Source organism: Cetorhinus maximus, chromosome 7, assembly GCF_964194155.1.
Source record: "Cetorhinus maximus chromosome 7, sCetMax3.hap1.1, whole genome shotgun sequence".
In the NCBI taxonomy this organism is placed as follows: domain Eukaryota; kingdom Metazoa; phylum Chordata; class Chondrichthyes; order Lamniformes; family Cetorhinidae; genus Cetorhinus; species Cetorhinus maximus.
Genome location: NC_135885.1, coordinates 99,604,684 through 99,748,862, shown reverse-complemented (window position 1 = coordinate 99,748,862; position 144,179 = coordinate 99,604,684). Strand labels below are relative to the sequence as shown.

The window sequence follows — 144,179 nt, the reverse complement described above, 5'->3', positions numbered from 1 at the left end:
TGGTATAACTACAGGCCACAGTTGAGTGATATTTCTGAACCTGAATCCTAATTAGTTAAATTAAATGCAATAAAGATGGCAGGGCAGGTGGTGTGTTGCAGCTGTAACATGTGGGAACTGATGTACACCAGCATGATCTACAGCAACCACATCTGCAGTAAATGTCTGCAGCTCGAGGAAATTTGGCTCTAAGTTGATAAGTTGGAGTCTGAGCTTCGAGTACTGCAATGCATGAGAGAGGGGGAAAGTTACCTGGACATTTTGTTCCAGGGAGCAGTCACAGTCCTTAGGCTAGGTACTTCAAAGTTGGTCTGCCATCAGGAACAGAAGGGTATGACCACGAGTGAGGACGGTATGGGGATTCAGAAGTTCGCAATGGAGGAGCCTCAGCCCTTGCAGTTGTCCAACAGGTTCGAGGTTCTTGCAGCTTGTGTGGACAAGAGCAGGGACTGCAGGGAGGATGAGCAAACTGACCATGGCATTATGGTGCAGAGGGCCATTCAAACAGGGGGAGTAAAAAAAAATGTAGTTATAGTAGGGGATACTATAGTTAGAGGGATAGATACTGATCTCTGAAGCTGGGAGCATGAGTCCTAAAGGCTGTGTTGCCTGCACGGTGCCAGGGCTAAGGACAGCCCTTCATGGCTGGAGTGGAAATTGGAGTTGGGGAGGGGGAAGGATCCAGATGTTGTGATCCATGTGGGTATCAACATCACAGGTATGATAATGAAAGAGTTTCTGCTAAGGGAGTATGAGCAGCTAGGGACTAAATTAAAAAGCAGAACCACAAAATTGATAATCTCCAGATTACCACCTGACCCACAAGCAAATTGCCATAGGGTAAATAAGATTAGAGAGTTGAAAGCATGGCTCAAAGGTGGTATGGGAGAAATGGGTTTTGATTCACAGGGCACTAGCACCAGTACTGGGAAAAGTGGGGGCTGTGCCATTGGGCTGGCCTTCAGCTGAATCATACTGGGACCAGTGTCCTGGCGAATCTTATAACCAGGGCTGGAGAGAGGGTTTTAAATGAAATAGTGGGGGGAGGATTCACATGAGGGGAGATTTGGAAAGTTAAAGAGAAAGGACAGGCAATAGTGCAGGGAAGTGAAATGGGTAATAGTAACCAGAGTGTGGTAGGGAGTACAAACATAAGAGTGCACCAGTAAATAAGGTCAGAGTGTTTGCAAAATGAGCATTGCTGGGGCCTAAATATCCAAGAGTATCTGACATTTCGGAAGGAAAGGAAAAAGAGGTGGGGTGGCTCTGTTAATAAAGGATGAGATCAGCACAGTAGTGAGAAATTATTTTGGCTTGGAGGATCAAGAAACAGAATCGGTTTAGGTGGGGTTAAGAAACAGCAAAGGAAATAAATCACTGTGGGAGTAGTTATAGGCCCCATAACAATAGCTACACTGTAGGACAGAGTATAGATTAAGAAATAATGGGGCTTGCCAGGAAGGTACTGCAATAATCGTGGGAGATTTTAATCTTCATATAGATTGGAGGAATCAAATTAGCAAAAGTAGCCTGGCGGATAAATTCATAGAGTGTATTCAGGATAGTTTCTTAGAACAATACATTCTGGAACCAACCAGGGAACAGGCTCTTTTACACCAGGCAATGTGTAATGAGACAGGATTAATTAATGATATCATAGTAAAGGATCCTCTAGGTAAGAGTGCTCATGGCATAATAGAATTTCACATTCAGTCTGAGGGTGAGAAATTTGGATCTGAAATTAGTGTCTTAAAGTTAAATAAACGCAATTAAAAAGGTATGAAGACAGAGTTGGTGAAAGTAGAATGGGGAAATGGGTTAAAAGTTAAAACAGTAGAGAAGCAGTGGCAGATATTTAAGGAAATATTTCATAATTCTTAACAAAGATATATTCCACTGAGAAAGAAAGACATTGAGAGAAGGATTCACCATCCATGGCTAACAAATTAAGTTAAGAATGCTATTGAAATGAAAGAAAAGATGTACATAGAAAAGGATGGTACAAGCAAGGTGGATTAAGGAGAACCAGCAGATGTATTTGGACTTCCAAAGACGTTCAACAAGGTGCCACCTTAAAGGTACTGCACAAAAAAAGAGCACATGTCATTGGGGTCATGTATTAGCATGGATAGAGGATTGACTAAATAACAGGAAACAGAGAGTTGGGATAAAAGGGTCATTTCCCAGTTGGCAAAGTGGAGTTCTGCAGGGACCAGTGCTGGGGCCTCAGCAATTTACAATCTATATTAATGGCCTGGATGAAAGGACAGTCTGTTTTGTAGCTAAATTTGCTGATGACACAAGGAGAGGTAAGAATAGTTGTGAGGAGGTTACAAAGGATCTTCAAAGGGTTATAGATAATTTAAGTGAATGTGCAAAAAATTGGTAGGTGGAGTGTTGAATTGGCTGAGTGGCAGGAAGCAGAGGGCGATGGTTGAGGGGTGTTTTTGTAACTGTGTCCAGTGGAGTTGGGTCCCTTGCTGTTTGTGGTATATATAAACAATTTAGACTTGAATGTAGGAGGGTTGATCAGTAAGTTCGCGGATGACACGAAAATTGGTGGGGTGGTAAATAGTGAGGAGGAGCCTAAGGATTACAGGAGAATATAGGCGGGTTGATCAGTGGCAAATGGAATTTAATCCAGATAAGTATGAGGTGATGCACTTGGGCAGGACAAACAAGGCATGGGAATACACGATGAATGGTATCCTGGGAAGTACCAAGGATCAGAGGGACCTTGGTGTGCATGTCCACCGGTCCCTTAAGGTTGTGGGACAGGTAGATAAGGTGGTTAAGAAGACATGTGGGATACTTGCCTTTATTAGCCAAGGCATAGAATATAGGGGCAGGAAGGTTATGCTGGAACTGTATAAAACGCTGGTTAGGCCACAGCTAGAGTATTGTGTGCAGTTCTGGAATCTGCATTATAGGAAGGATGTGACTGCACTAGAGAGGGTGCAGAGGAGATTTACCAGGATGTTGCCTGGGCTGGAGAGTTTTAGTTATGAGGATAGATTGGGGTAATTTTCCTTGTAGCAGAGGAGATTGAGGGGTACATGATTGAGGTGTATAAAATTATGAGGGGCATAGATAGGGTAGACAGGAAGGAACTTTTCCCCTTGGTGGAGGGATCAATAACCAGAGGGCATAGATTTAAGGTAAGGGGCAGGAGATTTAGAGGGGATGTGAGGAAGAATTTTTTCACCAAGAGGGTGGTAGGAATCTGAAACTCACTGCCTGAAAGCGGGGTAGAGGCAGAAACCCTCATAACATTTAAGAAGTACTTGAATGTGCACTTGCGATGCCATGGCATACAAGGCTATGGGCCTGGTGCTGGAAAATGGGATTAGAATAGTTAGGTACTTGTATGACCAGCGCAGACATGGTGGGCCGAAGGGCCTTTTTCTGTGCTGTAGACCTGTATGACTCTATGAGTATAATGTGGGAAAATGTAAGGTTGTGCATTTTGGCAAGAAGAATAGAAAAGCAGAATATTATTTAAATGGAGAGGGATTGCAGAACTCTATAGTACAGAGGGATCTGGGTATTCTTGTACATTAATCACAAAAAAGTTAGCATATAATTACAGCAAATAATTGGGAAGGCAAATGAAGTGATGGCATTTATTGCAAGGAGGATAGAGTATAAAAGTAGCAGTCTTGCTACAACTGTGCCGGGCAATGGTGAGACCACACCTGGAGTACTGTGTGCTGTTTTAGTCTCCTTACTTAAGGAGGGGTATACTTGCATTGGAAGCTGTTCAGTGAAGGTTCACTAGGCTGTTTCCTAGGATGAAGAGTTTGTCTTATGAGGAAAAGTTGAGACGGCAGGCCTATAGTCTTGGATTTAGAAGAATGAGAGGTGACCTTATTGCAACATATGAGACTTGGGGGGAGCGTGACAGGGTAGATGCTGTGATGGTGTATCCTCTTGTGGGAGAATCGAGAACTAGGGTGCACAGTTTAAAAATAAGGGTCTCCCATTTAAAATGGAGGTTAACAAGAGTTTTTTCTCTGAGGGTTGTTAGTCTTTGGAATTGTCTTCCACAGAGAGCAGTGGAGGCTGGGTCATTAAATATATTCAAACTAAATTAGACAGGTTTTTTATCAGCAAGAGAATTAAGGAGTATGAAGAATAGGCAGGAAAGTGGATTTCAGGCCACAGTCAGATCAGCCCTGATCTTATTGAATGGAGGAGGTGGTTTGATGGGCTGAATGGCCTACTCCTGCTCCTATTTCTTATTATCTTATGACAAGTACACATCAGAAATCTTCAATGGCATTCCAGCTTCTGAATATGAACTCAGTAGGAAAAGAAAACACAATAGGAAAATTCAGCTGGACACAATTCATATTCATTTCCCTTATTGCACACAGACAAGGCACTGAAGCTACAGGGCCTCCTTACTGCAGGTTGAGGCAAGAATTTTAAATACAAACATCAAGAAATCCTGTTGATTCCTCGTGTCCCCTCATGACATGCAGTAAGTGTATCAAACAGATTCCTATGAATGTTGAGAAACAACTTCACTTTTATTGATGCACCATGTTTCTCCATAGCCTGAGGTAACAGATGGTGAAAGAAATCTTTCCACCTTACGTAGAATTCAGAATATCAAAAACCTTACACAGGCAGAGTTGAGCAGTATTTATATGGCTCTGAAGCTGATAAAAAGGCATGCCACAGCTTTAATGAAAGACTAAGTCAGGAAGCAGTTTTTATGGCATCTAAAAAACAGCAGGCGGCAAAAAGGGGGAGATAGAGCTGGGATGGAGATGTAGGATGGAGACCCTGGGAGTAGCTCTTTCACCCAGGACCACCACCATTTCTTTTCATGGCATGGATTTAACATAAATCCTTCAACAAAAAAAAAGGTAGACCTAGAAAGGTCTCCAGAAAGGACCATATGGCAGTGAATATTAACAGAAGTCACATTATTTTATGCAGTCTGAAGGTGCATGCAATTTAGTCTGAGAGAGACTTGGAAATGTGAGTCTCAAGTGTTTGGCAGGGGGGTGCATGAAATAAATTACAACAATTACCCTGGAATGTCGGGGAGCTGCATTGTTTAATACTTCTGTGGGTATTACACGATGAATGCCTGAGAATTGTCCACTTCATGAAATACCCATTAATGAGCGATCTATTGGTGAACACCAAGTTAATTATGAGTTTTTACTTGGAGTAGCCGTCTGCCTTTATATCAGTACCCGGGCCTTCAGATATTGAAGCACTTCACATTTTTCAGGGACAATTGCCTTTGAATGGAGAATGACAAAGCTCTGATCTTCTTTGGCCTTTACAACTCCCACTGTGTAATCCCTAGCAACCCTGTCACCAAGGTAACTCGGAGAGGGTGCGGTAAAGGGGGAAAGAGCGTGAAATCTGATGTCATCCTTCACAGACTTGAGAGGAGAAAAAAGCAAATCATCACTGTGTTTAAAATTGACTAAGAGTTATCATGTTTCATTAATACATCCATGTCTATAAACATAAGCTATTTGTTTATTTACCGAACATAAACCACACAGGCTGCAGTGACATAAATGAAGGGACAATATAATTTTATCATAAAAAGTGTTGTAAAGTTCCTGTTAATTGTAAACAATATACAAAGGATGTAAAGACAATGACTTTGAGTTTCCAGGATGTACAAAGCATTATGTTTGAGGCGCTGTTAGGGATTGTACTTTTCCCTGATAGATTAAGTTTGCCAGTGAGTGAGTAACTTCTGCTAAATCAAATAAAGTTGATGTGCTGGTTTCTTTCACAAAGCGTTTCAATTTCTCAGCTAAATAAGAGATCATTTTAATCTAACACCTTCACATGAAATCAGGGGAGTTTTGTGTAGAAAACCCAGTTTTTCTCAACAAGAGAGTTTACTGACACCAGGGGTTACATTTTTAGAAGTTTGCTTAAATGACCAGAAGCACCAAAAATTAGGCATGCTTAGTTCAGCATTCTATTCTCCAATCTGTGCTCCTCTTGAGCAGGTCCCAGCACTGGGAGTGGGGTTTCTGAAAATGAACATTCTGGTGTTCATGCTATAATGGCAGCGCCAATGGGATAGGGTTCTGTTTTGCATTGACGCTACCATTTTAATATAAAAGTCACTTCAATCCCATGTCAGAACCTAGCTTGCTACCAAAAACAAGAGGAGCAAGACTTTTTGGAGAAGTTAATTTCCTTTTTTATTACTCATTTTGTTTCTGCATTGCAAATTCTATGTAAACAAAAAAGTGACACAACAGCAACAGATTAGCCTTCCAAAAAAATCAAGCTAAGTTACTTGAAATTAAGTGTAGACTGCAGTGGGTGGGAATTAAGGTAGATAGATGAAACCAAGCTTGGAATCTAAACATTTAATTGCAGGAGCAACAGAATATAAAGAGGTAAGGAATTCTATAGTTAACATTAAAACCTGAAAATAAAGTTGTTCATGAGAAAAGACATACAAGCACAGTGAAACTAACTCATCACTAACATCTACAATTTTCATTGTGATTATTACTGCATGTTAAAGGTACAGAATCAACCAGAAAGTTTGCCATGAAACAAAAAAGCCTTTGCCGCCTCTACAAGTCTGGGGAACTGCTGAAGTATTATTTACAAGAGGGCAACAGAGCTAATGATCAGTATGAATCCAATTCAAAGCTTAGCCTCTGTAACTAGTGCAAAAGAATAAAGTTGAATTACTGAATGGTTTGAAGGTATTTAGCATCAAATTGCCCTTTGGACAACAGAACCATTTGAGAGTAAGCCATAAAAATGTCTAAGCCTACAGGCTCATTTCCACATACATGCATATTCATCACAAGAATCATGTTGACAAAAGGACGACCAGCGAAATAAAGAATAATACACGATTAGAATTAAAAGATTTGTACTAACACATGTCCATTCACATTTTGAAGGTATTGTTCTTTAAAAGTTCAAATTTCTATTATCTGTTGACTTAACTAAGTTGTTTGGCTCCAATATTCCATGGAGAAAACATGACCAGTGAAAAGCTGCTTGTCTTCACTGCACAGGTAAGAAAATCTACCAACCTCCATGCAACAAATAGAAACCATTCATTTTTTTCAGTCCCACTATGGGAAACTTTGCTGGAGCAGGGTGTAATGTAAAAATATAACAATTAATATATATATATATATATATATATATATAATACTAATTGTATCTTGTTATAAATTCACACTCCAGCACAGAGCTTCATCTACTGGGATTGCAAGTTGAGAATCTGGGACAGAATATCCAACAGCACTTGGTGATCTTGGCATCCAATTTCCCAAAATACACGCATGGAGAAAACTTTACAGCAAGAGTACTGATTTGTAAAATAGACGTTTAGCTCTATCCTATTTATCATAGATTAAACAGCATTTTTTTTATTCATAGGATGCGAGCATCACTGACAAGACCAGTATTTAATGCCCATCCCTAATTGCCCTTGAGAAGATGGCGATGAGCCAGCTTCTTGAACCACTGCAGTCCATGTGGTGTAGGAATATCCATAGTGCTGTTAGAGTGGGAGTTCCAGGATTTTAACCATGGACAGTGAAATAAATCAGATTATGTTCAAAGTAACCGTTTTCAGAAAAGATACTGAACTTACCCATAAAGTTTGTCATTACAGTCATTTTCAACACGTTTTCCCTGAGCAAGGCCAACACACCCTCCAAAATCTCCAAATTCAATTCTGCTCTGACACAAGAGCTATGATTCTTCAAAGATGTGAGAGATTTTGGCCGCAAATTCGACTTCAAAGCACCCGTGGCCCGTGGCTTTAGCACTACAGATGCTGTTTTGGTACTAAAATGTTGTTCATGCTCACTTCTGTCACAAGCCATGCCAAACACCATCTCGGTGAGGAAATGAGTATGTTATGTTAGGAGTGTGCACCAGAAGTATGCAGAGTATATCAGTCAGTGTGTAACATTGATTCAAGACTAGTGCTTCCATTTTTAACTCGCCGCTCTAGTTAACTCTCACTTCAACATGCATAGCTGAACATAGCAACAGGAAGGGCCTCGCCCATCAACCCTTCCCAGTGCTATTTAAAGGCTTATTAACATCTTGCAAATTAGTTGCTCATTAATCTCTACTGGCTCTTTTTGAGTTTTTTGGAAGTGATAGGTAGTTTGAGGAGTTGGTTACAGTTGGTGAAGTCAAGAGGCAGTGAGTGATTCTGGATGTGGATAAGCTTTTGGTTGATATTACAAGGGCTCTGGGCACACTGCTTGCTCCCAATGATGTGGAGTATCTTAGCACCACCCCCCCCACCAACCACCCTTGGGCTGCAGCATGAAATGGAGACGGAGCAGAGACAGTGAAGAAGAGAACAAGCTTCTCACAGAGGGAGGAGGAGGAGCCGGAGAAGTGCTCTCAGCAGGAGGCCTTATTTACCTATCGTATTGTGGGAACAATTTTCTTACCTCCACCCTCCACCTAAGCCAGGAACAGTCTGTCATTTACATAGGAGGCACTCAAATATCTCAACACCTCTTGGAACCAGATCTGCAGCCTCAGAACAGGATGGTGCTGCCAGTGGCTGCGAAGGTGACCATAACCCTGAATTTCTTTGTGTTAGGTTCCATCACAGGTGGAAAAGATGACATATCTAACATCTCTCAGCTCATTGTCCATTGCTGCATCAGAGAGGTGACAGAGGCTCATCATGCCAGGAGAAGGGGCTTCATGATGTCCTTTCTGAACAGAGAGAGACAGGTGTAGTGTGCCTCCAACTCCATGCACATAGCTTAATGAGTGTTGCATCTAATTGCTGAGACATACCGCAGCTGTAAAGGTTACTACTCACTGAATGTGCAGTTTGGTGCTCGATCATGCTGGTGAATGCCCATTATCCTGACAGCAGGATAGTGTTCATCCTGCGCCAGTCCATTGTCCCATCAGTCTTTTAGCCACCACATCAAACCAGAGGGTGGCTGCTGGGTGGCAAGGGCTACGCGCTTGATACATGGCTCATGAGTCCTCTCTGTAGCCCATTCGCACAAGGCCACCATGCATATGAGAGCCATGCTGCCACAAAAAACATCATTGAGTCACCTTTGCCACCAGGGGTTCAACAAGCACCTCAAGAAGAGGAGGAGAAGGGAGAGAAAGGCGAGGAAGAAGAAGAGGGAGAGGAAGAGGTGGAGGAAGTGAGGAGGTAGCCGGCACACTCATGTTCAAGACAGGCTGTCCATGAGTTCTTCATTTGACTCCATTTCCTGTAAATACAACCCTGATCCCCATTGTTCAACAGTCCCACCTCGTACCATCCTTCCACAGACCATCACAGCATCCTCTTGGCCACAAAATATCCTTTCCATGACAACTTTATCCAACATCCAACTTTCCATACAAAACTCAACTAATCACCCATGTACATTCCCTTAGTGGCTTTCTGCCTTTGCCTGGCCTAGTGCACCAATGCAGTGCCATCTTAGTGACTACAGCATAGCTGGTGGAGTGCTGATGATTGTCAGTGGGACAGATTGTAGACTGCCGCGCAGAATGCCCTCAAGCAGCTCGGAGCCTGAAATCCCAGCTTCAGACTGCATCACCTCATCATGGGCAGCAGTAGCCTGGGTTGGCTGGCTGACACATAACAAAGGCACTGGTGGAGTGACAGTGATGGGAGCACAAATGCTGCCATCCTAAGAGACAACAGTATGCTCATGTTCCACAGAGTCTTGGCCACCCCCACAGGGCAGGCCTCAGCAATCCTAGTAATCTATTAGACCACAGATTGCTGGACTGCAGTGATAGCCTGAAAGCCTCTTTCAGCGCGAGTATCTGCAACTATGATGGCAGGCGTGCACAGCAAGAAGCTAAAGATTTCATGATCTCAATCTGACCTTCCACTGCAGCATTGGGTGGCATCTGCTTGTGCTACAATGGAAGCTGAGACATCAGCCATTAGACACTGCATTATGACTGGGTCCACAAGTGCTGTCATGAAGTTAGTCACCACGTCCACGCCAGAAAAAAATGGTCTCCAAGCTCTGCATGTACCAAGTTGGAGCTAGTGTACTCCATGCTCCTTGACAGTGACAGCAGACTTCCTGGCAGGGCTGATGATGCATCAAGCATTTCTGTGTGAATGCCCATCAGCTTGTTTTTATAAGGCATCCATCGAAGTCCTCATCTGAGTCCTCTGCATCATAAATCACGTGCAAAGTTGCTGTCCGTGTAACTGGCACCCATATTATCCTTCCCCTAGCCGGGCTGAAGCCCACTTGTGCCTGGTGGCTCACTACGTGCAGAACCCACCTCTATGCTATTCTCTCATTTACATCCAATGCCACTATCTGAGCTGATGGCTGTGAGTGTGAGATCAAGTGATGATGTTGCTTCTTGTTCCTCTAGGGCTTCAGCTCCCCGGATCACTCCTTGACCAGGGCAGCAGTTCTTGGGAATCTGAAAACATAAACACAAAACTGTATTATTGAGGTGAGGGGAATAAGAAAGAAAGCCAAGAGTGGTTACACCACCTGCAGCTTCAGAATCAAAAAAGATTGTGAGTGAAGGAGAAGTGGGATATGAGAAGGAGGATTAGGTAGAAACATATGTCACCTTCGATAGTTTCAGCCCTACTACTGAACACAGCTTCAGCCTTGGCCGCACCAATGATGGAGAGCACCACCTCCTCCATGGGGTCAAGACATGTAGCCATAACTGTTAGGCGCTGCTGCCTCTGATTATCGGCCACTTGGTCTTGCAAGAGAGAGGGAATTGTATCAGTGAGAGCTGTGCAACATGTTTGAGTGATGTGCCTGCCACAGTTGAATATATGTTGTGTATAACACTTGTGTGTAAGAGTTTTGTATAACACTTTGAGTGCAGCAAGACTACACATGTTAATACCCAGATTTTTCATTAATGGTTTTCCAATATTTATATTTTTTTTGCTAATGCACTTTTGTGAAATTATTTTGTGAGGGGATACCGTTATTTGCCTAATACAGTAAATTTGAAATGAAGCATCCATCCACCCACCACTGCCAGCCCCTCCCTCCAAAAACAGTCCATTCCTGTCAGCAAAGGCACTAGAAATCATTTACAACAACAGCAGCAAGTGAAAACAGAGCACAGGAGAAACAGTTTCACTGATATGTACTTCAAGGATACATCTGCAGAGTGTTGTGGTGAGCAGTAAGCAAAAGAACATTTTATGATGGGATTGGTTTGGACGCAATCCAAATGCAATATTTCATGGTCAAAGTAGTTGTTTTTATATCTTCACACTCAATGCAAACACATAGTGGAAGGCTTCATGGAGACACAGAGTCATTACGGCACAGAAAGGGGCCATTTGGCCCATTAAGACCATGCTGACTCTACATGGACCAATCCAATTAGTCCTATTATCCTGCTCTATTCCCATAGCCCGGCAGGTTTAAAACCCTCCCCGTGTCCATCTAATTTCCTTCTAACGTTATTCATCAATTCCACCGCCTTCATGGAGAGTGAGTTCAAGGCTGATTAACAGTCTGACAGGCCACAATGTGAATGCTTCATCCGCATCTATAACAGCTTTATAACAGCTAATAAACTGGTTAATCCAATGTGGAAGGTAGGTTTTATGGACTCCCGTAAGCCATGCAATGAGGGGGCTCCCACATACATCAAAGACAAGCAAACTGCTGATGTCAACCAAGAATTGCTTTGAATAGGGGAGCAATGTTAAGATGGTTCTCCATTTTTCTACCTCTCTACTGACTGCAGGTTGATGTATTTTCAAGAAGACATGTTTTAACCCCTTGAGCGCTGTGACTGTCAAGAACAGGCAAAAGACAAGTTTTCTCATAAGTTTAAAAAAGAAAGAATAAATGCTTATTTCTCAGCACCCAGATGTATTCACAATGGCATCCACTCACACTCATAGAGAGTCTCTCCATTATTGCTAAAATGATGGCAGAGACCAAAATCTGGAAGACCTGCCCTTGAACATGGCACCTACCATTTTTGCATGGGTGGGAATGGGGACAGGGTGGGATTTGTGCATGCACGTTGCACGGAGGCAGCTGCCCATATAAAACATCAGCTGCCTCCAGTCTTGTCTGATTTTCGTTAGCCAGGAGTGTGAAACAGGACTTTTGCTGATTGGACCTGGCCGGAACAGATACAAACTTTCCAGAGTCCTTTGGAGAGTTAGGGTGTCCCTTTGTATAAGGTCCCTGGACCTTTGGGAGAGGTGGGATTCCCTAGGGGAGAGATAAATTGCCCTTTGGGAGATGTAAGGTGCCCTTTGAGAGAGGTAAGATTCTCTTTGGAAGAGGTAAGCTGCTTTTTGGGTGAAATAAGGTGCCTTTTGGGATGTTAAAAATGGACATGAAAGTGCATAAAAAGTGCACAAACTCATTGGAACTGTCAAGAGAGTTGTCAAAATGTACTATCAAACATGTCAAAAGCAACTGTCAAAAACAACTGTCAAGCTGCCAAGGCATTCAAAACTCCTGATCTTTAAATCTTTAAAAACCTGTGTGGAGTGTTAAAAATTCATTGCTTGTTACTTCCTTCTGTCTGTTGACATAAGTCTGTGGTTTATCATTACTCAATTAGTGCTGCAGGTCAGATTTCACAACATTCCATTATCACAATGGGGTGCCTGCCATTTCACAGTTTGATTGGCAGTTACAAGTGGTTATAGACCATTTGAGGTGGGGCTACGAATTCTAATGTTTGCTTTTATAAGGGATTAAGCACTTGAATGAAATGTTTGTTTTTAATAAGGGGTAGTTGAGGGAATATAAGTGTAGTGAATGGATTTTTATGAATGAGAGTGTTTTTGTTTTTAAAATAAAGCCTGCAATGGACACTTAAGAACTTTATTTTATTTCACCTCAGCATGGGTCCTTAGATCTGCCCTTGGTGGATACTTGGCAAGTTGGCATGGTAGGTGTAAAGGCCATTGGTGTGGGTGGGGGCAAGAGTTGACACTAAGTTAGCATAGGGGTTATTATGAGCCGTTGGATTTGGATGGGAGGCATTGGTTAGCATGGATAGAGCATGGGGAGCGTGTGTGGAGGGGGAGGGGGCATTAAAGGTGAGGGCTGGAGGGCCATTTCATATTTCATTGTTTATTTAAAATTTTAACGCAGTGCCAGTACATCGAGCCAGGCCTTCCGCCCAGCCCACCTCCGCATCCAGCAGCCTCTGCACTCGGTCAGGGGTCACCCGCCATGATTTCCATTTTTACCTGCCACCCATGCCCCCCCACCAAACTAAAAATCCAACCTTCTGGGGCACTTTCTCTCTGGTTGGGTTTGCAGAGCTGGGAATTGTCCCCACACTGCGCTCCCGACCCGGGTGAAAATTCAAGCCTGGAAGTTACTGGCAACAAATTCACAGTGGCGTACTACTTACAACCGCAGGTTTCAAGCTTTGCTACAATTGAGATACAGTCGAGTCCCTATAGTGAAAATCTGGCTCGGTTCTTTAAATCCTTAGGTAAAAGGCTAGCCCCACTTCTCTGCCTCAGGGTGGGTTTTATCTGTTGGGCTGGATTATTCCCTCTAAGTCTCCTTCTTTCCCAGACTGACTCAGGTTGTTCTCTAAATGTGTGTTAACAAATGTTCCATACCACAACCTGGCTTCTGTCAGGTGACCATAGTATCTGTTTTTTTTCCATTGTCAACACAGATGGTCCCTGATGACTTAGACGTTGACACGCAATAGGGTTTGAGTCTCCGCCATTTGCATCTCCTCACCACAATTCTGTGGAATTCCATTCTGCAGCCGAGAAATCTGTAGGGCTATTGTAAATTAGCAGCAGCCATTAAATCTACAGGAAAGACCTGTTGCATTTTACTGTCTTCTCAATGGAATATCCCAAAAGGACATTTGCATTTTAATGTCCTGTCCAGACAAGCAGGCTAACTTCCAGCCTTGAGCAGTTCTATGTATATTGGCAGACAAGAAGGGAGGTCACCTGACTTCTTAACTCCATCTTTTCAAAGCAGATTGTCCATTCTCCATTTTGTTTTTTCAAAGTAAAGTGTCCATTTTCCATAAACCTGTGGGTATAACTGCGTGAGCACCAGAATTCGGATCTGGAGTTCTGGTCTTGCCCACGGGACTGTCTGGAACATTGTGTGAACCTTGCATATTCTGACTCAGAGGTTACCACTAAACCAAAGACTCACTCTCATGCTCAAAATGGTATAAGTTCAAAGAAACCATACCAGAAAGATAAGCAGGCATGTAGCAAAGGATAACCCTGCAATTATTCCACTAATCATAGCTGCCAAGGGCCAAGGAGAATTGCTGCCATAGGCCCTAAGTAAACAGGCAGCAGTTGGAGAGCTTTGCCATCTGCTGTAAGGACACAGTTATACACTTAACCCATCTACACTATCAAAAAGACACTGCCAGTGAGTGATGAAGGCGGCTAACCTTAATAAACTCTGCATGAAATATTACTTCAGTGAGTGAGTGGCAAATCTATGGAACAGTCTCTCTAGGGAGATGATGGAAGTAGTTAGTATTGATTCATTCAAATGCAAAGCAGACAGATTTCTTTCAGAAAATAATATTTTTGGATATAGTATATGAGTAATTTGAAATATGACACATGGTAAATGTTGCTTGCTTAGAAGGAAAAGGTGACCTTGGGCCTAGCGTTTTCAAAGCTTTCCAACTCTGAGGTTTTCCTCATCTCATGTCTGGGCCTGTTGTCAACTAATAGATAAAGATTAATTACAATGATTAGTCAACAACTCCATTATCATTTTATCAGGCAATGATAGGGATGGTAAGATAGCAAACTAAATGGACTGTGGTCTTTTCATATCTAGTAATATACCCTATGTGTACACTTGACACATATTTACTTAAAAGCAACACAAGACTAAACAAACCAAAGTAACCTGCTGAAAGCAACTTCAGTTTGGTTGTCTCTTATGTTGGAAAATGAGTGATAACCAAGTGTGGGTGGTTTAGTATGAAGTGAGATTTCAGAATAAAGCAAGATTGCAGAGTCACTGTAAGATTTGTTTGACACGTTGTCTAATATCTAAGTAATCTTTGCTTTCATCTATAGTAAGTCTCCAGTTAGTGACTTTGAATTGTTGCTTCAAAATGCCAATAAATAACATCACGTGTTTGTCCATTCAAGGGCTGTCATTTAGCTTGATAGATCCTTTGTTCTGAAACAGGCTAATCTTTTTTTTAAGCTTTCTTTCTTTTTAAAGAAAAAGTATTGTTCAGCACAGCTAGCCATGTTGCTGCCTGCATGTCAGGTCATGCAGGCTCTTAGCAGGCTTCTGTCAATGGTATCATCTTTGATGATCCCTCTGACCTGCCTTGTGGCCAGTAAGCATCCCCATTTTGCCTGTGTTAGTTGTCTATTGACATGAGACATTGCTTCAATATTGGTGAGGTCAAGCAAGGCCTTAGGCCAGCAAGTAAAAACTGAAGTTATGCATACAGTCTTCAGCCAGATTGTGATTCAGGCATTCTGTGGGTACTTCAGCAGTGAAATAGACAGTGTATTGGCCTGGGTTTAGCCCTGTGTGCTATCAATATACAAGTCCAGACTTAACATCTGACTTTATATCAAATGTTACACAAAAAAACAACTGCTGGGCCCTAAGGTGATGGATTAAGCCACATTTTGAACAGGGTGAAGTCATTCATCCTTATTGTTTGCCTAAAGGTATGCGGGTGTGGGAAGAAGTGTCTGTGGATGAGATCAAGCTTAATTTGCTGTATACACTGGAAATGTTTTAACATTAAAGTGTACATCTTTCCAGATGTTCTCAGCCATCACTTTGAGTTCAGCATTTAAATGTTACATGAAGACACTTAGATAACACTATGCCAAATCAACACATTGCACATGACTAGAAATGCATTCTAGTCTTGATGGGGAAGAGTTTTCAATTATGAGAGCTTCCTGTTGCAATGGAACAAAGTTCTGGAACAAACTTATGCCAGTGAAGAACTTAAGTATTGCTTCACTTAAGTGGGCTAAACTGCAAAAGAAACAAGGAAGGAAAACTCATAGAACTTCATTAATAAAATAATTACATGACAGAACTGTGTTGTTCACTGAAAAGCTAACTACTTGGTGATGACAGCTCATGGGCTATGTTAGCCTGACTCAATAGAGAATTTGAAATCACACTCCTCAGTGTTAATACTAAACACACTAAAGCACCCCTATGATTTTCCTTGTTTTTTTTTATTATTAAAGGTGTTGATTAAATTTAAAATAAGCTCATTAAGAACATTGTTAATGAAATGAGAACTAGAATTTCATTTGACCTTGTTAACGCTTAAACCATGCATTGAGAAGATACTCTGACAGTTCATGATTGGGAGAACATTTTCCCCCAGTTTCTTATAGCATTGTTATGAGTTGATGCACATACATGCATTCTGAGAGGTGTGCGATGCTGCTGTTTGAAGTGTGGTTTAAAGCAGAGCAGTAGAGCCCCCTGCCTGGGTAAACATTTAGACACCATGGTGAGAATGATGGCACAGACAGAGGAGCAAAAGTCATTGACTGTGGAAGCAATGATGACGGATAAGAGAGTGAGAACAGATGCAAACACAGAAATGTACAAGACAAAGATAAAACAGGACGGGGTGAAAATGAGAGGAGGCAGTATTCATGTGTTTCGTTTAGTGCAATAGATCTTTTTGTTTATTTGTAGTTTAATGTTAAATATTCCTGAACACTTGTTTCCATGATGAGGAGCTGTGTCTGAACTTGCCACCTGCAAGACCGAGAGCTGCAGTTTTGATGGAAGATCGGCGGAAACCCCAGAGACAGTGCAGCAAGTTTATGCCAGTTGTAGAGCGTTTCCACCAACTCAATGGTGGATGATTGGCAGAATCCCCATGGAGATTCTACTGTTTGATTTTTTTTAGCAGTCTAGGATTCAGCATTGGATGTTCTTGTCTGAATACCTGATGCTAACAGTAATATATATCAGGAAATTATACAGGCTGCTTGCAATTTAACATTCAAATCAATGGACTCTACTAGGGCACTCTCAGAAAATTGAGCCTATTATTATACAGGGTGGCCATTGACCCCCCCTGCTAACCTGCATCATTGATGATGCCACAGTAACTATTGAGTTTGCAGTCGGCTTTGCATAACTGATATCGTCATATTCACTATTAACAACACAGCCAACCTCTGTCATTGATGATGTTATAATGGATTTTGAAAATGGAGGCTATGCTGCATCAGAATATTGATGCATCCATGATTTAGGGATTAGATTTAGTGCTTAGGGTGCAGGTAGAGTTGAGGTTAGGAGTTGGGATTAGAGTGAGGGTTTAGGGTGTTTAGCAGTTGGGGTTAGGGCAAATGGTTGTATTTGTGGCTAGTAGTTAGGATTAGGAGTTTTGGGTTAGTTTGTGGGGTAGAAATTGTGGTTACGGTTATGGTAATTGTATATGGTTAATGTTAAGGTTAGAAAGTGCCATTGACAACATCACCATTACCAGATTCATCTATATTATCACTTTATTAAATATTAAATTCCATTTCTGAGATCATGAATGGAGGCTGCTCCTATTCATTATGTCAGTGGCCAGAATATCATAATGTCATATAAGAAATAGTGTCATATAAAAAAAACTCTGCTCCTCTGCTGCTTCAAATATTGTAAAGTATAAAATATGATAAGAACAGGCAACTGAGAAACACCATTACAACGTGTATATCTCCTTTCAAAATCTTCATGATCATGAGACAGTTTAGTAGAATATATTCCTCCTTTGTCTATCATTAAAGTGGAATTTGTTAAAGAGGATTTCTGGGCACCATTTAGCCTTTTGTAACCTTTGATCTCAGCCTTTTCATCAGTTTTCTTTCTCATGCAAGTTAAAGTTTCTTTCCCTAGCAGCAGCCAATATTTTATTTCTGGAAAGGAAATAAATTTTAAAGCTTAAAAAAAGTGCTCCTATTTAAAACCTTTAATAAAAAATAAGAGATACAGGGATTGGAATTTAATTTAATAGACCAATGTGAGCTGGGAGAAGGGAGAGATCATTGTGTCCAAACACGTAGGCCTGAGGCTGAATCCATATATAGGTTATTTAAATAAGTCTGGTGAGCTGCCAAGCCCTGCTGTGTATACCCAGGCCTCATCCATGGATTGCCACATTGTTTTAGTGGAGAGGCTGTGCATTCCAACGATTCCTTGAGTGAAGCCATCAGGAGATCCTTTCTCCTGGTAGGAGTACCCATGTAGCAAGGTCAGAAGGAAGTGCCAGACAAAGTGTGGACAAAAACCCTCATGGGCAGAACAGGCAAAGGAAGACTGTGTTTCTCACCAGTGGCAGAAGGCCGTAGCAACAAGGTGGTCCCAGTCATGGTAGGTTGACACATCACCGAAACATGACTATCAACCCGCCAGGGACACATGGACAATGATTGTGCACCAAATTCCCCACGTTGAATAAAGTCATGCACAGGTTTTTACCAGGGTCCATCTGCCAAATCCTTTGGTGATGGAAAATTGGTGACAGGGAGAAGGCTATGAACCTGGCACTCCCTAGCCAAGAATCTGCATACAGGCAACAGATGCATGAAGGTCATTGGATGCCTGTGTTGTGACAGATGTGTCTTTGGGCAGCAGCAACTGTGACTGAGCAGTTCTCTTCAGGATACCCTCTGCTCACCCCAGAAAGGGAGAGGGCTAGAAAAGGTGCCCTAAAAATAAGTTGTCCCATAGGTTTCCCATAGAGAACCCACACCCAGCGGGATCACCATCTTTGTGGTCAAAGAAGGAAAACTCTAAATTTTGCAACTTGGAATTTTAGAACACTCATGAATAATCTCGAGAGTGGCCACCCAGAAAGAAGAACTGCAATTGTATCACGTGAGCTATCAAGACTTCAAATTGACATTGCCAGCCTCAGTGAGACCTGTCTTCCTGAGGAGGGGCAACTGAAGGAACAAGCAGGAGAATACATCCTCTACTGAAAGGAAAGGCTGACAGCAACCCTCATGTCCACGGAATTGGTTTTGCCATCTGGAATAGGATCTCGGATGCACTGCCAGATCTCCCCAGTTATACAAATGAATGAATCATGATATGTAAATAAAAACAGAAAATGCTGAAAAAACTCGCAGCAGGTCTGGCAGCATCTGTGGAGAGAGAAACAGAGTTAACATTTCAAGTCCAATATGACTCTTTTTCAGAACTAGAGAGGGGTAGAAATGTGATGGGTTTTATGCTGTTGAATAAAGGGGGGAGGGGCAGGTGAAGCAGAATAGAAGATCAGGAATAGGGATAGGAAAGCAGAAGAAAATAAATTGGAAAGATGTCATGGAACAAAAGACAAAGGGAGTGGTAATGATAGTATTAAAGACTAAATATTTGATCCAGAATAAGTGTTAATAGCAAAATAAAGGTCATCACTGTCAGAAAGCAAAATAGCAGAATGTGTTAATAGCAGATAAAGGGTTAGTCGTGTCTGAAATCAAAACATGAGAACAAGATACAGGCTGGCACTAAGGGGAAAAAATATTCAAAATGGAGGACAGGGTTCATGGTCAAAAGTTTATTGAACTCAATGTTGAGTCCAGAAGGCTGTAAAGTGCCTAATTGGAAGATGAGGTGTTGTTTCTCCAGCTTACGTTGGGCTTCACTGGAACATTATTGCAGGCCAAGCACAGAAATATGAGCATGAGAGAAAGATGGTGAACTGAAATGGCAAACAACAGGAAGGTTGGGGTCATGCTTTCATACTGAGTGCAGCTGTTCCAAAAAGCAGTCACCCAGTCTGCATTTAGTCTCTCCAATATATAGGAGACCAACATTGTGAGCAGCGAATGCAGTACACTAAATTGAAAGAACTACAAGTGAAGCACTGCTTCACCTGGAAGGAGTGTTTGGGGCCTTGGAGAGTGAGGAGGGAAGAGTTAAAGGGGCTCATGATACTTCATCTACAGCTCAGCCATAACATATATGTCATTGTCGTCAGCACTTGTCCCCTGACCCTGGACGCTGATGAAGATGTTAAAGAAAAGTTCTATTCTGACCTTGATGAAGTTCTCACTTCCACCCAAATGAAGTAAGGATCATTCCTTTGGGGGACTTCAATGCCAGGGATGATCGTAACTCTGACACCTGGATTGGAATCATTGGGAAAGATGGGTGGGGAAAGTCAGTGCAAATGTAGTCCTCCTGCTGACAAAGTGTTCTCAGCATGGCCTCATTATAACAAACATTCTCTTCCACCAGAAGGACAAATACAAAACCACATGGAGGCATCCTATATCAAAGCACTGGCACCTCCTGGATTATGTCACTGTTTGAGTTAAAGATCTAGGTGATGTCTGTATCACTTGAGCCATACAGGGGACTGATGCATTTTGCACAGATCAACTTGCTCATCCAGTCAACATTCACCTTGCACCAAAACATCACAAGGCCAAAAAGTCCAAGAGGAAGAAGATCAATGTCTCAGCCCAAAAGCAGCCAGACCAAAGAGAGGAATTCCAACTGCAGCTCACAACCAACCTAGAAAATCTTTACACATGCAACTCAATTCCAGAACAGTGAGATCAAATAAAGTCAGTTGTACTAGACTCCAATGTCCAGACAATTGGGTTCAAGCATTGTCTTTACGAGGACTGTTTTGATGAAAACAATGCTCAAATATGTAACCCCGGGAACCAAAAAAAAGTAGCTTCCATTGCCTGGCAGAACAATCCAATGTCACAGCTCAAGAAGACAGCATTCCAACAGTTCAAAGCTGATGCCCAAATATAATTCCAGAAGATAAAGGACATGTGGTGGGAAGAGAAAGCCTGAGAGATCCAGCACTATGCTGATCATCGTGACATGCAAAGCTTTTTTGAAGCCACCAGGACATCTATAGACCAAAGTTAAATGGACAAAATGCCCTTCATTCACGGAATGGTGTTTTTCTTCTTAAGGATGACAATGCCATCCATCAACACTGAAAAGAACATTTTCAATAACTCTTCAACCATGAATTTACAGTGGCAATTGATACTCTCTATCTCCCAGTACCCAGTGGTAGAATCCATGGGTGAATCACCGCCGATGAGAAATCTGTAATAAATAGTAAAATAGATGAAAAACAAAGCCTGCAGCCACGATGGTTCAAGAAACTTCATCACAATCTTGCAATTACTTCATGATGATATAACTGCAAATGTCTAGAATTGGAGATCTGAATCTGCCATCAAAATCTGGACTTGGGTCAAGCAAAGCTGTGTGAAAGCCCCCATACTTTTTACAAACTACCTGACAGTGTCCATTTACCTCATCAAAGACCAACTGCCCTCTGGTGTCACTATTAAATCCCATCTGGATGGAAAACTCTTTAACCTTGGTCACCTCTATGCCAAAACTAAACCGACCTACAGAGATATAAATGATTGGCAGTTTGCAGATGATCCCAGTGTCTTTGCCCACTCTGCACCAGGTTTGCAAGCCACTCTTGTTCTCTTCAGTTCTGCCACCTCATGGCCTGTCCTTGAATGTTGTCAAATCAAAATTCATATATCAACACACAACTGGTCAGCCAAATATTCCACTTCCCATATTTGTTGAAGGAGAGACTCTGGAATATGTTGAACACTTCCCATACTTTGGCAGCCACCTCTCTCAAAAGGCCACCATTGATGAAGAAATCCAACATTGGATCAGCTGCGCCAGCTCAGCCTTCTACAAATTACAACAGTATATGTTTAACAACAAAAATGTCTGCAGGTCAACAAAGGTCCTAGTGTACGGAGCAGTTGTCATCACCATGCACATTTAGTGAGACCTGGACTGTGTATTAGGGACACATAAGAATGTTGGAGAAATTCAATCAGCAATGGCTCTGCTGCATCCTCCAGATCCAATGGGAGGACTAGCAAACAAACAATGATGTCCCTCTGGAAGCCAGATCCACAAGGATTCAGGCAAAACTCCTGCAAAATCAATTTTGATTGGCTAGACACTGACTGGGTGGCTGAAAACCATCTCCGTCGCCTGGTCCTGTTTCCTCAACTCTCAAATGGCCAACATTCCAGGGGAGGGCAAAGAAAATACTTCAAAGACACTGTGAAGTCGGCGGTATTGATCTTAATGAGTGAAAGGATCTTGCGGCCAAACATTCAGCATGGCGACAACTTGTCCATCAAGCAACAAAACACTTTGGCCAGAATTTTCCAGCCGCCCCTGCGACAGGTTCCCCCATGGTGGGGCCGGTGAACAATTGAAATCTCCGTTCACATCGGCGGGATCCTCTGATCCTGCCGGCTTGAGGGGCTGGAAAATTCTGGCCTTTGAGTCCCAAAGGCTTAATGATGAAGCAGAGCAGCTGCAGAGAAGGAAAGAAAAGAAAGGAAATCCAGCACTCCAGATCCCATTTCCTTATGGGACTTCCTGCCCATGTGCCCAAAGATCTGCAGGTCAAGAATTGGCCTGTTCGATCACATGAAGATCCATGGTAGAAACTCGTGACCCTGAGTCGACGTCATCCTTCAATCAAGGGGCAGCCAACAATGAACCAGGCAGCTCACCAGGGAAGCAGAGGTTAATTGTGAACTGGTGACAGCACTCAGCAAACTCCTTTGATGGGGAGAATGAGATGTGAACAGTGGGGAGGACAAATGCAGGGAATCAGTGGCCTTCAGGAAAGCCATGCTTCAGGGGTTCATTCTCACATGTGCTCCATACAAAGTTAGGTTTATTAAATGTAATTATAGTGGTAGCCTCTAGCTGTCACTTAAAGGGCCAATGGCTAGGCCAAAAACCCTAAGCGAAGTAAGCCCAACACCTGCCTCTCTTGATGCAGACAAATTTTCAGGATCCTCATTAACATATTCAAGGTGCCTACTGCCTGTTTAGGATGGCCATCCAGATTGCCTGCAAACCTGCCTTTAGTAATGTGCCAGCACTTGTGTCACAGGCACTGATCCAGTCCAGAAATGTTGCACCCTGCATTTGATCCCTTTTGCCCAGTTTTCTACTCAAAAAATACACAATGAGGTCCAATTTCTACCACACATATAATGGCCTTTGTTTTACACTGGAGGACAAATCTAATGAAACTGTGCTCACACTATGAATCTTCACCCACCAGCAGCATTTACTGGGAAGTCTGATGCAGAGTAAACGAGCTGCGCAGAAATTGCATCTATTAATTTAACAGACAAAATATCTTGTAGAGCCACTTGACCTCTGTGTCTGAATGCCTGATTTCTGCTCTGACAGGCAAAGCTCAGTACCATGTTTACTTTCTAAATGGTGAAAAGCTGAAAACAGTGGAGGTGCAAAGAACCTTGAGGATCCATGCATATAGATAGTTAAAATGTCATGAATAGGTACAGAAAATAATCAAAAAGGCGAATGGAATACCAGCCTTATATCAAGAGGATTACAATACAAGTAGGGAGAAGTTGTGCCACAATTGTCAAAGGTTCTGGTCAGACTACACCTGGAGCACTGAGAAGTTCTGGGCACCACACCTTAGAAAGGATATATTGGCCTTGGAATGAGTGAAGGACGGCAACATAAATTTATCACCAATGATAGCTGGTCTCCAAAGATTAAATTACAAAAAGGGATTACAGAAACTAGGGGTGGAATTTTCCAGACCCCACCACCACCAACCTCCACCAGCCCCGCACCCCCCCCCCCCCCCCCCCCCCCCCCACCCCCGCCCACTCCCCACACCACTGCGGTGGATTTAAAGGCGGGTGGGGGGATAACTTGGCAGTAGCCAAAAAGTTGGTTTCCCCCGGGTTAAATGATGGTGGGAAATTGCACTCCCACCCAACCACAATCATGCCCCCCTGCCCAATCATCCATGCCACCAGTAGGTTTTCACGTTGGTCCAAAACACGTCTGGACTGCCGTGGTGTGCAAATCTTGGCACTTACCTGAAGAAGGCCTGGGGCACGGAGATCAGATGGAGGCCTCCAGAGAGTGTGGATCCTGGAACACCACGTCCATTAGTGAATAGGTGCAGCATCAACATGTGGACCTTCTCAGCGTAGCTGCTTCAAACTGCTGCTTCTCCCGGGAGGTGGATCTTCAAACTGCTGCTTCTCCCGGGAGGTGGATCTTCAAACTGCTGCTTCTCCCGGGAGGTGGATCTTCAAACTGCTGCTTCTCCCAGGAGGTGGATCTTCAAACTGCTGCTTCTCCCAGGAGGTGGATCTTCAAACTGCTGCTTCTCCCGGGAGGTGGATCTTCAAACTGCTGCTTCTCCCGGGAGGTGGATCTTCAAACTGCTGCTTCTCCCAGGAGGTGGATCTTCAAACTGCTGCTTCTCCCAGGAGGTGGATCTTCAAACTGCTGCTTCTCCCAGGAGGTGGATCTTCAAACTGCTGCTTCTCCCAGGAGGTGGATCTTCAAACTGCTGTTTCTCCCAGGAGGTGGGCGTTCAAACTACAACTTCTTCTAGGGTTTGGATCTCCAAGCTGCAGTTGGTCGGCTGCAAGAGGTACTGTTGGCTGTTAAGGGTCTGCGCTGGTAGGGGGATTAGATGGGGAGAAGAGGAACAAAGAGGTGGGGTGAGTGTTGAGGCCTAGAATGAGGTGGGGAAGGTTGCAGGTGGTAAGGGAAGAGAAAGATGCCATGCGGGCGGTCAAATGGGTGAGCTGGTATTGAGCGGGAGGGTGAGATGGGCTGTGGTGGAGTGTGGGCGGGGGTGGGGGAGCAGTTCTGAATGGGCATGAGGGTTGTGCAGGTGTGAATGGGTATAGGGGGGGAAGAGGGGAAAGGGTTTCAGAGGGAGGGGTTTGTAGTGTCAATTGAAGAGTCTTGTGGGGTGGGCATAGTCAGGGAACCAGTAATAGGAAGGAATGGTGACAGTTAAAGGGGGCAGTGGAGCCGTTAGGGTGGAAGGGGAAGGGTTTGGAGATGTTAGTTGAAGGGGCACTGAGGGTTGTTAGAGGGGATGCAGAAGGAGAGGCGGATTCAAGGGCTAGGGGTTGGCAGGATGAGTGAGCCATGTCTATTGTAATGAGGGTGGGCTCCTTGGGGAGGTAGAGGACTTCAACATTCACCTGCACGGAACAGAGGGTGATGGGGGAGGATTGAAGGGGAGTGGTGGGGAGGCCAATGTTGCATCTTGGGAGGTCAACCTGGTGGGAGAGGGAGGGTGTGGGTGACAGGGGGATCAGTAAAGGTATTCAACTGGGTGCTGAAGATCACGGTAACCATGGCTCCTCCAAGCTATGCAGAGTCTTGTGGTGGAGATCTCGAGATGCTGCATGGGAGTTAGATCATCGGGAGTAGACGGAGATGCAGATCATCTCGGCTGGACAACTGAAGGGAATCCCAGCATGCAGCACTTACAATGCTAGGGCCTTGGGACAGATGAGTGTGTGAAGGGCAAAGGCTTAGCATGCACAGGAGGCCTCTTGCACATGGAGTGCGAGAGCCCTGGCATAAACCTTTGTCTCCCTGCACATGCATAATTCCAGGGGACATAGATCCAGCCAGGGGTGTCCCTTGGAAGATGTTGGGGGCGGGGGTGGGGGTTTGGGGGAGCGCGCACAGGCACTACAGAGCAAATAATCTACATCAGACCTCATTAAAGTGCAAGTGAACTATATTTACAAAAGCATCATAAGATTAACAATCATAGTGCTCCTGTGCAGTCACATGTGAAATCAAAACTTCTTAATCTTTCATTCCCTACCACTTCTTCCACGTGCTCCTCCGACATTCACAACAGGGGTGGAGGCAGCCTGCTGACCAATTTTCCCCGTTGTTTTGGATGACCTTTCCGGCCATCCTGTGGAGATCTGAGGCCTGGAGGACCCCTGCTGACTTTGGGTTTCCTGCTGTGGGGCAGCTGCTCCCTCTGCAGTCACAGAGGACGAAGCTGAAGGGGTCATAGGCAAGGTGGATTCTGAAGGGCCGGGCACCCTCGGAGAGCCCTGAGTGGAGGTCCCAGTGGTGCCCTGCTCCTCCTCCCTTTGGGTGCCCGAGGGCCCCTGCCTGATTCCTTGAGAGGAAGGAACACCTGGAGGGAGCCCTGTCCCCATCTCACGTAGCTACTGTGAAAGCTCACCCATGGCTACAGCGATGGAGTGCAGGTCTGCGTGCATCTCCAGCAGAATCTGTTGGACCAGGTTCTTCATGGCATCCACAACCCTCCCTATGGAGACCTCAATGTGTGCACATGTCAAAACCACTTCATCAGGGAGCCGGTGGACAGACACCTCCGTCTTGCTTGCCATTATGTTGAGGGCTTTGCCACTTCTGCCTCATGTTCCCCTGCCTCTTGTTGCCTCTCCAGCATCTTGTGCAGGACCGATTCCAAAGGCTCACCATCAGACTTGGACATCGCAGATGCCTCTTACCCAGCAGTCCACCCGGTGCGGGTGAGCTTAGCTGACTCTGCCTCCTCCTATTGCGGACATATGTCCAAGCAGTGACCGCCAGAATGTGAATCCCTTCCTGAACTACATCTAGTAGTGTCTCTGCGCTGGTGGAGGGTGCAGGTAACTGCTGTAACGTCTCTACAGGTGCATTTTCTCCCTCCTGCCCAATGTCCTCGGTCCTCTGTGGGCTGGTGTGACTGCTGGACAGAGCTTCATCCTCTTCCCTTGCTCTCTTCCTGCTGACATCTGTAAGTGAGAAAGGAGAGAGCGAGTGACTGCATGAGCTGCCTCCAACATGGAGGAACGCATGACCCTTAAGTTTCCATGTGACATGCATGGATCCTTACTGGATGGAGGCTGCCCACTGACCTCTCCATCTCCGCAGGCTTGGTCAGATTCCACCCTGCCAACTGGACTGCCTGCTCCTCAAAATCCACTAGGTTCTTGAGGTCAGGCCGGCCCCCTCCCACCTTCTGTCTCTTTCTCCTGTTGTGCCTTAACTTTTCCTGTGCAAAGAGAGAAGGGGTTGCAAGCTATTGGGTTTCATGTATCTTTCTCATGCTTCCAGGCCTACAATTAACCCACTGGATCGTGTGCCATGTGATTGATGCACAGCAGGTTGTCCACAAGGATTCTGGGCAGCACCCTCCAGAGCAGTGAAAACATGCAGATAAAAGGATACGGCTCACAGAGGCATGCCATTGGTAGTGCTTGCTGGTGCCCTGAACACCTAAGTGCCTTCCCCCCACCCCCTGCCCCAGACAGCATCTGAGCTCTCTGTGTGGAAGGGTCTGGGACTCATAGCGGCCTCTCCATCTGCAGACTAGTTGGACTGCAGTGGGGCTATGACGCATCACCTTATCACATTGTCACTGAGGCCCATGCGCCTTCTACCATTCAGTGAGGTGAGCGTGAGCAGTTGAGGCTTCACTTACCCTTGCAGAGCAGATGAGGTCATTCGTACGTGCACCTGGCACTGACCATCCTTGAGACTTCCTCCCATGCCGGGATGGTCTGTCGGCACAGCCTACTTCTTCCATCCTCTGGGTAGAGCATACCCCTCCTGGCCTCCATTTCATTCAGCAGGACTTCCAGGGAGGCATCACTGAATCTGGGGGCCGGAACTCCCTGTGGTCGGTGGGCCATCTACTCCTTGAACAGTGGATAGGTTGATGTCCGAGCACCTTTTGAATATGGCCCCCAGATATGATAGTGTGGCATGCGCCATCTAGCCCGCCCTGCCATACAATACATCAGCAAATCCCGGACTGCATAATTAATTAGGCCAGTGTCATGCCTTACAGCGCAAATTCCTACTGGTATCCGTGGCGGGAAAGACTCCCCATCTCATTCTCCACCACGGGACTTAGGGCAGGATTTTCCAACCCTGCCCGCCACTGGGATCATGCGGTCCCGTCGAAAGTCAATGGACTTTTGGCTGGGTTGCCGAATCTCCCAAGGCGGGTCCTGCCACAATGGGGCCGGAAAATCCCGGCCTCAGTCCCAGAAAGGAAAATTCCACCCTAGTGCTGTATTCCCTGGAAACTAGACAGTTAAAGGTTGATTCAAGATATGAAGGGGAACAGAAAGGGTAGATTGGTAGAAGCTATTTCCGCTGGCTGCCTAGTCTAGAATTAGGCAAAATGTCTAAAAATTAGTGTCAAACCTCTCAGGAGTGAAATTAGGAAACACTTTGACATTTAAAGGGTAATGGAAGTTTGGAATTCTGTTCCTCAACAGCAATTGATGCTCAATCAACTGTTAACTTTAAATCTGAGATTGATAGATTTTTGTTAACCAAAAATAATATGGGTATGGGGAAAATGTGGGATTATGGAGTTAGGTTGTAGATCATCCATAATCTGATTAAATGGTGGAATGGCCTCAAGGAGAAAAATGGCCTATTCCTGTTTCTTTGTTCCTAAGTGTACACATTTGTACTGTTACCTTGCAAGTTTCAACTTCTATTTCCCATTAATCGACATTTGTTTTATATGGACAGTTAGCAGGTATGGGATATAATGAGCTCAGTTATGCTCTGTAGAGCAAGTGGCAAAATACAACACCTAGACAACACATTATTTAATAAATTTGTCCATTTGTTCCATAAAATAATTCCACATAAAGTATAATTAGCCATATTAAATGCAACACATTAACTGCTTTCTCCTCATGGAATGTAAGATAAATGTAAGCTGTTATTAAACGTTTTTGCACGATAAGCCTGATAAAGATAGATTCCAACTTGCATTTACATAACGCCTTCCAAGCTGCTTCACGGGAGTGTAATCAAACAAAATCTGATGCCAAGTCAAATAAGACGATATGAGAATATAGGATCAACAACTTGGTCAAACAGATAGATTGTAAGGATCATATTCAAGGAGGACATGTGGAGAGGCAGAAAGATTTGGGTAGGAATTACAGAGTTTATGGCAGAGGCCTTGGCTGATAAGGATGACAGGTTTCCTTCCATAAAGGGACATTAATGAAGCAGTTGGGGTTTTATGACAATCCAACAAGCTTCCTGCTCAATTTTCCCACAGTTTTTATGGAAAACAGAATTCAAATTCTCAAACTGGTGGGATTTGAATTCATGTTTCTCAGGTTATTAGGCTAGGCCTCTGGATTATTAATCCAGTAACATATTCAATACACACTACCTTGCCAGTATCAACTTAACCTGCTTTATTTTGGTCGATAACCAAAGAACTATAATCATATTTATAACTCTTGAGACACCAATGAGGTGTTACAGCAATGTTTATTAAGGCAGAGGCTTATATAAAAAAAAAGATGAAATATTGTATGATGTAGCATTAAGTAACAGTGGACATTATCCATTTGCATTAACTCTTGTGGGAGGATGTAATTGGTGAATAGCAGTAAAAAATTCAATGTCAGAGGTTTGAAATAAGCATTTTTAAGATCAGTCTAAAAAGTGAAACTTGTTGAGTTCTGATACAGCCTAGTTTTGCAGCCTACGATTTTACTGAGGGGAAAGTAATTGAAATGCATTGAAAAACATTATTATTCCAATAAGTTAAAACTTGATACTTGTCGCAAAATTAATAACAAGAACAACTTGCATTTACGTAGTGTCTTTAACATAATAAAATGTTTTACAGAAACATTAGGGAATAAAATTTGACATCGACATATGGAGAAACTACATCAGATGACCAAACATTTGGCAAAAGAGGAGCAGTTAAAGGAGCACCTTAAAGGAAGAAAGAGAAGTAGAAAGGTGGAGAAATAAAGGAATTTCAGAGGTTAGGGCCTAGTCAACTGAAGGCACAGTTGCCAATGGTGGAGTGATTAAAATCAGGAATGTTCAAGAGGCCAAAATTAGTGGAGTGCAGAGCCTTAGGTGGTTGTATGGGTGAAGGAGATTACAGAGATAGGGAGGGTTGAGGTTATGGAGGAATTTGAAATGAGGATGAGAATTTAAAATCCAGGCCTTGACCAGAAGCCAATGTAGATCAGCAAGCACAGGGGAGATGGATGGCCATGGACACCAGAGTTTTGAATGACCTCAAGTGTGTGGAGGGTAGAATGTGGGAGGCTGGTCAGGTGTACTTTGGAATGATCAAATATAGAGGTAATAAAGATGAGGGTTTCATTAACAGACAGACTGAGGCAGGGGCAGAGTCGAGAGATGTTATAGAGCTAGAAATAGGTATTTTTATGGATAATGTGGATGTGTGGTCAGAAATTCATCTCCTAGTCAAATATGACACCAAGGTTGTGAACAGTGTGGTTCAGCCTCAGACAGTTTAGGGAGAGGGATGGAGTCGGTGGCAAGGGAATGGAATTTGTGACAAAGACCAAAAAAAATGGCTTTAGTTTTCCCAATATTTAATTGGAGGAAATTTTTACTCATCCAATACTGAATGTTGGACAAGCAGCCTGACAGTTTAGAAAGAGAGGAGGGATCGAGTGAGGCATTAGTGAGGTAGAGCTGGATATCAGTCGTGTACAGTACATGTGGAAACTGATAAGGATGATAAGGAGGGTTGGTAACCAGAGCACACAGATTTAGGTTATTTGGAAAAAGAACCAGAGGTGAGTTTTTGTAATCTGAAAGGCTTGGCCTGCAAGGGTGGTGCCGATTCAATGGCAACCTTCAAAGGAGACAAAAAATGAGAAGAGGGTCTTTGTAGACCATTTGGGTCTAATAGCCTGTTTACTGCTGTAATACAATGTAATAACCACTACACTCATGCACCATGTACTCTCTGTAAAATACAGCTTACTGTAAAGGAATCCAGGTAATGGTGTAAAAATGGGACAATTTGTCCCCTTCAATTTGCTTGCCATTTCCAGTGATTCTAACCCTTCTTACCGTCCAGTTTAACATCCACCATCTATTCATATCTAAGTGCGTCTTCAAATAAAAGGAAGACCACCTGAAAACTAACGCAGATTAGAAATCTCACCATATAATGGTTGGTAGCATTGTCTCCCTAAAAAAAAACGATCTGGCAATTTTTTTATTTTTTATAAGAACATGAGGATAGGCTTCACAAATCCATGCTCCCAGTTTCACATGTCAGACAAATTTCAGCCACGAGGATTTGCCGTCTTTTAAAGTTAATGGATTAAAAATCCTGCAAATCTCACTGGCCTTTGCACCTAAATTTTTACCATGTGGTCCCACCATGTGAAGCGCTGTCTCAGGACTTCAAATTTACAAAGTTCACCCTATAATCCATCAGTGCAAAATGCATATGACATCATATCATCAACATTACACCTTCCTTTCCTGGCTCTCTTCCTCCACATTAACATTAGATCAATTTGCTCATCAGTCAGTGTTAAAAGGGAAGTGTGACAGTGGATCACCTTCTAAAAGAGGTCAATGCTACATGACTGCATATACATTTTCAGAGCAGTCATCTCTTGGACTAGTTTTCATCACATAAGGGGGCAGAGAGGAATTTTCAAGATTTTTGGCTTTATTTGGCCTGAATTTATATCTTTATTTGCCTCTTGCAAGAGATTACATGGTTTTTAGATGGAAGGGGAGGCTGGGATACGGATTGTGTATATGTTGGTGCACAAGGCGTCATGGTTGTGTCGGACAGGTTAGATGGATCTGCGCATCTTTTCCTGTTCTTCATTGTCTGTGTGTTCGGAACTTCCATAAAAGCTTGGAACGCACTGTCAGTGAATCAGAAGTACAAAGTATTTGCCTCACCGAAATAGGCTATTGAGTCCAACCAATCTACAGCAAAGTTTGTGTTCTGCATGTGTTTCCTCTTACTCTATTAAGATCAACTCCCCCAACACCATATCCTTCTATTCCTTTGTCTCTCATGTACTTATCTTGTTTCCCCTCAAATGCATTTATGCTATTCACCTCAACTACACCAGAAAGCCATCCTTTGCAAATTGAGTTTTGAAACTTGTGCCTTTGCAAATTAAAGTTTGTCGTGGCTTAATTGTTAATTCAGCCTGAGCTAATGAGTTTCTACCATCTCTCTGTGACTTCTTTTACTTCTCCTTTATGCCTAATGAGGCAACCTATTTCTTCCAGTGCTTTATGTCCAATAGATCACGTTCTGTTCTCTGTGTCCACTGTTAGGTGGATAAATCATTAGCCTGACTGGGGGACTGGCTACATGCAACAGGGGAGTGTCACTACTCCACTCACATCAGACACGAGTACCCAGCTAGATATCAACCCACAGGTCAGAGTTCTGATCTCCACTCTCCATGGCTGTCTGGAATGTGACTCAAACCCACAACATTCTAACTCAGCAGTTGGAATGTTACCACTGAGCCAATGCTCACTGATCTGTGTGTCATGAGATGCACAGAATGGAAAATAAACCATATATACTCTTGTCCTGCATCCAACTCAAGATGAAAGTGAATAGCATATTTTAGTGCAGGCCTGAACTTGAGTCCTATATACTGCTTGGTGAAGTGGAAAAGGGAAAAGGTGAGGGGAGAGTTGAAGGAAAACCATAGGTTTACAAGATAGCTGAAGTTCACAATGAAGGTTTGAAATATTGAACCATCGGAAAGCCATAATACTTTGCTGCTGCCACAAGCAGTGAAAGAGCAGTTAGTGCACTTTATATGGTCAGAAGAACATGGAGATCACATTACCACCCAGATGCCATTCTCACGAGTATTTTATTCTGTATAATATACATCTGTGCAGGAGTTTTGATGTTAAAGATGGAAATATTGTGCAGTGAGTTGAATGAAAAAGAAAATAGAATGGAGTGTAAATCAGGTCACCACATTACTGTTGTTCTTTGTGTGCTACTACCCCTGACCAATTTCACTAACACCCACCCCCCACCAACCCCGTCATATGCTCCCAAAGTAGATCCAGAAGCCAGAAGCTTTTAACTCTTCCATTTTTATGATAGGATGTGCAGCCTAGCAACAGAAAGGTGCCAGCTCCCATCTCACAAATCTAAGGCATACCAGCCTCAGAGACTGGAACTTTACCTGTGCCTTTTTTTCAAGGCTAGTCAATGGTAATACTATCATTTCACATCTAGGCAGCTGCTACCAGCTGAGTCTGTCGCTCCCAGTTGAAAAGGCCTAAGGAATCTCGATGCCTTAGGAGGTGGTATTGAAACAATTATGCACCATTTTCCTGTTTCCACATTGTATATTGTTGAAGGCACATTTATATAAAAATAATTATTCCAGGAATGGTGTCATATTCAATAACTTCATATAAATAGCTCTATGAGTAGGAAGTACAGGCAATGAATTAATACTTCAGCAGATACTCCCTTTAAGCAAGCATTTTAATTAACTCTCATAACCTGTATTACAGCAACTAGCAATCTCAATTACCTGCATGTTGATACATGACTGTACAATATGCAAATACATACACTTAGATGCAAGCACACTTGTCAGCTTGCAGCTCAGTGGTAGCAATTTTGCCTCTAAGTCAGAAAATTCGGGCTTCAAATCCTAGTTTGGAAACTGAGACATATAATCTAGGCTGACACTTCAATACATCACTGAGAGAGTGCTACACTGTCGGAGATGTCATCTTTCTAATAAGATGATAACCGTGGCTTCAACTAACTTCTCAGGTAGAAAAGGATTCATTGCTATTATTGATGAAAAGCATGAGAGTTCTCTCAGTGTCTTGTCAACATGTATCTCTCAAGCAATGCGTAAAATAAGACAGATCATCTGGTCATTTAAATGTACAAATTGGCTCCTGCATTCCCTACATAAAGCCTACACTTCAAAAACATTTCATTGTTTGTAAAGCATTTTGGGATATTCTGAGGTCATGAAAAGTGCTATATAAATGCAAGTTCTTTCTTCCATTACACATACACGTAGAAATATGCACGTGGGCAGGCACTGGGACTTATATGTACATGACTATACACAATATGTGCACATGTACATACATGCAGACAGTGTCAAAGGAGCAGCAATTCCATTCAGGCCTCATTAAAAATGAGCCACATTGTGAACAAAAGATGACTTTAATGGTAATTGCTCACTGATTATGCTTAATGTACTATAAGAGCTTTTCTGTAAATATGAAGAGTCAGTGAAGAGGATGAATAGTTCAATTTAAAGTGAGATTGGGTAAAAAGACTCTCTGTATTACATTGTGCCAGGAAACTGTCAGGTTAGAAATATCCATTTAAACTTTTGTCCTTGAGTGATTCTGATAGTACACCACTACAATTTAGTGCATATTCTTGTCCTACTTTCTTTCTCTTATGCTGGCTCTTACTGGGGACAGCTGGACCTGTGGCAACAGTTCTGCAGAGTTTTACCTAAGAGGCTATTCTTCACATGTTACCTCAAGCATTGAGCATAAGATGCCTATTTTGGCCATGAATAGCATCACACCTGAATCTCACTCTCTGCTCATTCAGCATTCACACATATGCACCTAGCAAAAGGGCCAAATAGAAAGTAATCAGGAAAAGGTACCTTAGCCTCCATTTGGATCAGGCATGCAGATTGGGGACCTATACTGCCGCTTGGCTGAGATCAGCTGATTCAGCATGGACCTTAAGGCTCCAAATGGAGACCTTCCCAGTGCATTATGCTCAGTTTAGTGGTTATGAGGCTGAACTAGTAAACCAAAGGCCAATTTTAATTGTGTAAATAAATGAGTTTTGAGTCAGTTTAAATTGGGCTCCATTGGTTTAAATCCCACCATGGCATGCTGCCATGAGAGTTCAGAAACAGAAGCTGAAATTGAGCTGTAACATCACAGGAAAGTCGTAGAATGATTGGCTGGGGAGCATTGCTGCTTAGGGACTGAGTCTCAACAACTGGAAGATTAAAAATGATGAAAATATTAAGTAATAATAAGGAACAAATGAGTAACTGGTGAGTATTATCTTATCTTTTAGAATTAGTAGGATATATTGGTACTAATAAGGTTTATTAATAGTAGTAAAATGTATTGGTAAGGTTTTTATTTTAGCAGCAGCAAGGATGACTGATAGATAAAGAAATGGCAAGACTGCTCCCACCTCCAGTGCCTATCATGTGCTCTGTGGGAACTCCAGGATATTTCCCATATTCTGGATAACCATTTGTGCAGGAAATGTCATCAGTAGCAATAGCTTGAGACCCAGGTTACAGAACTTGAGCAGTAGCTGGCATCACTGCGGTGCATCATGAGGCTGAGAGCTACATAGATAACACATTTATAGATGTGGTCACCACACAGCTTAAAAGTATTCAGACAGAGGGAGGGAAGGAATGGCCACCAGACAGTCAAAAAGGAACAGGCAGGTTGGGCAGGAGGTCGGGCAGGAGTGCCCTGAGTGCAGTCCACTCTCCAGCCAGTATTCATTTCTGAATACTGATAGGAATGATATTTCATCTGGGTTGCAGCCACAGCCAAGTCCATGGCACCATGGCAAGTCTGGAAGACCAGTAGTGATAGGTGAATAGTTAGGGGAACAGATAGCCATTTCTGTGGCTGCAGACGTGAATCCAGGATAGTGTGTTGCCTCCCTGGTGCCATGGTCAAGGATGTCACTGTGCATTTGCAGAGCAACCTGAAAGGGGGAGGGTGGACAGCCAGCAGTCAAGGTCCACCTCAATACCAACAGCATAGATAGAAAGAGGGATATGGTCCTGCAGTCAGAATTTAAAGAGCTAGGTAAAAAATTAGCAAGCAGGGCCTCTAAAGTAGTAATCTCTGGATTACTCCTAGTGTCATGTGCAAGTGAGTACAGAAATAGGAAGCTAAGACAGATGAATGTGTGGCTGGAAAGATGGTGCAAAAGGGAGGGCTTTAGGTTCTTGGGACATTGGGACTCTGCTGAAATGGGACCTGTACAGGCTGGATAGGTTGCACCTGAACAGAACTGGGACTGAGTTCCTTGCAGGTTGCTGTTGGGGAGTTTTTAAGCTAACTCAAAAGGGGTGTGAGAACCAGGGGATAATGTCAGAGAGGAATACCAAGGCGCAAAGAATATTGGGAAAGATAGATTTTACTAGAATAGGAAATAGTAAGTAAATAGGTGGGGTCAGAGTAAAGGGAAAAGAAATTAAGTCTAAATCAGGGTTACTGTGCATATATATGAATGCACAGTGTGTGGTAAATAAGATTGGTTAGTTATGGCACAGATTTCTGAAATAAGGGCAGGACTGAGTGTTAAATATTCCTGGATACAAGATGTTCAAGAAAAATAAGAAAGGAGGAGGGTGGCGGTATTGGTTAAGGAGAGCATTGCAGTGCTGGAGAAAGAGGATGTCCCAGAGGGATCAAAGAGAGAATCAATTTGGCTAAAGCTAAGGAACAAAAAAAGTGCAATTACATTGCTTGGTGTAGTCTATAGGCCACCAACTAGTGAGAAGGATATAGAGGAAGAAATTTGCAAGGAGATTAGGGAGGAGCAAAAATTATACAGTACTTATAATGGAGGACTTTATAACTCTCCCAGTCTATATTTGAATTATTAATATAAAGGGCAGAGAGCTTCTAGAGTGTTTTCAGGAGAATTTTCTTCAGCAGTATGTTTCCAGTCCAACAAAGAAGGAGTCACTGCTAGACCTGGTTCTCGGAAATGAGGTGGGCCAAATAGATCAAGTGTCAGTAGGAGAACATTTAGGGGACAGTGATCATTGTATCATAAGATTTAGGCTGACTATGGAAAAGGAGAAAGAACAATCCGGAGTAAGAAAAATTGCTGGAGGAAAGCCAACTGCGCTGGGATAAGAACAGATCCGGGCTGAATAAATTGGAGTCAAAGATTGGCAGGAAGAATGATAACTGATCAATGGACTACCTTCAAAAAAGAGAGAATTTGGGCACAGTCATGGCATAATCCCTCGAAAGGAAAAGATAGGGCAAACAAATCCAGAGTTCCCTGGGTGAGAAAGGAGATAGAAATTAAGATAAAAAAGAAAGTGTGCTTATGGCAGGTGTCAGGTAGAAGATACAGTTGAGAACCAGGCTGAATATGGAAGGTTCAGGGGGGAGGTGAAGAAGCAAATAAAAGAACCAAAGAGGGACTATGAAAAGAGACTGGCAGCTAACATAAAAGGGAATCCCAAAGTCTTTTATAAGCATATAAATAGTAAAAGGGTGGGAAAAGGAGTATGGAAGATGAGGGACCAGAAAGGGAATTTACAGCTGGAGACAGAGGGCATAGCTGAGGTATTAAATTAATACATTGCATCTATCTTTCCAGGGAAGAAGATGCTACACAGGTCATGGTAAAAGAAAAGATCATTCAGATACTAGGGCCTGAATTAATGAAGTAATCTGGTTATTTGTGGACTGGCAAAAATGACTGTGAAATCTCTTGGTTCACTAATGTCCTTCATGGAAGGGAATCAGCCATTCAATTATAAAAATTAATCACTACAAAGAACAGCCAGCATCATGTCCTCAGAGCAATTAGGCATGGACTCTAAATGTGACCTTGCCTGCATGAAGTATACAAAATATATACGTATTAACGCATCAGTAGTGCCACCAAAATATATATATATTTTAATACGATTAACTGTTTTAAAGAAAGAAGTAAAAACTTGCATTCAAATGACATCTTTGCGATCCTGCAAATGTTCTAAATGCCTTACAGCTAATTAAGTATTTTTGAAGTATAGCCACTTTTCTAATATAAGAAATGTGGGCAGTCATTTGTACACAGAAAAGTCCCACAAACAGTAACGTGACAATGACCTGATAATCTGTTTTAGTGATGTGGTTGAGGGATAGATATTGGCCTGAACAATTTTAAACTCATTGTGTCTAGTTTATTCCAGTGGTTCAAACTTTAATAAAATGTTTGGCCCAGCTCTGTTTGTGACATTGTTATCAGTCTATATTGAGCAGATTAGTGATGCTAACACTTTCTTTCTGAAATAGACTGTGTGTTTCTGATATTCCACTAACATAATTAGGTTAGATTACATTTCTATCCCGTCTATGCAAGTTTAAATAATGCAGTGTGAGTGGAAAATCAATGTCACAAATTGCCCACTGAAGCAAAACCTTTAAAACGATTACATGTTGAAACAAATTTTCAATACCATTATGTTACTGAAGAGAGCAACGAGATATCAGAAACACACATATACTGTATTCTTGTGTTAGTACACAGTGTCTTATATACAATATAACAACTTCTGGTAGCACATCACATGATGCAGGACTTTCCTCAAGGTATACTGTACCAGGTTTATTATCATTAATGAAGGATAGCAATAAAATCCACTAATTCTCTCAACTAGAATCTTCTAGTTGCTGGTTAATGCTTGCATTAATATATTAAAATGCTGACTCCAAGTTGTAGTTAATAATCATTGAATTAGAGGGCCGACATGATCTAGTGTGAGCCAGATCAGGACCAGCATTCAGTGAGTTACCAAAATAGGCTATATTATAGGTTACACTGGTGCCATTAGCAACATTATCAACTGACCTTCTTGATTTGTTATGACAGGGAGGTTAATAACAAGAGGACACAGATTTAAGGTAAGTTGCAAAATGAGGCAGTAGGGAGAAGTGGAGATTTGTTTTTTTACACGAGTTGTTATGATCTGGAATATGCTCCCTGAAAAGGTGATGAAAGCAAATTCAAAAGTAACTTCCAAATGGGAATTGGATATATAATTGAAAAGAAGAAATTTGCAAGGCTGTCGAAAGAATAGGGGAGCTAATTGGTTAGCTCCTTCAAAGAGCTGTCACAAATATGATGGGACAAATGGCCTCTTTCTGTGCTGTCTGATTCTGTGATTCAATGTAAGAGGGAAAAAATACTCCGCTATAGATAAGAGGATTTTTTTTAAGTCTGCTTATGATATTGGAAGAAAATAGGCATCTAAGTAACCACATTCAAGGATGATAGGAAAATATACGCCAGAATTTTATAGCCCCTTCTACCCAGTGGGATATTACGGTCCCGTCAAACTTAATGGAGATTTAAAAGGCTCAGCATACCTGCCAAGGCAGAGACAAGCGGCAGGGCCATAAAATCCTGACCATAGATTCAAGAACAATCCCATTTAGTGGACAATGCTAATGAATGGAGGGAATGGGTTATTTTTCCATTGTACTATTGTTCCTAATTAATTCCTGTTTCGGCTGTTTTCCACATATTGTCTTCTCTTGTCAGAAATTTGCATTGCAATAATAATTTACTCTAAAAGGTGTCATGCCAGCTAATTTATGAAAAAATGGGCACTTTACTTCTAAAAGCAGAATAGAAAATGGAAAATTTGGAGTCAAGAGGTCAGGTGACCTCCCTCCTTGCCTACAAATATTCATGAAACTGCCAAAGGCTGGAAGTAATATGCTAGTCTGGTGAAGGCATGAAGATTGAAATGGCCTCTTTGGGACATACCATTGAAGAGACAGTAAAAATGCAACCGATCTCCCCTGTGGAGTTAACAGCTACTAATGTCTGAAGGTCTTCAGAAACTGACATACAATGGCCATACAGACCAGTGGCTGCAGAATGAAATTCCACAGAAGGGCTGTGAAGGAAAACCACTCTATCACAAGAAGGTGCAAATGGCTGAGATTCAAACCCCATTTTGCATCAGTGCCAATATTGTCAGAGACCACCCAGCAAAGAAAAGACCCTGCCTGGAATCCCCTAACAGACAGAGAAATTGGGCTATCCTTTTACCTGCAGATTATATCTTCACTACTTGATTTAACTCAACTTTGACTGGAGCAAAGCTAGAAACATACTGTTGCAAGGAATAAGCCAATCTGAATCAATTGCCAGAAATTTCCCACCTCCAAGAAACCTCAGTGAACCAAAAAGAAATCATCAGGCCTGCAATGTTTCTAGCTTACATCTCGAAAGATAATAGTATAGTGACTTTTTGGACTCTTTAAAATCCTAAGTGCATGATATCTCTTTTGTAATCACCTTTTCTTGTACACGTGTGTCTTGTGTGAATGGGTGCTGTTGTGATTGGTTTCAGGTGTTAAGAAATAAATGTTTATGCTTTCCTTTTTTAAACTTATGAAAAAGTCTCTTTTCTGCCTGATCTTGAGAGTCACAGCACTCAAAGGGGTTAAAACACTTTTTTTTTAAACACATCTTGTTGCAGTTCATTAGGTAAGAAAAAGGGGGGAACCATCCAAACATCTCTCCCTTGTCTGTAACAAAGAAAGTAAAAGCATTTGCTTTTATATAGAACCTTTCACAAACTCAGGATGTCACAGAGCATTTTACAGCCGAATGTAATGAAAGAAATGCAGTAACCAGTTTGCACACAGCAAGATTCCACAAGCAGCAATGAGAACATGATCAAATAGTGATATTAGTCAGAACACCAGAGAAACTCCCCTGGTGTCCTCCAAGTAGTGCAATGGGATCTTTTATACCTGCTCGAGAAGGCAGACACAGCTTCGATTTGAAACCTAATCCAAAAGCCAACCCTCCAACAGTACAGCATTCCCTCAGTGCTGTGCTTGAGCATCAACTGGATTATACGCTCCAGTCTCTAGAGTGGGGTTCGAACCCATGAGCAGCTGACTCAGGCAAGAATACTATCATTAAGTCAACGCTGTAAAAGAATGCAGGTTCACTCATAATCTATGATATAAACAAATTCATAGTGTAATCATGTTAGTGCAATTGTAACTACCTTTGGCCCAGAAGCAGTGCAGTAAGGAAAATTTGTAATTTTTAAAAAATATCTGTGGAATGTGTAATTGGTTTTAAGCATGTTTGAAAAGTACTTATTAGAGTTTGTATCAATTGTAATTTCCTTAGATAATAAGAGACTGATCCATGTGACCTGGTGACCCTTGACCTGGATGCAGTACCAACAGGAAGGAAGTTAACATACAAATAACGTGTGACTGGCAGCCAGAAAGGAGAGCTGGGGGCAAAATGTAATCAGCACACAGATGCAGAAACTCTTGGAGGCATTGTGCAAGTGAGCTAAAAAGGTCTAAAATCCAGAATAGCTCAGAGACACCAAAGACCTGGGTGTTTTACTGGAAGCAGCCTAACCATGAACCGAGTGTTATTGGTTGGTTGGTTGAAAAGGAATTCTGGAAAGCTACAACATCCAGACTGCGATGACTTGAGGGAGAAAGGGTTCATAGAAATGTGCCTTGCTAATGATAATTGTACACCTGAAACTCAAAGTTGAAAGCTGCCATTAAATAGGAATCCTGACCAACCCTGCATGAATGAGCAACAACATATTATGGAACTATGTAACTACGTAGTGCTATATGTCTGAGGGGTGTGATGTGGATGCTTGTGGTTGTGTAAGATGCACCTTCTTTACATTGACTATTTGAAGTTAAATTTACCTTTTTATTTGAAATATTATTTTCCTGTTAATTCATGTTTAATTTCCATCGGTTCTGATTCGTGTTAAAGTAAAAGTTACAAAAAGTGAAATCTTGTTTGTAATTCCTTCATTTAGGCCTCATTCGGACTCAGTTCATTCAGATTCAGATTCTTTATTTATTTTTGGTTTACGTTACGCCATGGGGATCAAAACACAATACAAAGAGTAAACACAGCTAAGGAAAGTCATTGGCTGGAATCTTCTGGCCCCTCCCACCGGCAGAATCTTCTGGTCCCACCAAAGTTAATAGGCTCCTGAATGGCTCACTGCATCCACCACAGGGCCAGAAAATCCTGACCACCGAGTCCATCATCTGTATTTTCCTCCCGCATCTAAATGCCTCTTGAATGGTCCCAGTTTTTACCTCAACTATCCTACCAGTAGACCATTCCAAGTATTAGGCACTGTGTGAAGAAATGCATCCTCACATAAAAAGGAATGAAAGAATTTAGCTTTATATAGCACTTTCCCAACCCAAAGCAATCCATAGCTAATAGATTACTTCTGAAGCGCAGTGTTGTTTTTTGGACAAATTCTATAGCCAATTTGCAAATTCAAGAATCCACAAACAGACACTATTGAAACTTTTAAGAAAGTTCAACACAATGTTGCTTGGTATGAGGAATGGTATGAGAAAGTGCTGGCAAAACTCAACAGTCTAGTAGCATCTATGAAGAGAGGAGTTCCAAAGAAAAATCATTTAACTTGCAACGTTAACTCTTCCTCAATGCACAGATGCTGCCAGATCTGCTGAGTTTTTCCAGCACTTTCTGTTTGCATTTTATGATTTAACACCTTATCTGAAAGATATCACTCCTGAAAGGCAGAAGTCGCTTGGAACTGCAATGAGGTATCAGCCTAGATTATATCCTGAATTAGTCATTTACCAATTTGTGGACAGGTCTTTGTGCCCTGTAATTGTGATTCAGATTTAACATTTTCTATTCCACTTACTATCTTAAGAACAGCTGGAGGTCCTAACTCATTTAACTTCTTACAAGGGTGAAGGACTGACATTTTTCCAATCTTCATTCATAACTCAGTCCTCAACCTTTAGTAGGGATCTTCCTGGTGGCATTTTAACATTGGAATGATAGATACCATGCATCAGAATGAAAGGATAGTGACTCCAAAGATAATAAAATAGATATTCTGATCCAAAAAAAAATCATCTCAATATAGGTAGGCTTTTGTTTCAACATTTAGGAAGGAGAAGAGAAACTGGAATTATTAAGGAATTCAGCATTCCACATAGTGACAGGAGGAGGGATCCCATCCTTAAAATTGCTGGTGAGTTCACCATAATTTTCTGAGATGCAATCCCTGCAAACATTACTACCCATTAGGATTCAGAGATGATGGAATCACATTTTAAATGCACTCATCCAGCAAATTCACTCCACCAGAGCAGTTAACCCCAATTTTAACCTAAACCGCCTAATAGGAACATTTTGTACCCCATGAAGTCAACAGAGAGTAAAACAGGTTGGAGAGTATAACAGGCATCTGATCCGAATCTGTTTTGTTCCCATTGGGCTGGTTAAGTTGAAATCACGTATCAAGTAGGGTTTTTAGATTTCCACAGGTAAAAAAGCAAAATATCATAAGACCACCTAATGGAGTGATGCTGACCAGCAATGACAAATTTATATTGCTGTCACCTATCAATGTTGCATTGAAGACACTGGTGCAATACAAAGCAGCATCATGTTCTCTTCATAAGAATGAGAACATCCTTTTTTATCATTTTTCTGAGTCCTTTCATAAATATCTTGCTGAAAATATAATAGTCAAAAACCAAAACAACTGTATGAAGTTTTGCCTCAGTGTCACTTTACAGAAGGTTGGCGATTTTACCTGAGCTATAACTCAGGCAAGTTCCATTTCCTTTACCAATTATTAATGTGCAATATAGCAAGTTTTTGTAAATTAACAATCCTAAAGCCTTTTCCCAAGCTATTATGTTCAATAAGATAAGCCCTATTTTATAATCATAGGTCCTATTTTCAGGTATGTATTGCTACAAAGGTCACAGTGTGATCCTACCTGTTATTCAGCCAATAATTTGTAAAACTCCATTTATCCAAACTGGCATGCACCAAGTATATTATATATTATAGAAGTGACCAGTGTTAAATTGCTAGGGATTCTACCATGTCTATCTCAGTAAGTGGTCTGTTCAATTCTGAAGAAACAGACCATATTAAAAGGGCAATCTGGATTCTGCAGTATGGATTCCGAGTCTGTTGAATTGCTGACGCAGTGACATAATGATATAATCACCCTAACACTATTAAAACATTATCTACTCATATATGCAGAGCATAGTTGAGTTGTGCTTCAAATTCAGGTCCACTTAAACAGCTCTAGATTTTGCAAGCTGTGTGATGGTGATCTGGGACATGACCAAATGGACTATTTTGGAGAACCTCCATCTCCTAAGAACATTCTGCTTTCCTAATTAGTACCTTTCATAATTTTACATATTCTGCCTCTGCTTTTAATAAAGAAAGAAGTTGAATTCATTTGGCACCTCTCATAACTTCAGGCTGTCTCATAACACCTCACAAACAATTAAGTACATTTACAGTGGAGCATGTTTTGTCAGTAAGGGCAACATTGCCACTAATTTACACACAGCAAAGTTCCACAAACAAAGCCTAGATAAATAACTAGAAAATCTGTTTTAGTGATATTGGTTAAAGGAAAAATGCTGTCCAGGGCATTGGGGCAGTCCCTTTCTCTTGTTCTTAGGATCTTTTGCATTACCTGAAAGAAGTAGCTGGGCCCTCTGTTTAACATCCCATCCAATAGTCAACACCTCTGACAATCTTTGGAGTGAGAGCACTACCACCAGTGCCAGAGATGACACTAGTCGTTGCCTTAGAAAGGTTCTCATTAGTATGGTCTACAAGGTCTCTGAATTTTATTGCTTATAGTTAATCAATTAAAACGGCTACCTGTGATCAGAATCCTCTGTTTCCTATTTTGTATATAGTTCATTATTGGGTTTATAAGTTCCTTTTCATGCTGTAAGCTTTCATTATAACCATAATTCAACTGTGGGGAATTTTGTCAGCCACTTTTTAAAAGTCAAAATATTCAAAATTCATAATCGTTTCAATGCTCAACTCTATTCTCCAAGAATTCCAATATGTTGTTAAATATTACCTGTCCTTCATGAAAGCATCGCTGGCTCAGATTTATTGCCTTAACTCATTATATGCTCTTTAAATTTCTTTCTACGGAATAAAGTTGAATATTTTCCAACTATAAATGTCAAGCAAATAGGCCAATATCTCCCAGAAGCAACATTTTGACCTTTTTAAATGACTGTTATTGCATTCAATGTTTTGTAATCATCCAGTGCCATCCTCTATCTGATAACATCCAGCCTCATTTATTTTATTACTCTTACAGCTTGTTTTATACTTAGCCATGGCCCAAATCTGGTTCTAATTATACTGTGGCCTGAGTCTATATAAAGGGAATGCAGTGGATGTTGTAATATATGATTTTTAGAGGGTATTTGATAAGGTGCCACATAAGAGATTTGTTTTGGAGACTGAGCCAGGCGTTATACAAAGGAATTTCATCACATTGATAGCTGGAAGGCAGAGTGACAGAAAAGACAGAGTATGAGTACATACATGTTTTTTGGGTATGGGGAATGTTTGTAATGATAAGCCACAGGGACCTGTGCTGGGGTCTGTCTTCTGATTTCAATTTATATAAATTATTTGGATGTTGGCACAAGAGGAGGGGTATCAAAAATTATACCAAATTCATCAAATTAGCCTGACGAGATGGAGTTCCTCCAAAATGGATTTCCAGATCCCATTTTGAACACATCCCAGATCACCAATAGCCATTCACTTCAAGCTCCAGTCACTCACATGAACAACAATCATGGTAATGACCTCTGAGTAATTCCTTTCTCCCGCTTCCTCCACTTATAGGTACCATGCCCTAAAAGGGCATTAGTGACTATGGGCTTCCAATCAATTGGTCCATGATTGCGGTCTGTCCGCAAGAAAGACCCAAACCTCCCTGTCGCTTGCCATTTTAACACTCCACTCTGCTCTCTTGCCCACATGTCTGTCCTTGGCTTGCTGCATTGTTCCAGTGAAGCCCAATGCAAACTGGAGGAACAGCACCTCATCTTCCGACTAGGCACTTTACAGCCTTCCGGGCTGAATATTGAATTCAACAACTTTAGATTTTAAACTCCCTCCCCCATCCCCACCCCCATTTCCGTTTCTTCCCCCTCCCTTTTGTTTTTTCCAATAATTTATATAGATTTTTCTTTTCCCACCTATTTCCATTATTTTTAAATCTATAACTATAATAACCTGTCAGTCTTTCCACCCCACCCCCACTAGAGCTGTACTTTGAGTGTCCTGCCATCCATCCTTAATTAGCACATTCTCTTAGATAATATCACCACCTTTCACACCTCCCTGTTCCTTTGTCTGTAACATCTTTTGATCATCTGTATCACTCCTTGCTTGTCCCTACAACCGCCCCCCTCAACTTCTCTCCCCCGCACCCCCCCCCACCCCGACCTTAAACCAGCTTATATTTCACCCCTCTCCTAACTTCACTCAGTTCTGCTGAAGGGTCATGAGGACTCGAAACGTCAACTCTTTTCTTCTCCGCCGATGCTGCCAGACATGCTGAGTTTTTCCCGGTAATTTTGTTTTTGTTTTGGTCCATGATTATGCTTGGCAAAGTATTGCAGTGGTTTGCCCTTGCATTCTGCAGTATGGCTGACCAGCAGACTCTCCCAATCTTACCGTCTGCTATCAGGCATATTGGAAAGATTTACAGAGTGCTAATCAGCTGTTTTAGCCACAGTATGAATGTACCTTTTATGATCATCAAGTCCTGAAGTGGGACTTGAACCCAGAGCTTCTAACCCAGAGGTAGGGATGCTACCACTGTGGTGCAAGAGCTTATCATTGCAATCCTGCCAATTGAAGAAATAAAGAACTTGCATTTATGTAGCACCTTTCGTAACCTCAGGACATGTGAAAGCACTTCACAGCCAATTAACTATTTTTTGAAGTGCAGTCACTGTCGTAATGTAGCCAACATGGGAGCCATTTGGCACATAGCAATGTCTGAAAACAGCAACGTGAGAATGACCAGATAACCTGTTTTAGTGATGTTGATTGGGGAATAATAGCATCACGTCATTTTTCACATCCAGCTAGGTTTCAATGAGACATGAAATGCTGGCCTGACTTCCCTCTCGGTTGGGTGTAAAAGATCCCATGACACTATTTCAAAGAAGAGCATTGGAGTTATTCTGGTGCCCTGCCAATATTCATCCCTCAATCAACATTGTAAAAAACAGACTATTTGCTTGTTATCACATTGCTGTTTGTGGGAGCTTGATGGGTTGCCAGTTGGCTGCCATGTTTCCTACATTACAACAGTGACAACACTTCAAAAATACTTAATTAACAAGTCTTCTTCTTTTTTCTAACATCTCACCTGAAAGACTGTACCCCCAACAATGCAACACTCCTGTGGCACTGCACAGAAGTATCAACCTAAATTATGTACTCAAGTCTCTGGAGCAGAAATGAAATTAACAACCTTCAAGAATGGGTCATGTAGGCCGGGTATGAAATCAGGACAGTGTTGTTTCCTTTCTGTTCATTCTGCTGCTCATTTAATCCTTAGGTTTCAGATGTGTGACCCATTGCCAACAGGCAATGTTGGATAAATATTCAAATGTCAGGGTCCTAAGGAATGATTTTGATGACAAGTCCCACAACTCTCACCATATGCTGGACGTGCAAGACAGAGTTGTTGGCAGGTGGATCCCAGGCACCAAGAGGCCCAGAAAGGCAATTGTTTTAAGAAAAATGTAACAGTTTCTGTGGCCTAGACGACCATATGTGCAGGAAGTGTCACCAGCTGCAGATCTCCAGATTTCTGAACTTGAGCTACAGCTGGACTCCTGGTGGCGCATCTGCAAGGCTGAGAGCTATGTGGATAGCACACTTACGGAGGTGGTCACACCGCAGATTAAGAAATTAGAGGCAAAGAGGGATGGATGACTGCCAGACAGTCTAGGAGGACCAGGCAAGTAGTGCAGGAATCCCCTGAGTCCATCTCGCTCACTAACCGACTTTCTGTTTCCCTCAGAGGAGTGCAGCCAAAGCCAGGTCTGTTGCACCACGGGAGGCTTAGCAGCACAGGAGGAGAGGAAGAAGACTGGAGGAGCACTAGTGCTAGGGGATTCAATAGTTATGGGATCAGACAGGTGTTTCTGTGAATGTTATATGACTCCAGGACAGTATGTTGCCTCCCTGGTGCCAGGGTCAAGGATGTCATTGAAAGGCTGTAGGATATTCTTATGGGGAAGAATGAACAGCCAGAGGTCATGCTCCACATCGGTACCAACGATATAGGTAGAAAGAGGGATGAGGTCGTGAATGCATTGAGGTCCTAAAAGCAGATTTTAGAGAGCTAGGAAAGAGGTGAAAAAGCAAGACTTCAAAGGCAGTAATCTCAGAATTGCTCCCAGTGCCATGTGCTATTGAACACAGAAATAGGGTGGTAGAGCAAATGAATGCGTAGCTAAATGGTCCAGGACGGAGGGCTTTAGATTTCTGGGACCAGTTCTGGGGCAGGTAGGACCTGTACAAAGTGTACAGGTTGCACTTTAGCTGGACCAGGACCAATAGCCTTGCCAAGAGATTTGCTAATGCTGTTGGGCAGGGTTTAAACTGGCTTGGCAGTGGAATGGGAACCAGAGAAGGAATTCAAATATGAGAGAAACAAAGCTGGTAATGGTAGGAAGAAAAGTAGTAACCTAAAGTCAGTGGAAACAAAGGCCAGCATCAAATGGGGTCAAAATACAGAAAAATGTTAAAAAGGCAAAATTAAAAGCACTCTACCTCAATGCACGGGGAATTCACAACAAGGTGGATGAACTGATTGCACTAATTGAAGTAAACTGTTTTGATATAATTGCCATTATGGTGACATGGCTGCAGAGTGACCAAGGCTGGGAACTGAATGAATGTTCAAGGGTATTCAACACTTAGGAAGGATAGGAAATAAGGAAAAGGATGTGCGATAGTGCTGTTACTAAAGGATGCGATCAGTACATTAGTGAGAGAGGACCTTAGATCAGATGATCAAAATGTAGAATCAGTTTGGGTTGAACTAAGAAAGAGCAATAGGCCACCAAACAGTAGGGTAATGTAGGGCATAGTATCAACCAGGAAATTAGAGGTGCATGTAACAAGAGAAATACAGTAATCATGGGGGACTTCAATCTACCTATAGACTGGGTAAACCTAATTAGCATGAATAATGTAGAGGATGAATTCCTGGGATGTATACAAAATGGATTTCTAGAACAGTTTATTGAGGAACCAACTAGGGAACAGGCTATTTTAGATCTAGTGTTGTGCAATGTGAAAGGGCCAATTATTAATCTTGTTGTAAAGGAGTCTTTAGGGAAGATTGATCATAATATGATAGAATTTTGCATTAAGTTTGAAAGAGATGTAGTTCAATCCAAAACTGGGGTCTTAAATCTTAATAAAGAAAACTACGAAGATATGAGGGACAAGTTGACTGTGGTAGATTGGGAAAATACATTAAAAGGCATGACAGTGGACAGGTAATGGATAGCGTTTAAAGAATTAACACATGGTTCACTAGAAATATGCATTCCTTTGAGGCACAAAAACCTAACAGGAAAACTGATACAACTGTGGCTAACAAGATAAATTAAAGATTATATTAGAACAAAGGAAGAAGCTTATAAAATTGCCCCCAAAAAAGTAGTAATCTTAAGGATTGGGAGCATTTTAGAATTCAGCAAAGGAGGACCAAGAAACTGATAAAGAAAGAGAAAATGGAATATGAGAGTAAACTAGCGTGAAACATAAAAACAGACTATAAAAACTTCTACAGGTATGTTAAAAAGAAAAGACTAGCAATAGCAATTGTGGGCCCATTATAGGCAGAGGCAGGAGAATTCATAATGGGGAATGAGGAAATGGCAAAGAAACAAAACAAATACTTTGGCCAGAAATTTCCCCCCGTTGCGGGGTTGTGCAGGGTCCGGCGGGGGTGGGCACGTACCCGATCGGCACCCCCAATCGGGGACGTGCTGCCATTTTACGTGGGCAGGCCAATTAAGGCCTGCCCATTGTGACACTCGCCTGGAAGTGCTGAGTGCTCCCTGTGCAGGTGGCAGGGGATTCCCTGAGAGGTTCCCTGTGCTCTTTCGCATGCGCGCGAAAGAGCACACAGGTCTCCCTGAGGCTAAGTGCTGCCTCAGTGAGGTCGGCTCCGAATTTAAAATTTGCAATACAAATGATAGAAAAATTTCCTTGACATATCCCCTTATGTGACACTGTCACATGAGTTGGGACATGTCTATAACTTTAATTGAAACCTTTATTAAAAATTTAAATACCCTCATGAAACCTCACCTCGCCCATGGAGTTGCACCCGACGTCATCCCGCGTCAGTTTACGCGTCGGCAAGCGGGCCAGGGCCTGCTCACCGACAAAAAGATCCTGCCCTAGGTTTTAAATGTCCTTAATAGGCCTTTGACAGTTAGGCGGGCGCACAGCCGAGTCGGCTGCGCACCCGCTGAACTGAAAATCTAAATGACTTGTGGTGACATCGGGAAGCCTGCCCGATGTCACCGCGCGTCATTTTACGTGTCGGCATGCTGGCCCCGCCCCCACTCGACGACAGGAAAATTCTTCCCTTTGTGTCTGTCTTCACAGAGGCAGATGCAAAAAAACTCCCAGAAATACTAGAGAACCAAGGGACTAGTGGGAATGAGGGTCTGATAGAAATTAGTGTTAATAAAAAAGTAGTGCTGGGGCAGGATGTTGCCCTTGGCAGGAATTGGTGGGGGTGGTCAGGAATCGACCGCCGCCCGTGATCACTCCATACTGTGATTTCATACGGGCAGGCCAGTTAAGGCCTGCCCTGCATGGATTGCGAGTGGCAGCGCTGAACACTGCCTGTGCGGGTGGGGGGAGGATGGAGAGCGGGCCTACTATGAGAAAGAGCGCTTCAATCTTCCTGAGGCACAGAGCTGCCTCAGGGAGAATGAAGCGCTGTTTAAAAAAATTAACAGAGAGAATAAAAATTTAATAAAACATGTCCCCTCATGTGACTCTGTCACATGAGCTGGGACATGTTTTTAATTCAAAAATTAAGTTTTTATTTAATGTTTATTTGCTTTAGGAAACTTCATCCCGCTCGTGGATGAGGTTCCTAAAAAATGTAAAGGCCGCTTGTCCTTTTCACCTGCCCACCAAACGTTAGATTGAACGGGCAGCATAAATTTGAATTTAATTAGATTGTTAACAGCCTTAATAGGCCTTTTAATTATCGGCGGGCGCGCAACCAACTCCGGCCCACGCCCGCCAAATGAAATATCGCAAGACTGCGCGATGATGTCGGGACGCACACCCGACGTCATTGCGCGTCATTTTACATTCAGGCGTGTCAGCTGCACGCCTGCACGCCGAGCGTAATATTCTGCCCCTGGAGAAATTAATGGAACTGAAAGCTGATAAATCCCCTGCACCTGATGATCTACATCCCGGAGTGTTGAAAGAGGTGGCTGTAGAGATAAAGGAAGCATTGGTGGTCATCTTCCAAACTTCTATAGATTCTGGAATAGTTCCTGTAGATTGGAAGGTAGAAAATGTAACCCCACTCTTTAAGAAAGGAGGAAGAGAGAAAAGAGGAACTACAGGATTGTTAGCCTGACATCAGTAGTAGGGAACATGCTAGAATTGATTATAAAGGATGTAATAACTGAACTCTCAGAAAATAATACAAAAACAGAATTACCTGGAAAAACTCAGCAAGTCTGGCAGCATCGGCGGAGAAGAAATCAGTCAACGTTTCGAGCCTTCATGGCCCTTCGGCAGAACTGCAGCATAGTTTCAACAAGGGAGAAATATAAATTGGTTTAAGTTGGTTGAGGGCAGGGGGGTGGGGGTGGGGGAGAGACACATTGAGGGTGTGGTGTGAGCAAAAGTTTTTAGCTTTTTGTTTTTATCTCAGAAAATAATGGTGGGTTTCCAAACCCCTCATGATTTTGAAAACTTCTATCAAGTCTCTCTCACCCTTCTCCTCTCCAAGGAAAACAGTCCCAACTTCTCCAATCTTTCCTCAGAACTGAAGGGTCGCATCTCTTTCCCTTTTCTACCTTTTATATGAAAGCAAAAAGGGACGGACGTTGTGAAACCCTTTCCCGCATTTTGCGTGTGTGTCTAAAATAAACTACCCCTCTTATTTTACCTTATCTCTAGTTTGCTATGGGGTTATTAATAGAGGATTGGATAACTCCAAACTGAAGGGTTGGGGAAAATATGACACCACTTATAAAAGGGGAAATCAAAAATCTGTTTATGGACAGGTAGTAAGTGGAGAAATCAGGGCTGTTTAAATTAATCCCCCTCCTATCCGTAACACTTTGTTAGGGAAAACAGAAATGCAGAGTATTTTTTAAATGGTGAGAGACTAGGAAGTGTTGATGTCCAAAGAGACTTGGGTGTCCTTGTTCATGAGCCAGGTGCAGCAAGGTGCAGCAAGCAATTAGGAAGGCAAATGGTATGTTGGCCTTTATTGCAAGAAGATTTCAGTACAGGAGTAAAGATGCCTTGTTGCAATTGTAAAGACCCTTGGTGACATTGCACCTGGAGTATTGTGTAGAGTTTTGGTCCTCTTACCTAAAGGAGTATATATTTTCCATATAGGGAGTGCAACAAAGGTTCACCAGACTGATTCTTGAGATGGTGGAGTTGTCTTATGAGGAGAGATTGAGGAGACTGGGCCTATATTCTTTCGGGTTTGGAAGAATGGGAAGCAATCTCATTGAAATACAAAATTCTACAGGGCTGAACAGGGTAGATGCAGAAAGGATGTTTCCCCTGGCTAGGGGTGGAGGGTGTCTAGAACCAGGAGACACAGTCTCAGAATAGGAGATAGGCCACTTAGGTATGAGATGAGGAGGAATTTCTTCACTCAGAGGGTGGTAAATCTTTGGAATTCTCTACTCCAGAGGACTAGGGAGGCTCAGTCATTGAATATGTTCAAGACAGAGATTGATTGATTTCTATAAAGTAAAAATATCAGGTGATATGGGGATAGTGCAGGAAAATGGTGTTGAGGTAGACGGTCAGCCATTACCTAGGCTCAAGGGGCTGAATGGCCTACTTCTCCTATTTCCTATGTTCCTTGTCAACTAGGAGAAGCAGTAGTGTTCCCTTGAGCCCAGCAAAGAAACCTTGAGCCTCTCTTGCACTGTATTTGTCCCCTCCCTCCCTCTCTCATTAAAATTGCATCACCACATATCCCACACCAACACCCTATTTCCCCCTGAAATTACCTCTCCACCAGAAACAGTTCCCTCAGATCCCCAGTAGCAGTGATCTTGTAATTTCTGCCACATTTGCTGGGGCAGTCCGACTGGGAATATTTAAATGATGCTTAGGAGCTCAGAAGGCCCACTGTGACCTAGTGAATTTGACAATTGCCTCCTCTCAGTACACTGCATTCATGCCTAAGTTAAAAGCAACTCTTATGCTGTAACAGGTCATAGACTGGTTAGTGGAGTGGGTAGATGGATGTCTAATGCAGTTCATGGTGCGATGATATGAACTAGTTCATTTAGAAGTTAGAACTATAAATGAAATATACTGCAAATAGTCCAATTCTAAACAGAGTGGAGGAACAGAGAGACATTGCAGTATTGATACAGAGATCTTTAAAATGGAAGTATAGGGTAGAATTATCTTTAAAAAGAGCAGTGAAATTCTGAGTTTTAGAAGTTGCTACCAGGAAAGAGATATTATAATGATGAAGAAAGGCTTGAAAAATTATGTTTTTTTCCACTGGTACAGTTACAGTCCTTTTTAAACCACAGTCAGAATTGTCTCCTTGTCATGGTATCAGGAGCACTCATCTGCCTGTAATTGCTGTTTCAAAATGGCCTTTGTATTATTATATATTATCTACTTGTTAATAGTAAACCTGCAGTACTAACAATTACAGCTGCTTTATGTGAAGCACCCGTAACGAACAGCTAAAAGTATTTAAATATCACAGCTTATAAATGTAACAGCCTTCCAGAGATTTATTATCCCGATGTAATACTTACTCATTCCTTTCTGTTCCCAGTGATCAGTACGTTGAGTTTGAAACAATATTTCCTATTTCCCTGAGGATTAATTTAACAGTTTCATTAAACTGCTGTGATGTGCATAATTCAAAGTAAACATCTTTAAAGCTCATCGTTGATCAAATTACTGTATTAATATTTAATAGATGAGTAACCAGTTGCAGTATTTGTAATATTGTCTCACCCTTAAAAGTCTAAGCTATCTGTGAGCTGCTGAATGTTTTATTTGAAAGTAGATTTCCTGGATTCCATTCATTTAACAGAAAGAAAAAAGTAAGAACTTGCACTTACAAAGCACCTTTCACAACTTCAGGACATCCCGCAGCTCTTTATAACAAATAAAGAACTTTGAAATACGGGGCTGGATTTTCAGGCTGGAGGCGGGTAGGGGAGCCAGGAAATTCTTCCGGCTCGGCATGCCTGCCTTGGAAAAAAGTATCTCAAAAAGCGTGATTCACGTTATGGAGGAGCACTTGCGTGCTGGAGTCAGGCCTGCTGTCCCCAGAAACAGTTCACTACAGGGGCTGCCAAGTGCCAAAGCCAGCTGTTTAAGAGATCCGCCTAAGTTCTCTGGGACTTTGTCCCAATTTATTTGTTCAATATTACGCTTTCTAGCTCTCTCCTCTCATATCCCCTCACCACCCCATTCATCCCCATGCCCCATCTATGTCAAATCATGCCAACCTATGCCCCCTACCCAGCCCCAATGGCCCCTCATATCTCCATGCTAACTCATAGTACTTCCATGCCCAACCACCCAGTATACACTCTGTACAGAACCAGTGAATCCCATAGTAACAATGGCATTTGTGGAAAAGCTTAAAAAACACAACCATTCATAACTTTCTTACTACAACCCTATAAAAGTGTCAACAACCAGACCTTTACAGTATCAACAGCAGAAAGTATAAGCACTTGACATCTCTTCATCTTGTGGCAATAAACATTGAGCCATTGACAAAATAGAACCAGGGGAAAAAAAGCTGTCAATCAAGCAATGTTGTCCCTTGTGTGCACCTCTTTCAATAAACTAATGGAAGTCTGGGCTCTGGACCTCTACCACCTAGAAAGGCAAAGCAGTAGACACATGGGAATGCAACCCACCCCCAAGTCACTCACCATCCTGACTTGGAACTATATTGCCATTGCTTCACAGTGCTGGGTCAAAAACTTGGAATTCCCTTCCTAACAGAACTATGAATGTGCCTATACCAGATGTACTGCAGCAATTCAAGAAGGCGCCTCAACACCACCTTCTTAAGGGCAATTAGGAATGGACTACAAATGCTGACCTAGCCAGCGACACTCACATCCTAAGAACAAATTTTTATAAGTCCTATAATGACCTTTGGGATCGCAATTTTGAAATCATGCCTGTATCCCAGATCCCAATCTGCGAGCTTTTGAAAGCCTGGTCCAGGTAACTGGACCAAAGGTTGAACCTGGGATCATCTTGGTCTGTGTGGCTCACAACCAGTCCTTCAGTGTTGCCACCATAGTCATTGCGGATACCAATCATTCCCTGTAGCTGTTCAGTTTTTAGCAGGTTACTGCTGATGAGGTATTCTCTTTAAAAGCACTCGAGGGATGAATTTGGACCATGTTACACCCATTATCTAGGCAGGAAACACGTGCAAAGAAGTCCAATTTAGAGTGCCAACCTTTTACACTTGAAGAGCATTAGAATCAAGTATAATGTCATATAGATAAAAACAAAAAGCTAACAGCTACTGCGGATGCTGGAAATCCAAAACAAAAACAGAATTACCTGGAAAAACTCAGCAGGTCTGGCAGCATCGGCGGAGAAGAAATCAGTTAACGTTTCGAGCCTTCATGGCCCTTCGGCAGAACTGAAGCATAGTTAGAAGAAGGGAGAAATATAAATTGGTTTAAGGTGGGGGGGGTGTGGGGGGGAGAGAGAGAGAGAGAGAGAGACATTGAGGGTGTGGTGATTGTGGAGATGAGCAGATAATCAAAAGATGTCATCTTTTGATTATCTGCTCATCTCCACAATCACCACACCCTCAATGTCTCTCTCTCTCTCTCTCCCCCCCCCACCTTAAACCAATTTATATTTCTCCCTTCTTCTAACTATGCTTCAGTTCTGCCGAAGGGCCATGAAGGCTCGAAACGTTAACTGATTTCTTCTCCGCCGATGCTGCCAGACCTGCTGAGTTTTTCCAGGTAATTCTGTTTTTATAATGTCATATAGTTTAGGGCATTGTAAAGGCATTAGGCCACTTGAATAAGCAAATAAGGGCCTAATACCTAGCCTAGAAACTCAAACCATAAATTAGGTTGTTCTGAATGCAGCAAGCATCCATAAAGGATTATCTGGTCTATGTGCATCATAACTGTTGTTGCTTGAAGGAATCATTGAAGACCACCACCAAAAAGGTAAGTTTTAAAAAAAGTTTCTTACTCTAATATTGAGTGCTCCCTATTGAAATTGCAGGCTTCTGTTGGCCAACATTCATTGACTCTCCATGACTTCACTGCCTCTGAGGTCATGACTAGTGCCCGCAGCTTAATCATAAACTGTTCCAATTAGCGGAAGGTTCACAAATCTGAGGGCACAGGTTTAAGGTAATTGGGAAAAAAACAATGGCAACAGGAGACTATTAAATACTATTATTAATAAATATTAATGGCAGGTGATTGGCACTAAGTTAAAATGCTCAGACAGCTGGTACAGACAAGATGGCCTGAATGGCTTCCTTCTACACCGTAACAATTTTGTGATTCTGACATGAAGAAAAACTTTTTTGTGCAGCGAGGGGTTACAATCTGGAATGCACAGCCTGAAAGTGTGGTGGAGGCAGGGTCATTTAGGGCTTTCAAAAGGGATTTAGATTATTATTTGAAAAGAAAGGTTTTCATGGCTACAGGGAAAAGGCACCAGATGAATCGCTCCTACAAAAGGCCAAATGGCCTCCTTCTGTGCTGTAACCATTCCATGATTCTGTGTAAGTCTAACACCAGGCTCCTGAAGCAACTGCTCTACTCAAAGCTTGGTCATGGCAGGAGACTCCCAGGAGGACAGTGAAATGCTTCAGGAAAGTCCTCAAAGCATCCCTGAAGAGATGAAACATCCTCGCCGGCTCATCGGAAACCCTGGCTTGTGATCAACCAAAATGGAGAGGGTTTGATTGGGAAGGCAGCGAACACATTGAGACACTTCGTCGGAAACACACAGGGGCAAGGTCAAGGCATCAGACAGAGCGCACAAACCTCCAAACAACTCATCTACCCCACCCTCCAAGCACTGCCTGTCCCACATGTGGCAGAGTTTGCAGATTGCACATTGGACTTGTCAGCCATCTCCAAACCCATTGAACTGGAGTAGAAACAAGTCATCCTTGACCCTGAGTGACTGCCTAAAAAGAAGACTTAGGTAGTAGCGCTTCTGCCTCTGAGTAGAAGACTGTTGGTTCAAATCCCACATCAGAAAGGTGAGCACAAAACTTAATGTGAGAGATGTCGTCATTCAGATGAGATGCCAAACCAAGACCCTGTCTGCTGTCGCAAGTAGACTTAAAGGATCCCATCGATCTTAAAGAAAAGTGGAGGAGTTATCTTCAGTATACTGGCCAACATTTATCCCTCAATGAACATCACAAAAACAGATTATCTGGTCAGTACCACGTTACTGTTCATGGGCGATGGCTTTTTAAAAATATTTTGTGCGTTGGGAGGGAAAAAAGAGTCCAGAGCACCAACTCTGACGTTTTAGCGTGGGATTCCTGGAGTGGTTAGTTTTTGGAGAAGCCAAGTGTCACTGCTGTTACCATGACAATGCTCAAAGCAGCACAAGGCTATATTTGTAACAGAAATGGTTTGGTGATGTCATTGCACTGTGAGTGCATGTTCATAAGCAAAATGTAAAAGCTAACTTTTACTGATCCTATCTTTTCTTTTCGCACACTTTTCTTGATGGCAATTTCACTGGAGTACAGTTTCATAGCTACTGTCAGACCTCCAGCATCTTTGTAAATCAAATATTCTCATAAGCTTGCAAGGCAATGATGCCTTTTACAATAGGAACAGCTTGTAATGAGGGTGATGTGAAGTGTATTAAATGTTATAGAGAATGAAGAGGCATTTACAGAAGCTGAAAAAATGAAGTACAATATATATTCTTAACCCACAGGAATCATCACTGACCCTGGATAAAGACTTCAATGTGTTTTAATTAATCAAGAATATAAATATATGATAGACTTATTCGTTAGCAAATAATATCCCAATCTCTGATTAATACCATTCAGTCTACATGTTTTCTTTTGACCATTAACCTCAAGTTGCAAATGACATAATGAGTTAAAATATCCACTATTCCACATTGTCCACCCACCCACACGCTGACATTCCCTCCGCTAATCAGACTCATCATTCAGTGAACTGTCGACATCAGGTGAGGAGCATTGTGTTCCCTATCATATATTTTGCACAAATAAAGCAATTGTGAGAATGACACTGCAAAATTATTTTGGAGATTTCCTTTCAGATTGCTATGGTAGCAATTTAAGTATCCAGGAAGCTTATTAATGAAAGAATGCATGTTGAAGTGGAGCATGTATAGAAACGTTTTCAGAATGCTTTGAAGAATGTAGGGAATTCCCAGCTCTGATTATTTTGGGCTGTGCTATAGAATTGTTCCAAGAATTATTAATTTATGATATGTAGTCGTTTGGTACTACAGAACTTGAGTATTGCTGAAAAAGAGACATGTCTAAGCTTTTCATCTTGCATTCATCAGAATACTCGCAAGAATACCAATATAAGGGGGAAAAACAGCAATTTTTGCTGTATGTGAAGAAAGTGCTGATTGGTCGGCAAGTGGTGTTGCTATGGAGAATACACCACTGATGGTGACTGACAGTTAACTGCCCAGCTTTGTTTGAAATTTAAACCAGGCAGCTTGACCAGTCAGAGTCAAGGTTTAAATTTCAACAATGCTTGGTAGTTAACTGTCAGTCACCATCAGTGGTGCATTTTCCATGGCAACGCCACTTGCCAACCAATCAGCACTATCTTCACATACAGTATAAATTGCTGATTTTCCCTTTATATTGATATTTTTGCTAGTGTCCTGATGAGTGAAAGATGAAAAGCTTAGACATATGTTTTTTCAGCAGTTTATGATATGTATGTCAGCTCCTGAGAGTTTTCTAGTCAGTACCTATGCAGATTAGGTAGAATCCAAGGTCTGTTCTCAGTTAGCTGATTTCAGCACGGCAGCACAAAGGGTGGTACAGTTGGCCTCGGGATGCCTGGTTTAAGGAAGGCATAACAGGCAGCATTCCTGTTCCAGATAGTTATTCAGTAAATCCTGCATGTTTGGATCTTACCCGAGAATAGGATTAGGCTTGACTGTGATGCCCTCCATAGTTGAAATGCCCTGAGAGTATCAAAGTTCACACAATGCATAGTGCCCACTTGGGTAAACTGCTAGTGGGAGCATGGTCTGTGTGTTTCTGGGTATGAGTCAATGTCGCCCAGAGAACAGTAGAAAGTGTTTAGTTTCAAGGAGTGACTAAAGCCAGGATTCAGTCACTTCAGTTACAAAGTTCAAGCTCCAGGGCTATCAATCAATTAGATTAACATGCTTTGCATGTGTAAGGTTAGGTAGTCCTCAATTTCACTGCTAAGCCATATATGAATCCTTCCATACAGAACTGAATAAAGCTGAGGCATTCCAGTTCCTAACCACTACCTAAGGCTGAGTTTTTTTTTATTCATTCATGGGACGTGGGCGTCACTGGCTAGGCCAGCATTTATTGCCCATCCCTATTGCCTTTGAGACGGTGCTGCCTCCTTGAACCGCTCCAGTCAATGTGGTGTAGGTACACCCACAGTGCTGATACTGAGTGAGTTCCAGGATTTTGACCCAGCGACAGTGAAAGAACGGCGATATATTTCCAAGTCAGGGTGGTGAGTGACTTGGAGGGGTGCGTCCAGATGGTGGTGTCCCTTTGTGTCTGCTGCCCTTATCCTTCTAGATGATAGTAGTCATGGGTTTGGAAGGTGCTGTCTAAGGAGGCTTGGTGAGTGTAGTGCACCTTGTTGATGGTACCCACTGCTGTCACTGTGTGTCGGTGGTGGAGGGAGTGAATGTTTGTGAATGGGGTGCCAATCAAGCGGGCTACTTTGTCCTGGTTGATGTCAAGCTTCTTGAATGTTGTTGGAGCAGCACTTATCCAGGCAAATGGAGACTATTCCATCACACTCCTGACTTGTGCTTTGAAGATGGTGGAGAGGCTTTGGGGAGTCAGGGGGTGAATTATTCTCCACAGGATTCCTAGCCTCTGACCTACTGTTGTAGCCACAGTATTTATATGGCTAGTCCAGTCAGTTTCTGGTCAATGGTAAACCCAGGATGGCACTTGTGTGGTGCAAATGTTGCTTGTCACTTCTCAGCCCAAGCCTGGATATTTTCCAGGTCTTGCTGCATTTGGGCATGGACTGCTTCAGTATCTGAGGAGTCTTGAATGGTGCTGAACATTGAGCAATCAACAGCGAACATCCCCACTTCTGACCTTATGATGGAAGGAAGGTCAATGATGAAGCAGCTGAAGATGGTTGGGCTTAGGCTACTACACTGAGGAACTCCTGCAGTGATGTCCTGGAACTGAAATGATTGACCTCCAACAACCACAACCATCTTCCCTTGTGCTAGGTATGACTCCAACCAGCAGAGATATTTCCCCGATTACCATTGACTCCAGTTTTGCTAGGCCTCCTTGTTGCCACACTTGGTCAAATGCTACCTTGATGTCAAGGGCAATCACCCTCACCTCACCTCTGAAGTTCAGCTCTTTTTTCCATTTTTGAACCAAGGCTGTAATAAGGTTGGGAGCTGAGTGGGTCTGGTAGAATGCAAACTGAACATCAGTGAGCAGGCTATTGCTAAGCAAGTGTTGCTTGATAGCACTGTTGATGACCCCTTCCATTACTTCACTTATGATGGAGGGTAGACTGATAGAGCAGTACAAAAACAGAATTACCTCTTTCAAGCGTATTTTCTACATTAAAGGCATTATACAAATGCAAGTTGTCGTTTATGCATGAGCCTCGACATCAGTGTCAATATGCGCTGGATGCGGAGGGGGTGTTACAGAAAAACCCAACCTGCTCCTCAACTGACATATGCAAGTACGCTTTCAATACGTTAGTAATCAGAAAAGGGAACACTGGCTGACTTTTCCCTCTCTCCAACCCTAGGGCACTGAAAACACAACTTCATAATTGAATCTCCTGCATTTTATTCGAAACGTAACAAGCCATTTTAAAAGACCTTTGTTTTTGCTAGATTTCAGGAAGTAAAAGGAAGGAAGAAAAAAATTGAACTCCAGGCAAATTTCCATAGGAAAAAAAGTCTTTTATTTAAAAACAATTTCAGTTTGTAACAGACTTATGGAATGTGATTTTAATTTTGTTCATTTTTCCTTGGACTGCAGGGAAGTGAAGGTGAAAATTAAATCTGCTTCAGAAAAAGAAAATGGTTGAAAAAGCAGACGAAAAAGGAGAAAAATGAGGAGAAAGCAACATTCAATATTTATAAAGCAAGCGTAATACTGTGTACACAAACTGGACAAAGAAACAATTAAATAAATATTCATGGCACAAATATGCAGCGGTCAATTTGGTAACCTTACCAATTTTCTTTTTTCTCCATTTTTAAACTGTGCAAAGGGGGATGACACTGCCTTGGAAACAAGCTATAGCTAAAAATACATTGCAAAAAATTCAGATTTTATACAAAACATCCTCCTTAGAATTTGTTTAAAAAAAATCTTCTATTTACACAAACATTTTACTTTAAGGAAAATTAAGTCATGCTCTGCTGTGAACTTCTGTTACTAAGAAGGTGAATAAGGCTATTTTAACTCTCCCCTCCCTCCCTGCCCAAATCGTTATACATTAAAATATTCCACATATTTACAGCTTCACAACTAGCATCAGTTCACTGTGGTGCAAATTCTAAAACCAGGTGATAGGGATGAATGTGTCTGCAAGGCGGTTACAGTGACATTCTCTTGGCAGGCGGGGTGAGTAAGACAAACTATATGGGATCAGTGTAAAGTGCCTTACTCTACATCGGACACACAACCACTGCGCGTATTATAAACCAGAAATCCCATCAATCCCCACGTTGGATTTTTTTTTAAATTGGAAATTCACCTGCTGTTTTCAAATCTGGTTTAAAATGAAAAAAAAAATCAGGCACAGAATACCCATAAAGTATTTCATAAAGAACAAACAAAACCTTGTATAATTGAGAATGCCTCTGCTAATATGTCTCTTGTCCTAAAGGCCCACAAAAAACACACCTTACATGGAAATGGTAGAAAATCAGTTGCACATATAATGTACTTCATTGCCGTGGCAACGATCTAAGTACACGCAAAGTGTTTCACTTTTGTCGCCAATGTAATTTCCAGGCTCAAGGATTAGGCTGGGCAACTATCCTGTGGGTTCCCCTTTGAAATTCCTGGGCCCAGTCTTTTCACACAGCACATTCTTTGAATTTTAAACTACAAGATATCATAGTTTGGACAGTGCCAAGCAGTAACTAATAACACAGCCTGCACTGCAAGTCACTACAGGAGTAAGGATGATTTTCGAAAAGACACTCCCAGTGCCAGGCTACTACTGTTTAATATTAATTTGAGAAGTGTTTTCTAAAAATTAGGCCCATGTGTTAAGGCTGAAAAGCCATTCAGTTGTTGGAAATATGAAGCAGAAGCAATTTCCCAGCTTCTGTTACATTAGAAGTCTTAAGATGATTCTATTTTTATTTTTTGCTATTTGTGGAAACATGATTCCATTCCCAGAGGCAAGCATCCAAACATTTTGTGGCAATGTTATGACCATCCAGATAGTCTAATATTCAAACGATCTTCATCTGCCCACTGTGCATTCTTACTGAGCAATTCTGACTACAAAAATTGGCCCTCAGTGATCTGCTCTCCAGGTCTGCTATTTGATCACTCAGGTCCTTCTTCTCCCTTCTCCATTTTTTGTAGTGTATTTGATTTTTTTGTCTCATGAGTAGTTCAAGGGTAAAGCCTTAGAGGTCACTGAAGCTGCCAGCCACAGTAAGAGAAAGCTGTACCATGTAATATGGAGACTGCTCCACAGTCTATTCATACAACGCAAACTGTAAGGCAATTTATTTCCTCAGCCTGACTGTACCACTGTTGCACTGTTCTTAAAAGCAACATCACTAGCCCCGTAGTGCCTTTTCTCACTGATGTGTGTCCTTCTCTTCAATACCTCAATAAAGCACCTTGCAGATGGAGGCCTTTCATTTTTCTCTCTCTAGTTCAGTTTTGCTCAAAATAATTATTTGAGCTCATTTAAAGTGCAGCTCTACAGCACTGTGCTTGTCACCATGTCTACCAGCCTACATCTTGGAACTTTTAGTACCAAAGTGCTCCCTAAGTAATCTATATCTCTACACTTCCTTTTCAGATTCAAAAAGGCAGCAGCATACAACTGCAAATGCAGTTAAACGTCACAGGTGAACTCCTGGTCTCCTGCTCATTACCAACGTGTGCTACGTATGACTGAAAGGACTCCTGCATGTATGTGGACGTGATTTATCACTTTCTGTATGACTGATTAAATTTGGCTGCTTTTGTGAATACTATCACTGGTGGTTGGGATGTTTGATTCAAGTTAATGTTGTGGTATGTTCTAGAAGTTTCCTGATGTTACAGTGATCGTGTTCAAAGGCAAAGTGGCCTTCAGTTTAACAAGTAATACTGGTAACAGGAAAACAATAAGAGGGAATAAAAATCAAAAGCACTGAACAAAGACAGAGGTGGATTTATGAAATCCGGTTATTATAAAATATAACAGTCCAGGGAAAGTGGAGACTGACTATTTTCTATTGCTGAATATCCAAAGCTTAAAATGTTACTAGTTATAAATACAGTGATAGATAGTTCAAACATCCCTTTGCCTCTTGCTTCCTGGTATGTTTGTAGCATATGGTCCAGAAATTAGTGGTAAAAGGTGGAACAGTTTGGTTGAGTCCCCGACTCAACTTTTCTCCGGCTTGCTGCTCCTGTTATTTTACTGTAAGCAGATTCCTACACAGACCATACATACTAACCAACTCTCTCTTCAGCTGAATTTCCTGCAAAGCTTCCATTTTCCCCTTTAATTCTCCTACACATTTAAAGTCAATCCTGGTGCAAAGAAAAAAATCACCACTAATTTCAGCAGAAGACCCAGGTATGCAACAGGCCAAGAATTTTCTTCAGGATCCCAAACTAGCCTCAGTTCTGGCAGCTCAAACTTTGTAGTATATATTCGCTGGGCTCTGTGGTGGCATCTCCTGAACTATATATACTGGATGTCCATAGTCTCCACTGACTTTTTCATAGTGAGGACAGAAGGCGCTGTCTGCAGTCCTTAATGGAATGATAATGTCACTGGGTTCAGAGCCATTGTTGTTGCCTCCCCGTTTGGGGGTGGCCAGCGTGCTGAGGGACAGAGTGGTGGTGTGCTGCGGGGAGTGCTTTCTGTGCCGTCTCTTGTACTTTAGCAGCAGGACCACCAACATGATGATGATGAGGATGAAGATCACACAGCCCGATCCAATGCCTGCAAATAAGGCCACGTCGGGGCTGAGGAATCTGCCCTGGTCCGGGTCCCTGGGTGCAGTTGAAGGTTTATTATCACTACTGAATGAGTGTGTCCCACCTGAAAACAAAGAAGAACTGTTTGAGTAATTTGACTCTTAACAAAAGCCCATTAGAATAATCTCTCAGAATATAGTTTCATTCCTAGGATTAAATGTTGTTAAATAAAACCTCCTGTCGGTTGAAAAATAATTGAAGCTGCAGTCTCTGTGTTTCCAAATAATTACTGGTGGGATTTTAGGACCCCCATTTTCATATTATTTGAATTAACCAACCAGTAATCTCTGTGTTGTGAGGCAGATTTGGTGATTCCACGGTTAAGCAGGCTGCTGAAGAAGGAAGGTCTTGCAGAGACAATATATTATCGTTAAAAAACTGCTAAATTAAGGCACAATGTATTTCCTTCAACATGCCAACTGACTTTGAACAAGCCATCAAAACAAAGAGACTTTAGTTTTCAATAAAAACAGAAGGCTTTGGCAAATAAGCTTATCTGTTGGTTATCCAAATACAAGCGCTGGTGGTTAGCAATGAATATTTAAAATGACATATGCCATGTTATCCCTGGACCCTTTTATTAATAAATCTTCATCAGTCAGTAGCAAAAAATGGAGCTGACAGCTTCACTTAAAACAGATGCAGGCTTGCCTGAGGCAGTATGGTAAGAGTAAGAAAATGTAAATCCTTAAGACAATTGTCCCTAGTCATACTGTCTGACTGGATGCAGCCCCTTTGCTGCTGGTGCTGAATGTATTAGTTATTCCATATGCTGATAAACAAGCCAGACTATTCATTCAGGAATGAAACTGTGTGTTTGAGCTTTTTTTCCCCCACTCAGAAGCCTTGTTGTATTCATCTAGCTTACAATTTCAAATCCGATTGACCATAACATTAATTTACATGGCCATTTTTCCTTTGTGAATCAAAACTTTATAACCAGCAATGATGCTCCATCTTTGTAAATCCACTTGTCTGGTAATCTCACTCCTCTGCCAGGTTGGACCTGCTCCTCCTCCACTTCAGCACAAATCTCTTTACAAACAAATATCTCCATTTCCCATCCTTTAGGTGTCCAGGTGTCATTAAATGGGTTGCGATGGTAGCCAGGTGACCTTCTCCCAGAACTTTACATCTGTTGCACTTCTCACTGGCTTCAGTGAAATCAGGGAAGGTTCTGTGTGGTGAGCTGCAAGTTCCACAGTTTTTGTTTATTGCAAAAACTAGTTGAAGCGACTAACTGAAGAGAGCAGGATAGAATACAAAGACAATCTTCTGGATTTTAGAAGATTTAAAGAATAAGGAAAGATTGAGGGAGAAAAGGAGTCCCACAGGAAATGACTGGATTTCCTTGAGTATTGAAAACTGAGGAGTGATCCAACCAAGTTGTTTTAAATTATAAAAGGATTCAACAGGATAGATATATGGTAGAGGAGTCCAGGACAAGGGGGCATAATATTTAGATTAGAGCTGGACTATTCAGGAGTGAAATCAAGAAGCACATCTTCACAAAAAGCACCTTTGGAATCTGCAATTCTATTCCCCAAAAGACAGGTTACTGGGTTCATTTCAGCCTTCAAATTCTGGGAAGTACAGAATAGTGATGACCAATATAGTATTAATAAAATTGTCCTATCCAGGAGACAGGAAGAAAAAAAATTGCTGGGCTGATAAAAATGGCTGCAGCTGATCACTTGCTGGTTTCTGGAAGATTCTACACTGTTCCATTGGACAAAGGCTACCTCATCATTCTGGGATGCGACTTGTATTATATAAATATTCCAGCCAAGCCAACACAAAGGATTCATAGACGGTAAGTCTGCACCAGCTAGCTACAGACAAAGTTAGAGCTATTTGTGACTCCTAGGGAGAAAATTTCCCCTTGTTGGTGGTGGTGGGGGTGGGGGGGGGGGGTGGTGAAAGAGTGCTGGAACGGGCACGGGTAGGTGTGCCTCTGATTGGCACCCCCAATCGGGGGCATGCCGCCATTTTACATGGGTGGACCAATTAAGGCCCGCCCAGCGTGACGTCTGCCAGGAAGCTCTATGCACTCCCTGTGCGGGCTGGGGAGGGGGGAGCTTCCCTCAGCCGAGACTGCTGAGTGCTTCCTCAGGGAGATCGGCTCCAAATTAAAAATTGTTAAACAAATGATAGAAACATTTTCCTGACATGTCCCCTCATGTAACACTGTCATATGAGTTGGGACATGTCCATAACTTTTATTGAAGCCTTTACTAAATATTTAAATACCCTCATGAAACCTCATCCCACCCGTGGATGAGGTTTCATGCTTTTCTGAAGCCTGCCAGGGCTCCCGGCCTGCCCGCCAACCTTAAGGTTGGACGGGCAGGTCCATTAATGATCTTAATTACTTTTTCAATGGCCTCACTAGGCCATTGACAGGTCAGTGGGCGCACAGCTGATTCGGCTGCGCCCCCACCGACATGAAAATGCAAATAACGAGGGGTGATGTTGGGAATTCCACCTGACATCCTCCCGCATCATTTTACGCATTGGCAAGCAGGCCCCACCCCTGCTTGCCGACCGGAAGATCCTCCCCCTAATCTCCAATGTTGTGCTCCACCAGTACCTGCTCCAAAACACAATGGGTTTCAAGCAGGCACCTCATTAGCTGAATAGCTCGACCTGAAACCACCCTGTCACATGACCGGGACTTGCACTGTTTGAATTCCTTTAATTATACAGCTCTTGAATTTTATCTTCAGGCCCTGTTTGACTTAAGAAGAGAAGCAGGACTCCAGGCAAGCAGCCTGCTTCGGTCTACCATTTAACCATCCAACAGGTAACAGCAGAAAGAGTTCTGTCCAGTCAATGGCCTGGCCTTCATCTACGCTGTGAACTACTGGAACATTGGAATGTCTGTATCTCTGCCTTCAAGACTAATTCATCTCTACGTGCCTTTTTCCATCATGGAAGTCCTCACTTCTGGAAAGTAGGAACACCAGTTTTAGCCTGCTAGCCTCTGAAGGAATACGCCATTGGACTTTTGATTATGAACCCTGGACTCACGTGAAACCATAACCCTTATTTTTATCATGGTCTTGCTCTGTACCCCTTTCTTTCCCTTATCCTTCTTTTATTGAATGAGTGCAAAAAGGGGTAAAAGTTGCGAAACCCCTTTCCCGCATTTTGTGTGTGTGTAAAATAAACCAACCCTCTTAATTTATCTCATTTCGAGTTTGTTTTGCGGTTAATTAATAAACAATTGGATAACTCCAAAACTGAAGGGTTGGGGAAAATATACCACCAATTATAAATGGGGGGAAATCAAAAATCAAAAACACCTCTCTGTTTACGGGTGGGTAGTGAGAGGAGAAATCAGGGCGGCTTAAATTAATCCCTCCTCCAGTCTGAGAGACAGAGGATGTTAGACAGTTAACTTCTGGTAACTTATGGTGCGAAATGGTAATATTTCAATAAATAAACAGATTTACCACCTAATGAACCTAATAAAACCCTATGACGAAAGATCATTAAACTGAAACGTTGGGGAGAATTTTCTCCCCTTTGGGCGGGCTGGTCGGGAGTGAGCGCAGAGCCGATCGCTGCCCGCGATCGGCTACATGGCACCATTTTACGTGGGCGGGCCTTATATGCTGTGCGCCCTGTAGCGCTCAGCACTACCTGTGCGGGCAGGGGGAGGAGGGAGACTCGGGGCCTGCGCTCTTTCGCACATGTGTGCGAAAGAGCGCAGAAATCTCCCTGAGGCACGGAGTTGCCACAAGGAGATTAACTTCAATGTTAAAGTTGGAAAAAATAAAATAATAAAATTATTCATACATGTCCCCTCATGTGGCAGTGTCACATGAGCTGGGACATATTTATGAATTTTCATAAAAACTTTTCTTTAATTTATAAAACCTGCATGAAACCTTATCCCACCCGTGGATGAGGTTTCATGATAAATGCGAAGGCCGCTTGGGCTCTTCGCCTGCCCACCAACCTTAAAGTTGGACAGGCTGCTTTCTCAATAGGCTTAATTGGCCTTAACAGACCTTTGACAGTTCGGTGGGCGCGCAGCCGACTCCAGTGCACGCCCACTGAACGAAAGGTCGGGATGACACGCGGTGATGTCGGGACGCACGCCAGACATCACCGCGTGTCATTTTATGCATCGGCGTGCGGGGCCTGCCCCTGCATGCCAACAGAAAATGCTGGCCTCTCTTTCCATAGATGCTGCCAGACCTGCTGAATAGCATTTTCTGCTTTTATTTCAGGTTCCCAGGATCTCTAGTATTATATTTTTGTATTTTTGAAGAACATTCAATGGTTCTTATGGGTCAATAATTGGTGACTTCATACCATGAGGCTTCTCACATGGAGGCAGCACAGTTATTGATGTAACAGCAAAAGCTGCTACCAGTAGACAATCGCTTTGCTTGAATGATGCAATTTCCACACAAACTGATCTAATTTGCTGAGATACAGGCCTGAGAAATGGAGTTCTGCTATACTGCCAAGGTGGAGTTACAGACTGAGACTCAGCCCCACATGTATTTGACCACTTTCTATCTACAATAAAAAGAAAACTATTACATAGATACTAAATTTATCAACAATCTGCCTGGATTCTAGCCATTCACAAAACGTAGGGTGTTATTTTATCTAAAAGTTGATTTATTTACTGACACACTAACGTAAAGGAAGCTCACGGGTCTGAAACATTGATTTAAATCCTTAAAATAATAGAGTTCCCTGTGGGGAGTCACAGCTTTGAGAAATTGTAATATACACTCATAGTCCTTCCTTTTGCTGCTCAAAGAATTGATAGCCAGAGACAGCAACAAGAACTCTTCTGAAAAAATTCTACTTAGCAGGCCTGTAGCAGTCTCCCGAAGCTGAGGCAAAGCAAGGCATGCTAATAGAGATGAAGAAATCAATCATGTTTACATTAAACTGATTCTTGTAAGCTGCAGCTGAGTGCTAGCCTGACACACTGAGGAAGAAGAACAGGAAGAAATTAAAGGCTTTCCTCTCTTGAAAGCACAGTACACAGGAGCTCTCATTATCTGTCAAACATCTGGAATTGTTCAAAACCTAAATTCCCTAGGAAGCAAATTAGAATATTACATTTTCTAATTTTAATCTAGCTATATCGCAAATAACATTGCTGCACACTTTTCAGCAACGTGGAAAGGCAGAGAGAAAGTCTAAAAGGATTAGGAGTAAAGGAGTTTGTCACAAATAGGCAATAAGGAGGAAATAACAGTAGCAGACATAATTGACCCAAGTGCAGAAAACTTCACTAATTATGACGGAGTTCGAGGTGCTGTGAATGCATCGCCCTACTACAGTTTACAATACACTGTAGCTATCTTGTGAAAGTGGTAGACTCCTGTTGCTTTTCATGGTCCTAGTTTACGTTTGTTGAAGAAAAAATATTGAAAAAAGCTGAAGTTACTGCTGGTTTAATGCATATCACACATAACTAACAGATAGTTAATCTTATCCTTTAGATCTCTTGAATGTTTGGTAAAGTACTACCTCACTTCAGTGAAGAATCTGGTGATTTTTAGTAAGGAGCTTTTTGGATTGACCACAAACAACCATCTAAAATAACTATACATCTGGGTTGTTGTCCCAGATAGTTGATGATGTAACAGACTTTGGAGAAACACAAGTTAATAAATGATAACCAATGCAGACTTGTTGAAGGCAAATTGTATCTGACAAACTTGATTGATGAAGGCAGTGCAGTTTATGTGTATATGCACTTTCAAAGGTGTTCTGTTAGCAAAATTGAAACCAGTGGACATTGGTGGCATGGATACAAAATTGGCTAAGTGACAGAAAGCAGAAAGTAGTCATGGATGGTTGTTGTTCAGACTGGAGGGGAGCAAGCAGTCACATCCCCCATGGATCAATATGTTTTTTTTAAATATAATAGTGACCTCAATTTAGGTATAGGGGAAATATTTCTATATAGCTAACATGAAACTCAAAAATGTAGTAAACAATGATCAGGATAGTAACCAACTTCAGGAGAGCACTGTCAGGCTGGTGAATTGGGTAGATGCATGACAGATGAATTTTAATGCAGGGAAGTGGGAAAAATGAGACATTTTGCAAGAAAGAATGGAAAGAGGTAGTAAGAAATAAATGTTACAATTTTGCAGGAGTGCAGAAGCAGAGACACCTGGGGGTTCACATACATAAATCTTTGCAGGTGGGAGGACAAGTTGAGAAATCCGTTGAGAAAACATGCAGACTCCTTGGCTTCATAAATAGAGGCATTGTGTACAAAAGTAAGGAAGTTATGCTAAACCTTCATAAATCACTGGTTAAGCCTCAGTTGGAGTATTGTGTCAAGTCCTGGGCAGCACACTTTAAGAAGGAGGTCAAGGGCTTGGAAAGGGTGCAAAGGAGATTTGCCAGAATGATACCATGAGGGACTTCAGTTATCTGGAGAGACTGGAGAAACTATGATTATTCTTCTTAAGAGCCAAGAAGGTTAAGGGGAGATTTAATAGGGTTGTTCAAAATTATGAGGGAATTTGATACAGTAGATAAGGAGAATCTGTTTCCACTCACAGGAGAGTCAGTAACCAGAGGACACGGATTTAAGAGCTAAAAGAACCAGAGAAGAGATGAGGTTTTTCTCACGCAGCAGGTTATGATCTGAAATGCACTGCCCAATAGAATGGTGGAAGTAGATTCAATAGTAACTTTCAAAAGGTATTTGAGTGTATATTGAAATAGAAACATTTGCAAGCCTGTGGGGAAACAGCAGAGAAGTGTGGCTTTAGCTCTTTCAAAGACGATGGATTGTATAGGCCGGGTCTAAGTGCAAATGTCCCAATTGAACCACACTTCACATACATGCAAAATTGAGCCAAATTAAGTAGTGAACAGCTGTGGCTCATATAAAGATGCACTTAAGTCTCAAACAGGAGTAGTGCTCCTCAGAAACGCCAAAAATGACTCCTGCCATTTGATCATTTGTGCCAATGACCCTCATGTTTAACTTGCACATGACATGGGCCTTTCAGGCAGATGAAAGAAGTTCCAAAACTCCAGCTCACAGGTGAGGTATCTTCCTTATAATCAGCTTCTACCAAATGGTTACCTTCACTCTCGGCCTTTTGGGTGGGCTTGGTTGTGATGCCATTCCGGTCTTTTTCAGGAGCTCTGGTTGGGTTTTCTTTTCCTCCCATAGAATTTGCATCTAAAAAGTTTTTAAAAAGGTTGTTTCAGTTACAAACCGTAACGTTGAGATACCTTCATCAGTCAGACAAAGGGGAACATCCCTCAACACTGATGTTTTACTTCTCAAGCAACCCACATTAAGATACTGCAGGCTCCAGGCACCATGGAGTGAAATCTGTTTGCTTTTGGCTTTATTGGCTTAATGCTTTGGAAGTCACTTTGATGAACAGTAATGCTCTTTAAAAAATCTTTATTTATAGCTTAGGGCTTAATCAAATGAACAGCAGAATTTCTATTTATAGCAAAGTGAGAGTGTATTTTCTGCCCTGGCAAAATCTGAGGTGATGAGCAATTCATTGCAATGCACAGGTATTTTGTTTGGTAACAATGTGATTTAAAACTTTCACTTCTGCAGCAGCACTGTTCTGATTAGTTTATCATTATTTTAAGTTGCTTTTGTATGCACACCCTTGAGGGAGAAGCAATGGTCATTGTTTAAATTAGCCCTTTTCTATGTCTGACCTAAGCCTAATGACACTGCAGATACTAGGCAGTTTTAAATGCTGACCACTCAAGTATCTGCAACAGCTATAGATAGGCAGACCAATATCAGGCAAAGATTTTGTAGGTGATAATTCAATCGAATAGTGGACACTGACAGAATGCTAAATGGACACTACACTAACATAGAAAGTATATGATAAAAGTTGTAAGGGAGATTTATAATGTTAACACTTATTGTATTTAGAAACTGAAATTGTGTTAAGCGCGACAGGATTAATTTCCATTTACCATCAACTAATGATATTACAAGGAAGGAGTGATCATCTTATTTAGTAACAGTTGCATTCAAAATATTTAAATAATAAGTCTTAGTGTCTAGCAAAATTTACTTCATATTAATGGCACAAAAATAAATGCAAGTCTGTATTGCATAATTTATATTCTTTTAATTTGAACACAAATTATTTTTTTCAAATCTTTAGGTAACAGAAAAATGCAAAGTGTATTTTTTCAGAAATTAAAAACACAATAGTCTCAAATTGATGCCTTGGTTTCACTGGCCTTAAGGAAGGGCCAGAGACAAATTGTTTTAATTCATTTCACAGTGCGACTATTCATTAAAATTTAGAACAAGCTTTTAGATCACTCCTAATCCTTTTATGTAACGGACTGATTCAGAAACTCCAGTAAAGTTACAGGACAATAATTAGGCATTGGGTACTCTTCACTTCTGCCACCCGCAGATTTTTACAGTAATGAAGAAACTGCATTCTGCCTCTTATTGTTACAATGATTATGAACAGTTTATAGCTAAATGGAGAAAAGAGATGATCGCTCTTGTCTTTGGGAAAGATGAGATGGCTCTTACCTTGTCCAACTTTCATTATAAGCTTCATGGCTTTTGTCTGGCATACACCACCTTCTCGGTTTTCCAGCCCTTCCAAAGTACCATTTGATGTTGCTGGGAAAATGAGAAAAAAAGTATAATCATCAAGATTCAATCCAATATCGTCTATAGAAAATTGGCATTATCTGACCAAAGTCACTATTAGAGTTTACATATTAGTTACATCCACAAACCTGAATATTACATCATTTTATTCAATACCTCCACTTCCTGCCCCTCCCCCATTCACTTGAGGCAACATGGTAATCCATCAGCTATCGAAACCTAATCTTCTAAAAGACAGTTAAGAATAGGCTTGTAATGTGGCACCACAGCAACAGATTCGGAGAATTGTGGAGACATATAGCTTTTAGATGGAAAAATCAATAACATGAAGCAATTTTGTGTGTAAATCATGCCTGTCAATGTTGGAAGTGGCTTTTATGACCTATTAGACTAAAACACCAAGGACATCACTGTTAAACCAACACCCAAATATAGAAGAGCAAGCACAGGGCCCTGGAATTGCTAATAAAGATGTTAACTCCGTTACTCCACCTGGTCATTTGATTACAGGTGTACACCTACAATAGCTTGGCAGGTGAAACCAAGCTATGAAACTAATTTCAAAGAATATTAGCTCTTTGAAAAGCATTCAGATACCAAAGTAAATCTTTATTGCAATGTGATCAGTTCAGTACGTTGATCATTAAAAATACTAATAAATCAACCTATTTAGGGGCCTGGGAAAAAGTGTGGCTGTCCAGATAGGATCAGCCTTTAGTTTACTATCCAGATACTTTTGAAAACAGCAATAAGGAAGACCAGAACAAATGCTACAAAGCCTGAATAACGAGTGTAAAACAGTACAAAAAGTATTAGCTGTCCTGTAGTAAACTTCTCTCACTAGTTTTTTTAAAAGCAGCACAAGAATTTGGTTTTCATTTTGTTTTCCACTTATTCATTTTTTTCCCAAGCAAGCTATTTTAACAAGATAACAGAAAGAACTTGCATGTGTATAGCATTTTTCACAACCTCAGAATTTCCAAAGCACTTTGCAGCCACGGAAGTAATTTTGAAATGAAGCCACTGTTGTAATGTAGGAAATGTAGTAGCCAATTTGTGCACAGCAAGCTCCCACAAACAGCAATCAAGTAAATAATCAAATCATCTGTTTATAGTGATATTGGTCCAGATATAAATGTTGGCCAAGGCACTGGGGAGAATGCCCCTGCTCTTCTTCAGATAGTGTTGCAGGATCTTTCAAGTTTACCTAGAGGGCAAATGGAACCTTGGTTTAAAATATTTTTAATGGCAATGATTATTGAAGATACCATTGAGACTGCAGTGGAGGGAAGGGTACCTGACAATGTGCTGTTGCTGAATTAACGCATGCTGTTGAAATTACTTACAAACTTTCTGAACACCCTTGGTTAATATATGTATCTATTTAAATTAATTAATTTCCCTTTCAATACAATAAGTCCAAGGCACCATGTCGGAACTGCTCACTGTTCATTTTTTAAATTGTATTTTTCATTTGAAGTAGAATTCTTTTTATTTGGATTATGAGGGAAGATTTAATTCCTCTTTGAGTGCGCTTGCCTGGATACACCCAAATAATGCCTTCAAGGACTTTATTAAAACTCTTCATTCAATAAATACATAAAATAGAAATAGCAGGAGTCAGCAACATAGCCCTTCAAGCCTGCTCCGCCATTCAATAAAATCATGGCTAATGTATCTCAACTTCACTGTCCTGTACTATCCCCATATCCCTTGATTCCTGTAGTATCCAAAAATGTATCTATCTCTGACTTGCATACATTCAATGACTGAGCATCCATAGCTCTCTGGGCTAGAAAATTTGAAAGAACAACAATCCTTTGAGTGAAGAAAATTCTCCTTATCTCAGTCCCAAATGGTCGACCCTTTATTTTGAGACTGTGACCCCATGTTTTAAATTCTCCAGCCAGGGGAAACATACTTCCAATATTTAACCTGTCAAGCCCATTAAGAATTTTACATGTTTCAATGAGAGCGCCACTCAAACTCCAGAGAATATAGGCAACATGGAGAATATGGGCTATGGCCTAGAAATTCCCTTTGACGATACTGGCAGGCTTAGCCCACTTCAATAACATGCCGTTATTTTAATGTGGGTATTAGCCAATTTACAAGTGGACAAACAAATGTCACAAATTAGTTAAGGGTTCATCTGTGAACATTGTCTACAGTTGTCAACTTGAGTGTGCGTGAGTGTAGCTAGCTGAAGCTATATAATTAGACCAGACTCAGTTCTCTAAGCAAAGAATGATAAGAGGTGTAGAGGCACGATACTAATTCCCAAATGTAGATTCCAAGCAATGGGGAAACTACAGGTTAAAGGCAGCATTAAAAAAAGTTTAACGTGGAGGTAATGAGGCTGGTATTGCAGGTTGAACTGGGTAAATTCTTAACCGAGGCCAGTTGTGATAGGTTGGCGAATGAACTGAGCTACTAAAGGGCACCCGCAAACATATGACCAGGAGAAGCTCAATGAAGAATTAATGATGAAAACTTATGATTTTCCCATAGGCTGGGACAAAAGGAAGCCCTCATAACAGTGCAGAAACTCTTTCGAGTTATCAACAGTCACAGATTGCAACTCTTTTTGAGTACAATCACAGTTCTTGGTTTCCGGGAGTGGGACATGAACCCACAACCCTCTGATTCAAAGGCGAGGGTGCTATGAACTGAGCCACAACAGTGCAGAAGAATGCAAAGGCCACCAGTTATCACAGATCACCTTGCAGCTTGATGCAGAGCTAATTAACAATAGCATATAAAAGCGAAAGAGAACACAATTAAAAGCAGCTGCAGTGGTTAATTATTTTATGTTGGGCATTGATGCATCCTTCACATGGCTACTACTTTTTTACATATACTGACCATCAAATTATTTTGGAATACTTGCATGAAAACACTTAACAGGTCTGACTGAAATTGTTCTTAATGCAGGCATTCGTCAGGTTAATTTGCGACCACCTCTACCAAATTTCAGACAAATGCATTTAAATGCTTGTAGGTTGTTATCACACAAGTTAATTTCAGGGCCATAGTTTTAATTCTCTCCCCACCATCATCCACACCTACTACCCCCCCCAACCCTCCTCTTTAATCTAGCCAGTCCCACCTCCCTTCATCCTAGTTGGTGTCACAGACACAATCTGAAGCCTGTGTCTTAATCAGTTACCATGTGTTGGATGTGAAATGGGATCGGGCAGAAAAACACAACTGTGGTTTGCACAGTCTGCCAGTATGCAAAGTGACCACCTTGGCAAGATTGCTTGATTGCACTCCATTCAAAATGTATGAAAGAATTATTGGTAGAAAGTGCCGTATGATTTGGCACGTTTTTGAGGTCAAGTGACAAAGAAATGAACAATTCTACTTTCAACAATCTCATAGGATCCTTGAAGTTTGCTTTAGATGATGTCTAGTTTCTCAATTCATTTTCTTCATGAAATTTTTAAGATGGGAGGGGGAAAAATCTGTTATGAATTCAAAACTCATGTTGGACAAAGAATAAAAAGGCTGTTGGCTGGAGGTATCCTGACAGTCCTAGCTGGAGCCACATCACAACCCAATCCACATAATTAATCTGACAATTAGCCAAGGATGCTTGAAGAAATTATTTGAAAAATTCATAGGGGCTGTCAAGCTATCACCTCACACCTCCAGCTGCACGAGGTCAAGCTGTAAGCAAAGCTTCCCAGTGCAAAGCTGCACTTTACATTTACTGAAAGAGACAAATCAGCTGGTGATGCTCAGGATACCAGAGCCTCATGTCATTAGTACCTGTTGAAAGCTATGTGTGTAAGTCAAACACAAGAGCAAGTGCAAAGTATTCCCGACAGACTGCAGCTGTAAGAGGCTGATCACTAAGCAAACATCAGCTGCATCACCCTCCACCTCTGTCTTTTTGAAGTTTTGTTTCTCAACTTGAGAATACCTTTCAACTGCAAACTGCCTCCTAGGTCAACTGTTTAACACATCATGTTGTTTGAAACGTGCTTTGAAAACAAAGACTGTAAATTAACCCTCTGTGGCTTGGCTTCTAAGCCTCAACGAGTCCATATCACATTCTATTTTACAAGGTAAAATGTGACACTGGAGTGACTTGAAAAAATTTGTTAGCTTCTCAAGGTGAATCCGTATTTCACAGTCCAGGAAGCAGCACTACATCCTCTTGCAGTCAAAATAAACTGAAACTAGGATTTGATTGTAAGCCCTGGAACTGTTTAATTCCGTGAGTGCCTTGTGTAGGACTATGGGAAACTTGAGCTCCATCCATCAGCTGTAAATGACAGCTAAATGCCCCTTGCAATAATAATAAAATCTCAAAATAATGTCTCATTGTTTCTGCAAAACAGTGTTCAAAAAAAAAGCTGGATGGAAGATTTTCAGGTTGAGAGCTTTGCCTGTTCATCCAGCTAAATCTCAATAGCCTGTTATGAGGAAAGTGGTGCTGAGGAGCTAGAAATGCTATATTTGCAGTGCAGGTTACTGCCTACTCCATGTTTTTAATCAATATATCAAAATCTGACTCTGTTATTTTGGTCAAAAAAATATTGAATGACAATAGCTTGCAACACTGATTGAAGATAACCTGACAGTCAATAGATCAAGCACACGACAGCATTTTTTCTGAGTCATGACTGCATTAAAACCAACACAATCTATTGGACTAATTCACTGCTGCAAGGGTTGCAGAAGTAATTTAAACTGAAAACAGCTATATTTTGTTTTTGGCAGTGTGTGCTTCGTTTTCATTTTATATCCCTGTGATGGTGGTGCTCATCCGCACAAGGACCTAATAACAACAAAGTGGTTTGAAGGAAAGGAATGGAAATTTTCATTCAGTCTGGGGAGGATGGCGTTGGGGTAGAATGATTTGCATCACAATTCCACGGAGAACAATGTCACCACTGGCTTCATAATGTTTATCTGGCTATGGCACCTGTCAAAAATAACAAGGACTATAGCCACTGTTACAGGGTTCTCATCAAAATTGTGCACAATTTTAAAATAGGTTGACAATAATGAATCAATGAGCTGAAGCTGAATGCGCTTACACAAGTGCCACTTCTGGATTTGATATTTTCCCAATGCCCAATGGAAGGGAAGTAATATTACATTTTAATATGTCTTCATTTGATCATTATTCTGCTGCTTCTCCAGGGACTGACTGTACTTCATTGAGAGCATGGGCCTTAGCCATCTTTGGTCTATCAGGTCAGTCACATTGCTTTGCTTTAATCACGTGATGAATTAAGCTGTTGGAGTTGTGACTATACCAGTGACCAGAGGAGCTTGAAGAGGAACAACAGATTCAGCCATGCTCCTTTCTCCAATAACCCATCAAAAGGCGGCAAAGCAACTAATGTGTTGGCTTTTTCTGCTCAACTCAGATTAGCCATGTATTCCACCCACTGCTGACAGTTGACACAAAATGCAGCCTTAAAACATGCCTCCATTTCCTCACAACTTACAGGTGCACTTTGTGAATACAGCATGGGCCCTGCCAATTATAAGAGGCCAGAACGCAAAGATTTTAAAAGCGTTTTAGAAGGAACTGGCTGGAATGCAGCAAAGAGGTTCTCACTCTGCCCTAAAATAATCACAGGAGAACGGATGCTTTCTTTCAAAAGTAATGAGTAGCTCGAGCCAGTTCACGCTATTCACGGCAGGCAAATTAAAAGCAGGGGAGAGGAAGAGAAAATTCAATGGAAATAGTTTGCATTACAAAAGGCTTATTTTTTTTAACAAAATTAAATTTGAACGTGTCTAGCTGTAGAGTCAGCCTGTAGCTTTTTTTTTCTCTATTTTTAACTCTCATTTTCTCAAATAAATTCTCCGATGACATCCATGTGGAACTGAGTTGAGAGAATCCGTGTAACATTGACACCGCTCCAGAAAGATGAATACATAGTACTCTGACATTCAAAAAAAAATCTCGACTGCTCATTGGCCAGCAGAAGCCAGCATTCGATCAATTATCTCCATACAGTATTATGGAGCACAAGTGATTAGCCTTTAAAAGAAAATCCACTGCACAATTACACAGCATATAGATTAGCTGGTTGAAGTCAACCTAAGATGTCTGCTGTGACTCAGTTAGTAGCATTCTTATCTTGGAGCCATGAAGGTTAGTTATGGGTTCCAGTCCCACTCCAGAGAATTTAACACAATATCTATGCTGGCCCTCCAGCACTGAAGGAATGCTGCACAGACAAATGTGCTGCCCTTCAATGATTAAACTGAGGCCCCATCTGTTCTCTCAGGTGGATAAAAAAGATCCAATAGTTTTCTTTTGAAGAAGAGCTCTGAAGTTCTTACCGGTATCTTGCCCAACATTTACTCCTCAACCAACAGATTATCCGGACATCATCTCATTGCTGTTTTTGGGACATTGCTGTGTGCAATTTGGCTTTCATATCCTACATTACAACAGTAACATCACTTCAAAAAAAGTATTTCATTGGCTGTAATGTCCTTTAGAATGTCCTGGGATCATGAAAAGCACTGTATTAATGCAAGTCCTTTCGATCTTTCACATATTTCCTCCCCTCCCAGCTGCTTCATGGTTCAAGCGTATGGCAGAATTCCTTTCTACCTTGGATTTTCCAATGCATTTTGCATTGAATGTTGGACATTGGATTAGCTGGAACACCACTTCAGCTGTTAACCAATTACAACTGAACCTAATGGGCCTATTTTGGAATTGTTAATGTGGAGTTATCCAGTTGGATTTAACCCCAGGTGGTGTTACTTCAGATCCTAACAGATACCAATTCAAACTAGTGTATCAACTAATTGAACTGATCTTTATTGGCTGTACAACCTTCCTTTGGTCTCAAATGTACAAGCATCACATTATACGTTAAAACATTTTTTAAATCAATAAACTGCACATCATTGTGTATACTGACTGCCAAATTGAGAACAGACTGAATTTTGGCCTTCAGCTTTACTTTTCTACAGTCCCATCGATTCTTGATTTGGCAAAGCATTACACATGCGTGTCCATGATTTCTTGAATGTCTGAACAAGACCCAGAGGCTATTTTGTACTGTTGGCTCTTCCGATGGAAATAACAGTAGCAGAGCCAGAACAGTAGAATACCAGTCTAGATGTTCTTATGTCTCCCATTGTTGAGAGCAATTCAATTTTCGGCACTTCATCAAACACCCTTGACTGGGACACTGGGGGCAGAATTTTCTGGCCCCGTCCACCACTGGGATCTTCCTGCTTTGCTGAAAGTCAATGGGCTTTTGTCTGTCCCACCACAACACCACCCCGCCGTGCAGGACAACATGAAAATACTGTTCTCCACCCTACCTTCTCAGAATCTGGAACCGTACTGGAAGCTGGCACAGGCTATATTTCCTCATTGTAACAAGCCCAGTGCTTAGAACACAAAACATCAAAGTTATAGGACTAGATTTTCACTGTGCCGGACTGACTCAGGAGCTCATAAAAATGGCGGCGGAGAGACAATTCCAGGGTTCCCTATCCCCCTTCCCGGGATTCCAATTTTCAGGAGTGCCTTTTAAGGGTGCAGGCTGGTTCAGGTTGCAAGCACACACCCTATAATCCTGACCTTGCTGACTCCATTGCGGACATAGGCAAGTCCTGGTCTTGCGCAATTTTCATGAAGTTGGGCTAGCTTTTCAAAGAGTCATGGTTCACAGCACCTTAAAGGTGTCATGAACCATAGTTTGCGTGTAAGTTCAAAGGTCTTCCTCGTGCCCCCCATGGCAAAGTGTGTCCCCCAAGCCACTCCTTTGGCCCCTCATACCCCCCCCCCCATGCCAAGCTATGGCACTTCCAAGCCCATTCACCCACTACATCCTCTATAGAACCACTAAATCATATAGTGACAATAGCATGTTTTTTAAAATGCTTTGAAACAACCACCAGTCATTCATTGATAACTTTCTACTTTCTTAACTAAACTTTTTCACTACAATGCAATAAGTGTCAATCGTCCAGACCCTTTAAAGTGTCAATATCAGAAACTACAAGCACTTGACGCCTCTTTATTTTGTGTAAATAAACATTATGAAATTGAAGGCATAGATGAGAGAGCCACAGCTGTCAATCAAGCAATGTTTTCTCTGGGGATCAGGTGTTTCAGTACTCTAATGGACGTCTGGACTCTCAGCTAAGAATGCAATGAGGCTGAGATGGGCAATAAATGCTAAACCAGCATTTTTTTGCCCATCCCTAATTCCCCTTGTTTTAGAGGGCATTTAAGAGTCAACCACATTGTTGTGGGTCTGGAGTCACATGTAGGTTAGATCAGGTAAGGACAGCAGATTTCCTTCCCTAAAGGACATTTGTGAACGAGGTGAGTATTGACAACAATCGGCAATGGTTTCATGGTCATCATCGGACTTGTAACTCCAGATTTTTCTTATTGAATTCAAATTCCACCATCTGCCGTGGTGGGATTCAAACTCAGGTCCCCAGAGCATTACCCTGGGTCTCTGGGTTACCAGTCCAGTGATAATATCACTACACCACCACCTTTCCCTCCGTACAGTGCATAATGGGTGAATGGGCATGGAAGTACCATAGCTTGCACAGTGGGCCATATTGGATGGGTGGAGGACATGAGGTGGCATGGGTGGGACATGGGGAGTGTGTGGGGAGTGAGGAGGTGTGATGCATGAGGGCTGGAGAGCTTTTCTGTTTCGATTTTAACTGGGAAAAAATCCCACAGCACTGAACGCCTTTTAAAAAGCCCACCTCCGCACCCAACAGCCCCTGTGGCTGCCTCTGAACTTTTTCCCCTGTCAGGTGGCCCGATTGCAGCCGCACCGCCCCAGCAACCTCCAGCCCTGCCCCCCACCCACCCCCTGGCCACAAAGAAAATCCTGTCTTGTGGGCAATTTTTCCGAGGCGGGTGGGCTGAGCTCGGAATTTTTCTGAATCCAAATATTCACCTCAAGGATGAAAATCCAGCCTATAGAGTCACATTCAAAGCTGCTCCTATACTGGTATGGAAATGGAATATAGCAATGAGATACTCTAAAAATAATACTGGACCACTGTCAGTTAATAAAAGAACAAATCTGTAACTAATTATTTAGTTAGAGAGCAGCCCAAAAGGATAAAAATCACACTATTCGCTTACTCACCCAGGAAAATCTAGAAACAGGAAAGCTCATCCCTTGTTCAAATTTCTATACTTAGTAGTTAGTATTCTATCAATCATTAGACCTGTACATAAGTCAACCTCAAGACACAGATCAGGAGTTGATGGGCTTTTAAATTTATCAAATTGACTTATGGATCACAGATCAAATGTGGCTTTGGTCGAACGACATTTATTTATCTAACATCAGCGGCTCATGACATCTCAAGGACAATACTCCAGCTTTTTAAACACACAAAAGGTGGAAATAAATCAAATGTAACATTTAAGCTTGCTGCAACAAGGAGCAGGAAGGACAAGGGCTCCTCCCCCAAAAATCACTCCTTTGTAAAGCAGGCTGTGGAAAAAGGCCCCATTGAACTGCACCACTTGTAATCCCTTTTCACTTTTCCCTGATGAATAAAAGAAAACACGTTTCTTTTTTCTTTGTACGTTCCACAAAATGCACTTCTGTTTGGTCTGAGATGATGTAAAAATAATTTTATAGGGACTGGGACTAGATGTGGAGTAACTGGATTACATGCTACTGATGAATTGCTGAATAGAACACATTGCTGAAGAATGCTAAAGGAATCTCAACTCTGTTGGCGGCAAAAGGACCAGATTTCCATTCTCTATATCTTCAAGACTGTGGAAGACACAAATGAAGGCCCATTCTAGTTTAATGCTTTCTGCTAATTAGCCATGCACCTAATAAAATATCGACTAGCATTGGATTTAATGTTTTTTCACAGCCAAATTAATTATGATACATTCAAGTGTCAGCAATACTATTTATGTGCTTCCTTGAGTTATGACACTTATTAACTATCACAAAATGCATTGGCATTGATCCACTATTGTGCCTTTTAAAAATTTTTTATACATTCTCTAAACATGGAATAAGATGGGAACCTTGTCAGAATGCAATTGTATCTCAAAAGGGGGACTGTATCAACATCTTCATTAGATAGGAAAAACTTTTGCTAGTCAAATAAAAATGAACAAGAAAGCCAAAAGGATTGAAGATTTTCCAGTATGTTTCGTTATTTTAGGAGACACCACACTGCCTTTAACACAGTGGGTCGCTTGACGGGGGTAACTTGATTTGTCTAGCTAACAGGAAAGGTCAGTGCCATGTCAAGTTTTATGCAGTCGTCTTTCTCCATCTGGGAGATTTCCCTTTACTGTTAAACAAAAGCATGGTGGGTGCCTATGAATATTCCTAATGCTGGCAGGTTTTTTTTAATCAGCTCACAAAGACTAACCTTCTACTGGTAAGCATGAGAATATAGTATTCACCTCCCCCACCCCCTTCATCAATAAGGCCACTTATCTGAAATGGAAGCAACAAGCTCCGCAGTAATTGTCTCACATTATGCCCAGGTCCTTCAAGGACGACAAGGAATTCTTTAAACTCGAGTGTCTCGATTTAATGAGCACAGATTCTAGGGGCTATGATTGTCTTCCAAAATGCAAGCTTCAAACGTTGCCCGTGGCAAAGAGAAAGTGTGTGAGAAGGACACTTCCCATGCCTGTTACAACACCCTGTAGCTCTCAGGAAGGATCAAATGCTAGCAGCAGTTACAAACTGACAGTATTTTCACTGTGGCAAAAGAGTTTGGACTTTTGAAATTAAAAGGTAATGGTACTTATCAGCTCAAAAGTATTGTTTTGCTTCTTCTTTTGTGTTTTGTTGGTTTACAAACAGCACTGCCCTTCCCAACAGAGAGACAAGCAGCCCAGGAAACCAATCATCTTTTATAAACATAGTGAGTACACTGCATAAAGTAATAGTCACAAAAAAGGTACAGGTAGCACTTTGCCATTTCTAATGTTTTCTTTAATCTTCTACATCACTTCAAAATGCAAATTAATGCAAAATCAAAATTAATCCTGATAATGACCTCATCCCAAATTATATGGACAGGGTAATTTGCATACAGGGCAGGCACCTGTTCCCTTGCAGTGTTCCCTGGGAGTCTGTTCAGCAGGGGCAAAGGAATTTTGAAATGGTACCCTGATGGAGAAGGATGGCAGAAGATATTTCAACTTACTTTCCTCTACGGTGAAAGCAAAGGCATTGGAGGAGGCCCGTGGTATGGCAATTGTATTGAGCCCAAGTGCTTACTGTTGGCAGTATGCAGTGGAGTCCATGTGTCATTTGGGCTGCAACCGGTATCCTGCCAATGTGTGTGTGCGCGTGTGCGTGCATGTGGGCGGTAGCCGGTGGGGATCTATTTGACATCCCTTCCGAACCTAAATTTTGCAACGTGGTCAGAAAGGGGTGGAAATGGGATTCATCTTCAATTCCGTGCCCAACACAGGTGGCACTATTTCTGTGCCCAAAAAGAGCCAGAATTTCTAGGTTCTTATTCTTTAGATGATACAGTCTAACTTGTCTTGGCTGATGGCTAAACAGGAAAAAGATGCAGTTGTACATTTAAGATGTGCTCCTTCAAATGTTACAATTAGTTTTTTTAGGCTAAAATGACAAGATACAATAATTGTTCCTTTCACACAATGGGTCTGATTTGAATTCCACTTTAGATTCTTATCAGCAGTCGGTTGATGTAATTTTCACCCCAGATATTTACATTTCTTCTCTTCATCTTAGCCTTAGTCAGAAATACCTCCCATTCACAGCTGCCACCCAGCATTTCGGTTGAATTCAGTGGGTTCTCGGTTTGGCTGCTAAATGAAATGCTTCACAGAAACAGCCACATTCGAGGGGAGGGAGGGCTGGCAGTGATCATTTGTCCTGCTTCAACCACACCTCCTGCTGGCTGACTGCAGACAGCATTAGGATGGGAAATACAGAATTCCATGGCCTAAGCTGCTCCACATTATCAGTGGGGGAGGCGGATTCATGAGGGCGGACGCCAACAACCATCAAAATGTAAGCAAAGCACTGCGGTTAAATGCACAAGCAGGCACATTCTAAGTGTGCGATTCTAATTATTGTACAAGTAATTTACTCAATAGCACATATGTCGATTGAAAAGAGTATTGCATTCTCCATCACTGTCATCTTTAACTCATGTAACATTGTAACAGGAATCCATTAGAATGTGACAGTGTTGATGTGACGTTGGTCATTATAACAGCCGTGTAAATTGCGTTAGCACAAACCAATAGTCAAATTCAGTTTGATTCCAAGCCTACCAGGGAATATTTTTCTAATCAGCAGGAGCCCTGCTAAGCTTAGGTGCACCACTGCCTAACTGTTTCTGAGGGGGTCACACAGACTCTGTGTGCATTGTAAGGGGATTTGTAGGGATAGAAACCAGTTCTGTCTATTTCAATGCAACATTCTGAATGTTCAATTTGTAACTGTTAATGGACTAGAGTGCACAATCTCAAACTGCACCTAGATGGTTCATCAGAACTGTGATGCAGATACTACAGGGAAAAAAATCTAAGAGTTAAAATCCAAAAAATCTATTCAGCCCACCCACTTCCTCTCCTCGCCCAAGTCATCTATAATCCACCATTTCACATGGAGTTATAGATTGACCCAGTTCCCTTTTGAATGATTCACCTGATTAAATACATACTGGTGGCCGATAGTATAGAGTGATACAAAGTTGAACAGTGTTTTACAAGATAACTACTAAAATCATCTCTTTCTAAAACAAAGACCCTGATATTACACTGTGGGATACTAATAGATAAATGCTTACCCTCTCTCTGTTTAAGGTGAAGGCATTAATATATTTAAAAGAATGAATTAATACATAAATAACAGACAAGTTTATTTTGATGAGAATGTTTAACGTCTGTGTGTTTATGCCATGTGGTGCAAAATCAGTACCCAAATATTTAGCTTCTGAATACTTTTGCTGTTTTGGAAACAAATGCAAACAAAAGATTATCATGTATAAAAAACACATATACCCAAATTATTTACATAAAGCAAATCAGAAATTCAGGCTCTCCTTCCCCACAATCTCCCAATCATCAAATGAATGGTTGGAAAACTATGGATAGCAAATCCTTGAATTCTATCAGAACTAATGGGTATTTCTGAAAACTTGTACATTCAATGCTCTAGGTATCATCCAGATAAGTAATTTTGTAATCTGATCATCACTTTAGGATTCTAGGATAGAAATGAAAGACCAGTTCTCAAAGGGTTAATCAAAAAAAATAATTCTGAAGCATTAAAATCAGCCAGTTTCAATCCAGTGGTTTTCACTTTTTAAAACCATCCAATCACAAACACAAGCAATGATATTAATGACCCAATGATTACCCTAAGGCTCCAGTCAGGCAGAATGTACCGTTTTAAGCGGGAGGTCATCCCTTGATTAGTCGATGTCTACATTCACTGAGTTAATGCCAACTGACAGTTTGGAATACAACATAACTAATGAGAAAACACATCGCTCTCCCGCACAATAGCTGGTTTTAAAACCATGATGTACATGAAGCTATTTCTTTGACTACAAACAGTCCTCCAGTAAAGTTAATAAAGTGCCACAGTCAGGTTGTGCCCCACTGATGAACCTTGCTGCTTTACAAGGAGAATCTTTTCTCGGTAGGAATCTAGAGTAATTTTCCACTTGTCTGCTTCAATAAAACATGTGTTTGTCGTGCGTTTTTAGATCAAAGACAACTATATAATGTTTGTACAACACAAACTGCCATTGATATTATGTAGCTGTCTTTACATTGAATGTAACGGGATTATGTTTGCATATATCAGAATTTTGTATTGTCATCTCCAGTGGATAACTGAATCAACTCCCACTACATCTCTCGAATTTTACTTCAACGACAGATTATTTTTAAATGTTACCTCTACAGGCCTTGTCATCCTGACCATTACAACATTGAAGAAAATGGTTCTGATCAAGGTGCATGGCTAGCAAATAAATTTGTGGGATTCAACTAATTAAACTTGAGGCAAAAATTTACATCCTGCAGGCGGGCACGCGCCCGACCCGATAGGGCGTAAAATTGCGCAAGATATTTCGCTTGGTAGGCACGCGCAGCAGTCAGAAACGCATCCGCCGACAATTAAGAGGGCAATTAAGCCCATTAATGGCGGAATTGACTGCAATTTTTCATGGCCCGTCCAACCTTACAGTTGGCGGATGGGCCGAACCGGCCAGGTGGCCTTTACATTTTTCATCAAACCTCATCCAAGGTCGGGATGAAATTTCCATTAGGAGATTTTAAAAAATAAAGATCTGGGGACAGTGGGCTGAAATTTGTGCTGAGCGGGCGAGCGCGCACCTGACCCACTCGATCGTAACATGACGTGCGATATTTCATTCAGTGGGCGCGTGCGGGTGTCGGCAGCACAGCCGCCGACAATTAACAGGCCATTAAAGTAAAAATTAAATGAAATTTTTCACTGCCCATCCAACTTTACGGTTGGCAGGCAGGCGAAAAGACCAAGCAGCTGTTGGAATTTTTAAGAAACTTCATCCAGCATTGCTTAAGTTTTAATTTTTAAGTTTAGAAATCTTCAGCTCCCTGAGGCAGCTGTGTGCCTTCAGGGAGCTTTCATTGCACGAACCTGCGCGCATGAGCTCGCCCTCCTCCCGCCCCCAACCTGGCAGCACTGAGCGCTGCAGCGCACATTTCACGCTGGCTGGCCGTTAATTGGGTGGCGGTTGGCTTCACGACCACTCCCGGGCCTGCCTTCCGTGCCCGCCTGCCAAGGTGAAAATCCTGGCCAGCATTTTTCTGAGATATGGTTTCAGATGCTTGATTGTGATGCATGGACATTTTTTTGGGGGGTTTTGTAGAGCTTTATTTCATCATTTCCAGGTCTGCAGCTCCCTAAGGCAGTTGTCTGCCTTCAGGGAGCTCTCTCGCAGCACCTATCCACACCCATGGTGACGTCGTCACCCGCCCTCTTCCCGCCCCCCACCCCGGTAGAACTGAGCTTTTCAGTGCGCGTTTCACGCTGGCTGGCCATTAATTGGCCAGCCAGCGTGAAATCACGGTTGGGGGCCGATCATGGTCGGGATCTGTTTCCCAGCCGCTCCTGGGCTCGCTGATCGCGCGCGCCCAACGGCCAAAAAATTCAGGCCATGGAGTATTTCCATACATATGGAATACACTAGGGATGGCTGAGTTTGACATCTCTTTCAATATCCAAAGCTCTGAACTCTGCGTTGTTCCACTAAATATATTGCCTATGCTTCAGAACCAACAGATCTACATATTTTCTACAGCGGTATTTGTGAATACAGTATTCTAAGACAAAGTGGGGCTTGATTTTAACTCCCAAGCAGGCACATGGAAAAGTGAGCAGCGAGGAATCTTTAGTCAATTTTAGCGGCAGGACCTGATTACGGTGTCACTTACTGTTTTGGTGACCAGAAAGACCAGGGAGTTAGCAGAAATCAGCTACCAGCCTGTTTTTACGTCAAACATCAGGAAGCTGCCAACAAGGGCAGGGGGGAATGGTCACTGGCACAAGGTAAGTTCTTAGAGAGGGGAATCCCAGTTGAGAGGGGGTGGGAAGCCCAAAATATGGGAGGCAGAAAATTTCCTTGTGGTCCCAGAGGAATACAGCTACCTCAAGGAAAATGATTAAAAAAACAGTAAGAAAACTCACTTTGCTGCGCCTCTTCCGGCCCTGGCTGCCTGCAATGTATTTAAGGCAGTGCCAGGCAACATGGGCTGCGTGTCCTTGCCGGTTACAATATAAAATTGTCAGCCTGATCCTGGAGGAAAAGAGTTAATAAACCCCTGTCCACCCCTTGCTTCATTTTAGCCATTTGGGAGAAGTGAGTTAAAATCGACCACCAATTAACATGATTAAGGACAAAAACGTACCACCATCTTCCAAATTATCATTTCTACTACACAATAACTCCAATAACTCTTGCAGATCTCCAAGAGTGTCAGACATGAGGGTCTGCAGGTTTTTATTTGTTTTATTTATTTTTGTTTGTCGCTTAGTAATAGCTGTACTGCCTCTGAGTCAGAGGCTGTGGTTTAAGTTCCATTCCAGAGACCTGGGCACATAATCCAGGCTGGCACTCCAGTGCAATATTGAGGGAGTGCTGCAATGTCAGAGGCGCCATCATTTGAATAATTCATTGAACTAACACTCTACTCTGTCTAGTGGGAGTAAAATGTTCCATATGCTATTCGACAAAGAGCAGGGAGTTCTTCCCTGACCAATATCTATTCCTCAACAAACATCACTAAAAACAGGTTATTTGATTATTACTGTGTACAAATTGACTACATTTCACTGGCTGTAAAGCACTTTAGGTTGCCCCGAGGTTGTGAAAGGCAAAAATATAAGTCTTACTTTCAATATTATTACTTTCTATATTTTAATGCATTTGCTTTTCATGTATGTTCACCGTCCTTAGCTTAACTTATGTCACTGAATTTAAAGTGTAGCCAGTTACATGAAAATGTACTTAGAGAAACAATTTTACGCTCCAAATAATACCCACATTCTTTTCGTTATCAGTTTTTCAGGAACTTTAGTACTGCAGTTTCTACTTAAAGCTTTCTATCCATGCCTAATAACATTTCCTGTCATTGGTTCCCATATAAGAAATAGCTATGATTCCACACATAATGTAAGCACCATTCCTTATCACTGTGTTGCTCAGAACTATAGCACTTAAATGTCTTGTGTAAGGTGAAAGCTTAAAGTCGTATCATAAGCTGTAAGTTAAGTGCCTCTTGCTTTAAGCCAAAGCCAGGATTCCGTTAAAATAATTATTAGAATTGTTCTAGGTGGCCTATTTCTGCCAGGATCTATCACCAAATGAAAGGTCTTCACCAGTCTCCCAATTTTAGGATTGGGTTTAGCTCTAGGGTTTGGTTTTATGCAGCCATTGGGTTCCATTAATTAAGCCAGACACTATCAGACAACACTTTACAGACAACACTTCAAAATGTTACATGTTCTGAACACTGTTATAGCAACTAATCATCATCCAACTGTAAGTTGAACTAATGAGATCTACTTGCTGACCCAAAGCATTTGCATGCTCTCTCATTTTTAGTCCCAGAGTCAGAAATGTGTCTTACTAGAGCAATGAAAGGATTGTAAATTAATGAAGGTGCTGTAACTGGAGACTGAGCAAGGCTGGGAGAAACTCTAAAGGCCAATTTCACAGCCTTGGTAATTTGTGAACCAAGGACAAGCCAGGTCTCAGCTTGTTAAATCCAGATTGTTATAAGGTTGTTTCATATATAAATTTAGGACTGATTAGAAAAACAGACAGCTCACCAGCATGGGAATTTATACAATGCATGACATACAGCTACAGTAGGAGTGTGAGAAGCATTGCTTATAGACTATTAATAGACATGCAGTACAAGCAAAATGCTGTGAAGTATACTCATATCCAACTCTTCATTGCTCTATTCTAATTAAAGCTATATAGTCAAATACTTCATATTCTATCATGAATGTACTGCTCATTAAAAGAAGAGTAAGAGAATTTGAACTTTATACCTTGAAATAAAGAAATTTTGACAAGTGCATTTTAAAGATTGTCGTACCAATATTTTTCTTTAGCTTGTCTGAAATTTCAAAGGCAAACATGTCCTATATCCTCGAATGAACATCTAACATTTTGATTGCATTCTCACATGCTTATTTTTTTCAAATAGCTAAATGGAACTGTTATATAACAGCTGAAAATACATTGTTCATATTAAGGGTTACAGAAATAAGAATAGTTTAAGGTCATATATTACTCCATGGGACAAATAGTGCTAGGATCAAAGAAAAGAAGGACTTGCATTTATATAACACCTTTCATGTTATGAAGACATCCCAAAATGCTTTACCTACCAAATAAATATTTTGAACTGTAGTCACTTTTGCAGCATACCGAAAGACAGCAGCAAATTTGCACAAAGCAAGGTCCCACAAATAGCAATCAGGTAAATGACCAGATCATCTATTTTAGTTTGATGAAGGATAAATGTTGGCCAGGACAATGGGAAGAACTCTCCTGCTCTTTTCTGAATAGTGCCATGGGATCTTATGCCTAAGGCGGCAGATAGGGCTTGGTTTAATGACTTATTCAAAAGTTGCACCTCCAATAATACAGCACTCCCTCATTAATGCACTGTAGTGCCAGCCCATATTATGTGCTCAAATTCCTGGTGTGGGGCTTGAATCCATGACTTCTGAGTCCAAGGTGAAAATGCTGTCACAAGTCATGGGGAGGGTACGTTGGTTGGGGATTGGCAGTCTGCGATTGAAGGAAGGTAGTGACCATGGTTGACCAATGAAGATATGCAAAGAACAGATATTCTGGAGAATTGCACCTCCTTACCTTTGAATGCACCTCCATCTCTTAACAGTGCCTGCCAAAACTTTCCATTCCTCTGATTCTTGCACTTCTCTCCGCTTTTCATCCCACCATGGGTGGTCACACTTTCAGACATCTGGATCCCATATTCTAGAATCCCTTCTCAAAAGCCCTTGTCTCTTCCGTTCAGACCCTCCTTAAATTCTACCCCTGTGACCAAGCTTTTGCTCACCCCTCCTAATATCTTTCTTTGACTCATTGTCCATTTTTATCTCATTATGGTTATGTAAAGCACCTTGGGGTGTTTTTCAGTGTTAAAGGTGCTATTCAAATGCAGGCCATTGTTGCTGTACTATTTAATAAATAAGCATCATAGAGTTTCTAGGTACAGTGTCCTTCAGGGAGATAAAACAGGTCAGAGTCAATGGTAAGGCAGATAATGCATGGTTAATGGAAGGAAGTGCTTAAATTGGCTTATTTTGTTCTCTACTTTCTAATATTCTTAGCATTTGCAATCCAAATGTCATCCCCAAGTTGATATTCAGGCAGGACCTCACTAAAGATTTGAAGAACACTTCTTTGAAGTGTTGTCACTTACTTGCCAATGTAAGAAATATGTTGCTTTTGCTTTGTTTTACAAATTGCAGCATTGTTTTAGCTAATGGTTAAACTTACTTATCATCCAATTCTATCTTGAAATTGTTCACCTTAGTGATTTCAAATCTTAAAGCATGAGAATGGAATATTTTTTTAAAACTGAAGAAGTTAATTCAGAAAATTGACATTAGGACTTATTTCATTCATGTATTGCTGTACATATTCCATGTTTTATTACAGTCAGTTGTTTTTGCTTAAAGATTTCTCATGTTAAAATGTTACTTCTCTTTGTACTCAGTTCCCGTTCACATTTTTAAAATAGCCAAGACTTAAGGCAATAATTAGACTTCTGCCTTATAATTAGTGACCGAATTGTAAACAGAAGAAAATTGTGTTCACATTTTAACGAGGATTGAAATTCAGCATGCGGCATTTTCCAGGCGAGACTTCCGTTTACACCTTAAGTGATTAACGTGTGGAATAAGCTGCCATCCATCTTGGCTCTCTGTGCCTGTTTTATTCCCTTTGCACATTTGGGTACAAGGAAGTGACCTTTTTTATTTTCCAAGTTTATATAAACGAAGCAAGCTGTTAACTCAATGTGGATTGCAAAAGGAAAATAACAGCTTATTTGCAGAATCAGCTGGATGTACACAATGATTTACAGCAATACTTCAAGGCAGGGAACTGACAGAGGCAGAAGAGTTCAAATGAATGGGATTGGAAACAAAACAGAAAACCACTATAATCACAAACCTCAAAGACTCCTTACTTAGTTGAAACACTCTGAAGAAGAGCAGGTGTGCTTTTCCCAGTGTTATGGTCAATATTTATCTTTTAACCAACACCAATAAAAATCAGATTTGCTGGTCATTTTCTTCAATAGCACTTCTCCTTGCTGTATAATTGGCTACCACATCTGCTACATTACAACAATGATTGTAGTTCAAATGAACTTCACTGGCTGTAAAGTGTTCTGGGATGTCCTAAGATGGCGAAAGATGCTTTATGGATGCAAGTTCTTTCAGGTCTTTCTTTTTGACTTTTTAAAGAGCTTGTAATTAATTCAAAGCTGGCAAGACAAGATAAAAAATTGTTAATACTTACAAATAATATAATAGTCCTCATATTTTTTGAATTCCAATCCCCAAAGGTTAGGGCTAAATTCCTGAAACTTGATGGTAAACTTGACATCTTGATCTGGCTTGTTGCAATTGAGTAATGGTGTGGGGCTGGGCACAGCATTGCAGCTGTCAGCTTGGTCTTTCGACACCAGGTACAATTTAAAGTATTCATATTGTCCAGTAATCCTGGAGTCCACCTTGGGACAGATAATGTCCAGTTTGTCTCCTATCTGTGGATACATCACCAGGCCTTTACTTGGTAGAAACCTACAAATAAAAACACAAGAGAAGAACATGTAAATAAATGTGCATTTGCCAAAGAACATTGACAAATATTCTGTTTTGTAAGGCTTTTTTTCCCCCAAGTTTTTGCAGGAAGCTGGAACTTGATAAGTAACTGGCTGCAATAACAAAGTACATGGAGATGGGATATTAAATGAAAGCAGAGAAAAATATTTTCCATTGATATCTTTTTGTTGGATAGTGTCCCTTTTAAACCAACTAACCCTCTCCACCCCAACTTCCCCAATCCAAATAGTTAACTATCAAAAGACTTCTATTTATATATTTTAAGCTCATTTGTCACATTCATAATTGCATTATAAACAAGAATATTGCTGTTTGTTGAGCAATTCAAAAAATAAAATTTGAGAAGTCGTTTTTACTTTTTTTCTGCTGTTCAACATTATAACTTTACAGACTCCCATTGCGCTAAAATATGGAGATGTGCAGATCTTTGAACCACACAACACAAGAGATAAGCTACATTTTTGGCTAAATCTCTTAGGTTAAAATAGAACTTGGGAACACCTTTCACAATAGATCCATTCCATAAAAAAGCTCCACCCAAAAGGATTTTATAAATTGGAATAAAGGACCTGCTGTTGCACAATTTAATTTTATTCATGAATGTGTACAGACTGGACTTGTTTTGGGAGTATATACTCATAAATTGCACTCGCTGCACCATATCTGTACACCGTCACTAGTCCTTACTTTTAGATATGTTTGCTCAAGTTAAAATTTGGAAGCAGCTCCTTAAACTTGCTACTGATACAATATCCCTAAGATCCAGAGCAAAAAGTGCCTTTGCCACTTGAAGCTGATACAATTTTATGAAGAATTTAGCCACAGTTGTACACAGGAAAAACTACAGAGCTTGTCACAAAGGAACATTTCAACCATGATTCAGCACAGTTAGTCACTTCTTAATCTAACCTGCAAATTTAATTGCATACTAAGGATTTTGAATGACACCCAAAGCGATTCATCTCCTCCAGTTTAATTGTATTCTGTTTTACAGAATGGAGACTAGGAGTGAACAGCATTGAGATTCATCTCACAATGCAAGATGGGTTAAGCGCTTGTTGTTTTCCATATCATTTACCTTGCACAATGATTAACCGCACTGTGTAAGAACTTAAAGTTCTCAGGCAACCCAATTACATCATCCTTCTGCACATGCGCCAGGATGCCAGATGATGTTACAGCACTGTCCATTATCTGAACTCAGGATTGTCCCTATCTCCATAACTTCCTCCAGGCCTGCAACCCCCAGAGATTTCTGCACTCCTCCATGCCTCCTGAGGATCTCCAGTTTTCATTGGCCCAACATTGTTGTGTCTTCAGCTATCTAGGCCACAAGTCCTGGAATTTTCTCACTAAATCTCTCTGTATTTCTACATTTCTCTCCTTTTCTAAGGTGCTCCTTAAAGCCTATCTTTATGACCAAACTAATACCTCTTTTGTGGTTCAGTGTCAAATTTTGTCTGATGACATTCTTGTAAAGCACCTTGGGGCATTTTGCTACATTAAGGATGCTAAATAAATGCATCTCATTGTTGGACTCTGTGTAGATTGATTGTTTGAAGTCACAGTTGGAATGCTGCACTGTCTGACTACTACTCAAATTACATTTTAGGCAGAACGCTGGATCAGTATTGCCCAATTACGCATCTTACTACCCTATGTTTTCTGTACAGATGTATACGAGTCAAAACATCATTGGCAACAAATGCAGCCATCTTAATGGTGGATACTTTGAGAAAGCAGAATGCTTTCTATCCATGTAAAACCTATCTTTTCATCATTGACATATTGGGTCCAATTTTAGCTCTGGGTTTTGAATGGGTTCAACTGTTTCTGGATTTAACTATTTTAAATCCTGAAAATATGTGTTCCATACTTGCCTGCATTAGTTGGGAAAAACATGCAATGAAGTTTACTTCATTGATATACTTCAGTTTAAGCTGCCTTGTTCTATTTTTGTCTTAGACTGCTGGTTAAGGCTGCAATAACCACGCACAGCATTAGAATCTCACAAATCACAATGATGCAGCTTATTTTAAGGATTATCTTTCACTTTGGAACTAAAATTGCAATCAAGTTAAAGATATTCTGATTAGACACATGACCAAAATCATTACCTTAACTGCAACGTGAGAAGTCAAAGTTAGTTCTGTAGGGTAAAATCCTGCTTAGAATCAACATATTTAAGACTAATCTGTTTTAAGCGAGAAAGGGGAATCTATGAATTGATAAAGGCTTAAATTATCCCAGTGTACTGAGAACTGTGCTGAGTCTCAGTAATTTCATATCACATGGGAAGCACTTAATGCCAAGTAATGGGAGGATTCCTTATATCATTCCTGTTATGCTCTACAATTTTTAATTAGTATTATAGCCTGATACAATCTTACACTGTTTTTTCAAATGGAGGATCTCATCTCCCCTGCTCCCAGACAGCTTCAGAAATTATATCAAGTGGTCAGGGACTGATCAATATATGAGATATCAAAATCTAAATGTTGAGTGCGGTCTATATTAAATTCTCCACTGCACCTCGTGCAGAAGTATGGAAATGGGGGAAAAGCAGTGTCATATTCATCCACACAAAAATGTTAGCTCATGGAAAAATGTACATTAGTGGCCTAATAGATTATATCACTCTTATCTATTGTTATAATTAGTTTACAGTTACATCATTTTGTATAATTAAATCAAACTGCTAGCTCACCTTCCCAATGCACAATTATGTGTTGATTAACTCTAACAATTCAATTGTTTCAATAATGTTTACTGAAGGTTGTTCATTCTAACAATCACATAGAAAATAAAAATCGTTACTGATATCATCATGAAAGATTAGCAACCAGTTGTAAACATCATTGTGCTATAGAAGATCGAACCCCCATTACCAAATCAACATTTTAAAGTCAGAACTAACCCATTAAATGGATTACTGCTGGTAGCAAAATAATGATGAACAAAAAAACCTGCTTTGCATTCCTTATTCACCTTCACTGCCATAAAATACTCAAAGAAACTCAAGCAAAAAGGACTCTGGAAAGTGGCATTATAAGAAGGTAGAACAAGAAAGTAGAAATCAAGGGGCAGGTTTATCCGGTCGGCGAGCAGAGGCGAGGCCCACTCGTCGATGCGCCAAATGACCTGGAGATACGTCGGGCATGCGTCCCGACATCACCCCGCGTCATTTAAACTTTCAGTTTGGTGGGCGCAAAGCCAAATCGGCTGCACGCGTGCCGAACTGTCAACGGCCTATTAAGGCCATTAAAAAACGAATTAACTTGATTGATGAACCTGCCCGTCCAACCTTAAGGTTGGCGGGCAGGCCGGGAGCCCAGGCGGGCCTCGGAAAAAGCATGAAACCTCAACCACGGGTGTGATGAGTTTTCATAAGGGCTTTTAAATCTTTATCAAATGTTTAAATAAAAGTTAAGGACATGTCCCAACTCATGTGACAGTGTCCCATGAGGGGACATGTCAGGGAATTTTTTTTATTACCTTTCCGTCAACTTTTGAATCGGAGCCGATCTCCCTGAGGCAGCACTTTGCCTCAGGGACATCTGTGCGCTCTTTCGCACGCATGCACGAAAGAGCGCACTCCCAGCTGAAGGAATCCCCCCACCCCGGCTGCACAGGGAGTGCATAGCGCTTCCTGGTGGACGTCATGCTGGGTGGGCCTTAATTGGCCCGCCCACGTAAAATGGCGGTACCCGACCCCACTCCCACTTGACCACGGGCGCCGATCGGAAGGCCAGCCAGCGGTGCCTGCTCCCGCATTTCCCCCCTAACGGGGGGGAAAATGTCCCCCAAGCTGTCTAATTCATAATTATCTAATCTCCCATTGGAAGCAGTAATCTAATCAGGGTGAGGGTGTTGGTGTCTAGACAACATTTACAAATTACTTTCAGTTTAATAGGTTACCTCATTTTGTTGATTAGATCACAGGTAGTAAGATATTCCTTGATAGTCACCACTCTCTTAATCTCATTATTTTGCTTTGACTCTTGACTGTTTTTTTAAATTTTGCTTAGAACAAGAGTTCCAGGGAGTCAGTGATTCAGTAGATTAGCTCAGATCGTCATTTCATCTGGAATTCAAATCCAGCCTGGATTGGTTGGGGTGGCAGTCTCCTCCCACTTCTAATGAGAATGGCCTCATGTGGTGTGGAGGTTGGAGAAAATCAATCCATGATGCAAAAACTCCATTTTGGAAGCAGTTCAGAGAAGGTTTATTAGAGTAATAGCTGGAATGGAAGGGTTCTTTAATGAGGAAAGGTTGGACAGGCTAGGCTTGTATCCACTGGAGTTTAGAAGAATAAAAGGCGACTTGATTGAAACTTATTAGATCCTAAGGGGTCTTGACAGGCTGGATGTGGAAAGGTTTTCCTCTTGTGGGAGAATCTAGAACTAGGAGTCACTGTTTAAAAATAAGGGGTCGCCCACTTAAGACAGAGACGAGAGGATTTTTTTTCTCTCAGAGGATTGTGAGTCTATGGAACTCTCTTCCTCAAAAGGCAGTGGAAGTAGAGTCTTTGAATATTTTTAAGGCAGAGCTAGATAGATGCTTGATAAGCAAGGGGATGAAAGGTTATTGGGGGTAGGTGGGAATGCAGAGTTGAGGTTATAATCAGATCAGCCATGGTCTTATTGAATGGCGAAGCAGGCTCAAGGGGCCGAGTGGCCTACTCCTGCTCCTAATTCATATGTTCATATGGCACACATTGGCATTAAGCTGGCAAACTCAGAGATAAAAAGGACTTCTGGCTGTAGAAAGTATAAAATATCAGCTAGTGAAGTGCTCTTTGAACATTGCAATTAAAGATCATTACTGAAGAATAGTGCAGGGAAATATACTTAGTTACACTATTGTTGAGAATACTTGAAACTAATACTGGATGACAGAAACAGGTGAAATGTTTCACTACCTGACACTGAAACTCCTCATCTTGACCAGTATAAGAAAATTGCCAAAATATAAATGCTGACTACAGTAAAGATTGATGAAGGGTTAAAAATCTTATACTTATGTTAATAACACTGGCACAATGGGGATTGACACCAGTTGAACAATGTCACTCAACTAGTGCCAAAATGGCTGCCTATGCCAAAGGGAACTGGAATGTCCAGTTCCTGTAGCAAACCTCACCTGATAGCAGATCCTAGGGTCAGATTCCACTGGTTGGCAAGAGAACAACAAAAGGTCATAGGATAACAGCAATAAGAATTAAAGGAGAGATTAGAACAAAAAACCTTTTAAATGGAAGGTGGTAAGAATGCTACCGACTTATTGTTGAAACAGAGTCCATGGGGTATGTTTTTACTTTGCACAATAGTGACATCAATGAAAATAAAAATCAGGAGGGATGTAAATCCACCTATTAATTAGCTATTGCCCATTTCACTATAGCACAAAGTCAAAATCTATCCCTATACATTCTTTTAAAAGAGAATGAGAATTGAGAGAGAGCGAGAGATTGAACAAGATGTTTTACGTGGAGACCACCACCAGTTTAGTCTTGATGGGCTGAATGACATGCGCCTGATTCCGTCCTGTAACATTCTATGCAATTATTTTAAATAGAAATTATTTTTCTGGATAGATTATATTTGATCCTAAACAGGTTTAGATTTTATATGCATTCAATGTACTCTTCTGAAATCTACTAAATCGAAGTGCAATTGTAGAAGTATTTGGAACTGGGCCAGTAAACAGATCACTTTCTATGTTCCTGATCTGTTGCCTCAACTCCAGCTGCTACACTTGAATTTGTTGCCAAACTACTGCTTTCTGTAAGTTTGACAAGTAACAGTGCTGGTTTGGTAATTTTAAATGTGGCACTGTTGTACTGAATTTGCAACAACACAGTATAACACTAATGCCTGACCAGTAAGTAGCCTTTCAGGGGTCCCAATTTAAAGAAAATAGTCAGCATAGTCCCTTTAACTCCCATTAGATGCCTTTAGCATGTTGGACTAAACAGTATTAAATACATTTGGTAGCTTAGTGACATCATTTAGACAGGAGGTTATAAAGAGGTTATTTCTCTTCCTATAGCAGAAATTATGCACAAATGGGAAGATCAAAACTCTTGTAGAAATCTAGCTCTGCTAATGCTTTTGACTGCAGCAACTGATTGCGGATTGATCACTGAATTTGATGGTCTCTGTAGATGTTTAACATTGGTGATTATGTGACTGTGGGCCTGTCTGTAATCAGCTACCTGTCAGCGTGTGATTTGCATTTGAACAATTACCATTGGTAATCTGGATCATCATCTTTTATAGTTAGGAAGTCAGGAATGAAATAGGACTCTACGTAAGAAACTGGTCCTATTTTTAGAACTTGCTAGTGGCAGCCTAACCAAGGATCATGGATCACTCCTCCTTAGGGGCTGCATTCTGACAAAAAAACATCTGTGATCATCTTTTTTCTTCCTAGTTACCCTTCAAATTTTCAGTAATTGTAATTTAGACTACCACTTCATTTTCTGAAGTGTTAAACCTTTCAGCCTGAATATAGCAATTTATCCCTTTAGCTGGTTAATCATAATGATAGGTAAATTAATCAACCACAACAATCCTTCCTGATTATTATGGGGTGTGGCCAGGGGAAACCATCTTTGCCAAATTTAAAGAACGAGATTTTATTGTATAATTGACTGCTAAAACTGTTGGTGGTCAATTTTGCAAGCTTTCCTTTGCAGAAAATTAGTGTGGATTCACAGTTATAAGAATATGCTACAGCTTCAAATATGGAGCATATGAAGTGATGCCAGAAAATCGTGCAATATCCTTCCTGAAGCCCTACTGAGCTATTCCGCATTTACATTCATAGGGTCAGGTGCCCTCTCTTCAGTCTAGCCAATAAATACTTCAGCACTGATCCTAGGAGATAGAGTTTACATGGTTCTTATTAGAAACAAGAAAGTAGTACAGCAGAAGATTAACTATATCTGTAAGCTGTTCATTTTTTTTTAATCACGCAGGTTTGAGCAGTATACTTGCAATCAGCAGTCATTAGGTATGAAAACAAATTATTTTTAATAGAAATAAACCTTCCAAAGATAAGTGCCCAGTTTTCTGCAAGCTTTCACCAAAACATCAGGATAAGGGTCACATTCAGTGCTAAGGATTGAGGAAATGCGGAGATTTTACATTGTTTTTTAAATTCCACCAGAGTTTCCTCGATGTCTTGCACCAATTCCAGAAAACATCCACCTTTATTATCATAGTCTGCTCCACACAAAACAGCTTTTTTTCAGGTGTAGACATAAGCCCAAACAATTTAGATTAGCAGGGTCCACAGTCCCTATTTGTGGAGCTTTACAATATATATATTTTTAAATTCTTACTTCAAATGGTGCTCTTTTAGATCTTTAAATGCTTTCACATGGCATCAAAAAAATTTACATTAGGAACTGAAAAGCTTCAACAAGAATATATATTTTTTTAAATTCTAGGGGGAGAATTTTCTCCCCGTTGGGCAGGCTGGTCAGGAGCGGGCATGGGGCCAATCGCCGCTTGTGATTGGCTGCATGCCGCCATTTTACATGGGCGGACCAATTAAGGCCTGCCCAGCGTGATGCATGCCCAGTAGCGCTCAGCACTACCTGTGCAGGTGGGGAGAGGAGGGAGAGTCGGGGCCTGCGCTCTTTCGTGCATGCGCGTGAAAGAGCGCAGAAATCTCCGAGGCACGGAGCTGCCTCAGGGAGATTAAGTTCAGAATGAAAGTTTTCAATAAAGACAGATGAAAATTATTTAGGCATGTCTCCTCATGTGACAGTGTCACATGAGCTGGGACATGTTTATGAAGTGTGGAGAAAATATTTATTATTAAACCCTTCATGAAACCTCATCCAACCCGTGGATGAGGATTCATGAAAAATACGAAGGCCGCTTGGGCTCTTCGCCTGCCCGCCAACATTAAGGTTGGATGGGCAGCCTGTCAATTTGGTTAATTGCTGTATTAATGACCTTAACAGGCCTTTGACAGTTCGGTGGGTGCACAGCCGAATCCGGTGCACGCCTGCCAAATGAAAGATCGGAATGACGCATGGTGATGTTGGGACGCACACCCGATGTCACCACGTCATTTTACACGTTGGCGTACGGGGCCCGCCCCTGCATGCCGACGAGAAAATTCTGCCCTAGAGGTAGAAATTTGTTTGTGTAGTGCTGCTTCTCGCAATGCAATGCAGACATATATCAGCTCCCCAGGGATAGGCAGTGCACAGGCTGCTACCTGTACACTCGGTGGCATTCTTCAAAGATGTCAATGAGGATTGCAGTGAGGGCCATGCATGTAGCAGCCCATGACACTGCCTGTGCCTGGAAACCGATGTGATCTGGGTAGTGCCACTGTGACACTATGCAAATGAATTTCTCCCCCATGGTGTCTGAGGCATATAATAGAAGTTTGATGGCTTTAAATTTTAATTTTCATAGATAATGAGGGACTTGATGAAAGAACATTGAATTAGTTCTGTATTTTCCTCAGACCCCAACTGTTTTTGCTGATTTCTACTTGGGTGTTACGATCTAGAGTATGTTAGTGAGGTTGGCAGGTAATTTTAGTACTGATTGGCTAGACCGGCACAGAACCTAACATCTTTTTGGCATATCCAGGAAAACACTGCCTGTAATAAATACAAAATCCCATTGTACATTGCACACAAGTCCTGGAATGACTGAGGCAATCTCAACCCAACGTCAATGTAGGCAAACCAAAGGCCATGAATCTCAAATTAAGTGAATTAGTTGTTCACAAAATTCAAAGCAAGAAGGTCCCATTTTGCTTGGCAAACATAAGGCTCTGCTGTCTATACTGCCTTATGAACATAATTTTTAATCCATTTATTTCTAATAAATGTAAAAATGTAAATTTACAAGTCATGTTGATATTAAATGTCCAACCTATGCGGAGTGATTAATTACAGCCCATAACTATGGGCAGAACTTTCCTGGCCCGCTGGCATCAGGTGTCATGGCAGGCTTAAATGGACAATATGGTGGGAAGGCCAAAAATTGGCTTCACGACGTCGTGAAACCAGTATGCAATCGTCCGCTCTGCCCATCAATGGCGAGCTGTGTTTCCCACTGCCACACATCAGGAACTTCATTGTAATACATCTGCATATCATTATAAGCCCGGCTCACCAGAATTATCCCCCTAGGTTGGATCATCCGGGTACATCTGTGTTTCACAACATAAGCGACATGCACTTGGCGAGCTGCACTTCGCTCGAGACTTTGAGGTTTTTTTGAGCACCTTACTTCGGGCAGCATTAGCGGTCATCAGCACCAGGCTTCGCAGACAGCAATACATCACTTTTAGGGGGCTCATGGGCAGGTCTCTACTTACGAGACCAGCCGTAAGGTGGAGGTGGCTTTTCAACAGCTGCAGGGCTTTGGCTTGCTTGGGGGAGGGGGATAAGCAGCCTCAGGCAAGAGAAGAGACTGCAGGGCTAGGGCATTACTGGGGGAAGGGAGGTATCCCACGGTGTGTGTTGGGGCACATGTTGATCTGTGCAAGTGGCCTCTTTCCTGCCCGTTACCTTACTTAGGGCGGAATTGTCCCAGACTTACACTATGTGAGGAAATGACCTGACTGACACCAGCAAACCTTTGCTGGAGTTGTTGGATCAAGCTATAAAATCCATGGAACAAAACCTTTCCAAGCAATGCTATTAAAACAATGCACTCTGCCCACATTCGCCATATAACTAAATTGTAAAATAACTCATGAAATGTATGTGTAACAGTAAATTCTTGAAAATACTATTTTTACTGTTTTTAGAAGACACACATCAAAGTAAGAATTGGAATGATAATAAAATGAGATTGAACAATAAAGTGCTGTTTTTGTCACCTCTAATATGAATAAAAGCCTGTCAATACCAATGTGGAGAGAGCAGATAAAGAGATAAAGAAATACTCTCCAGTATTTTCTCACTTGTACTGTCATGTTTTCAGGTATCCTTTTTGCCAAAAAGCCATTAGAAAGGAGCAGGAAGACACTTTATGAGAGAAAGTGGCTGGATTGCTTCAACTATCACGAAAAAAGGATTCCAACAAGTATATTTGGAGCTTTCATCAAAGGTGTCATTTTGAAGGAAAAGATTAATTGTCCTTGTCCAAAAAACAATCCAAAATGTTGTTAGCTAGTATCCCAGTTATGGTTCCTCCTTACTGTAGTTTAAAAGAACGGGGGATTGGCAAAGTTGAAATAACACAGAGCAATTTAAACCAGAGAGACACCTACACGACTGCCACTGAGCCACGTTCCAGAAAGTTAATGGATCGCTCTGGATTTGTGAGAAGAGCGCAAGGCTTCTGAGGCAAAGCTGGACATTCTGAACGGAGGCTCTGATCCAATCAGGGAGACCAACTGCTGCTTACAAAGAAAGACAGCAGATGCTAGGCTCTTACAAAACGTAAATAGATAGCTACTCATAACTAGAACTGAAAGCGGCCTCTGATGAACTGCATAGAGGGCAAACAACTCCACATGGACTTCAACAAGCATTCCTTTAACAAAGTGCCTAACATCGTAGGGCAAAGGAAGCCAGATGGATCTTGATGAAAGTCTTACACAAGCATGGAACCAGCCTTTTGCTCTGATGGAGAAATGGGTCTGGACATGATTCCAGCACTCAGCTCCTACAAGCGACAGTCTGGCACAGGTCCCAAGTCCTAGACTATAAAGTGGTAGCTAGTGAAATGGCTCTCTGTTTACCTTGTTGAGTTAAATACAATTACTCCATACATTGACTGTCAGCAATTAGGAAACAAATTAATTTCCAGTGATGAGACAGAGACCTCAAAATCCAAAAAAATGTATTAATATAAATCAATTATATGAATTATTACAACAAAAATTCTTCAGCATGACAAAAACAAGGCGGCTAACAAAGTTAAACTATTAAATGCTCTGAGATAAACAATTATTTCTTCTAAAATTCCACAAGACACTTTCTTAAATTGCTCAACCAAACCAAACAGTTTATTTTAGTGTGTTTATCTGGCTAAAGACCAAATGCTTGAAGCTAGAAATGCACTGAAGATTTTGGCTCTTCAAGATTAATGTTTGAGACCATTTGAATTTGCCATAAACATTACACTCTTTGAGTGACAGGGGGATATTTAAAATGGGTAGGGATTCTTAATGCAACTTTTACTTGTTGCTGCCTTCAATACATGTTTAAAAGAGCCATTTCTGCTTTAATTATAAGAATAAGTCAGACATGAGCTAAGTTACTGTTTTTAAAGACTTATAATATTGCTCTTTCTACAAATAAGATTTATGACCATAATTTTACAATATACAATGTGTGTGATTTCAAAATGTATAGAGAAATGACTGTACAAAATTTTCTGCAAACTGAAAGGTAACTTGAGATTTTGGAACGGTCTAGTTTAAACTGCTCTTTATTATTGATGTCTAGCAGATGCTATCAACAACAGAATCTTTACAGGTATCACACTCAATATCACCCATTTTGGATAGAAAGGGCTATCGCTGATGGCATTGACACAAACATCACTTTATCTTCATGTTGCCTTGACAAGACCATGGAGCGATTGTGTGGAATGATATATCTGATGAGGATAATCAAATAGAACCAAGTGATTATTATGTTGGTCATCATTGTAACCTCGGCTCAAAGGTTGTTCAAAGATTATGACAAATTCAAGTTGGCCTGCTAAAAACATGCACACACAAGGATTTCAAGAAGCAAGAGCTGCCTTTGATATTTAACATGGCTTGCTCTGTGTTACAAAGCAAATATCTTGTGAGCTGCCCCTGACCAAACACAGTCAATAAGGTTAATGCAAACTGTTTGGATGTGATTTGCTCAAACTGAAAAGATAGGTGTTACAATGTTTTCATGCATCATACTGGGAAAAGCAGCCTTTGATATGCATGAGTAAAGATTAAAGAGGAAGTCAGCACGATGTTCCACAGTGGATGGTGAGTTAGTGCAGGAAGAATTCATCCCACAAGAAATGTATTTCTGCAGAGCTTCCTAATCTTAAATTCCATGATTTAAAGATCCTTAATTTTGTTTAATGAAAAAATAAAATAGATACAATCCAGGTGCTAATGAAGCAAAGACAATGGCTTTCTGCATCTTGTACTGACATTATGGTTGGGGTGGGGTGGGCTGGGGATCAGACTGGTTAAAGTCAAGCAGCAAGTTTTCCACTGTAATATTTTCCTCAGAGTCTCACCCGCCAGGAGCAGAGACTGGGTAATTAAGCTCAGTGCTACTGATTTTCTGTCCGTTGGCATACTGGCCCAGGTTCTCAATATGAGACCCCCTCGGCACATGGAACCCTGTGCCTGCAAGGGTGAAGATGAAAATGAGCAGTAAATCAACTACTTACAATCTGAATCCAATGATTATTTCTCATTTCTCATGAGGCACGGAATCGACATAAATGTGAACAAAGTTTGTTCATCCTGCCATGGAGTGCATAAACGTTATAGAAATGGGTTGAAGGCCAGTAGTGAAAATATTGATTTACCTACTGGATACTGCATGTGCTCAGCCTCTCGTTTGTACTTGTGAATAGACACATGCAGTAGATATAAAGAGATAAAACAAATTCCAATGCAGCCACACCTGAGATGTACCAGGGAGCCCATAGCATATAATTATACATTCAAGGCATACTGTTTTGTCCATTTTAGTGGAGCATCCTGGGCTAGAATGTGTACAAGTTTAAAGACTTGCAGTCCTGTTATGGACCAGGAGTGGTGATGTCAGAATTTTTATCCCAAAATTCATACATTTTTGACTGTAACTGATTCTAGACAATAGTTTTTCTGAAATTTAATATTTTAAGCAGCACATTCAGTTCTCAGCGAAAGCGAAATCTAAACCTCTCTATACATTTTTTAGATTCAGTATTGCAACTTTGAGACACCAAGGCCAGGAATTTCCTCAGACTTTATACTGCATTCATAATTTAACCAGCAGTGCATTTAGACCTGCAGCCTTTACTGTCTTCATGGTGACCTAATGGAGAGGCAGAGCTGATTTATAGGCCTCCCTGCTAGTGAGAAACTGAATCTGCTCTATATTTGAATGAAAATTCACTTATGTCACTAACTCGTACAACTAAATATTTTAGGCATGTGATGGGTTGTAGATCTTTGGAATTCTCTACCCCAGCGGGCTGTGGGTACTCACTGAGTCATTGACTATATTCAAGGCAGAGGTCGATGGATATTTGAAACTAAGGAAATTAAGGTGTATTTAGATAGTGCAGGAAGGTTGAGTTGAGAAGATCAGCCATGATTGCATTGAATGGTAGAGCAGGCGTAAAGGGCGGATTGGCCTACTCCTGCTCTTATTTCTTATGTTATGTTACTGTGTATATTAAATTTAGTTAAATCTTTTGCAATAAGGTCCCAATCTCACACACTAAATAAATTACATTCAGTGTTCAAAGGCCAAAGTTTTTGGCTACATCTTTGAAACCTAGCTATAGCAGGGACTCATCAGAATAAATGTAATCAAGAGAATAAGTGATGTAGAAGATATAATTCAGAAGCAGCTGATGGAATTAATGTGTCACTCGACAATTACCGTGTGTGTTGTTTTGAGAAGAGCACATTGAGAAACATATAAAAAAAAATAACCAATGTTAAATGATGTGAGTGGTTGAAATTTCTATATAGTTAGTTAGGCACCTGTCCATCTTGGAAGATGATGGACTGTGCCCATGGTGTATGTCATTTCTGTATTGAGCATCATCTGTTGCGGCTGTAGAGGCCAATTTGTGAATGGCAATCCTTTCCACAGCTGGCACAGTGGAATAACTTATTCTGCGGTCAACTGATTTTTTTTCCCTTCTGGCGGGCTCTATTTTCCACCATTTAGTCATTCTTTTTGCCCCCTGCTTTTTCCACGTCCTTCCTGACCGCTTGACCCAGGCGCTCCAGCCAGCAGTGAGGACTTCCCATGCTTCGACTCTGATCACTTGAAGTCACGCTTGCAGACATCCTTGTATCACAAGCGTGGGCAGACTATTGGTTTCGTGCTGATAGCAAGCTTGCCATAGAACATGTCTTTGCAGATGCAGCTGTCTTCCATTTGGCTCACGTGACCCAATCAATGGAGTCACCGCTGACTCAAGAGGGCAAACATGCTTGGAAAAGAACGAAGCTGGAGCGTCGTCCCCAAGACACAGTCCTGCGCAGATAGTACGGAGCCCCTGAGTTGCCCATGCATCAAGGCGCCCCTCTTAGAATTGTAGTATTGTCCAAAGGAAAGGATGGTACCAGTTCTGCTGCAGGAGTTGCCAGAAAGCTGCCTGATAGATGACAGATTACTGCCTATGGGCTCCACTCCAGATTTTCCGCAAAGATTTACTTCCTTACCTTGCTACTCTCCTGAGACACCCACAAGACAGTGAGGCTATTTATCCATAGTTGGGGGGTCTGTTTCATGGGCACCATGGCATAACCACATGCCAGTGGGCCTGTAATGCCAAGCGTCTGGGGGCCAGGTCTCAGCTGAGTCCCCTGTAGTTCAGCCTGGGTTCGCAAGGTACCCAGTTTACGTATGTTGCTACAGAGAGGCACTACATACAGCTTGCTTATGAAGAGGTTATGTACTGGTGGGAGAGAATTATGCACTTAGTTCTCTTTCTGCAAAAGTTATACTGCTAGCCAGCTGAAAGCAAGGGGTGACAGACTGATCACTACACACCACCCACCGCACTAACACACTTGATGCATCACATCAACTGGAGACATATGAAATTATTATATATGGTGCAAATTAACCTATACCTGTAGACTGAGGAAGATAATAGTTTATAAAATTGTGAGAAAATGTAATTGCTTTGAGCTCTAAACTGCTAGAAAATACACCAATCAAAATTCACAATTTTCTGGGGAGAGGGAGAGGGATGGTATGCTTCAAGTCAATACAGGAAGGAAACCTCCTTTAAATATTTGCACTCTCTCTTCAGAAGTCTCTATATCGAACACTGGGAAAAGTTGCCTCCAACATTGCACCTGCAAGCTGCAATTTGCTAACTAGCTCATCAACATTTTTTTAAAAATTTATTTTGTTTAAACTTCTCTCTTCCTCTAGATTATGTGAAATATTTAATATCTAGTTAACAGACTAAATCTATAACTGTGCATTTGCCTGCACCTCTGATGAGTTAATTCATCAGCAAATCTTTGGTTAAATCTATGCTCGCTGTTTAGGTCGAAGATATTTAGTTTATCCAAGAGTGAAATACTCATTTTTTTGACTTTTCTGTGCAGGAGAGGAAGACTTGGCAATTTCTGCTAAAACATGTTTCACAAGCACAACATGTTTTTCCAGCTATCTTTTTGCCATGGTTCATTGCTTGAATTTTGGAATGATAGGAATCATCAGAAGTGCTAAATACACACTATATTCTGTTAGCATTTCCTCCCCAGATTCCACCCGTGTTCAGGAATCTCTACTTCTATTATATTACATTGACCCAATGGAAGAGCTTCGGCCTCTCAGCTCATAATCACACAAACTGTTTACACAAATAGCTTTGTTTTCATTTTCATCTTGAACTACAGTTTCGCTCCTTTCTCATTAAGGGCAAATCAGAATAACAATATTCCAAGCAGCTTGCTCTATCCACATTTGTGGTTTACAAAAGTGAAATTAAGATTACATTACTTCTTGGGATTGTTTTGCACTCAATTAAGATCATTTGAAGCTCTCTTCGTGAGTTTGTTCAACGAGTAGCTGGACCATACAGAAAGTCCTAGCTTTGATCCACAATCTATGCTGAGTTTGTTGATCTCAGATGAGTGTAATTAAGGGTGTTGCAATTGGTTTCACTGTCCCTAGATTCGAGAGAGAGGTGGGAAGAAATCATCCAGTTTCAAATCATGATCTATTAACTGCCTGTGTGGAATATAGGTCGGGACAGATCAAATTTAGCTGAATTTCTCACCCGTATTCATTATCAAGGCTCGCAGATGAACAATATCCATTTGAGTGAGGTACTGGAGAGTGATCAGCACTGTATTCCAGAAGGAGTCAATGTCTTGAGGAGAGAAGTGACAGGGAGAGAACAGGGACAACTGGGAAGATTATTGGCAAGAGAACATTTGCCCAATTTTTCTTGACCTTTTCTTGCATGTGTAAAATGTCACTGAAACCTTAACACCTCACCAGAATCTCATTAACACTTTTACTAACAGAAACTATTTCAAATCTGATTGTAAAAATTCATCTTCTTTGAGCAAATCACTTTTATCATCATTTAGAAGCTCAAATCTGAAAACTTCCTTCCAAGCAGCACAGAATGCATTTGTTCTGCTGAAATGCTAATTAACAGCCAATAAAATAGTTGTTACTTGCTTTACCTGGTGGAACAGATACTCGCAAAGCTCGGTTGCATTTGCCCTCTAGAGCCAAAATCTCTTTAGGATTCAGCACAGGGACAAAATTGAACACTTTTACAAATACAACAGGCTTTTGAAAAGCAAAAAAAGACAAAGAACCATCTTGCTTAGGCAGGAATTTCTAGTATTCCCCCATTTCCACAATCTCCTCTGTACAGAATTTAAATGGCTTTTTATGGGAGATTCTGCATTTGACATTTGATACTTCATTTAGTCTTCCTCCCCATTTCCTGAGACTGAGAGAAGACCAGCTTGATATTATTGGGATCATGGTGGGAAATGGCTGGCTTGGATACTGAAGATCAGACCAGTTCTGCTGGGTAAGAAGCAGCACTCAGAAACATAGTTAACAGAGCACTGCAAGAACAATGTGGTATGTTTATCTTTGCCTCTCTCATGGAGTGTGAGACCAAAGCCTGTGCCTGAAAGATGGCTGCATCAAAAGCGCTCTGTTTTCCTTTCAGATAACCTCAGCCCCACCAATCCTCCTGCGTTCTGTTGCTACTCAGCATGTTCCTGTCTGTGGCACAAATAGATGAAAGAAACAATCTCAAAGCAAGCTTAATCCGACCGAATAGCTGCTGCTGGGCCAGGAGTTAAAAAAAACCTAACCAACCCATGGTACAATCTGGAGCTTTAGGCATACAGGACTTCAATAAAGCAGCAAATTAAATCTACCTTTTTCATATTACACACAATGAATGAACAAGAACTGAGCAGCTTTTCTTTACCATCCTCCAACCCAAGCCAAAAAACAGGCCTTTTATATATCCTAATCCCAGCCTTCTCTTATAGAATAAAATGCTCAACAGCTCTAAACACTGCTTCTCTCCTTTCCTTTTCAAATTACAATGATAGATGTGTCAGTTTGGACATGAACAAAATCTATATGTTGCCTTGGCAACCCCTGGTTCCCGCTTATATTTTGTATATAAAATGGGTGCATTTGCTGTATTATTTATCAGAAAGGAATGGACTGGTAGTTTGCTTTAGAAACGATCAGATTACTACAGCTGATGTCTTTGTGACTGTTTATTTCAATCGTACTAGATCCGGCTCTTTCTATTCTGTCCTTTGATTTACATTACTGCTCCAATCTGCAGTGTAATCCTTTCATTGTCAATTACTTGAGGGTTGATTTCCTTTTAAATAGAAGATGATTGTGTATTGGCTTTCTCCTAATTTTCGATTCCACATTTGAGAAAAAAGTCTCTGAAGAAAACACATAGATACATCAGCAAACAAACACTAATATGTCAAAATAGTCAAATCTATATCTAAAGCTATGCATATCAATATGGAAAAATTGGACGAGTGGATGAAAGATCATCAACTTGGAACTAACTTTGTTCCTCTCCCCACAGATGCTGCGTGGCTTGCTGAGTATTTTCAACCTTTTCTGCTTTTATTTCAAATTTCCAACATCCACAGTATTTTGCTTTTGTATTAGGAGAACAGGATGCAGTATTCCTTTTGGTAAATGTATAAAAAAATTCTCAACTCCAGTTAAATTACAGTAAAATGTACTGCAATGAATTGTCTTATTGTAGCTTAGGTCTATAAGCATACTGGGGAAGAAAAGACATCCATAGTGAGATTATTACTGTTTTACTCTCAGCAGTTAGGGAAACCTGTTTGTCAACTCTTCACTTTGCAGGTTTTCCACATAAACATCTAGCTTTGAGATGTAAAACTTCAACAGAAGATATGTGATATAAACATACATCACGACAGTCCAATTTATGAGGAAAAGCCCGAACTTTATTGTCATTACTCAAGAGTTTCTCTAACATTTTCTACTTATCCACAAAATTATCCAACATCAAATGATTGTTTTTGTCTGGCCTAACTTCTGCCTTGAAGCCACAGAAGTTGCATTTACTTCTGTTACTTTCCTCATTTGTAAACGAAAGAAATTATATGATCTACACCCGCATAAATATCATGTCTGCGTTCCTTTATTACATAATTTTAATCAACAGTTTGGTACATAAATTATATTTAAACCCCTCAAGATAAAAGCAGACAAACAGGTTTTCTTTCTGATGATAGATCAACTGTCAAACTTTGCAAATGGACATATTTTCACCCCTTAATATATAGAGATCTGACTTACAGCACAATAAGCAATCTGGTGCACTGCCTTTCCCACGATTCATCTGGAGGTAGGTAGGATTGAGAAATAGGTTTGCATATTTGCCAAAATTAAAATTCCTCAGGGGTTAAGCATGAAGGTGGGGGTGTAAAGTTTGGAGACAAGCTTCTCTTGATTTTGTTTTGCTTTAAGGCAGCTGAACCTTCTGCATTCCCATGCAATTTTATAGGCAAGAACATGGGGCAAATACGATAACAATGAGCCTGCTGTTAGCAAGTACAGATTTGTTTTGTCATACTCCTTTAATTGGTATTTATGACTTCTTTTCACATTTCCTGCTGATTTCCATGCACAGCACTTTGTAGCAATTTATTTTTATCAAATTATTGGTTTGTTCATCAGGGTGCAGCAGCTTAAAATTCTCTTGACAATAACACATCAGACTGGTTGTAAGAAGCACAGCAGCACTTTTAAAAAGCAGGTACATATCTGTGCAGAATTGGAGATGTGTCAATCAATTTGTGAGCAGTAAAGGCATCAAGACAATTATGTACTGTTTTATGTCTAATCACACGCCCATCTTATTGTAACAGCAGACGGAGAGTCAAAAATGAACCATCATTTTGCATGAGCCATATCCTGGTTAATGGTGGTTCCTGCTGGAATTAAACCAATTAAAAGAAAATAAGGATCTTCTAAGGGTTCAATTAATCCATTGAGTATATACCATTTGTTTAACAGAATGTTGCAAAAGTACACACATAAGGCATTTGTACTTATTATATCATATGAGAGCTAGTTCCTCCTGTTTTAGTATTTAGGAAAGGAAAAAGATAAGCCCTGATATAAATGCAAGTTCTGCGGCCTACTCAAAATGCTTACCTACAAATGAAGAAATATTTAATACATTCCGATCAGTTTGTAACACTCAATGATCAGTTTGGAAGGACTCATCAGTCCTATTTAATGTAAAACTGTTCTGACACAAGAATAATCCTTGGAGCTAAGTAACAGAGATTTCCCCAATGAGCCTACAAATTCTCTCATAAGATATTGCTATATGAATGTGTAGCACATTCATATCAAAGTCCTATTTTACAGCATTAACCTGCTTATTTTATGCAATGTAATGTCTCCCTTAATGTTGTATAGAGATTAATTTGTTACAAGCCCATGTTAAGCACCTGTATGATAATTTTACCCAAGATCATTCCCAGGCTCATATAATTTATGTTTTCAGTTGTCACAATGCATGAGGTAGTTTCTGTCCTTGAAATCTGGTTATGTCAATGTGATGATGTCCTTGAACTTTATTAACTGAACTTAGATATGTTGCTTTATTGAGAGAAAAGATTGGTTGCAGAAATCATTAGAATTTGGGAATTGGAACTTATATTTAATTAAGATTACAAAGGGAGGATCTTTCTCAAGTAGCAAGAAACAAGTGTGCAATTGATTTTAAAATAATGTTTAGCTCTAAAGATCCTAACCCACCTGTATTTTTTTTAAACAGTTTAAAAAAAAACCGGAAAACTTCATAATATTTACAAAAGTGAGTTTACATATCTCAACCTACAGAAAAGAGGCTGCCTATCAATCAGTATGGATGAGATGTGACCATTAAAATTGGTGACATACTGAAGTAACCTTTTCTCAAGTGGAATTCTGGACAATCTGACTTTTGCTCCTCTCACACTTTTTCAAAAGAGCCAGGGGACATCTGTGGGACCCTGGCTCTTTATCACCCCTAACTCAGGAACACAGAAACTAACTATCGCACTCCCAATGCTACCCCAAGTCAAATCACTTAATTTTTATATCATACTGTGTGTTGCATTTACCTACTGAACCAGTCACCAAAGGTGCCTGACAATGCAATAATATTAACAAACATTCTACTGCATAGTATGAAAACTGTCTTCCTGCATTAACAGTAAACACAGTTGCCAGGAATGAATTATTTGGTCTATTTAAGGTAGTTGGCCATGAACTGAGAATATGTTCATTGAACTAAAATCAAATCTCAGTAATTCATTCTGCCATCAAATAGCCACATCAGTGCACAGCACACTCTTGTTTAAATTATGCCTGTGAATTTCGAAGGCCTCAATAATGCAGATGCTGATAGGTTTTCAAAATGCAAATGGAATAACTTGTCATCTGAGCTGTCTTTTCTCTGAAAAGTGACATGCTTTTTAATGAAGTTAAATCCATTGCCTGGCCATTTTGGGTATGTGAGCATAAAGCACAGTCTTTCTGCTCAGTACCAGTATCGGCATTTGCATTTCTCATGCTCTGTGTGCCATGAACTGCTACAGCCTACTCACTGTCCCCAACCTCCATGGAGACTAATGGCTGGGATATTATGTCTAAAATAATGACTAGTCTTTTTTCTTTGTGGTTAGGATTATTATGATGTAAACCTGGATCCTGCCCAGAATCTGCTTTTATCAAGAAATATCAAGGGTGTTGCCTCTACCTTTGATGATTTGAACTAAACAGACAGGCTGAGGTAAATTGTGATGTGCACAGGCAATTGGTAGAAATTATATTTTACTCTCGTCTCTTTGAATTTCCTTCAGACAGAAAACACAATTGTGGCACTGAGATTCACAGAGCAAACAACAACCTTGCTCAACAAACTGCACAGCATCCTCTAAGTACACTATTCACGACAGGAATTAGGAAAATAACGTATTTTACTTAGGCAATCAAGGCACATTCAAAAGCAATCCCAGTAATGTCTGTACAGCCCCTCTCAAAAGTCTCCCCTTAAAAGCACCTATAATTCCTAAAGATGCTAATGATTTAACATTTTATTTTTATTTTCTGAAATCATGAATAGTTATAGTTCGCCATGTCCTAATATTTGGTCAGAATGGATTGGTTTTGTCAAAGTTTTCTTTATTAATCTACCACCTGGTGGCCTGTAAAACTTTAATAGAAATATATTTTTGTCAGGAAAAACTTCCATCAAAAGGGAAGTACGAAAGAATGATTTGTGATAATAACAGCAGCATCCTTCTTAGTCAATCCCCCATCACAGGAAATATATTAGTACCACAGAAAAGGTACAGCAAGGAATTATATCAGGAATAAGAGGTTATCAATATAAAAAATTGGGGCTTTTTGCCACAGAGAAGATTAAAAGAAGGATCTAATAGAGGCTTTCAGAATTATAAAGGGTTTTAGAAAGAGGCGAGTAATGGAAGATTCATTCCACTAATTGCCCGATGGATAACCAGGAAGAAGAAACTCAAGAATATCACTGAAGAAACAAGAAGGGTAAGCAACAATTTTTTTTTAAGATTGTAAGAATAAGGAATGCTTTAGCGTGAGTAATTATTGAAATACATTTTCCAATATTATTTATAAGGGAAATGGACAAGAACTTGACAACTAAAAGGATATGAGGAAAAGACAAGGGAAATTAGATTAAAATAGATGGTTCCAGTTGAACTCTAGCACAGGCACAATGGGTCGAGACACCTCCATGTGCACTGCAATTTGCCTGGTTCTATAATCAATACAATAATATGGTCCGTTTCAGTATATTATAAACATAGGTGAATACAATAACTAGCTGGCCTATTGATCAAATCACCTGCTATTAAGCAGCAATGAAAAGGTGAATGAAAAATTTAGATCTTCCTATGTTTCTATATAAGCAGCAAAACCTCACCAAATAATTGTCTTATGTATACATATTTGAAAATTAACTTTTTTGCACGTTTGTGTATCTGGAAAATGTTAATTGTCAAACAATTGCAACTTTTAAGGAGTTTCTGCCCATTTTCTGAGGTTTTAAAGCAACAGCAAGTTGTGAAAATGAGCAAACAGTAACTGGAGGGTGGTAAATGTGCACAAGACTTCTGTGGAAGTACACCCCGTGATGCAAACCACCAACACTGGAAAGTTCTCTCTATTCTAACTGGTATTGACCACCAGTACTCATGAATATGCAGAAAACTGCACCCTTGCTACTGTGATAAGGCAATTAAGTTAATGATGAGATGGGACTAAAGCAAAGTAATATAATGTTGGGACATAGTGATAAATAATTGTTGTAAACCCTTGAGTAAAATTAAAACCCATTTCACAACAGTTTTTTTGGAAGGGGAGAAGTTTGTTTGTTAAAATTAAATTTATGTACATTATCTCACTATTTGTGGAATAAGTCACCTGATTATGTCATTGATTGAATTATCTTTCCATCTCTGAGTTCCAAGAGAGTTACAAAGGTAACATTCGAGTGTAGGGAAAAGGGATCATATAAGTTACATGCACTACTGAATTTAACTATAATTGATCCATGCTTCCTGTAAATACAGCAGAATCATTTGAGTGACATTACATCAAGCTAGCAAAAATGCTCTATTCTCTCCTCACTTGTAAGCAAACAAGCAATGAATCTATACTTGTGCAAATGCTCCTTTTGAACCAATATATTTATGAACAGGATGCTCATTAATCTCAACATACTACATGGACACTTTCTTGTGAGATTTTATTGCATTAAACCAATGAGCTGTAGAAAATGATCAGTTCCCTGCAATGCATGAAGATACTTTCTGACGCACTGCAAAGCAGACTGCACAGATCTGACAAGCCTGCCCTTGTCAGGCAGTTTAAGGGCCACCTTGAAGCAGGCCCTTGTAAACAGATGCACAACATAGTGAAAATACAATAACTTCAAAGCAAAGTTTGAGTCTCCTTAGATTTGCCAACTCTGGTTGAATATAATGCTGCAGGTTTCAGTACATCACTTTTTACCTCCAACTGCCCCATTTAGTCAAACAGCCTTTGCTGCCACCTACAATATTTATTAAGTAACAAACAAAAGCGCTGAAAGAAAAAAAAAACCCTTTTTAATGATTCTATGATTTTTTTTCTCCTGGGTTGCTCACAGTGGTGTCCATGGAGATTAGTCATTAAATCCTGGAGATTCAACGGAAATCCTAAAGGGGTGGCAACTCTGTCGCCTGTATATATTAAGGTAGCTGGTTCATAATGATTATGCAATAGACCACTCAAAGTCTTACACCCGAATACAAGAATATTGGTGACGTATCATCAGGTGCAATAGTTCAATTATTCTGATGGGAACACTCGATTCAGATTGCAAAATTGTCTCAGGATGCTTTGCACAATCTGGCATCGATTAGTGAATAGATTGTTTAGTCTCCTATCACCCACCCCATCCCAAACCACCACCCACACCCAGCCCCAGTCTAACTTGTGGGAAATGTGATTTCCAGAAACTGAGAAAAGACAAATACCCATAAGTTTAAAAATGGCTACAGACAGCTACAGGCTGAGATTTTGGTGGAAGTGTTGGCTCTTTAAACATCTGAAGAGTGACCTCTGTAGGATTGTAATATTTGGAAAGATCTGCATCTCTCACCCGGAATGAACTAAAAAGCGGCACTTCAGAAACAAACCTCTATCGTCTGACTGAAATTTCCTTTCATTTTTCATTAGGAGTCTTTCAATTTAAAAAAAACTAATACCAGAGTTTCTAATTTGGTAATATTCTGATTTTTTTTGGTTAAAATGTTAAAACTAGATGACAGTTTAGCTTGACTTAACTTGACGTTTAGCATGTGTGTTTTTTGTTTTATATATCGACGGGGACAGCGCCAGCGATACATGAATATCGTTGTATAACTAAGTTGAAGGATATATTAAACATTATAACTTGTTTAAATGGACAAGTGATCAGACACGCTTAAGGGCCAAAGACCAAATTAAAATTTTAACTGCAAAAGATCAATGCAAGCTAAGCTTTGAATGTCGCGAACGCAATGCAAGACTTGATCACTCGTCATTCACAAAATTCCTGGGTTAAAGGAACTTTCAAGAATAGGGAATTGGAAAATTTTCTCAGGTTTACCGCAAACGCCATTTGATCTGTTAGGTTTGCACGACTCGCTCATTGAGATGACGATTATCATTTTAAGATCTAAACTGGTCCAAGGACACGCTGTTACAAAATATTTCATTTCGCACAGGATGCCCCGGAGCCGAACAACTGGGTACTTGTGCAATGCTCCGCTGATTCAAGCATTTTCTGCAGCAGAAGTTAATTTGTCTCTATTTGGTGATAATGTATCTGTCCAATGTTTCTTTAACTATCCAGTGTAGTTATTACCTGTTGCTGCTGTCTCTTAGTGAGCAGCGGAGAATATGACGGTGCTCGCTTGGAGGCAACTGGAGAGGGATTCATTAAAATCTCCCCGCTACTTTCTTCCTTCTAGTGGCCGCTGGCGGGGTTACTTGAACAACCCCACTCGGAGTTTGTTGAAGTAAGACGCCAGTACACGGCCGTGGAAGTAGCTGAAGGTGTCAAAAGAGCGGTTAGGAAGAGTGAGAAATGTTTTTCTTCATTCTGAAATCGACTCTCCACTGGCGATAGCTCGGACACTTTTAGTTAGCCCGTTAGCAATATGTTCTTAAAATTTAACATTGACCGTTTTCTCCCACCTAAACCGAGCAAAAAAAGTTCGCACCTGCCGACCCCACTCCTAAAGTACGATGAGATCACTTTCTGTAAAGTGTGGGGCCAGGGAGCAGAACCGCCCTTGGCATTTTCATTAGCTTTTTGTTTGGAACATATGGCGCGTTAAAAGCAAGTTTCACGACTTTTTCTCTCTGCTTTCCCAGTGCGCGAGAAGAAAATTGACGCAACTTTTTTATTGAACGAAAGTGTCACTTGGCTGAAGATAAATGGCGAGGCTGTAATGTGATTTCTCAATCAATTTTACAGTTTTTTATTCGGTGCCTAAATCTAATCCAAACCTGGTTAGGTTCGATAACACTCCATCGATCCCTGGTTTGGAGGAACAAGCAGCTTTATCCCGCAGCACCTCCTCCCGCATTAACTCACAGTTTGATGTGCTTGTTACATTCTTAAAAAAAAACCCATATACAATAACCTCGAGTCTGCACTTGACAAAGAGAGAGTTCGGAAGCAAAAAAGTTATATTTCGGACTTCCACAGGCAATTTGGACATCCCGCCATTTGAATATTTTGCCCACTTTATGGGGATCTGTTGCTAACTGCAAAACAAGTTGCAAATGCTTTAAAAATCGGGCTGCTAAAATATACGATCAAAAATAGTTCAGGCACGTAAAAAAAGGCGGAATTATTGATAATCCGACCGAAATCACCTCGGAAAATTCCCTGCTAACTTCCAATGCTGAAGGGGTAAAGCTGACGGTAACAAATTGCTTAAGAGACGAGATGCCAAGGGTCTGAGTCTTGTTTGAAAAGGGGGCCAAAACTGGGCATATTTAGATTTGTCATCAAGTTTTCTTATCTTGACCTGTTTTTGGTAGCTGGGACACTCCATTTACTTTAACACTTTAAACAAACATTTGCTCAGTGAGTTCCAACCGAAAGGTTTAACACAGCTCCGATAAGAAGCTGATTCATAGACAAAACACTTCACGGGCCAACACGGTTTTAACTGTTTGCTTTTCCTATATACGTTAAAAAGATAGACTGCGAACAAAAAAAAACTGAGGGGGCCATTCGGTGTGAGGGGGAAAGTGGCGTGGCCTGACAGCGGGACAGGTCTGGGAATTTATAGTTCTGCTTTACATTTTTGGCTTTTTTTTTTCTTTTTACCACTTGCACCAGTTGCATTCGGAGCAATTTTAGTTCCTATAATTTTCGAAGCAGGACAAAGGAGGTGTTTGGGCGGGTAGGAGGGAGGGGGTTGTTGGTTACTTTATGTTGACTTCAAATTCAGTGTTTTCATTTCATAGCGCGTGTGCCTCCACATCCCCACCCCCCCCGGTGCCATTTTCTATACCAACTTTAACTTGGGCATTGGGATAATTCAGGAAATAAAGCTTAGGTTTCCTGCAGAGAATCGCCTTGCAGTAAAAAAAACTTCGGCAAAGCCTCTAATGCAGGTTTATTGTTGGCTGCAGAGTCTCATCCAGCACATTGACAGGTAGAATCGCTTTACCACCCCGAACATTAGCACAATCTTCTCCTAACGCCACAAGCCACCTTCTCTATCTGACTACAGCTTATATCGCGCCGGGGCTAAAGATGCGCGTCTATTGAGGATTCCCCCCACCCCGTAAAACAAGCTCTACGTGGTTCCTATTGCGACCCGAGCCTCTTCTGCTCCGACCTCGCCACTTCCCTATTCCTGTTCTCCCAGTCGAGGTCACCAGAGAGACTGAGACGCCGGGTTGTGTTAATTTCCCACCGCTCGTGAAAACCCTCTGCCCTCACAATTAAAAAAAAACAAATCCCCTTCAATATACCAGTCAGATTTAAACAACCTGCGTCTCACATTGAGACCGGCGGTCAACAATTCACAACTGAGTCCCCGCTGATCGCGGGCTGGCTTCGATATAAACATCCAACCGCCCTCCCCACAGCTATCGCAGGACCACCATAAAGACAATGTATTGCACGAGTGTGTCAATGATCACACCTTTGTGCTTACAGTAACACTGGGATTAGGTGCTGCGCTTAACAGTTAATTCCACCTTGTACTGTGTTGCCTGTGTATCTATAATCACAAGAAATAAAATACCAAAGCTGCAAGTGTTGAGCTTGACCAAGCTCATCAGTTGTTTCACTTACTTGGGGTTTGAGGAATTCCAATATATAGGTGCCAAAATTTCACAGTTTGATATAGCCACCCTGCATAAAACGAACAAAACTCCCAAATAGTATTTCCAAAGCGAGTTCCTTATCGCCATCATCACCGATCACTTTGTCCAATATAGGTCGAAATATATATTTTCGGCTATCCTCGTCCTGGGTGGGTCCCTTCTCAAATGTCTGAGCGGTATCCTTTTACCAAAAGCACACTTCTGATCCGAGACTGCTCCGCCGAAACTTGAAATGGACTCTCCGCTTCCAGTTGCTGCCGATCCAGTAGAGTTGTCCGCAAAGCGGGGCACTCGGTCTCACACTCGGCCGATCGCCTTCCTCATTCCCGCCCCCGTGTTACTTTAAATCGCTGCAACTCTTGTTTTTTGTACCTAGACACTTGCTTGCAATGCAGCGGCAGAATGAGGCAAAAAAAAATCTCAGTGGCAAATCTTTCTCTCCTCGCTAATTAATCTTTGTTGTTCGCGAAATATGTCCAAGTCTGTCCGGTGGGTTGTTAACAGAAGTGTGGAGCGATGTGTATGCAAGCGCGCTCTGTCTGTGTTGTATGTGTGTGCGTGTTGGATATTTCTGTCTCGCTCAGCGTTCCACTTGGCCACTTTCACGATCCAGGACGTGATGAGCCAGCTCCTTGCAAGAAGGTTATATACCACCCAACAACCGACTGGGAGAGAGCCCACACACCCGCTCATTGGCTGAGCCAGCCACCTGCAGCCGCCGCTCTTCCTGACTGTCAGGCACAGCCACGCTCCTATTGGCCCCTGGAGCCGTCAATCAACGCCTTCCCTTCTCCATTGTTATTGTTCCATCGGATGAAGGCTGATCTGAGTTAGCAGCCAGCCTAACAGCACAGGTAACCAAATAAAACAGAGCAAGTACACATTGCTGCAGCGTTTCTACATAAATCCTCACACTATTTCATTTGCACTTGTTAATTGGAAAGATTGCGGTTTAGCACAAATCTCGTTATCATTTAATTAAGGTGTTGATGGGGAGATGGAGGGGGTGGCGCGGTTAGGGGAAAAGGGGGGGAGGGGGTGGTGGTGAGGGGTTGTCCGCAATCCGAAGCACTCAGCATCACTTCAATAAACTGATAAAGTTTCCACTTTGCCATAAAGTTCAACGTGTTTCCCTGACAAATGTCCTCTGACTGGCCAATTCTGTGGCAGTGCATTGGGGATGGGGAACAGAGAACAACGGCTAGAGAGACATATTTACACAAAACTAGGGGGGGGGGGGGGGAGAAAATCTTCAGAAACATTCACTCTGGAGATAAATAACTGGGTGCCTAACCCCGGGAGTAAACAATTATGTAACAACCATTGATTTGCTTCAATTCCGTGCATTTGTGTTCTGTTTAAAGAATTACACGGCTGGTTAAAGGCACTGATATATTTCGTTCTGGGTTGGGCATTAAATGCAATGATGTAAAGGTATGATATGCAAGGCGCCAACCAGGATCCGACTGACTTTGGTCTTTTTCATGGATCGACAGCGCCCACTAGAGATTAAATGTGCAATTTTCTCGAGGACACCCAGCGATGTATTGCCATCCAACTTCTGAGGCATTCTCGCGGCGAACTGTCACGGTAAATTTTTCTTTTCGTGATCATACCTATCATTAAAATATTATAAAGATTGTCTTGACCGGCACAATTAGCTTCTTTGGGTATTTTAAAGTCATTCGGACAATTTAATATTACAACCTCTGAAATTCGTGGAAACTAATCGTCATGGGGAAAAACTGAAATTCAGACTTTGAAGTTATTTCTGCATACAATATTGAAATGATTCCATTAAGAGATCGGCGTCTTGAATACATTGCGTTCAAAACTATATTTTCTTAAGGGGCAACATGGCTTTTGAATTGAGCTTTGATTGGTCAAGAGGTTTATTAAACATGGGATATTAAAATGGAACAGCGGATTTATTTTTAAAAAGAAAAAGTTGGTGTTGTGGCCAGTAAATCTGTTTATGCCATAAACCCCTTATCCAATCCCTTTAATGCAGTAGTAATTCTCCCAACTCTATATTAATAGGACAATTTGAGTAAATTGAAAAGGAGAAATGTGCAACCAGAGGGAAAAAAATGAGCGTGCAATTAATGGAAAAATATAGCGTACACTGTGAAAAATGCAAGCGTACAATTGATGGAAAATGCAAGAGTAGACATGTTTTGCAAAGGTTCCAAATAATATATATTCCACAAGGATATTCTGTATCTAAATCGCAGACAAGGACTAAAAAGGTGCGAAGAGTGTGTTCGTTTTATTAATCAAACAAATTTTCAAGACGCCAGACATTAGCTAATTTACAGCCACGAGATCTCGAGTGTCCGGAATCCTGGGCAATTAATCCAATTTATTTTAAACGAGTTTAATCTCGATTGTGACAGTAAATGAACTTCATAATGAGAAAATAAAGCAATAAGAATGAAGTGCCCAACTTGATCAGGGTGTTATTCTGAACATTGTGCAGGTGATTGAATCATCTCACAGGCCGACAAATTCTCAGTAAAGCCACGAAATTTGAATTTTACTGCAAATCCCGTGAAAAAAAAATGAACAGTAAGTTAGAGTTCTATTAAAACACATTCTAAACGGTATAATGCCGGTTAATAACTTTAAACAATGAAGTGAAGGTAAGGCATTTTAAAAAATCCACCCTGTGCACTAATTTATCTAAATTAACCCTCAGCAGATTGGATCGACGGATGTGGTAATATTGTAAGTTTTCACATGTTTAAGGGGATAACATTGAACAATGGAATTTGTCTGACTCAACAAACGTGATTTTCTATTAACGTGCTTTGTTCTTCCACCAGTCCTCTTCTATCTAGAGTGTCGCTTTAACCCAGTTTTCATGTTACTTTTAGCATTTTTAATGGGGAGAGGCCAATTTAAACACAACGACGTTATGTTGTATTCTGTTATCAAACGAGGGGATGATAAATAAAAGGTTGGATAGATGGATCGCTGCAAGTACAAGTTCACATTTTGCTTCAAAGTATTAAGTTGATAACCCAGTTATGGTTAAATTAGAGTTGCGACAGCATTGACTTTTATATCCTGAGCGTTTGTTTATCCCGCCCACCGACCTGAGAAGAAACGAGTTAAACAGAAATCGTCACGCGTGTCTCCCAACAACAGCAAAGGATTAGGAACGATCGTAAACCCTTTCAATATCACCCCTAACCACTACAGCTGTCGACACGTTTACTGCAGGATTTTAATGCGGTAATTTCCACGGTGATCATGAGGGTCGATGAAACAGTTCTGCCGGTCATTAATAACATGGACCGCGGGAGGGGAAATGCGCTTTGAGAAGCGTTTAGATTCTCCAGTTAACACGACTGCATTAAATACAACTCGAAGTAAAGACCGGCGTGTTACACTGGAAGTCTTTAACTAGCATTCCCGTTAGTTTAAATGAATTAAGTTTCAAGAGCAGTCAAAAGCTTTTTGCAAAAAAAAAACTTCTGACTTGTCGGCTATTTCTCCCGCGTGTGTGACGCGCCGGCTGTAGCCTACAACCGGGTTCAAAACTCAGTGAGAACCGTGTTACCCTTGCGCCTTATTGAAAAGATGGGAAAGGACACATAGAGGGAAAGTTAGTTCACACAAGTTGTTGATTTTTTATTATCGATTTTGTTACATTTTCAAAACACAGCAACAAAAAGAAACGCACAAACTGCGAAAAGCTAAATTCATTTTCTAATACAGATCACCAGAAGTGTGCATGTTTTCCGGCTACCGTTTAAGTTTTAGTCTCAAGCGTACCGGAAATAGTTGATTTGCTAAGTGTCTGATCTTTCCCTTTTACTGTGACCCATCGGCAGCAATGCGAAACCGAAGAAATACGAAATTTGACCACTACGCCCGATCTATAAAGTAACTCCTGGGCGAGACCCCGGAACAGTATCGGTTACATATCGCACAACATCCAAAAAAACTATTTCAAAGCAAATTCACAAATCCATTAAATAGCAATTCGCCATTTTCCCATAATGTCCCTCAATGCATTTGTTATGCAAGGTGGCGTACGATAAATTCATATTTAAAACCATCAGAATAACACCGACCCTTCCAAAACCGTTTGACGGCGTATTATTGGTGAGATGTTGCATTTTAATGTATATAATATTGCCATGAATTAACCCACGTCAGTAAAGTTAAAATGTTAAAATCTAAAAACTAAAATACACTGAATGGGTGGGTTCGCTTTCTAAACATTTAAACCACTAATTTTACAAGAAAGCCCTTAATACAATTCAGGTTATCCAAATAGTCATACAGTTGGTTTTAAAATGACTTTTTAAAATATTTACTTTGGTAATATGCTGTATCCAATTCAATTATTTATTTATTTGGTCAATATGATCAGTATGCTTTGTTTTAAAATCTCTCACCGATTAAAAATCAAAGCAAACATTTAAAGAAAGGTTTTAGGTACTGGTCATGTTACATTTTGGTATGGTTTGATCACAAGCCTTAATTTTTCCATGTAATTGCACGTAGTATTAGCGTACAATTCAAACCAAAGACCTTTAGTTTTATTTCCTTGGGGTTATGACATGTTCAAGATGTTAGCTGTGTATGTTATTAATCCTAACTATATTTTGATAAAAAGAAACAATGCATGTGGCGGAGGGATTGTGAAGGCGCGATGCTGAAATGCAATACAAGCCTGCATTTCTTAAAATGAAGTTGCTATAGATGGCTCAGGAATCAAAAGGAGGCACACATGAAACGAGTCTGTCCACACTAAAACAAAGTCTTCAGCTATAATGAAAGATGATTTTTGACAATCTACAATCTTTATTAATAACACAAATTCGTAGGCTGCTCAGATGGAAACTTTTTTTAACAAGTCTATTTCATTGATGCAGTATGAAAGAAAATAAAACGCACCCTTTTTGCTAGGCTTTCATGTGCCCGATTATTTAAAATGTATCACTGGATTACTTCAGATCGATTATAACTGGACAGATGGTAAAGTGAATTCATAGCACCATATAGCACAGAAGGGGGCTATTCGGCCCAACGTGCCAGTGCTGGCACTTTGAAAGAGTCCTACACCCTGTATTTTTTTCACTTTTCAGATATAGACCCAATTATTAAAAACATGCATATTTTTGAAACCCGTTTAACAAGATTCGCACCTGTCTCCTAAACTGTAGTTGCAATGTTTCCTTAGTGATATTACTTAATCGTGATCACACACCAGCACAAAATAAACCACTGCAATCTTTGAGGGCAAGCATTTGCCGTAATGATAAACGCGTGTGTATAGGAGATAGAGAAAGAGAAGAGAGAGGGAGGGGGAGAAAATATGATCTAATTCGGAGAGTGGCTGAGTAAGTTTGATTAGGGCAGGTGAGGCAAGTTTTGGAAAGCTGCATAGGTAGATTTCCTAAACAAAAACAGAATTACCTGGAAAAACTCAGCAGGTCTGGCAGCATCGGCGGAGAAGAAAAGAGTTGACGTTTCGAGTCCTCATGACCCTTCAGCAGAACTGAGTAAAGTTAGGAGAGGGGTGAAATATAAGATTTTAAGCAGTTCTGCCGAAGGGTCATGAGGACTCGAAACGTCAACTCTTTTCTTCTCCGCCGATGCTGCCAGACCTGCTGAGTTTTTCCAGGTAATTCTGTTTTTGTTTTGGATTTCCAGCATCCGCAGTAGTTTTTGTTTTTATCCCTAGGTAGATTTCCTGTTCGGTGTACCCGGTTACATGGCAATCTGCAGAAGCCGACTTATTAAAAGCTAACCCGGAATTGTTGACGGTCAGTTTGCACTCCACGTTTGCATTTCTTTTTAAAAAATCGCTTCCGTGCAATTTTATGAAAGCTTCATATATTTCATGCAATTGTTACCTTATTGTAATAATTTTGGAGAGCCGCTAATCTAGTTCCGTGGAAATCATCAAAGAGAATGGATGGTGATCCGACGGGAGAGCAGACGGCAGACGGTCCTTACCCCAAACAGAAAGAAAGGCTCCACTTTAAGGAACCACTATTTCAAAGCATTAATGTCTTGGATACTTTCTAGACTCGAAATCTATTACAGTCCATTAACCTCGTTTTGAACATTATCATTATCTCATCTTACACCCGCCTTGTTATTTCAGACACCTTCTATTGTTTTTTGGACTAAAATGTAAACACAGTCCCTTTTCCTAAAGCACGGAGGCCACTTGTTGACTCAGCTTGAATCAGCTCACCTGAAATTTTAATAACTTCTGCTTTGCAGCTTCGAAAACCGAGATATATAGACCACAGCCATGAACAGGTATCATGGAATGAGAAGGTTCAGCTTTGTTACATGAAGAATACGTATCTGAGTGCCAGAAACAATATAATAACGTTCTGATGGCATCATAAACTGTTAAGAACGAAATAAAAGCTGTTTATAACTTTTGGCTGCAATTGCTCCCACATATTCATCTCAATTGATAGGATGGCTTTATTTTGCATTGGATGTAGCCGTCCTGGCAAACATCATCAGCGTCATTACTTACTGTGCAGTTAATTCGGGATGATGTCCGAGCTGAAGCTTTAATGATCGAATGTTTATCAAATGATGAATGATTGACTTTAGGCTACCAGGCCATATGAGAGGCAATATATATTTTATAGCAAATGTTAAATACCTCATCAAATGCAACATAATGCAAGCTAGAGTTCAGTAAGTTTATACAACCAGAAGTCATTTCTGGATGCATACGTCTTTATCCTTTTTCTTTATAACAGTCTAGAATATTATGGGACCCTTATATCGGTTTAACATCCATTGGTTTGTTGGTAGTGGTGATTATGGCAAAAAACAATTCCTACCATGTTACTAATGTACAAAGAAAACCACATTGAAAACTTAATGCTTGTGATATAATCACTGCACATTTTGTTCCAGAAAGTAATAATGCCAATGAGGTCATTTGTTTTATCAAGCTTCCTACATCGAGACAAATTATCTTTATGGTTGGTTAAAACTTCTGAATTCCAGCCTAAAATAACATGTTTCATGTGGTGACTTCAACCGTGTGAGCAGGCCAAGTATTTAACAAGTTTCCCTGTCCTTTCCTAGTGCCACAGACTCATGTGACACAGTCAACCTGGCTAAAACATTTCCTATTCATTCTCCTCACTGTCAGTTGGTGACAATTCTTGGTTGGTCATTACTAGAATTTCCAACTGAATGGCAGAATAGGCGTAGCAGGCAAAACAACAAATGACTAATAGGAGACCTTCAAAGAGTCGTTAGTTCAGGTTCAGACTAAAAGTATTCCACTTTCCTGACTGCCCTCACAACCTTTGACTCATATGAACATATGATTTTAGGGAAGGAGTAGGCCATTCAGCCCCTCGAGCCTCCTCTGTCATTTGATAAGATCATGGCTGATCTGATTGTGGCCTCAGCTCTACTTTCCTGTATACCCCTATAATCTTTGCCTCCCTTGTCAAACAAGAATCTATCTAACTCAGCTTTAAAAATATTCAAAGACCCAGCCTCCACTGCTCTCTGGGGAAGAGAATTCCACAGACTAATGACCATTTGAGAGAAAGAAGTTCTCCTCATCTCCATCTTAAATGAGAGAGCTCTTATTTTTAAACTGTGTCCCCTAATTCTAATCTCTCCCATAAGGGAAAACATGTTCTCAGTGTTCACCCTGTCAAGTCCCTTCAGGATCTTATATGCTTCAATAATATCACCTCTGATTCTTCTAAACTCCAATGGATACAGGCTCAACCTGTCCAACCTTTCCTTACAAGGTAGTCTCTTCAACCCAGGAATCAGTCAAGTGAACCTTCTCTGAACTACTACTAATGTATGGTGACCAAAACTGTAGACAATGTTCCAGATCTGGTTTCAACTGTAGCAAAACATCCCTGCTTTGATATTGCATTCCCTTTGCAATAAACAGCAACATTCCATTTGCCTTCCTAATCACTTACTGTACCTGCTTACTATTTGTGATTCATGCACCACACCAAGAATTTTTTTTATTTGTTATTGGGATGTAAACTTCGCTAGCAAGGACAGCGTTTATTGTCCATTCCTAATGGCCCTTCATTGAGGGCTGTTAAGAGTCAACAACATTGTGGGTCTGGAGTCACATGTAGGCCAGACCAGGTAAGGATGGCAGATTTCCTTCCCTAAATGACATTAATGAACCAGATGGGTTTTTACAACAATCAATAATAGTTTCATTGTTACCATTACTGAGACTAGCTTTATATTCCAGATTTATTAATTGCATTTACATTCCACCAGCTGCCATTGTGGGATTTGAACCAATGTTCCCAGAGCATTAGGCTAGGTCTACTGGATTACAAGTCCCATGACATTACCAGGACAGAACCATCTCTCCCTAAGATCCCTCTGTGCTGCAGAGCTCTGCAAACTCTCTCCACTTAAATAATATGCTGTTTTTCTATTCTCCCTGCCAAAATAGATAAGTTCAGGTTACACTATACAATGTATGCATTGGAATTCCTACAGTTCCACACAGTAAGCTTTGGCCTTATCGGCAAGCTCATAAATAGGGTCCGAGCCATTTGCTCAATGCAAGCTTGTTGCTGAAATAGAGTTCATCAAAGCTATCCTGCTGGATAATGGCTACCCTGATCAGATCATTGCTCGTATATGTTGTGAAAACTCATGAATAGATCTAAGGCCACCACTTTAGGTCCCAGGCTACCTCAGATTAAAGGTAAGGTGTCTCAAAAAATTGAGCAACAGGTAAAGCTAGCTGTTTCACACTGCTACTATGCAGGAGCAACATGGGGGGTATTCTTCATGAACAGGATGCTGCCATCAAGCCAAAAAGACGTTCTTCCTACCACACAAATGAGTAATGTGGTATATGAATTTCAGTGCCGGGATGATGCCAGGTAGGCAGGTCATATGTCCCAGTAACTGGAGGATCATATCAAACATCCCTTCAGCTGTTTTTTACAGGTGAAATACTGACTACTCAACCAGTGCATGCTTGCAAAACTCAGAACAGTGTGCAACATTGGATGTGCTTTCGTGATTGGACAACACTTGCTAAACAATCTTGATTGTGCTAATAATTATGCTGACTCCAGTTTCAGGTTATCAGTTGGGCTCACTTACATGTGCCAGAAGGTACATATATTCACACACAAGACCTTGCCCTTTGCAAACAGAAAGAACATGTCCATGTATTGCACTTTTTTCAACTAAACAAAAGCTTGGGGAATAGCCATTCCCTGGTTCATTCCCCATGGCAAAAACTTGACAAATCAATTGACCTACCTGGTTTGAATTTAAACAAAAGCTTGGCAATTAAGAGTTCCCTGGTGCATTCTCCATGGCAATGCCTCTACCAATCAGAATCCACTTGACAACCAATCTGCACCCTCTTTTCATGCAATACAAATTGTTGTTCCCTTTGAGATTCTTGTGAATCTGTCCTGATGAGTGCAAGATGAAAAGCTTCAACAGCATGTCTCTTTTTTCAGCAATTAATTAAGATTCTGTCTAACTCTGGGACTTTGAACATGTTCAAAGACCTAACCTCCACTGCTCACAATGGAGAGAATTCCAAAGACCAACAATACTGAGAGAAGAAATTCCTCCTCATCTCACTCAAATGGGAAACCCTTTATTTTAAAACTGTGCCCCCTGGTTCCAGATTCAAAAGAGGAAACATCATATTGGCATCTACCCTGTCAAGCCTCAGATACTGAAGCAGCCCATGTCCAAATGTAGCAAGACCTGGACAACATCCAAGCTTGGGCTGACAAGTGGCAAGTAACATTCACGCCACACAAGTGCCATGCAATGACCATCTCCAACAAAAGAGAATCTAACAATCACCCCTTGACATTAAATGACATTACCATTGGGGAATCCTTCACTATCAATATTGTGGGGATTACCATTGACCAGAAACTGAACTGGACTAGCCATATAAATACTATGGCTACAAGAGCAGGTCAGAGGCTAGGAATCTGAGTAACTCACCTCCTGACCCCCCAAAGACTGTCAATCATCTACAAGGCACAAGTCAGGAGTCTGAAGGTATTCTCTCCACTTGCCTGGATGAGTGCAGCTCCGACAATATTCAAGGAGCTTGACACCATCCAAGACAAAGCAGCCCGTTTGATTGGCACCCCATCCACAAACATTCACTCCCTCCACCACCGATGCACAGTGGCAGCAGTGTACCATCGATAAGATACTGCAGGAACTCACTAAGGCTCCTTAGACAGTACTTTCCAAATCCATGACCACTACCATCTAGAAGGACAAGGGCAGCAGTTACATGAAAACACCACCACCTGGAAGTTCCCCTACAAGCCACTCACCAGCCTGACTTGGAAATATATTGCCATTCCTTCACTGTCGCTGGGTCAAAATCCTGGAACTCCCTCCCTAACAGCACTGTGGGTGTACCTCCACCATAATGACTCCAGCGGTTCATGAAGGCAGCTCACCACTACCTTCTCTAGGGCAATTAGGGATGGGCAATAAATGCTGGCCTAGCCAGTGAAGCTCACAATCTATGAATGAATAAAAAGAAACACTTCCAGACGTTATACTCCAGCTGCCAAATGTTTGCTCACTCACGTAACCTAACTATAACCCTTTTCAGACTCCTTATGTCCTCTTCACAACTTACTGTCCTAACTACCAGCAAATTTAGCAACTCTACATTCTGTTCCCACATCCAAATCATTGACATAGATCGTTAACAGTTGAGGCCCCAGCACTGATCCCTGTGGCATTCCCCTGTACATCAAACACCTGAGCCGGAACTCACTGATTAATTAAAAATATAGAGATTAAGATGAAAATAAAAGGAGATTTATAATAAGTATCAGGTTCCTACTTCTGTAGAGAGCCAAGTTGAATGCAGAAAGTAGAGAGGAACTGAAAAGGAACATAAGAGGGGAAAAGAGATGGGTGAGCGTAGATTCATGGATTACATAAAAGGAAACCCCAATGTCTTTCATAAACATATAAATAATAAATGGTAGTCAAAGCAAGTATGAAGCCAATTAGGGACTAAAATAGAGATCTTGTGGAGGTAGAGGGCAAGGTTGAGGTACTAAATTATTACTTTGTTTGCCTTCATGAAAGAAGATGTTGGCAACTTCATATTAAAGGAGGATGTAGTAGAGAAATTGGATGGGATAGAAAAGGATAAAGAGGAGGTACTTAAAGGTTGCCTTCATTCGAAGTAGAAAAGTTACTGATGCAGATAGGATGAATCCTAGGTTGCTGAAGGGAGCAAGGCTAGAGATAGTGGATGTTTTGGCCACAGTTTTCCAATCTTTCTTAGTTATAGTTGTGGTGCAAGAGGACTGTATGATTGCAAATGTTACACCTCTGTTCAAAAAAGTGGAGAGGGATAAACTTGGCAACTATGCTAAATGTTTATAAATCCCGGGTTAGGCCCCAGTTGCGACATTGTGTCCAATTCTGGGCATTGTATTTAGGAATAATGTCAAGGCCTTAGAAAGGGTGTAAAGCAGATATACTAGAATGATGCCAAGTATAAGGGACTTCAGTTTTGTGGAGAGCCTAAAGGAAGAGAAGATTTGACAAGATGTTTAAAATCATGAAGGGGTTAGATAGAATTAATGAGGAGAAGCTGTTTCCAGTGTTTCAGTAACCAGAGGATTCGGATGTAAGGTAATAAGTAAAGGGCCAGTGGCAAGATGAGAAAGTATATTTTTGCACAACACGATGTTATGATCTTGAATGCACTACCTGAAAGGATGGTGGATGCAGATTCAGTAATAACTTTTAACAGGGAATAGGCTAAATACATGAAGGAGAAAAGTTTGTAGGCTGATAATGAACGGGCATGGAGTAGAACTAATTGGATAGCTCTTACAAAGAGCCAGCATTGGCAAAATGGGCTGAATGGCCTCCTGTGCCATATCATTCTATTATTCTAACATTCTTTTCTCCCTTGAAGCTTTTTCTCCTCTTCTTAAAATGACGGCTTAGCAAAAAGTACCTAACCCAAATGGCTATTCTTCACATGTGAGCCTAGACAGACTATTTAACTGTGGGGTCACCATGACTGACCGCAGTCCCATCCTAATCTCACATTTATATCCATCTCCTAGCTGAAGCCATCGCATAATAGATTAACAACTCTAGTTTATTTCACACCTCTTCAGCTTGACTGTGATCAGTTAACTTTAAAAAGATAAGTGAAACAGAGAAACAAGAAAGAGGTAACAGTGAAAATTGGAGGGTGGGGTGAATGGTAAACAGAATGGAAATAAAATTATTAAAACATCCTCGTTATTACTTTGAATTGCTTTAAAGGGCATATTCTATTGTCATAACAGCAGTGTTATATAGTAAGGAAGCTAGTAAACAATGTAAATTAATATGTATACACTGTAACACCGGAAACTTTTCGGTACGAGTGTGTTGGGACTGTAATCTCAGAAGGGAATGATTGACTTTGGGAACACATGATTCCCTGGAGCTGTGGGCACTCTAATGGTTAATATTTGCATCTCACATTTGATCAGTACTCTCAACGGAGTGCAAAAATAAACGAATAATCATCTTGATCAAATAATATCAACCAAATACCACTTGGTGGATCATCTTTTACTGCTCCTACTGTTGAGCTTAGTGTAATTGAAAGTGTTCATTTTTCCAGTAAGAAAAATCCTTTCTTTTCTAAATTATAGAAGTCCTTACCGAATATGTGGTCAGATGCTTGGCTGTCACAATCAATAAACAACTGCTGAAGCTGCACCCAAGTGTGAAATATAACAGCAAAAGAGTACAAGCTGTCATGCCTCCCATGGGAAGGAAGGTCAGAAAGTACACCTTATGGCTTTCACACTGTGACACACAAGGATTGCAAATTATTTTACTATTATTTTAATGTATGTATGTTTTCCATCCTCTAAATTTGCCATGCAATGTTCAATCAGGAGGTTGAGAAAATCCAAACCTTAAATGTCTCTGTAACTGTTACCCACACTATTACTTTGTTGATGCACTAGGAGACATTTGAATGGGGCAGGCAAGATGCAAACCTTGCCAAACCAGTTTCTCTTCTTCCCCTATCAAGTAAGTTAATACCAAAAAGCTCATCCAAAACTGGTGCACAATTCAGGTATTTTAGCTGGCAGTCCAACACTTAAGCAGTAAAATTGCCTCTTGTGTGTTTCTAATAGACCTGTTGTGCTGTTGTACATGGGTAGTCTAGGACTTGAAATGAAAGATTTGAAGCTTAGCTTGATCCACTTCAGGCCAAACATGACAATGCTTTACAGATCACAGTAGAGCTGTTTTGTTGAAGCAATATATCACATGACAGAGCACAAAGTAAAAATATGTTATACTTTACTGATATTAAATAAAGTCCTCACAGTCATAACTGTATGCTGTTTACATACAATTTTACAAAACTTGTTTATGATGCAAGTACCTATTCCCAGGACTCTCCTAATTTTAATCCACATCCTTATGTGGCATTACATGTTATACCTCACATAATAGGTCTAGTATTTGCTGTCCATGCAGCATCACTTGGCGATCATTCTATCTTATTTATTCTACTGCTTATACCAGATTGTTACAGTGCATCAATGTCTTCTATTTCCACATAAATAAGATGGAAATTACAACTACCACGAGGCCTCAAATGTATTCTTCTGAATTAATTATTGGGATGCAGATATCACTAGAAAGACCAGCATTTATTGTCCATCCCTAGTTGTCTTAGAGAGGGTGATGGTGAGCCACCTCTTGAACCATTGCAGTCCATGTGGTGAAAGTATTTTCACAGTGCTATTAGGGATTTCTAGGTCTACATCACTACAGTCGGAATGTGGTTGAATCCCGTAGCCTTTGCTGTGTTCAGTGCACTCAACCATTTCTTGATATCACGCTGAAAACTTGCATCTGTATTTAGTTGGCAACTTTATTACTTTTACTTTAGTAACTTACAGCAGTAGTTTCGTAATACACAAACCTTTATCTTGTTTAAGACTAAAGTTCTGTTCCTTGTTATTTTTTAATTGAGTCACTCACAAATTAAAAAGGGGCTACATACACACACATGCGCTAATTCTTAGCTCACAGACCACTTTGAGAAAATGCCTTTTACATAGTCATGACAGCAGAACTTTCATCTGATCCATTGGTTGTGGGACAGGTTAGCTTTGTTTATAGCATGTTGTTTTCACTGTTAAGCATGCATGTGGTCTTGTGTTATAGCTTCACTAGGTTGGCACCTCATTTTCAGATACATGTGGTACTATTCTTGGCATGCTCACCAACATTCCTCATTAAACCAGGGTTATTCATCTGTTTTGATGGTGATGAAAGAGTGGGGGATATACCAGGCCAAAAAGTTACAGCACGTGATGGAATACAATCCTATTGCTAGTGATGATCCGCAGTGTCTCATGGATTTCCAGTTTTGAGCTGCTAGATTGGGGCTCTTAATCTATCCCACTTAGTATGAAGATAGTGGGACATAAGATGATAGAGTCCCCAAAATGAAGATGGAACTTGGTCTCCACAAGGACTGGACGTAGTCACTCTTGCACATGCTGTCATACTGCAACAGGTAGGTTGGGAAGGACAAGTTCAAGTAGGTTACTCCATCATGCTGGTTCCCATGCCACCTGCTGCAAGCCCAGTCTGGCAGCTATTTCTTTCAGGAATCAGCAAGGATAGGCAGTGATGGTACTATCTAGCCACTCTTGGTGATAGATGTTGAAGTCCCTCAGCCAGAGTATATCCTGTGCCCTTGCTACCCTCAGTGCTTCATCCATGTGGCTTTCAACACTGATTCATTGGCTGAGGAAGGGCAGTAGGTGGTAATCTTCAGGAAGTTTTCTTGCCAATAAGGCAATGAGACATCATCATGTCTGGACTCAATGTTAAGGACTTTCAAGGCAACTCCCATCAAACTATGTACTACTATGCTCCCACTTTTGCGGATCTGTCTTGCCAATGGGACAGGACATACCCAGGGATGGTGATAGATGAGTTTGGGACATTCACTGAAAGGTATGAAAATCACTGAGCATGACTATATGAGAGTGTTGTTTGACTAGTTTGGTACAGCTCTTCCAACGTTGGCATTAGTTCCAAATGTTAGTGAGAAGGTCTTTGCAGGGTTGACTGGGCATGGTGTGCCTTTGTAGTGTCTGAATTCTGATGCTTAGGCTGAAGCTGAGTGGTATGTCAAGATTTATTTTTAGTACAAAAATAAAAATAGAAATAGCTGGAAAAACTCAGCAGGTCTGACAGCATCTGCGGAGGGGAATATAGTTAACGTTTCGAGTCCATATGACTCTTCATCAGAACTGAGGAAAAATGGAAATGAGGTGAAATATAAGCTGGTTGAGGGGGGTGGGAAAGGTAGAGCTGTATAGAGAGCCAGTGATAGGTGGAGGCAAAGAAGAGATTGCCAAAGATGTCATAGACAAAAGGACAAAGGGGTGTTGACGGTGTGATATTAGCTAAGAAATGTGAATGGTGACATTAAGGATAGAAAGCCCTCTGGTTCTTTTTAGTAGTTTGATACTACTGAATGGCTTGCTAGACCATTGCAGAGGGTAGTTAAGACAAAACCACATTTGTGTGGAACTGAAATCACATACAGGCCAAACCAGATATAATGACATGTTTCCTTCCTTGAAGTACATTAGTGAATCAGATGGGTTTTTACAATATGCAATAGCCCTGTGTTCACTGATTCTGGCCTGGTACAGATTTTTAAAACTAAATTCAAATTCTCACCCAAGAATAATAACAATACACCCAAGAAATGAACAAAATAATCTATCTGGTAATTATTTTTAGCTACTCAGTATCTCCACTAAATCTTTTTTTTAATTTGCTCATGGGATGTGGGTGTCACTGGCTCAGCCAGTATTTATTACCCATCTCTAATTGCCCTTGTTCATTGCTGTGGGTCTGGAGTACACATGTAGGCCAGAGCAGGTAAAGATGGTGGATTTCCTTCCCTAAATGATGCTAATGAACTAGCTGGGTTTTTACAACAATCAGCAATGGTTTCATGGTCATTATCAGCCTTTTAATTTTTTATTGAATTCAAATCTCACCATCAACCATGGTGGGATTTGAGCCTGGGTCTCCAGAGCATTACCCTGGGTCTCTGGAATACAAGTCAAGTCTAGTGGCAATACCACTATGCCACTGGCAGCGCACCCCCCCCCACCCCCAAACCAACAGCTTGTAAACGTGGTATAACATCACATCAGACTCTAATCTTAAAATATCAAATGTATTTTACAAAAGACAAACACACGAATAACTGAGGTATAACATAGTTATCTATTTACAATAACATTTTGATCTAATTCCTCAAGTCGGCAAAACATTTTTAAAGATCCCAATTCTAAGTTCGCAGAATTGTTACAACACAGGAGGAGGCCATTCAGCCCATTGTGTCTGCGCCGGTTCTCCAAATGAGCAATTCACCTAGTGGCATTCCCTTGCCTTCTCTCCGTAACCCTGCACATTCTTCCATTTCTTCATTATAATCCAATTCCCTTGAGTGCCTCAATTGAACCTGCCTCCACCCTACAATCAGGCAGTACATTCCAGATCTTAGCCACTCACTGTGTGAAAAAGTTCTTCCTCATGTCTCCATTGCTTCTTTTACCTTAAATCTGTGCCCTCTGGTTCTCAATCCTTCCACCAATGGAACAGTTTTTCCCTATCTACTCTGTCCAGACCTCTCATGGTTTTGAATACCTCTAAGAAATCTCCTCTCAGCCTTCTCCAAGGAAAACAGTCCCAACATCTCCAACCTATCTACATATTTGAAGTTCCTTATCTTGGAACCATTCTTGTGAATCCTTTCTGCACCCTCTCTAATGCCTTCACATCTTTCCTGAAGTGTGGCGCCCAGAACTGGAAGCAATACTCTAGTTGAGGCTGAACCAGTGTTCTACACAAATTTAGTATAACCTCCTTGTTCTTGTACTCTATGCCATGATTAATAAAGTCTAAGATACTATATCCTTTATTAACTTCTCTCTCAACCTGTCCTGCCACCTTCAATGAATTAAGCATATACACATCCAGGCTCCTCTGCTCTTGCGCTCACTTTAGGATTGTATCCTTATTTTATGTTGTCTCTCCATTATCTTCTTACCAAAATGAATCACTTCACACTTCACTGCATTGAACTGCATCTAACACTTGTCTGCTCATTCCACCTTGTCTATGTCATTTTAAAATTCCACACTATCCTCCTCATAGTTCCCAATGCTTTTAAGTTTTGCATCATCTACAAATTTTGAAATTGTGCCCGTATGCCAATGTCTAGATCATCAATACATATCAAAAAGAGCAAAGGTCTCAACTCCGACCCCTGGGAACTCTACTACAAACTTTCCTCCACTCTGAAAAACACCCATTAACCACTACTCTCTGTTTCCTGTCACACAACCAATTTTGTATCCAAGTTGCGACTGTCCCTATATTCCACGAGCCACAGCTTTGCTCACAAGTCTGGTTCTTTGTAAACAGCTTAAATAGTACACTTTAGCTCTTTTCCTTGAATCTCTTACACCACAGGAGTCTGTTTAATTTACACTTTTTTGGAAAACTTAATAAGATTTTTTATATCTGTCTCAGGTGTTTCAAACTGATTGGTTCTTTTTAGAATAACTCCTCAAGCAGACTCATTCATCTGAAGCTGCTCGTTCCTTTATGTAGCCTGGGACATTTTAGATTTTGAAAATCCCACCGTTCAGATTCAAAAAGGAACCATACAAAAAAATACACAAACTGAATCAATCAACCAGCATTAATTTTGAATTATTTCGACAGCCTTCAACCAACAATCCTTGCAATGTTATATCAAAATACTTTTGGTTCAGGAATTTAAACTCCAGGTTTTTTTCATGCAGCTTATGTTCTGTTAACTGGATTTAAAGGCACACCTAGCAGACCAAAACGAATCAAAAAGGCCAAATTTGTGTCATATTCGGTCTATTTGTGTGAAATTTATAAAGGGCAGTAGTAACATTAAAAACAATTTTCTGGGTAAAAGTAAAGATTATTTTTCCAGAATGATGTAATTTTCTCATCATGTTTTCTGATGTTTCTAGTTATATAAAGTCACCTGAGTAAAGACAGCAGCTCAAAATTGTGAAGAAATTACTTGGATTATATTATTTGTTGGTTTTGCTGGCCTATGAATGGTAGCTTTGAAATAAAAAGGAATTTAATTAAACCATTTTTGCTAATTACTTGTTACTGTTTGGACTTTTTTAAAACAACTTTTTAATTCATTCACATTTAGCCAATCAGATGTTTGATTGGTAATTTCACATATCAATTTATTTTCAGCAATTATTTATTTTTGCCCTAATGACTTTGACTCTTTGCGGTACGATGGTCTTTAAAGCAATATGTTTGACGTATGGTACCATTGAAAGATGATATGTGAAGGATGCATCATAAATGTCTGGCTTTTAATTATGTAGATATTTATAGATCAGTAATCCCAATTTCCACTAATTAGACAGCCTCTGTTCCCACAGCAACAATGTGCTTTAAGCTTAGAGCCAAAGGATTTTGTCAGGCATGTCCTGAGAAAGCAAGGAGGTAGAGGGAGACAAAGAATCTGATACCAAAATCTGATGTTAACAAGTGATAATTATGATTGCAACTGTTATAAATGGCTCTTACAGCCATAGAGGAACTCGCATGTGTAAATTAAATCTGATTAGTGCAACTCAACGATGCATTAACTGAAGAAAAATGGACATAACTTCCAAATTTAGCATAAAACTGGGTCTCATGATTTTTGAATTATAAGACAAAGCATAACAAAGAGGTAGAATTTATATATGTAAATTCAACTAATTAACTTTATTTTTGACTTTATTATCCTTCATCATACTATAACAGTCATACCCTTGAACCTTCATATAGAGAAAACCTTGCCCTTTGTTACAGGAAGAATGAATTTTGTAATTAACCCAATCTGCCTTATGAAATTAGACTAATTAACTAAATTTATGTTATCATAATAACATAGACAAGGTAATTTTCTAACTTTTGGGAATTATGGCCCTTTAGGGAGTTTTATGGCATTAAATTCCTTTATTTGGAGAGGTGCGATTTCCAATAAATGTCAAGTCAGTCCAGCTACTGGTAGTAAGAACACAAGAAATCAGCTGCCATTATTTAAATCTAGTACTCAACTAGCCACTTTATTTATGCTAACATATCCTGATCAATCCTAATGAATAGAAATGAATGTGACAATACACTGCTGATGATAATGAGAAATATCAGACTCTGGAAGACAGCAATGGCCATTTTTCTCCAACCTGAAATTATTTAATTTAATTGTGTGTTGTTTGTTGAGGGGCTGGTTGATCTTGCATTTGTATAGTGTCTTTCAAAACCTCAGGACATCCTGAAGCACTTTACAGGTAGTTAAGCACTTTTTGATAGTCACGGTTATAATGTAGAGAAACATAGGTGCCAATTTGCATACAGCATGGTCCCTCAAACAGCAATGAGATAATGCTCAGATAACCTGCTTTTTGGTGTACATCTGGAAAACCACATTTTTGTTTTTTGGGAAAAGTTCCATGGAATCTTTTATCTTCACCTACGAGGGCAGATCAAAAGATTCCATTGTTTTGGATGAAATCTCCCAAAGCCTGACAGGCAGCTTCCCTTACATCTAAAATGTAGAAAAGAAACAGGGTAAATTTGTTCACATAGCACCATTTCAAGTGGCACTACACAAACATATGTTGATTCCCCAGGAGCATACAGCATCTCAGGCTGCCACCTGCACATCCCACATGAAATTCCCCAATGATATCATTGAAGAAACCCATGCAGATAGCTGCCAAGGAGTTGTCTGCCCCTGGGGAACCAACATAGTCTGCATAGCGTCACTTGAAGCTGCATCATGGGAACAATTTTTCCCCTCATCATGTTTTAATGCTTTCTGCGAATATGTGTATCTGATAACTCTATCAATGTATTACTACGTAATTAGCAGTTAATTTTTTACATGCCTAAGCCTTAATCTCTGGAATTCCCTTTCTAAACCTCTCTGCCTTTGTCCCTTGCTTTTACTCTTTAAGATCTTTAAAACTCACCTCTTTGAGCTTTTAGTCATCTACCCTAATATCTCCTTGTGTAGCTTGGTGTCAAATTTTGTTTTACAATGCTCCTGTAAAAGACCTTGGGATATTTTATTACATTAAAGGTATAATATTAATACAAAGTGTTTTTGTTGCTACTGCATGCTCTTGCACATTAGTTTTCAATACATATACAAAGGAATTTGACTGAAATATATTGCCTTTAGAACTTAGAAGAGTCATATCGGACTCAAAACATTAACTCAGCTGCTGGACCTGCTGAGTTTTTTCAGCCCTTTCTGTTTTTATTTCAGATCTCCAGCATCCACAGTATTTTGCTTTTATTTTAAAGTTCTAAGGACAAATAGGGATTGGTAACAAAGGCAGCTTTATTAGTGTCGCCCATACCGCAAATGTGGGCCTTCACCGTTGACTGTTGACCATATTTGGTGAAACAGTAACTGTTTTTTGAATGCAACAATAATTTGGGGCTCTTTCCTCTCAAAATTATAACAACAGGACATTATTTACTTTCTTTCTGATGTTGGTTTCCATAATGTGGGGTGATTGTCATTTGTGGAGCTGCCTTCCGTTTGGATAGGTGAAAATTGGAATAAAAGATAAATTTGTAACAACATGTGATTACATTTCAATGCAGAGTTCAACATGTTCAACAATATGTTTCCCACTCCTGTACTAATGTAGGATGCTTCTCTATGCAGTTGTATAGCAGGGTGACTCTTTTTACTGAGATTTTATGCATGATGTTAATTGTCTTCCATCACACTTATTTTCCATAACTTACATTAAGGTCTGCTTTTCTGAATATAGGGCTCCTGATTTGTACAACATGTAATTACCAGAAGCTGTAATATGTCACAAATGACCAAATTCCTTCTTTTATTTATTCTTAAATTATGGTTTAAATTGGCTTTCTCAACTGGAGTATAACAATTCTTACCATCCTATTATACCTAAGAAGCTGGAGCTTAAGTAACTTTCGAGAGGTAATGGAAAAATTATTAATTTATGTTTGACTCTAATCCAAAAAGCAACTTGGAAACATGCACCTTGTAGTACAAAGCATAGCAAGGGTTAATGCAGGACTGGGGAAACAGTACTACGCACAGTATAAAGTAGAGAATCACATGATAGTGGACCGAGTACAATAGTAGTCTAGCAGAAGCCAGCATGGAGTTAGTACCTATTTGGGGCTATACTCTGGAGATGTATATAGTTATGAGTTGTTTAATAAACACTTAATGTTCAACCACACAAGCCTCCAGACCTCTTTGCGAGACACAGAACAAACCCTTACAACACACCTCAGTCCCAAAGTATCCTAGAAATAACTTTGTGATTCTGGTTTGTTCTATATGCCTAATTTTCATATGTAAACAAAGTTTAAAGAGCACGTTTAAGTGACTTTAGTTTTCAGTAATTTGACATAGTTTGACCGAGGCATCAAACTTCATCAGTTTAGAACGTAAGGCATTTAACGTATAGTGAATGTAAATATCAATGCTGTTTCCTTTACACATATATATGCGTATATATTCAATCCGACTTATAAAAAAAATTTTATAGCTGTTTCAATTTATGCATGTTCAACAAAACATTCCACCACTTTTGTCAGAGTATTGTAGAAAGTGGTTATCACATTTATAAACAATTTTCGATTGGACGTTCAATAATATTGTATCATTTTTGGTGGTTTCAAACCTTCAAAATGGTTGATTTTATGGTGTTGTTTTAACTGATGTGCACCCTATTGCCTCCTGGTGTGATAACTCCGATCAAATCCTAGACTTGCTGGAATGATTCTTGTTCTGAAGGTTGCAGATGAATTCCAGCAATGAAAGGCACTTGGCAACAGTTGGTATTTGAATGACGATTCAGACCAAACCTTTAAAGCTGTCAAGAGTCCTGGCCTGGCTTTTGAGATTGCAGTAGCAGCAGTGATCTATTGCTGGTGTTGTCAGAATGACATTTGTATCTACCGCAGAATTCTTTTCTTCCCAGTTATAATAGGTCACCAGGTAAAAAGATGATAAAATCTTAAAGATTGTGGCCATATAATTGTTTGGACACAGACCACTGCCTTTCTTTCAAGCATGCATTTTTCTCACTCTTGCTAGATGATAGCAAAAATACTGTCAGGCACCATTATACATCAACCCACTTAGAGATGATCATTTCACAGGGCTATGAAAACAAAGTGGCTTTCAGTGTCTCAGGATGGGATGGATGCTCTGCTCATTTCAGCTTTCACCTCACCTTTTCATTCTATTTTGCACATTTAATATTGTATGTATATAAATTATACTGACAAATACATGAGCTGAAAGCTATACATAACACTTTTGGAGATCCCAGAACTGAAGTGGGAGATTAGATGCCACCTCATGGTCATGGCTGGCATTGTATTTTGTTTATCTTTCTCTGCTTACTTGATATTCATTTCCTCAGCCATAACAGTGCAACATTACCTGCATAACAATTAAGATATCTTGCCATATAAAAACAGCAACAAATTTAATTTATGTACCTTTTTAAATGTAGAAAAGCATCACCAACTTGTTTCAATGGGTGACTTACTGTCATCCTAAACCATCATAAAAGACTAAAATATATTATTTTTCTGGTCCTTTAGCTGTTTAAGTGATGGCTGAGTCCAAAGTACAAACTGAATCGACCGCCTTATAGCAGCTTGCACATACTCCTATAGTAGCACCACCAGAGGATACATCCACACCATGGGAGTCAATTAGTAAGTTGCATGTGGAAGCAATTGAGAAAGCAACATAAGGGAATGTAAGTGATCAGCTAAGGCCAGCATGCGAATTATTTCAGCTGCTGAGTCCAGAATTTCACATATCATTGCACCTGACTCAGAAGTTTGTGGAGTTACTGGAGTGTGTAGTGCTTAAAGGCCCAAGCAGCTCATAAGTTACCATCTGTGATTTGGTTGCACCTATAGAGGTACCCACAATCCACATTTATACAAGGCTACATGAAATTGGTCCTCCTCCAATTATGTACTTTTACTCTAGATTGCTCATTGTCTTCTTCCATTGCTAATCTAAACCTTAGGATGCAGAGATTATTGTTCCCTAAATGTTCCCCCTACTGACACAGTTCACATGATTCATCTCATTCCCCAGAACCAGATCCAGCAATACCTCCTTCCTCATTACGCCTGGAAAATACTGATCAAGGAACTTCTCCTGAACATACTTCAGAAACTTTTCTCCCTCTCTGCTCTTAAAGTCCCTCATCAAAATTACTCTAATTCTTACACATCTCTGTAATTTCCCTGCAAATTGGATCCTCTTTCTTTACACTAGATGGTGCCTTGAGAATACATCCACTTTTTTCAACACTAATATTCTACTTAATCAGTACTGCTATCCCTCCTCCTTTCTTTCCTTACCTATCTTTCCTGAACACCTTGTGTCCAGGAATATTTAATACCCAGTCTGGCTGCTGGAGTTTAGGAGAGTAAGAGGCAACTTAATTGAAACATATAAGATCCTGAGAGGTCTTGACAGGGTGGGTTTGGAGAGGATGCTTCCTCTTGTGGGAGAATCTAGAACTAGGGGTCACTGTTCAAAAATAAGGGGTTGCCCCTTAGAGATGAGGCGAAATTCGTTCACTCAGAGGGTCGTGAGTCTTTGGAACTCTTCCTGAAAAGATGGTGGAAACAGAGTCTTTGTTAAAGCTGAGGTGGATAGATTCTTGGCAAGCAAGGGGGTGATAGGATGCAGATTTCAGGTTACTATCAGATCAGCCATGATCTTATTAAATGGTGGAGCAAGCTGAAGGGGCTGAACGGGCTGCTCCTGTTCCTTGTCTGTATGCCCCTTTTTGAGCCAGGTCTCTATTATTGCCACAGCAT

General features: G+C 40.8%; 1 protein-coding gene across 1 annotated transcript; it reads right to left on the bottom strand.

Moving 5' to 3' along the window:
- Nucleotides 1-60,696: 60,696 nt before the first annotated feature.
- On the bottom strand, nt 60,697-120,800 carry LOC144682957 (ephrin-B2-like). Its single transcript, XM_078545888.1, has 5 exons — nt 120,136-120,800; nt 92,691-92,974; nt 72,528-72,620; nt 71,076-71,174; nt 60,697-64,052 (listed from the first exon to the last, which is right to left on the bottom strand). Exons 1-5 carry the CDS (start codon nt 120,255-120,257, stop codon nt 63,640-63,642), a joined length of 1,011 nt encoding a protein of 336 aa, XP_078402014.1. The 5' UTR covers nt 120,258-120,800; the 3' UTR covers nt 60,697-63,639.
- Nucleotides 120,801-144,179: the final 23,379 nt, after the last annotated feature.

Bases quoted from the DNA above. Each gene is read 5' to 3' on its own strand.
- LOC144682957 (XM_078545888.1), bottom strand. From the start codon at position 120,257: ATGATGGCGATAAGGAACTCGCTTTGGAAATACTATTTGGGAGTTTTG. The intron at 72,621-92,690 runs GTAAGTATTAAC...TCATTTTCCCAG, and splicing joins TGAGGACTATTATATTATTT to CAACATCAAATGGTACTTTG. The intron at 71,175-72,527 runs GTAAGAGCCATC...AAAACTTTTTAG, and splicing joins TATAATGAAAGTTGGACAAG to ATGCAAATTCTATGGGAGGA.